The 143,790-nt window shown below is 48.4% G+C and overlaps 1 protein-coding gene across 1 annotated transcript; it reads left to right on the plus strand.

Annotated features, from left to right (window-relative positions):
- Positions 1-4,769: 4,769 nt before the first annotated feature.
- On the plus strand, positions 4,770-97,796 carry Lrrk1 (leucine rich repeat kinase 1). Its single transcript, XM_041652534.1, has 33 exons — positions 4,770-4,968; positions 12,174-12,337; positions 23,264-23,435; positions 24,508-24,687; positions 25,381-25,529; positions 45,119-45,345; positions 47,001-47,128; positions 47,216-47,379; positions 48,725-48,862; positions 51,009-51,121; positions 53,044-53,120; positions 56,049-56,178; positions 56,841-56,953; positions 57,343-57,557; positions 59,840-60,004; positions 60,545-60,717; positions 61,684-61,804; positions 62,142-62,301; positions 63,801-64,077; positions 69,556-69,727; positions 72,152-72,315; positions 72,743-72,882; positions 74,724-74,973; positions 77,587-77,753; positions 81,540-81,737; positions 83,454-83,731; positions 85,684-85,878; positions 86,711-86,862; positions 88,768-88,885; positions 90,023-90,139; positions 92,785-93,626; positions 94,037-94,138; positions 96,490-97,796. The coding sequence occupies exons 1-33, from the start codon at positions 4,770-4,772 to the stop codon at positions 96,665-96,667; spliced, it is 6,138 nt and encodes a 2,045-aa protein (XP_041508468.1). The 3' UTR covers positions 96,668-97,796.
- Positions 97,797-143,790: the final 45,994 nt, after the last annotated feature.

Raw genomic sequence — 143,790 nt, forward strand, 5'->3', positions numbered from 1 at the left:
AAGCTGTAACACATCAGAGAGGACCTGGTGTGGGCCCATGTCAGCCCCATGCTTGCTGCTCCAGTCTCAGCGAGTTCATGTGAGCTTTGCTCCACTGATTTAGAGGGTCTGTTCCTCTGGTTCTCATTCATTCCTTCTGGTTCTTATGCTCTTTCTGCCTTCTCTCTGATGGTGAAAGTCTCTTCTAGCCCCATTCACAAGGAATACCTTTGTTCCTTCGCTTTTAGCCTGTGTATGTCTCTTGCGTCTCTTGTGGGCAGCAATGCGTTTCCTAGTCTTACCTACTGGGGCTTTTGATTCGAAATTTTAATCTGCTCAAATTGAAGGTAATTACGGATGTTAAAGATTTACTCTTGGGCTGGAGAGTAATTGGGAGCGCTTGCACCTCTTCCAAAGGCCCTGGGTTCTGTTCCCAGCACCCATGAGAGACTCACATCCACCTGTGACCCCTGCTTCCGAGGAGCAGTTGCTCCCTTCTGGCTTCACATACACATGTGCGTATATCCATATCTATATGCAGGTATTAAATACAATACTTTATAAAAAAATATTTCATTGTGCCATTTGTTACATTTTCCCACTGCTCTGTAGCTTCTTTCTTTTTCTTCCTGGGGCTTATTTTTTTTTTTTTAAAGTTACAATAAGCAGCATTTTAAGGTAAGCGTATTGTCGACACCAACAATCAGGGAGTTCTGCTTCTACATTTAGTGTGTTTGGGGAAGTGGTTTTGTTTTCCCTTGGGTGGGGGCAGGACAGCATTTTTACTCTGCATCCCCGTGTGAAGCTAAAGTCACAGTCTTCATATCTCATATGCCGGCTGAGTGCTGGGACCACAGGCATGTGCCGCCACACCCGGCTTCCCTTGGATGTTTAGCAGTTTCATCTGCTTGCCAGTCAGCACCTGTCTGACTGTGCTGTGCCTCACGCTGCTCTGCCCTGGAGTGAACGCCTAGAGAGCTTAATCCATCTTCCCTCTGCTCCCCAGCACTGTGCTACGTGCGACCTGTTTGCTGACTTTTTAGCTTAAGTCACCTCTGACTCCAAGCAGAGTAACCAAAAGCCACAAACTTATCTGTGCAATTCACATCGCCTGATCTCAGGTGGCTGAGGAATAAGATAAGAAACTTAACACTTCGTAGTGTCTACAGATGGGGAAACATTGCTAACTTAATTTTAGGTAGCGGTAATGGCATGCCATTTCTCCAGACCCCAGAGAGGGTCGGGCAGTGTTCTCTGCAGCACTGCCCACTCCTTCGCTCTCTTGACCCCAGGCACAGAGCCCCTGAGCTAACTAGGTTCCACTGGTCCCTCTAGTTTTGTGGCAGCAGAAGAGAGGCAATTGAAGCACACCAGGGACCCCAAGAAGGTACCAATGACATGGGAAGGGGTGGGAGTAATGGGTGTGTTGTAGCTTGATGGCCCCATCCCTCTGTTTCTGTCTACAGCTCTCTGAGCTTGGGGTCTCCTTCCTCAGGAATGCGTTAGACTTCTACCTCGGTGTATTCCCAAGCGCATGGTTAAGTTTCAGATCCTTGTGCGGACTGGAAATCCCCAGAATATTACCTTGAAATTGTGTCCATTTTGACCTGACGTGAGTCCTGTAAATGTTATTCTGAAGCAGCCTGACTTGGGGAACAGAGGGGAAGTTGGGGTGGGGGGGGGGATGTCATGAAGTGATTCTTGGGAAGAAAATTTCAGAAAGGGCCTGAGTATATTGTGATGTCCCTCACCAGGGAGACTCCTGTGCCCCTGGGCCATGTCGCATGTCGAATGAAATATAGATGGATGGCAAGACCGTAGCTGAATCGTCCTGGCATGCAGGGAGCACTGAGGAGGGTTTGGGTGGGTGCCTGTTGTGTGAAGGGCGTGTTGTTGCACACCCACAGCAGTGAGTGAGTAGGGCCTGGCTTGAGGGAAGCATTGCGCAGACACCCTCCCAAGGGGCAAGATCTGGGTCAGACCACAGTGGACAGAGGAAGAAGAAGGAAGCCCAGACGGAAAGTCCACAAGTCTTCTTATGGAGACTCCCATCTGGGGTGGACTCTGGGCAGAGGCTAATGTTGACCAGCAGGGAAGGTGTGGAGACTCTTCCAGGGCAAGGAAACTGGGGTCCATCAAGGAACCTCAAACCCACTCAAGTGCCCCCTACAGACTGAGTGAAAATGAAAAGAAGGGGACTGGCCCACTTTGTGTGTCTGTTTTTTTTATTGACATATGTGGTATGCCCAGTGCAATCGTTCATAGGTTTCTTTCTGTTAAAAAGGTGAGATCCAAATATCCTAAATGCTTGCCAAGCCCTGGGAAGCTGTGAGAGTCAAGCTTAGGCTTGAACCCCATTCTGACAAATTACTTACAGTTCTATTTCTGTTACCCAATGTTTTACTTAGTGCGGTTCCCAGGAGAAGCCGTCACCAGACATGCCTGGGTGTCTTGTCTTAAATGTTTCTTTCTGTTTAAGTTTGTTTTCTTCCTTTGGGCCTATCTCTGTTGTGAGGAAGCTGGCTTCTGTTAGAAACCTGACGCTGTGAGTTAGAAAAGTGAACTTTGGGAAGCTTTGTCGTTTTAGTAGTCACAGGGAAATAACTGGACAATAGAGAAAAGAGTTCTGCGAAGATGACCTGAGATCCTTCTACAAACAATGACCCCCTTGAGAAATGGCCATTTCTTGTCTGCTTCCTGGGTGCTGTATGGAGGGTTGTTCAAATTCCCACATTTCAGCTGTCACAAGCATAAGACCACACAGTAGAGAGGGTGTTCATAGAGCTTTGTGTATGTGTGCATGCATGTATGTGAGTGTGTGAGCGAGTGTGTGTGTGTGTGAGTGTGTGTGTGTGAACATGGACAGGAGTGTCCAGACTTACCTTTATCTTATCCCTCACTTTACCACCCTGAGACAGGCTATCTCTAAGCCAGACGCTCCCGGTCTCAACTAGGCTAACTGGCACTGAGCTCTCAGGCTCTCCCTGTCTCTGTCCCTCAGGGCTGGGATTACAGGTGCTCACGGCTGTGCTCGGTAATTTTATTTTATTGTGTATGTGTGTTTTTCCTGCATGCAATTTGTGTGCCATAGCATGCCTGGTGTCCACAGAGGACAGAGGAGGGTGTCTGATTCCCCAGAACTGAGTTAAAGCTGTTATGAGCTTCCAAGTAGATGCTGGGGATTGAACTCAGGTCCTCTGGAAGAGCAGTCAGTGCTTTTAACCATGCCTGGAGTGTTTATGTGGGTGCTGACAACTCGAACTCAGGGCCTCATGTTGGAATAGCACATCCTCTTACCCACTGAGCCATCTCTCCAGCTCATTCTTATTCCCTTTCTTTTCCAGGGCTGGGAATCAAACCCATGGCCTCATCTATGCTAAGCACATCCCCCCTCCCCCACTGAACTGCAGCCCCAGTCTTGCATGGGATTTTTAAATATGTGGGATTATTCCCTTGGAGTCAGTTCCAAGAAAACAGGGCTGCTGTGTAGACGAATGTTCTAACCTCCTGACATTTTTAAGCACAGTCACCTCAAAGATCAGGCTAGGAATTATTTTTAACTTTTCTATCTTCAGATTGGAGCATTTTATATTGTGCTATAGGTATTGAATAAAGGAGCTGTCTTTCCTCTGGGATGTCACTCTCTTCAGACCAAGGGTTCTTTCTTTTCCAAATCCACTCCTGTTTGTTGGCCATCCTGGCCTTCCTACATCCCTAGCCGGATAAGGGGCATGGTTTCTGCTGCGGGGGTTTAAAAGTAAACTCCAGGAAAAACACAGCATTGACTCAAACTGTCTCAGTAGGCGCTGAGCCCAGGATCAGCACATAGGAGGTATTAGATGTCCAGAGATCAAAGGTGCAGTGAGTAAGGGAATGTTTGGAGAAGGAGCTAAATTTAGGACAGGAGTCATCACTGCACGCTGTATCTTGTCTCTCTCTTGCCTCTGCAGAAGTAAAGGACAGGCTGCTTCCACTTCCACTCACCCAGTGAGGCAGGACCACTTACCTCTGAGTTACCACTTTCTCGCCATGCATGTCATGGCGTAGCTTATGTTGAATAAACATCCAGTGTTTGGTTGGCAGTGCCTAGCCTGGAGTGCAGAAGGTTGTGTTCTGACGGCCAAGGTCCAGATATTAGCTCTGCGGTGAGATCTATATGCAGCCAGCCTCCAAACCACCCCAGCCCTGGTCACATGGACATAACATGGCATTACAGGATTATTTGCTTTGTGTGTGCGTTCACACACGTGCACGTGTGGAGACCAGAGGACAATCTCTGATTTCACAACTTATCTACCTCCTTTGAGACAGTCAGCTGGCCTGTCTCCACCTGCCATCCCTAGTGAGGGTGTGCTGGGATTACAGGTGCCTGTGCTTCTGCCTCTGGCTTTTAGGCAGCTTCTGAGGATTTGAATTCAGGTCATCAGGCTTATATAGTGAGTGCCTTTACTTACATTATCTTCCCAACCCACCAATTGTGGTTTTATTATTATTAGAAAAAATAGGTCCTTTACTGGATAAGACTAGCATTGAGTTCTAAGTCTGTATCTAAGAGCTTTGCTGGAATGAGACTCGCTCACCTCAGGATTCCAGCGAGTCCCCAAGCTCCCAGCGCAGTTCCTGCTTTGCTGTCTCCCTTTGCTGATGATGATGCAGTAGCTAGCAGGACGGAACTGAGTATTAGCCATCTGGAGCCAGGAGGACTTGCCTCGGAGGGTCACCTCCGTCCCCTGGCACCCTGGATCCTCTGCCTCTTCCCCTAAAGAAATACAGGCTTGGGTTTCGCCGTAATGCGACCCAGAGATGAAATCGCTGCTGGAGCAAAACCTTCCACTGGTGTCTGGAGAGAGAGAGACGCGTCCTGCTCTCTGAAGGCACTAAAGCCAGGGGCACCAAGGCGGGCCCTGGAGCGCAGAGAGGGTGTCACCTCTGAGGAGGCCCAGCCTTCTCTCCTGATGCTGTGGCCACATGGGGACTCGGTGGAGGAAGGTCATTAAACAACTCTGAGCAGGTTGGTAGCATCCTAGAGTATGCTTGCCTTTGTTCTGCAGGGAGCTGAGGGTCGGGGGGGGGGGGGGGGGTCACTTGAACTTTCCGCTGTTATGTTGATGGAGGTGAATGCAATCAACAATATCATGGATATGCCAATAAAATGGCAGGGCCTTTCCTGAACGTTGCAAATGTGTCTCTCAACTATGATTTTAAATGGACATTGCCTCCCATCATAGACATTAAATTTAATGCTAATGAGAGAAATATTACACACATGCATACATGCATGCATACACATGCTCACACATATACTATGCACATGCAGTCAGAATCAGATCTCACAGAATTAAATCCATTTTTATAGAACTTCTCCATTGCCCTAGATTTGTAGGATAAAGCAGTAGAAAATTTGTTTTTCATTATTGTGTCAGGAGAAAAGACAAATTCTATTCTAGAAGAAAAGTGAAGAATGGCATTGGGACAGGTCATTCTCAGGGACTGAGAAAAAGGAGACTGGCTTACAGTGTGCCTGGCATCACAGGGAGCCCCGAGAATAAGTCACGGGGTCACAACACCCTGCTCTGTGATATCCATGGAATGCTCTTTCTACAAATTACTAACAGGCAAGAATCCTTGCCGCTAGTTTGTCTGTAGTCAGAATAATTCGTTTTTCTAAAATAAGAATTATGTAAGTCCTAGGGGTTGAGTTATCGGCAACAAATATTTCAATTAGACAGGGATGATGATGTGAAATATAGTGCAAGCCTGGAAGAATAAATAGAATGTTGAGTTGAAAGCAAGTATCAAAAGACAAATGGTGTTCTCTCTCTATAGGTTTTTAAATGTTTTACTTCTTTTTGCTAATATTTCTTCACACAATGAACTTGAGTTTCCCACCTATGCCTGGCGCATCCGGGATATGGCTGGTAGGAACACATACTCACTAGTTCAGCGCTAGCTTTAAATGTTTCTTTGATGTTCCCAGATATTTCCACGTGTGTCGTGTCTCTAAGTTCGACAGGCACACATCCCTGTCTTTCCCTCACTTGTTACTTCTTCTGATTGACTCTTCCAACTTGACAGGACGCACCAGCTGAATGCTTCTTAGAAGAGGCTGTCACTTTGTCCTTCTCTTCCTTTCGGACCTGGTTAGGCATATTAATTTGCATTAAAAGCAGATGGCATGCCTGTCTGTAGTTGTGTATGTCAGAAAAGGTTGTTGATAATTAGGAAAATAAGGTCTTGATAAAGAGACTGAGAAGGATCTTTAATGTATGAAACCAAACTATTCAATATTTTCCTGCTAGCTTTTGCTGCTTGAGACATTCATGTTTTATTAAAATAGAATCAATTCAGAAAGTCTCTGTGTTTTCTTATGACTTTCAAGTATACATGAAGAATACATTTATCAGTGTGGTGTTTTACCATGTAAAAGAACAACATTATTTTGAGCGAGGTGATAAATATAAGTATCTGAATAAATAGGTAGAATGTCTAAACTATCTCAACTATTTCTAAACTTTGTGTCAAAGTAACCAATTCACAGATATAGAACTGTACCGTCTGGGATTTAAACAATAGGAATTCCATGAAAATCTTTACCTATAATAAACAAAGTGTCTGCTCATGGTAAGACAAGACATCTGTCCTTAACATGAGGTGTTTATGTGTTACCTTTTTACCCTCACTGCCTTTCTTTCCAAGGAATATGTGTAATTTCTCTACCATTTAAAATAAACGAGCCATACTATTCCAATACAAAAAAGTCTGGGGAAAAAAATTCAGAAAACCTTCTCTCGTTCCCTTGTTCCTCTCTCACAATCATCTTTAATGTTTATTGTTGGAATCTCATTTTTTTTCTTTCAGTATAAATTAATGTTAACCACCGTGTTTGTTCTGGAAACTGTACGGGCTTGGCAATAATTTGTATATGCATTGTACTCCTCTGCAGTCTGATCAGGCTAGAGCCCCAGCTCACAAGGGCCATGAGAGTGTGTGGGGGACGTTCATGCCACTTAAGGAAATGGGGGACCAAGCTGAAAACCCAGTACTGAGGGATCTGAAGAGAACAGGGCAGATCTAGACTCCCATGACATCTGTTACTCCAGGCGCACCAGCATTAGTACAGACGGTAGCAAAATCAACGCACTCTTCGTAATTTCCTGTGAGCTTAGACCTGTATAGATACAGGACCTTCATGGTCTCCTCTACTTCGCTTCAAGATCTGACTGCCTTTATGTTCCTAACGAGAGCAGAAGCAAAGGCGCGGGCACACTTGCTGTTTATGAGGTCGCGGCTGCTTGTTTAATTCTGAAAGATGAGTCATGACATGATGAAGGAGTCTCTGATGGAGGCACTGGAGCTGACTGCACCCTTCTCACCCCTGCTAATGGCCCCTCCCCCGCCCAGCACTCCTCGGTCTGAATTATTGATGGGGACTGTCCTGTATATTGGAGAGAGAAGCTGCCGTATTCACATCATTACATGCAAAGCTGTCTTGTCTTTCCAAAAACAACCTTGAGCTCTCCCCTACAACTCAACAGCCCACATGTGTCAGGGAGCCGTCAGTCATGTACAACGACAGACTTCTCGCCGATTTTCAGGGCAGTTGCCTTGGAAATGGTCAGATCCCAGCTCGGGATGTGTTGTGAAGACCCTGGATGATATTAAGGGCTGTGGCTTTGTAGGCAGCTCGCCCTGGCTTCTACGGAGCAGGTTGGGTTTCTTTCTGTGTTGGTAGGAAAGTTCATGCTGTATGTCAGATGGTGGACCCTGCATGTAGAGTCCTCCTTTTCCCAAACATACTGTTGTGACAAATTCCCAACATACAGGAATACTAAAAGAATTGAGCCAATGGACACCTATATACCTACCACCTAGAGTCTGACACGGGCCATCTCATTCCTAATGGTTTTAAAGTAAGTTACCAACATCTTATACAACCCACCCTTAACTACTAACATTTGTATATTATGTTTGTAATAGCCTTTTACATAAAACGTTCACAAAGCATAATGCACATATTTTAAACAGACTGATTCGTTTTAGCAAATGCAGCAGCCATGGAATGCAAACTCCATCAAGATCAGGAGCCATCAGCACAAGCGATGTCCTCATGCCCTCCCCCAAATCAACCAAGATTAGCGCATCATAGAAATAGCATCACTTTGCAGGCTTTTGTTTTCTCAGCATTTTATTCTTGAGATTCATTTCAGCCATCAGGATGATTGATAGTTCCTTCTTTTTTATTATGGAGTAGTTATGGCCCACACAGTTTGTACAGTACATAAACAAACTGGACTACTTGAAGCTTGGAGAAATATTACGACCACCACCTTTATGAGCATGCTTGGATAGCTTTTTGGGGATATTCTCCTTCTGAGTAAAAACCTAAGAATGGAACTGGTAGAGCAAGGATGGTGTGTGTTCGGTTTTCAAAGAAGCCGCCAGAGTAGTCTGTAATATAATCTACACAGTTTACATTCTAACCCATCAGGCCCCAGCATCCCGGTTGCTCACATCTTTCTGGGAGTGCAATGGCATTGCTTTGACTTCTGCTTTTCCATGATGAGCAATGGTATGGAGTTTTTTTACTGTCTTCAGTGTTCAAATCTTTGACTATTTGTAATTGTGCTGTATATTTTTTGTTATGTTTTTTTAAATATTCTTTGTGGTAATTTATTCACCATTTATCTTCAGATATGTCTTCCAATATTGTATTCCAGACTAGAATTTGCCTGCTTCTTTAAAAAGTGCCTTTGATGAGCATAATGTTAAACTTTGAACCAAGTCTAATTCAGCCATTCTTCATCACTTCTAAGCCAAATGCAACTTAGCAGTTTTCCTTCCGTTACTGTTTCCTGGGATCCTCTGTATTAGTCCTCTTTTCACCACTATAGCAAAGCATGTGACACTTGTCACTTGACAAAGAAGTGGGTTTATGCAGGTCACAGTTCTGGAGATTCAAGGACCTGAGTGAGCCCACACTGACTTTGCAGAGGTGGAGACCTTCTGCTGAACCCAGGCAGTCCTGTGTGTGCAGGAGTAGGCAGGTATTCACATCTCAAACAACGAGAGCCACCCCACTCTTCATGACTTAGACCTCCCAAGAGGCTCCGCCCTTTCAAGTTTTCCCATCTTGCAGCCATGAATTCCTGCTACCATTGCTTAAATTCCTGTCGGACCTGAGAGAGACTCAAACCACGTCACATGCACCAGTAAGGGATTTTGCTTCCTGTGAAGTCTTGAAGGGAGTCTACAATTTTTTCTACAGCCTTTATCATTTGCTTTTACATTTTAGATCCCTAATCCACCTCAGGTTAGCTTTTGTGTATTATAAAAGATAAGCATCTTTTACATTTTGTTTTGTATATGTAAGTGGTTTTGCCTGCACGTATGTATGCAAAATGGGTGTGTAGTTGTCTACAGAGTCCTGAAGAGGTCAGATTCCCTGGAACTGTAGTTATAGACAGGTGAACACTGACATATGGGTGGTTGGAACTGAAGCCAGGTCCTCTGGAAGGGCAGCAAATGCTAACCTTAACTGCTGAGCAATCTCTGCAGCCTAAGTGATGAGGTATTGGTACCAGATGTGCTGGTACCATCTGTTGAGAACCCTTTTTCCCATTAGATTGTTTTGGAACCCTTGCAAAAAGTTAATTAGATGTCCAAATTATGAGTCTTTGTGTGTTTGTTAAATGTATATGTGTGTGTGGTGTATGTGTGTGTTGTATGTTTGGTGTGTGTTTGCTGTGTGCGTTTGGTATGCACAGTGTGTGTGTGTGTGTGTGTGTGTGTGTGTGTGTGTGTGTGTGCTGGCTTGAGCTCAATATCAGATAACTTCCTTGATCACTCTCCACCCTTTTCCACTTCACATGTGTGTGATGTGCACATGCATGCGATGTTCACATGTGGAGACAGAGGCCGATGATGGGAATCCTCCCTGATTGTTTTCCCACATTATTCACTGCAGTGAGGTCTCTGTCAAACCCAGAACTGACTGACAAGGCTGGTCTCATTAGCCAGCTTGCTCCATGGATCCCATCTCTGCCTTCTAAGCCTGACATCTCAGGAGGGCTGACACACCCTGCTAACTTCTGTGTAGGGCTTGGGGATTCAAACTCTGATCCTCTTAAGGACGAGGAGCCCAGCAAACACTAACCTCTGGGCCATGTCCCTAGCCCATCTACATTCTTTTGAGATGGGTCTCTCCTACTAGACTCAGACCTTATGGATTCAGCCATGCTGGCTGCAGTGAGCTGTTTCCCTATTCCTCCAGCACACATGGAGCAGACTGTGCCCACTGCTCCCGGGTTTTACTTGGGTGCTGGGGGTCTGTCTGAACTTGGGTTCTCACATTCGCATCTCCTCAGCCCCATGAGTCTATTTCCTAACCCAGTTCTGTCCTACGGGGCTGTCTGTACTGGTATCATATTGCCTGCTTATGGGAGCCCAATGGTTAAGTTTTGAAATCATGTAATGTAAATCCTCCACTCTCTCTTTCAAGATTGCTTTGACTATTCTAGGTTTTGCAAGTTTTCCATGTGAACTTGAGAATCTGATATTATCTCATGAGGGGGAAAAAAAGGTCCAGCTGGGACTATTGTTAAACTGAAATTGAGGCTGTGCCTAAACTCAGGGGAAAGTGGCACCTTCCTAGGGTTTGTTCTCTGATCCATGAGCATGGGAGATCTTCCTGGCTATACAAATCTTTATTTTTTCTTGGCAGTGTTTATTTTTTTTACAGAGCTCAGATTTTACTTATCTTTTGTGAAATTTATTTTTAAGCATGTAATTTTTGAGATTTGTTAGATAGCTAGTTGTCCCTCACTATAACAAAATGCCTGAGGTAATCAACTTAAAAGAGAAAAGGGCTATTTTAGCTCATAGTTCAGGTCCATGACAGATTGGTCCCACGGCTTTCAGACTGTGATATTGGAGTACAACCTGAACCAAAATGTTCAACTCACGGATTGAGAGGGAGCAGAGAGAGAAGGGGAAGGGGCCCAGTCCAGCCCCACCTGTCATCACAAGGACCCCCCCCCACTGTGTAAACTTAGCGATGAATCATAGAATCCTCACCTTGTCTCTTCTGTCACTCAGCACAGTTCAGAACTTAACTTCTCATTGGCAACAGCCCTTTCTCTAACATCTGTAGAGAGAAAGTTTTCGCTTTTGTTTCCTAGGAAACAAAAATGTCACAGAAGCCTTGAATTTTCTTTCCAGAGAAATGTACACACACACACATATCAAGAGCTTTGTGCAGCGCTTTAAAACATTGAGGGGCCTTCCAAAGACTGCTTGTCAGCCTTTGGGGCCTGCAGACCTCTATATAATCCTTGTTCTGGAGCAGGGCACTGATGGAGGACAGTTATCTCCTCCACCCGTGTCTTTCCACCCAGTGCAGCACTCAGCTGTGTCCAGCAGCTCCACAAGGACCCATGCACTGAGTCCTCAACAATGCTGCAGCCCTCTGCAAGTCTGGCCTCTCCTCCCGAGCAGCACCTGATGCTCGGCAGGCCAAAACATCCCACACCCCCTCCTCTGGCCAGGACAGGTTAGCACCCACTTACGGAGAACAGGGATATGTCTACAGGAAGCCACAATTCAGATAACCAGATAATTCAGATAACTAAGATCAGTAGGATCTTAGTGCCAGGGTGGGTCAGTCACACACGTGGTCCAAGAATATCTAGGGGCCCAGAGTGTCAAAGGACTGATGGAGATACCCGGGTGGCATTTAGCGCAGAGGCAAGGGTTGCCAGTCCTAAATCCCTTGACCTTTTCAGAGTTTTCTTAGTGGAGAAGGGATTGGGAACTGTGCGATTCCCACACCCTGAGTCTTAGCTGCTCTTTCCCCTTTGAGGGACACAGCAGTGCAGCATTTTGGCTGGGGCCATCAGCTCTGTCACCAGAGTACCGCCTGCCTCCCGTTGCCCAGGGCACTGGAGGAGCTCCAGTTGGCAGTCCCCTGCAGTCATCACTGAGCTGGGCTGAGCTTCCCACTGCCCCAGTGAATGTCTTCCAAAATGGCTCCATGTCCCACAGAGAAATAGGAACTTGCTGACGGCAGCATTTCAGGACTCTCCTTTGTCTTCCTACACAGCCATGTCACAGGGAGTGCATTCCTCCACTGTCACCTCCAGTGACAACCCAGAGGTCACCAGCACAGTGACACCGTGTGTATGTGTCTTCCTTCACAGGTGCCGAAGGCATGGGCAGCAAACTGTCTGCACCTGGTGGCAACTCCTCAGTGCGGTCCCCCAGCATGGAAGAAATCAATACAGCATACAAGCAGAGAAACCTCTCCCGGGCTCGTGACCTGCTCAGAGAGGCTTGTGAGGAGAGCGAATCCCCACAGGAGAAGGTAGGGTGTGTGCCTACCCCAGGGGAACTATTCTGATTATATGGGAGACTGTGTGATGGGGAGTACACTTGCCTGCATGTGCACATGGAAGCCTGCATGCGGTAAGGGGATACACTTGCCTGCATGTGCGCATGGAAGTCTGTGTGTGATGGGGGAATACACTTTCCTGCGTGTGCACGTGGAAGTCTGAGCCTGACAAGATGTTTTCTGTATCGTTCTCCACCTTATTTTTTTGGATGTATTTACTTTTACTTTATGGAATTTTCCTGCAATGTATATAAGAAACACCATGTGCCTGCAGTGCTCAAGGAAGCTAGACGAGGGCTTTGGATCCCCTGGAATTACAGACAGCTGTGAGCCGTTATGTGGGTGTTGAGAACCAACTGAACCTGGATCCCCTGCAATAGCAGCAAGTCCTCTTAACCCCTGAGCCATCTCTCCATCCCCCTCCACCATAGTTTTTGATACTGGGTCTCTCACTAAACCTAGAGCTTTTCATCTCAGTCAGAGTAGGCTGCCCAGCAAAGCTCCAGAATCTCCCTGACTCTGCACCTCTAGAACTAAGGTTATATACATGCACCAATGCTTCTGGGCTTTCTATGGGTGCTGGGCATCCAAACCTTTACCCACTGAGTCACTGAACCACCCCACCACACACTTTTGTTTTTAACAGAGCCTCGTGTATCCCAGGCTGGCTTCTAATTATGTAGCCAAGGCTGACCCCAAACTTCTGATTCTCCTGCCTCCACCTCCGGGCTACAGGCATGCACTTGCATAGAGGTTTAAGATGCTGAGGATGGGTTAAATGCTTGGTGCGTTCTAAACCAGCGCTCGACCGAATGAGCTGCATCCCCAGCCTGTGGGTTGTCTTCTCATTACCAGAGACTTCATGGGGCTCCAGTATTCGGGAATGCCTTGGTCTGCACATGCGCAGAGGATGTCATTCCCTTCCAGTCCCTTCATCCGAAGCACACGGTTTGCACATGCGCAGTGGACATCATTCCCTCCCAGTCCGTTCATCAGCGTCACGCCTTCACCTTCCATGTCAGATGTAAATGGTTGTAAATGGGTTCAGTTAAAGAACCAAATGCCATCCGCAAGGTTTATCTACCGATTTTAACCTTTCTTCCAACATAAAAACAGCTTGTACCCAGCATTTTTTTAGGAAAATAAAAGCAAAGAAAACCAAAAGGAAGGAAAACTCAGCATAACCCTAATATACACAAGCACTCCTCTTCACTGTCTCAGTGCATTCTCTTCCAGCCCACTAGTCGGGGAGGGGGGTTACCATTTCTGATAATATAGAATGCATTGTGTATGTGATGTAAATACAGATACTAGTTTGCATATACTTCTTGTTTGCTTCTATTATATCAAGAATTTTCTGTGGGGTTGTAAATTCATTGCAGACATCACCATCAGTGGCCGCATAATATTCCATGTGGTAGGGAGAACAGAATTTAAACTTAATCCATTCCTCTTGACTAGATATTTGTATTATTTCAAAGTTCTAACCAATAATGCTATATGGGAATTTTCACCTCGTCGTTTTCTTTTTGCAAGGCTATTTTCTTAGCATGCACAGCTATGCCAAATGGAAAGTATCAGTATGAACATTTTCTCTTAGCAGATTACTATAAAATAATGAGTTTAATTTTGACATTTTCATGCATGATATTGAAGTGTTTGAACATATGCCAAACTCTTTTGCTGAAAAACAAGTCCAAAATATCCACCCCCCAACACCAGTAGCTCAAAGGGGATAAAAGTCAGATATTACCATGGAAACCCTCATCAAAACTTTGTTTGCATTACCTTGGTTAGCAAAGGCTTAATCCATTTAATTAAAAGTTAGAAATGATTCTAGCCTGCGCTCAGAAAAGTAAGAGACTGGGGGACAATGAACACCATTGAGATGACATTTGAATTCGCGATGTACATTACAAAGGACCACACCTGGATGTGGGAGATAGCCTACGTGTTCAGTCCACAGGATGATAAAGCTATGTGATCCTCAGTGCTCCTGGACCATCGGATGCTACACAGAATAGCCAAAGCATCAGAAGATGTCTCAACGCGATCTAGAAAGCTCTCCAGTCTAATTTCAGTAAATAAGCAAATAATGTCCGCTTCTATTAAGAAGGGGGAATAAACCAGGGCGGTGGTGGCTCATGCCTTTAACCCCAGCACTCGGGAGGCAGGGGTAGGCGAATCTCTGTGAGTTCGAGACCAGCCTAGCCTATAGAGTCATATGTGAGTATATGAGTTCCAGGACAGCCAGGGCTGTTATACAGAGAAACCCTGTCTAAAAAAGGAGAGGGAGAGATGCAGGTATGTGGTATACACGTGCAGGAAAAACACTAGTATATATAAAAAAAAAATAAAAAGAAAGCATTTTTTTGAAAAAAAAAACAAAACAAAGGGAAGATCAAACAGGTATGCTTTTCAACATTCCCCCCACTGTATGCAACTGAGAACTCTGGACATCCCATGGACAGCAAGGAACATTTTGACAGTGGAGAGAAGAGACTTGCTAGTGAGTTCAGAGCTCAAGAAAAGCTTGCTGTTGCATTTATAGGGGTCCTTTTCGCCTTTTACACCCCTGGTTAACCCAGAACCAAACGGGCACAGAGACTTCAAGGAAAGCCTCTGTTGTTGCAGCTGTCAGTGGACCAGGCAAAGGCTGCATGAGAAGACAGGACGCCTAGAGGCAGCACCCAACCACGCCACAGCCCCTCATCCACCACTCTCTAACCATGCCAGACAGTAAAAAGCTGCCCCAGTCATCCAAGGAGACAGTGGTGACCCGGGGTGCTAACTGACACTAGGTGGTTATGTAATAAACCCCCCACTGGGACCACTGGAAACCTAGGAAGCACAGGAGAACTTCCTGCCCAACAGGAACCAGGAGTCCCATCCCACTGGTGCCATCTAACTCTGAGTATTTTCTGGTTTTCAACCCCATCAGGAAGTGATGACTCCATTCCACTAATCACCTACCAGAGCTAACAAGAGTCCAAGGCCAAGAGTCAAATAAGATCCCAGTCCTAAAATACATTCCGACTCATCTCCAGAACCTAATAAACAGTCTCTGCTCGGGAAGGAGAAAAACAGCAAACTGGTGGGGAAAAAGGCAACAGCAGATGCCAGCAACTGAATGAGTCAGATGTTTGAAAGCTCTGACAAGAATCTAAAACAGACAGAACTCTCCAGTGAGCAAACACAAGCATGCTTAAAGCATAAGTAAACACTAGGCGTCTCCAGGCAAAAGTATCAGCAGAGAAATGAAAGGCAAATTAAATAGACATTTTAGCGCCTCTAAAAGACAAGAGCTGAAGCTTTCTTTTGCAGGCAAATTCAACTCTAGAACAGAGGAGAAAAGGAAAGAATCCCTACCCTGATGGTCTGAGGCAAAGGACAGAGAGAGAGATGGAAAATAAACAAACCCTCAGGGACTCGAGAGATTTTAGCTCAACTCATTTCATCAAAGTCGAAAAGAAAAGACACTGAAGTATAGTTAAGGAAACTTAAAACTCCCCCAACGTGGAGAAGCCACCTACAAGCAGAGTGGAGAAGCTAGAGGGTCCCCAACATAACTCAGCAACCTGTGGTCCCCACACGTCATGCTCAAACCACTATTGTGAAAATAAAGTATTGGAAGCAGCCAACAAAAGCTGTTGCCTTCAGGGGAGAAACAATACAAATGACGAATGACGTCATCCGACACCATGGGAACCCAGAGGAAGTGGCACCAAATACTAAAGAGAAGAAGAAAAAGTGTGGACCTACAATCCCATAACCTGGAAAATGGCTTTCAAGAAAGAAGAGAAAATAAATACATCTGGAATTGAGGAAAACAAAACAGAACCAATGTCTGGAAGGCTTCCCTAATGGAACAGCTCAAAACAGCAAATAGCAGAATGAGAAGGTTGGGATAAACAGGAAAAGGAACGCAGTGAGAACAGAGCATCTGTGGATACATTTTGTGGATACACAGAACAGATTGCTACTTTGTCCTTAGTTTGTCTTTAAGTTCTATTTAACTCCAGAAGCAAAAAGGGCAACATCCCTTAATACAGCTCTTAATACAGGGGGAGGAGTTAAAAAAAAAAAAACAAAGCAATTTTCTAATAAATGTAAGATTTTAATACATCACTAAAACTGATTAAAAAACACTGAAAACAGTATCTTCTGGTAAGTTACATATCTAGAATGCAATAGCTGTAGCAAGCATGTGCCACCTATAACTGGATACACAGCTGCATGCCTTTAATCTCAGCACTTGGGAGGAAGAGGCAGGCAGATCTACAGAGTTACCTACATAGAGAGTTCCAGGCCAGTCAGGGTTCATAGTGAGAACAGTCTCAACATAAATATCAAAGCTATTTCCCAGGGTTTCCCAGGGTGAGACTTTTTAAATACAAAAAGCTATATTTAAAAAAAATACTATAACCTATTAAAATGAAATTCAAAATCGAGCTGCTCACAGAAAAAAACTATGAAGATAGAGTAAACAAAAACAAACAAAATTACATGGCAAACTTACACTTTAACATCTACAGAATTATATTAAATATAATGATTTAAGTCCACGAGCTTAGTTCCAGTTAGGATTTTTTTTTTAAAGAATCAGAAAATAGATTAAATATAATGATGTGTACGTGTGTGTGTGTTTGCGTGTGTATATGTGTGTGTGTGTGTGTGTGTGTGTGTTCTGAAAGTAATTATATGGAAAAACATAGACCATGCAAACCTTAAGCAAAAGAAAGCAGGAGTGGCCATGTTAATATCAGATAAAGCGAACTACAGAGCAGAGAGAATTACCATGGGTGGGGAGGATTAGCAACTAATAACAAGGTTCTGGATCCCCAAGATTGCAATCTGTAGTGTTTATGCACTGGATTGCAGAGGCATGAAGTTTGTGGAACAAAAGCTATGGTCTATCTGAAAGAACGAGCTATATCCACATGGTTGCAGGAGTTTGGGTGTTGTCTCAACAAACAATAGAACAATCAAACAGAAAGCAGTCACAGTTGCAGAAGAACTCAATGCGACCATCTCTAACAGGTTCTAAAGGGCATCACCCAAAGCACTGCATCCCACTGCACAGAACGCACTCTCTTCAATGTCCACAAAACATAAGCCAAGTCGACTGTGCCATGGACCATGAGCTAAACCTCAGCACACTTGAAAGTAATTGGAATGAGACATCATGTGTTCTCTAACTTCAGCAGGATTAAAATAGAAGTCAAGAGCAAGCGGTAATGAGAAAATCTCCAAACACTTAGACGTTAACAACATACTTCTAAATAATCCCTGGGTTAAAGATGGGAATCTTTACACATCTAAAACACGCTGAATTGGGTCTGGAGAGATGGCTCAGTGGGTAAGAGCTTATATTGCTCTTGGAGAAGACCAAAGTTTGGTTCCCAGCACCCACATCAGGCAGCCCACAACCTCCTGTGCTCCAGGGGATATGGCACTCCTTTGTGGGTTCCACAGGTACCTCCATTCCCATGTCCACATATTGACACGCAAACACATTTACACACACCCAATTTCCTACAAGATCAGGAACAAGGCGAGGATATTACTCTCAATATAATTCTGGAAGTTCTATTTAAGAATAATTTTAATTACTACTCATCTGGCAAGAGAGATGCCATAATCACAAAAGTGGTTTCCCATGGTGAGACTTTATCTTGTAGACTCTAGCACAGTGGTTCTGAACCTTCCTAATTCAATGACTCTTTAGTTCCTCATGTTGTAGTGGCTCCCAACCATAAAATTATTTTGTTGCTACTTCATAGCTGTAATTTTTTTATTGTTATGAGTCATAATGTAGATATTTTTGGAGACAGAGGTTTGCCCAATGAGCTGTGACCCACAGGTTGAGAATCCCTGCTCTAGATGCTCTGTCCCCTGTAATTTTTCAAAATGTGGAAAATTTGAGTGTGTAACCTGCAGTAGTGGAGACTGTGCTCCTGCACTCCTCTGAAATGGGAAAGAACGGTTAGAATTATAATCAATACAGGCTGGCTTTTTCCCTCCTTGCTTCTTGTTATGATGAGGTAGAGAATCCTGGCAAAGAAGACATGGAGAAGCAGAGCTATCTACCTCAGGGCAGTCAGGAAAAAGAGAGGAAAAGAGAGAAGGGGAGGAGCATAGTGGAGCAGGGACAGGACAGCCCGGTCAAGGGTATGTCCCCCAGTGACCTCTTTCCTCCCACTGGTACTGCCTACTATCAATCTATTCCATTATGGGCTGGTGGGTATTCATCCACAGCCTGACAGAAGTGTAAGAGATTAGTGGCTGGCAGAGTTGGGGTGGCAGAGTGGCTGAGCCTCCAGGAGGTAGCAGGGGGCAGATTTTTTGGCAAAGAAAAGTCCTGGATAGCACGAGTCTACACCGTTCATGCATGACGTCTGATGTCTGATGTCACATAACTGGTTTTGAAACCATGGACAGTTATGAAAGACGTCTCCGCCAGCATAAACGGGGGTGAAGGGTAGTTGAGTCCTCTCTGCTCTATACTGTGACTTCTGTAATCTCGAATTATTTCACAGCAAAACAAAAAAAAAAGAGGTTTTAAAAATGAGGACAATATGATGCCATTTTGCAGTAATTGCAAACTTACAAAAATGAATCAATTCATGGTGTCTGCAGTCAGGGTATTGAGTCTTCCTGGCAGGGCAGAGACTGGGGGTGGGGGGTAGGGTCGACACAGTGGGAGCATCTTAACTCTTGGGTGTGATGGCAAAATGCCCTAACAGGACAACTTCAGAAGGGGAAAGGGTTTTTGTCTGCTTATTTTGTGGTTTGTGTTTTTGTGGGTTTCAGCCCATTGCCAGCCTACTCTGTTGCCTGTAGGCGTATGATAGGCAGAGCACCATGGCAGAGAAGGCACAGGGGACACAGTGCTGCTCACCCTGGGGCAGCCCAAAAGAGGAGGAAGGAAGAAGTGGGGAAGGGCACAGTGGAGCAGTGACAGTGACAAGAGACATGGATCAAGGGCGTGTCTTCTGGAGACCTCTCTTCTCCAAGTGGGAACACCTATTCAGGGACCAGTCATTTCAGCTATGAAATGAACAGGATATAACCTGATGATGAGGTCAGAGTTCTCAGGATCTAGCCACCCCACCAGTTGAACCTTCCCTCAGCACAGGACCCTTGGGGACATTCTCTAGACAAATCATAACAAGGGGTTTCTGTGCTATGTTCTGTTCCCCTGCCTGGGGGCCCATTCACATGGGAGTTGGTGGCAGTTCATGAAACGGAATGATTTCTTTCCCTGTAGATGTAGCATATCACACATGGTAAAAAGTACTAAAGAATCAGACTAGAGAGAAGGCTTGGTCATTAAAGCCCTTTCAGTGTGAGGTGTGGGGACATAGGGGATAGGGGACTAAAACCATAGTGCTGAGGGAGGGGATGGAGGAAGGTAGATCCTGGGGACTTACTGACCATCCAGCCTGGCAGAATTGGGGGTTCTGTGTTCAGTGAGAGACCTTGTCTTATAAGGTAAGTGGGGGCGCAGTAGAGGAAGATATAAGCCAGTCCCCAGCCTCCACCCGAACACGCACCAGCAAGACCCTCCAAACACACTTGTGTGCACGCACACAAATAATTCGTTGGACAGCACACTTGGTTTTGTGTGGCTTCCCTATGAGCGTGTGCACATAAACATGCCCTAGGAAAACCATGCGGAAGCCTTCCTTTATAGAGGGAGATGAGGGTGCAGAAAGAAGCTGGTCTTTTATTTTATATGGAATTAAAAACTTCAGAGCCACCAGGCTGTCTCCAGCCAGAGAGGCAACTCCTTTCTTCCCTGCCTTCTGGGTCCCTCTTGTCTGTGGCCGGTTGTGACATCACCCATCACCTAGTGAGAATGGGGCTTTTAAGCCTGTGATGGACAGGCGTCTAGACAGCTCTTAGTCCTGTCGGTCAGTTAATCAATCTCTTGTGGCTTTTCTCTGTAACGCAAGTGCTTTCCAGGAATGGCTGGGCTGCAGGGCCCCACGTGGCCAGAGGAGTGGTGAATTCTTGTTTTCCAGTTGTGTTTAAGCAAATAATTCCAGCCCCCCCCCCCCTCACTTGCTTGTCAGACATACCATCTCTAGTCCCTTCACACCACTTCCATGCCCAACCGCTCCTCCAAGAGTCCCTCGCTGCCCAGGAGGTATTGAATGAAGAGAACGTGTCTTTCAGAGCCATACAGCATGCAGTTCAGATTCAGGGTGGCTCCGTTGATAATGCCACACCCTACCTAAGGGTTGCATGTTCCCATTCCCACCATGGAAATAGAGACAGACCCCCTGCATAGCTGTACTGAGAACTGCATGTCATTGCAAATGAAGCGGTCGTTGTAGTCAGTGCAGCACCCACTCTCTGAGAGTTTGGTGAGCGTCTCCAGCGCCCCACCTACCCATCCCTTCCTGCCCACCTGGCTCTGCCATACTTTCTGGAAAACCTTTGGTTTCTTAACTGTCCTGTTGGTTGCTTTACACACATCCCTGCCGGGAACTTCCCTGTCAATTCATGAAGGCCTGCAGTGCCCCCCGCCCCCAGGATCCTGTGGTCAGCTCTGCCCCTTACACAAACAGGACTTCCATAAACGTGCACAGAAGCATGGACTGACTCCTTCCTACCTTGTGCCTCCTCCAACATGCTAAATCAAGATCATGGGAAGCAGTCATGCAGGAAGGCCCGAGGTTTCAGTAATGTGCTCCTGCACTTGTGTCCCCTTGGTGTGGGCGCAGGTCTGTGAGTTCCTATTCTGCCTACCTCACAGCTTTAGATGCCAGGGTAGCTGGAATGAAGTTGGGACTCAGGCAGGGGCCGGTGTCCGCCCTATCATTTTCTTCCTTTGAACTCCAATCAAGAATCCTGCTGTTGTTTCGTCATCCCTGGATTCTGGTGTGTGGAGCCCCATCATTAGTGACATCCATCTATCAGTAACCTGTGGGATGGTGTCTTAGTCAGGGTTTCTATTGATATGATGAAACACCAACACCATGGACACTCTTATATGAGAAAGCATCTAATTGGGGCTGACTTACAGTTTCAGGGGTTTAGCTCATTCTCATCCTGGCGGGGAGCATGGTGGCATGCAGGCAAACATGGTGCTGGAGACGTAGCTGGGAATTCTACATCCAGATCCACAGGCAGAAGGGAAAGAGTAAGACACTGACCAGAATGGATTTGGGCTTTTGAAACCCCTAGTGACACACTTCCTCCAACAAGGCCACATCTACTCCAGCAATCCCTCCTAATCCCTGTCAGGTAAGGCCACTCCCTAATGACCAAGCATTCAAACCTGTGAGCCCATGAGGGCCCTTCTCAGTCAGGCAGTCCTCGGGGAGCTTGGTGCCTCCCCTCCTCTAAGGTTCACAGATCGTCAGATGGCAGTTGAGCGCTGGCTCTCGGTTCACAGTGTCCATCTTCATGAGCAAGCGGTTGACATCAGTGCTGTGAAAGAGGAATTCACATAGGCAGGGACAGGTTTTCTTCTTCAAAAAATATTTCTTGCTAATTTCTTACCTATATAATATGTTAAGGCCCTTTTTACCCCACCCCCCATTACCCTTCCTATCCTCCTACTACTCCCACTGAACCTCTTCTCCTCCCCTCAGGCCCCACTCCTACTTTCGTCTTTTTCAGCACCCACTGGATTTAATTGCTTACCTGAGCATAAGTGTTGGGTTGTGTTCTGGCTCCGGGGCACCTTACCAGTGGCTGTATCAAAGTAGAAAGATTGCCCCTCCTCCCCCAGCAACCTTTAACTACCAATAGGTCCCAGGAATTGTGGGTGCATCATGAGCCCTTCCCCATCCACAATGGAATGTTAGTGGCCACATGTCCTGCAGGTCGTGTGCAGGTTCCCACGGCTCTGTTGGTCCATGAGTTCATGGTTGTGTCATGTGCAGAAGTGTGTCGCGGCGCTCCCTCCTTGTCTCTGGGTCTTACAGTCTTTCTGCCTTCTCTCCACGGTATCCTCAGAGCCTCGGAGAAGGTGGTGTGTGTGTCTCACTTAGGCCTGAGTACTCCAGTCTTTGAAAATTGGAATTTTTTTCTTTTTTGGTCATTTTCTTCTTCTTTTTTCATAACACTCATTATGTTATTTTTTTATGTGCATTGGTGTTTTGCCTGCATGGATGTCTGTATGAGGGTATCAGATCCCCTGGAACTGGATTTACAGACAGTTGTAAGCTGCCATGTAGGTACTAGGGATTGAACCTGGGTCCTTTGGAAGAGTGGCCAGTGCTCTTAACTGCTGAGCCATCTCTCCAGCTCCAGAAAGTTGGATTTTCACTGCTGAGCCTCCATTCCAGTCCCAGGTTTCTAAACTGCATTAGGGAAGTAAAAAGAAACAGGAATTGCCAATAAAGTTTTATTGAAGCTGAATGAATGTTCTCCAACTTACAGTGGTCTGGCTTCATTTTTGGACTTTGTAACGGTGGGGAAATAATATGCATTCAGGAATAGTCACACCAGATTTTGGATTTTCCCTGGGGTATGTGCAATTCTGTCTGTGACATGGAGCAACCATTCCAAACACAACTCCAGGTGCAGTGTTGCTAAGCTGTGGCATCCTGCAATGGGTCAACTCCATGCATTGCACATGGTATTTTCAACCTATGGGTTTATGCCCAACTATAAGTTGGAAAGCCTTCCCATGTCTATTAAAATCATTGTTTCCACATATAATAATACATAACTCTTGATGGACTGGTTTCTGTTTGTGTTCTAAGCTTGTGAAGTTGAGTGTGGCTGTCCACTCTCCTACAGCCTTGGTCTAAGCGTGGTGTGCCAGCACAGGGAGGGTGTTGTCACCCTGGGCGCATGAGCCGCAGTCTTGCCGGAGACTCGGAGAACTGTTGGAAGTGACAGAGCTGGCCTCACGAAACCCTGTCCCGTTTTGACCAGGGTCAGCTGCTGAGCATCTCAGCAGCCCACGGAGATCTGGAGACTGTCCGGTTCCTGCTCACGGAGAAGCGCGTGGAGCTGCCGATGGAGCCCACTGATGATAACCCAGCTGTGGTGGCGGCGCATTTTGGACACACCGAAGTAGTCCATGAATTGCTGGAGTCCTTATCAGGTAAAGTGCTGTGTGTGAGCTCAGTTACCACTGCCTTTTCTGGAGCATAATTGGAAGCACATCCTTAGGCAGTCTTTTTGGATCAGTTTCTCTCACCTAGCAATATGCATTGAAAGTTACACACTGTCTTTTCATCACCCAGTATCTAACCCTTTCTATGGCTAAACAATATTCCGCTGAAAGGCTATACTATGGTATGATGCATTTGTAATTTGTTTCTGGTGAACTCAGGGTGTTCTAGTCTCCCATATCTCCCCTGTAGTTTTGGCTCAGCAACGAGGGATAAGCGCCAAAAACATCACTGCAACAAACAACAGGTTGAGGCAGGCTCTGGGAATGATCTTTAGGCATTGCGGCTTTGATGCCAAGGCTAGGTGCTATAGAAGAACCCTCGCATGGTTTGATATTCTATAATTGATACCTTGAATTTTTTCATAATTTTAAAACCAAGGGCCCTATTGTTTCCGTTCTGTACCGGGGTCACAATCACGGAGTGGCCTCGTGTGGGTGTATCTGTGTGCATTGAGGTAGATCTATCTCAGTAGTTCCTCCCAGCCAGTGTTCCCGTGTGTGCCTGGAGGGCGAAGGACCTTAGGGATAGGAATCAGTAGAGCTTTAAGAAACTTAAAAAGCAGACTGGATGAGATGAGACAGGAAAGCACGAAGGAGCTAAAGGATGACTCTCTTCAGGGCTCCCATGATTAGCTCTACGTGTGATGTGACCCTGGGGCTAGTGTCAGAGGGAAGGGGAAGGCATCTAGAAAAACTACAGCAACCCTGGGGAGTTCTTTCTGGCCTTATTCACCATGTAGGCATCTTTAATCCGTCAGGATCACACAGCACATACCCTTGGTACTCAGGCTTCTCTTGGCGCATAAGCCGCCTATGATAATGTAGAGAAGTGTTGGATGCGAATTCAGGGTAAGAGCTCTCTCCACTTGGCGGAAGCATCACTGTCAATCAGAGCTAGAATAGCTGTATTTTCTTCCTGGCCAATGGGAAGACGAGATGAGTGCAGGGAGCAACTGGTACCATCAAGCCACACTGTCCCTCTGCCCTCTCACCCCTCCAGGTCCCTGTAGCCCCCAGCGGCTGCTGAACTGGATGCTGGCCCTGGCTTGCCAGCGCGGGCACTTGGAGGTTGTGAAGTTGCTGGTGCTGACGCATGGGGCTGACCCCGAGAACTACGCTGTCAGGAAGAATGAGTTCCCAGTCATTGTGCGTTTGCCCCTCTACGCAGCCATCAAGTCAGGTGAGTCCCCTACACTAAACCCTGTCCTGCGAAGTGTCCGACTTTTCAGTGTGACGCTCTGGCTCCACCCCCACCACTAACTCCAGTGGCCTGTGGAAGGACTTCTGCGACTCCTTCATTTCTGTGTGTGTGAGTGTGAGTGTGTGTGTGTCTGTGTGTGTGTGAGTGTGAGTGGTGCATATGTGCACACTTGTGTGTGGAAGGCCAGAAGACAACCCCAGCTGTCGTTCTTTGGGACAGAGAGGGGAATCACGCTTTTGCCTGGAGTTTCCCTGTTCATTTCAGTGGGCTGGCTACCCAGCCCCACGGATCCTCCTCTCCCTCCCTGTTTCTAGGATTACAATCTTACTCTATCATGCTCAATATCTTTTTCATGTGGGTTCTGGAGATGAAATTTGGACCCTCAGAAAGCACTTCGCTGACTTTGCCATCTCCTGGCCCCCTTCTCAGTTTCTTCTTCAAATTAGCTCTTCGTCCCTTCTAGTTTCCCCAGTGGGTGGCAGGGACCCACAATGGCAAGTGGGAGCTCCTGGGCAGCACTGAAAGAACAAAGTCCCATAAGCTCTTGCTGCCAGGAATTGGCACATCTGGGGAGTAACCCAAAGCCTGCTCTCTTGCACCAAGGCACCACCAAGAAGAGATGACCTCTGGGACATCTGGACTCCCTGAGCTTCTCTGTGCTTTGTCCATCAGGGAACGAAGACATTGCCATATTCCTGCTTCGCCACGGAGCCTACTTTTGCTCCTACATCCTGCTGGACAGTCCTGACCCAAGCAAGCGCCTGCTCAGGAAGTATTTCATTGAAGCCAGTGCCCTGCCCAGCAGCTACCCCGGGAAAACAGTGAGTGACATGGCCTGTGGGCAGGGTCTGGGACACAGCTTTTGGACAGGGCTTTTTTTGCCATGTTTCTAAACGGATTAAGTAGGTCATATTTTTTTTTTAATTTTCCCTTAAACTTAGTAAGGTTTTAAACTATGCAAGTAGGATGTGCTCATAAATAGCGAAAACTCTAGGGTGATGCAGTGAAATGGATTCGGCTGCTCCTCTTGTATTAAGTGATCTACCAACCTAGGAAGGATCCCTTTATGAACTTCCATAAGGAAATCTGTGAGAGCTTTGTGAGCCAAGACCCGGAGCTGGGCATGGTGATACAGGCAACTGGTCGTAGTGGCACAGGGAACTGGGCATGGTGGCACAGGGAGCTGGGTATGGTGGCACAGGGAGCTGGGTATGGTGGTGCAGGCAGCTGGTAAGGTGGTGAAGGGAGCTGGGCTTGATGGCACAGGCATGTGATCCCAATGACTGGGGAGTCAAGGGACAGGAAGATCAGGAGTCCAAAGTCACCTTTCACTAAGTAGAGAGCCCAAGGTCAGCCTGGGGTCCATGGGACCCTGACTAACAGCAAGCAAACAAGAAAAAAATGACACCATTTACATTAGCGGTAAGTTGGCTTTTTAAAACACCAATCAGCATCTCCTCTACCCAGTCTTTAGTGTACTTGAAGGCAAGGTGGTCTCGGTCCTTCTCTTGAGGACATGCGCGTGGGTTCTCTCTGGGTTCTGGGCTCTGCCTCTTCTTACGCAGCCCCGTTTGCTGAGGTATGTCTGCTGACATAGGCTTGAGCTCCTGAAGTGAGTTGCTTTGGAACCAGCCGCCCACAGCATCTGAGCTTCTCTGTCCCACACCTCGGCCAGCTCTAGATACCCCACCCTGAACCTTCTCATTTTCCCATCCGGGGAACACAGCTATCAAATGTTTTCATTTCCATGTTTTATTAATAATACTATTAAATTTTCTCATGTGCTCATAAACTATTTATATCCTTGTAATGTGAGCTGCCTGCGGATGCCTATTGATTGTTTTCCTGAAGCATTAGCTTTTCATTTTCTCACTGGAAATCACATGTTTGAGATCTGAAGCCTTTGTGGGTCCTGTGTGTCGCCAGTCTTTCCCCCAGTCCTTTGTTTGCTTTTTTGCCTGTTTTGCTTGCGCTGACACAGATGTGAGGACAAACAGCCACATAAGTTTATGTCTTCCTTTACTGGTTCTCTGGGGTCTGGGGTGTGTAAAGGGGGGATTTCCAGTCAGGTTTTATGTAAATATTCTGCTAGAGACTCTTACAGTATTTTTATCCATTTAGTTTTTACGTTTTAAGGTTTGGTCTTTCTGCTATTCATCTCTGTGTGTTATGTGAGGGGAGGGGGCTAGCTCTCATATCTCTGGCTGGACAGCCAGTTAATCCAGCACGGGTTCCAGGAGAAGGGCTGTTGAGTGTGGTGGTGAGCGTGTCTGCAATCCCCACTTGAGTGGGAACATCTTCAGTTTGCGGCTAGTCTGGGCTACACAGCAAGACCCTGGCTCAAATATAAACTCCACCACACTAGTGAAAATGGAGCTTCTTTTCTCTGGGTTCAAACGTTACAGTTGGCATTTCCATATAGACATTGACATGTGTTTGGGGCTTCTGAGTACTGACTGGTACACAGGGACCAGCCCTTCCTGGTACAGCCTTGCTGTTTGAATACAGGTGTGTCGTTTAATCCTAACAGTCTAACAATACAAGCTTCCCGTTCTTTCGTTTTTTTCTGAAGTTAACTGTACACATTCTACCCTGCACCGTTCCCACCAGGCACCATTTTCATCGTATCAAATAAACGCTTTAGTTGCGTTCACGCATCTGTCCTAGCAACGGAGCCTGTTGCCTCCTTCAGCGGCCACACTGACCGCATCCCCTTCACGTCAGTCTAGGATGAGTTTCCTGAGACTTCTACTTGGGGTTCTCCGATCACCCTATTTATGTATCTGTATGTACATTTTCTAGCTTCTCCCTAATGGTCTTGAATTGCTCTTATTTTTGTGATCTTTTTATTGCTTCAGCACTGTTTGAAAGGGATGTGCATCTGTGTGGTTGCCATCTCCTTTTCCAGCCTGATGACTCTGGGAGGGGAAGAGTACCAGCTTCCCTTACTAATTATAAGTCTGAGTTCCTTCAGACTGAGTAATTTATCATCCAAAAGAAGACCAATCTCCCTTTCCAGTGTGTGTGTAATGTGTTTAATCCATGTCTGTACATCACTAGGAACAATAAAAGCTGGACAATCATATTGCAAGCAGGTACCTCTCCTGTGTCTTTGGCTGTAAGGTCTTAGTGGCAGTGAATTATGATCCCTGGCTTTGGGCTTCTTGACAGCAGGCCCTTGTTATATTTAGGTTGGTTTGGTTTTTGCTTAGTGTTGAGTTAAAAAGACTGCTGAGTTAGGCCAAATCACATTTGAAGCTATGACATTTCTACATTAATTCATTGATTGAATAAGTGATGGTGGTTATTGCTCACCCAACCATGAATTCTTGCAGGAAATACTAACTGATTTGTTTTGTTTTCTATGGCTGGATTCGAACCACTGACATTCTATTTACAATTTTTACATCTTTGATTGTAGACAAATTGCTCCTCAGTTTTGTTCCTGTTGTTTTGTTGAGGTTTTCATGTAGCCATTCTTGCTTCTTATGGAGGTTTTAGGAGTTTTTCATTGTTTCTCTATAGATGTTTCATGAGTCTTTATTTTCGCTTCCTTTGAAGCCTTCAGTCAGTTCCCTTATATTCAGTTGAGGAGATTACATTTTGGCAGATCAATGTGCATTCCCTTCAGATTTTGGATGTGCCATTTAGTGCACATCTATGAAGCACACTTCTATATATGTATTTCTTTCCTTTTATGATGTTAAGCAGGTCAATGTTTTCTCTTTCAAACTTTAGCAAGACACCTATTAATGGCATTTCAGTGTCCTATCAAGGAATTAAATTTTATTCAACCCCAAACCAGTCTTCACACATCCCTCTGTTAAGTTTTCTGTGGTTGATGATGAGGATTCAACAAGACTCGGAACTATTTTGAGCTCCAGGGTTCACCGTTACAGCTTCTTGCAGCATCTTATCTGTACCCAAAAGAGAAAGACCAATAAATGCTTGTCTCAGGCATGCTTGGCAAGAAAACATTTTTAACATTTGCAACATTTTAATAGCAAGACTCAGCCCATGGCAAGTGGCGTTATAATAGACATTGCCTGTTAATTGTGGAGCAGTCAGCCTTCTGTATCCTTGAGGGTGAGTTTAAGGACCCCAGGAGATGGTCCCAAATCCACAGATGCTCAAGTCGGTCGTGTGAAATGTCCTAGTATTTCTGCGTCATCTATACACTCCTTCCTGTATAGTTAAATCATGTCTATATGGTTTAGAATGCCAAATACAATGCGAAGGTGGAGTCATTGGTCCTTACAATGTAGAATTTAGGGAGAAATGACAAGATATAAAGTTTGTTCATTATACATATGACTTTTAAAAATTAATTTTGATCTGGAATTAGGTGAATCCACATGCAGAGAGGGGCTGCCTGCAATTCTTTTTCAGATGTCTTGAGTTGAATATTTATTTTTCTGCTTACCTTGCTTATCACATTACTTGCTGATCAAGCCCCTTATACACTATTTGTCCTTTACCAGAATCTGAAATGTGAATATAGAGACATGTCCTGTATCAACATAAAAATGCATGTGACTGTGTATATATGTGTGTCTCCTACTGCTGCTGAGTTCTACAAGGTTGCCTCACATATACGGTTTGATGTCAGATAGCCATGTGCTGGCTAGAGTCACCTGAGCAGAGGGAACCTCAATTGAGAAGATGCCTCCATAAGCTTGGTGTGTAAGCAGACAAGCCCATACAGCATTTTCTTAATTACTAATTGATGGGCCCTGGGCTCTATAAGAAAGCCGCTAAGCAAGTCATGATGAGCAAGCCAGTAAGCAACACCCATCCATAGCCTCTGCGTCAGCTCCTGCCTCCAGGTTCCAGCCCCGTTTGAGTTCCTGCCATGACTTCTTTCAATAATGAACTATGATGTGAAAGTGGAAGCCAAATAAACTCTCTCCTCCCCAACTTGCTTTGGTTTTGACGTACTGTCACAGCAAAAGTAACCCTAACTAGAACAGAAATTGGTACCAGAAGTGGGGTATGGTTGTGACAGACCTAACCATGATGTTTTGGGAAGGATTGTGGAAGGACTTTGGAACTTTGGGAAGAAAAGCCATTGAATCCTCAAAGCTTGATGAGCTGTTCTATTAGGGCTTAGATGATAAGAATGTTGAGAGAGATACAGAGGATGGAGGCCCGACTTGTGATGTTCCGAAGGGAAGTCTGAGAGTCACTTAAAGACTCAGTTGGGAACATTGCATACTTTGAAATAAGAATCTGTGATTCTGGTCAGCTAGGGCTGAAGAATCATCTGTAATGAACCAGAAACCAACATTACTGAAGTAAAAATCTTTGCTTTACTAAAACAATTGATGTTGGTTAGCTGAAACTGAAAAATTAGTATTTATTAAGAAGAGACTATCATCACTGAGGCGAAATCTTTTAAGCGTTTCCTCCACATCAGCGCACAGAAGCTGCGTTCCAGAGGTAGCCAAGCTTGTACCTCATGCTGCCGGCTAGCCTTGGTCATGCGTAAGAGTCAGCAAGGTGGTACTTGTTTTGAAGTCAAGAAGGGGAAGCTGAGGCTTGACAGTGTGTGACAGAGCTGGGGTCCCTGAAGAGACCCCAGGAGAGGTTACTGAGGAAACTGCAGTCCAGTTGCAGCAAGAGATCTCAGCATTCTGGAGGTCCCAGTACCATGGCTTAACTACCAAGAACAGCAGCAATGGTGGAGTGGAGACAGCCTGAGTTTAGGAGATAATCTGTGTGTGCTCAGAGGGTAGAGCCAGAGAAGTGATCTAGGCCCTTTGGAGGAGTCCTGCAGATTGTGAGTAGATCCCAGACATCAGACAGAGTTATTTACATGGCTGGAGTTTGGTTTTACTTTGTTCAGATTATGACCATGCCCTGGTTCTTTTCTCTTGAAATAAGAAAGTATTTAGCTTTTTTTTTAATTTTTATAGGATTCCACTTGCTTTGGTCATGATGTGTTAGCACAGTAATAGTAACTCTAACTATGACAGAAATTAGTACCAGGAGTGGGGTATTGTGATAGACACGACCATGTTGTAGACTTTGGATTTTAAAAGAGATTTTGGATTTTGTTTAAAGAGACTGAATTATTAAGTGTTTATTTTTATATTTAAAGAGTATAGAACTTTTAAAATTTGAAATGCTTATATTGTAATAGATATTATTAATGTATGATTTTGGGGATGAACATAAAGAAAAGTTTAACAGTCAAATGTTTGTGTCAAGTTGACATGGTGTCTATTATACTGGCTAGTTTTTTTGTATTGTTTGAGACAACTTGTAGGCATCTGAGAGGAGAGAACCTCAATTGAGAAAAATGCTTCCCTGAGCCTGGGCTGTAAGCAGACAAGTCTGTAGGGCATTTTCTTAATTAGTGATTGATGGGGGACTGTCCCACACATTGTGGTTGGAGCCATCCCAGGGATGGTGGTCCTGGGTTCTATAAGAAAGCAGCTGAGCAAGCCGTAGTGAGCAAGCCAGTAAGCAGCATTCCTCTATAAACTTCGCATCAGCTCTGCCTCAATGTTCCTGTCCTGACTTCTTTCAAAGATGGATTACGATATGGAAGTGTTAGCCAAATAAACCCTTTCCTCCCCAACTTGGTTTTGCTCATGGCGTTTTATCACAACAATAGTGACCCTGACTAAGACAGTCTCCTTAGTCCTCTGGATATCTCAGTCCTAGAAATGGAGTCTGAAGCCTTCTCATATGGACACATCATACTCTCATTTCCATCAACCTTGAGTAGATTTGCTGAGACTTCTTTTAGAGTTATGTTTAACTGTGTGTATGGGTGTGTGTGTGTGTGTGTGTGTGTGTGTGTGTGTGTCTGCTGTCTCTCTCTCTATGTATATGTGGGTGTGTCTCGCTATATATAATGCATCTCTGTGTGTATGTGAGTGTATCTTATGTATGTGTGTGTGCATTCACATACACACACAAAGTGTATCTGCCCATACAGAACAGAGACATTGGATTCTCTTGAAGCTAAAGTTACAGGTAGTTGTGTGCTATCCAGTGTGGGCGCTTGCAGCTAAGCTCAGGTCTCTGTGAGAGCCATCTCTCCAGCTCCAGTCCTTGAGATTTTATTTTCTGGTCTTCTGGCAACAGCATACAGTGTTAAGCTCATCTAAGTGTGTGTGTGTGTGTGTGTGTGTGTGTGTGTGTGTGTGTCCCCGGCACTTCCCATTTGCATGGGACCTCCCTAGTGGGGCATTCTTTCCATCTCTTCTACTACATTTATTGCTACTTTGTTTTCACTGTTCTCTTATTCTTACTGGTTTCCTTGTTCCTAAAGAAGATTGATATCCCAACTTCCATATCGTATTACCTTTCTATAGCCTTGTTTGCATTATCCCCTGTAAAACAGGGAGATGTTAGTGCCGGCACAGAGGCAATCATGGGCTTATCACGGAACTTGGCCTGCTGTACACACTAAAAGGGTTAATTGTTGCTGTTATCTTCATGCTGCAAAAGGAAATGGGCTCCTCTATTCCTGAATTCATGTAGTAACTGATTGTTTTCCTGCTCTTTCTTATCTTATTAGTTCATGTTGCACAACGTGATACTGTATTGCAGGGAGTGCTGTATGTCTTCCAAGTCGAAATATTAAAGTACAAAGACATTGCTATCAGCCCTCTTGCTGCCCAGCAACTAAGACAGTATCGCTGCCCAAACACCCACATCTCCTTCAGGAGTAGCTCTCCCCAGATCACTCAGTTTCTGAAGCAGGTCATGCAGGTCTCATGATAGTGAGTGGGTCTTGCTTTCCTGAGCTGAAATGTCCAGGGGTTTCAAACTCTCCACATTCAAACTGTATCCCCACACTGACCAACTCACACTGCAGTGGCAGGACCTGGCCTCAGGAGTTTTTTAAACTCTCCCAGGTGGGCTCCAGTGTGCCCCCAGATGTTGACAGCCAGTGACTTTGGTTTTCTTGGTATAATGTTGAAGCAGAGAAAGTCAGAGATCTCTGATCCCTTCTGCAAGATGTCTCCCACCTCACATGCCAAGGCTAGCCACAGGCTTGGAAGTGAGGAGTGCATCTTGCCAATGAAAAGACAAAGAAAAGACCACACTGCTTTTCCCTCTCCTGGGCTTCTCTGCTCACATCAGAAGAGGAAATGAAATCGTAGCACACACAGCTTGACTCATTTGAGCTCCCGGGCTTCCCCGGAGCAGGTATTATTTTTGTGATTCAAGTGAATCTCAAAGACAAGTGTCGTGGAGTGGGTGCATTGGCCTGCAAAGTGATGCCACCAAAGAGCAGAGAAGGGTGATGGCCAAAGAGGTCCAGGTGAGCTCAGCACCTTTCTGGGTATCCTGTGGGACTGACCTGAGCTGGTGGTGTTATTGTCGGTGTCCTTCCAAAGACTGAGCACCAAATGCTGGCCATTAAAAGAGCACTTTGCCTATTTGATACACTTCCTGGAAACACCCTTGGCTGGGTTGCCATTCACAACAGTAAATTCTGTGAAGTGGCCCATCACCCCGAAGAACACGGGTGATGGAGGTTACCTCCAGGGACATTTCTAGGGTGTGCCATCTTGTTTTGTGTGTGGAGCCTGCTTCCCCCACTGGTTTATGTGGTTTGGTGTTTGGTTGGGGAACACAGTTTCACTGTGTAGCCCAAGCTGGCCTTGAACTGGCAACTCTTCTACCTCAGTGTCCTGACAGCACAGTGCACCTTAGAGGATTTTTTTTCTGGTATATTTGGGCAGGAGCTCATATAACCCAGACTGGCCACGAACTTGCTGTGTGTTGAGGATGGCCTTGAACCCCTGCTCATCCTGCCTCTGCCTCCCTCCTAAGCGCTGGATGAGAAGCACTCACTGCCAAGCCTATCTTTAGCGGGTGCTGTTTTAATGTCCTTCCTGCCTCTCTATGAGCCGCAGCTAACACAGAGGGCGCAGCCTTCACTGGGTCTCTGGGCAGAGCACGTCTGCTGGCTGAGTGGGAAATGCAGAGAAGACCTTGATTAGATTCCACGGCATAAGGCTCCTTGGATTCTGTTGCTGTTTGGGTAAGGAAGGTTCCAGAAGCCACAACACGTGATCAGATCTGCTCAGAAACACTTTTTAAACAGTAGAAGTGAAGCCAAGTGAGACCTGGCAAAGCCATTTCCCTGGTCCTTGGTGTCCATCTTAAACAGCCAGATTCTTGCCTACTGAGAGCCTCACTCATGATGGACAGCTGAGCAGTGTTAAACTGTAATGCAGCAGAAAAATAGCTTGTTGCTTTGACACCTAGAAAAGAGAACTCAGAAACACCAGGAAAAGCTTAGCCGGGTTTTGGAGCCTTAGCCGTCATCCTGGCGCAGCCGCCAGCGGCAGGCAAAGGGCTTGCTGGACAGTTGTAAGGGTTGGAAATAAACAAGGACTGAAATTAATTTCGAAACAGCTCAGTGTGGAAATCATTTTCTCTTTTACATCTCTCAGATGAGTAAAGATAAATTAGATCTTGCCATCGAGAGTTCGCCATTCGTATTCATCTTTAGATTGTCCCTGACTTACATAATTTAACCACTGGCGGTCCCCGAGCCGGTCTCTGCGTTGGAGCTGAGCAGCAGGCTGTCAGTGCTGAAGCAGGTCTTCGTCTATGTGCCCTGGGTGGGCGTTTTTATCTGCACACTGCGCAGGGAGGGCCAGGGGCATCCAGGGAGGCTCCTGCCTCTGCTGGGCCTGAGGGAGCTGCCAACTGCCCTGACTGAGTAGGGGCTGCATGACGGTTAAACCTTGTGGTCATAGACTACAAACTCTTTTCTTCAAGTATAACTAAGACCTTTGGGGAGCACTTTCCTCCTAGGTAAGGTCTCACACTTACCTAGTGCAAAGGATTTTCTTCAAGAACATTTATGTGCTCATTGCCACCATTTTAATTCCTTGAACCCCTGAGTAGCTGAAGGTTCTGTTTCCGGTGGCAGAGGCAGAAATTAGCATTCCCAAATTTGTCTCAGGATTAGTGAGGCTCCGAAGAAGTAAAGGCAGTGCTGTTAAGATCCCAAGTTCCCTCAGCCTGGCCTGTTCACCCCCTACTTATGTGAGAGGAAGAGAAAGCCATTTGCTCTCCTCAGAGGATCACAAAGCAAAGTCAGGCATCTTCCTGTTGATTTTGCTTTTCCTGGTCTTGCTATGGTGGTCATAGCCATTACCTACGGCTCTACTTCCCATGGTGTCATTTACTCACAGTCAATTTTGGTCCAAAATAGTAAATGAAAAATCCTAGATAAAGCCATGCTTAAGTCTTAAATGGTTGGCCATTCCAAGTATCATGGTGAGCTCTCATACTCTTCCAACCCATCTCTTCCCGGTGTGACGCAGCCCCTTGTCCAGTGCCTCCATGCCGGAGTTTATACCTGATTAATAGTCACTTAGCAACTGTCTCAGCTCCCAGATAGACTCTCAGAGTATTCCAGGGCTTATGCTTAACTAATCCTTATTTTACTAATAGTGGCCCAAACACACAAGAGGAAATGCTGGCAGTTCAGATATACATTTCGAGAGAAGGGCAAAATTTACTTGACTTTTATTATAACTTTTTATTATTATTCTGTTGTTAGTTTTGTTGTTGTTATTTTACTATGTGTAATGTACAAATTTAACTCATATAACTGGCATAAATATATACACATACACAAATATATATACATACATATATGTGTATATATGAGATATACATATATGTATTTATGAGCATAGTATATTTAGGGCTTGGTATTAGCCACAGTTCAAGCATCCCCAGAGCTCTCAGGATATCTCCCCATGGATAAGCCAGGACTGCTATATTCTACACAGGCATTATTTTTCTCTGATCTTCACAGACTAACTTTCCAGTAGATGTTCATCCTGTCCTGTGGGACATAATACAACCAGAGCTGCCTATGCAGCAAGGCCTCTTAAAGAGTTCTCTTAATCACAGCCTCTTTTAGCCCAACAAATTGTTACAGGTGTATAGCTGCATAAGATATGCATGCAAATCAAACATTTACTTGTAATAAATCATAAATAGTTCTATTTCAAAACAATTCTTTGTTACCTATAATTTATAGATCACTAGAGATTAAAGCAAATTTGCATACTAATGAGGCGGTATGCTTGTTCATTTTTACATAAAGGATTAAATCTCAGTTGAATATTTGATGCTGCGGGACTTGGAGCTTCATCAGTATGGTGCAGGAGCAACTGATACTTTGATTTTCTATGTCAAAAAGACCAAGTCCCATAAATTTGTAGTACAAGGTAACAGAAGTATGATTAGGGCCATATCAGAAAGCTCTAGAAATTCTGTCATAATCCCCAACTGGAGCTCACTGAATGGTTGTTTTTTTAATGAAACTCGCCCACAAATCAAACTACAGTTTCTAAAATCCCACAGTCTAGCACAATGCAGTCTATGGGTATTCTTATTATACTTACATGAGACATGGCAGTTGACAACTCTTGGAGGTTTTTGTTTTCCTTAAATTGTTGTGTCTCTGTAAAATTTTATATGTAGTGAAAAGCCTTGCATTTCAAACCTTAGTCCAGCCTCCAGACCGAGGTGTTCCAGGAGCCTTTGTTGGTGTGCTGGGACAGGACAGTGTTCCATGACAAGTGTCTGTGCTGTGTGCTTCCACCCGTGACTCTAGTGAAGTCACACGATACCACATGGTAACACCACATGGGTGACACCACACAGAAGCACCACATGGTGACACCACACAGGTTTGCCCTGTCTGCTCTGCTGGAAACAGCTCAGGGTTAAGACACGTTCTGTTTGGAGCTGTTTCGCAGTCAATACGTGTTCAGAAGCCTTCTACTGTTGCCAAAGGTTTGTGACTCCCCCACACCGCCACCTCCATGTTCAGTTTCATGGCCCCACATGGGGTCACAAGTTACAGTTTAGGAAGCTTGGATATAAGGTAGTAGTTATATAAATTTCTCTCGCTTCGCTAAGAGCAGAGAAAATGATTGATAACCTGGACATGCAGAAAACCATTGCTTAATCTTACAGGACAAACTGGAAAACACAAAGACAAAGAATAAGAGAGGAGGAAGCATTCTAAATGTTAGGACTGTTGGGTATAGCTCAGAGGTTTCGATTAATCACACTGCAGGCAAGAGGACTGCAGACAGACAAGAACTGAGCTTGGGAAACTCACTGGAACTATCCAACTTTTATCTATCTCATAAATATTGTAAAGCACACATCAATTATATTTTTTAAAAAATAGATGGTTGGCATTTCCAAATGTTAAAAGCATGCTTCCAAATATAAATATAAAAGCATACTTCCAAATATAAAGACATAATATGGATGTATTTAAATAGTAAAATTATTTATACTAAGCTATTTTAAAATAAACTTTTTTTTAAAGGGGTAGTAAAACCGGTGAAGGTCATATCTGAAGTTTCACCTAATTGAGAGGCTGGGGAAGGAGAATTGAGCCCAGGAGTTCCAGAACAGCCTAGGCAACATAGGGAGACACCAGCTCAACAAAACAGAGGAATAGAACGCAAACTGACAAAAAAATTTAAACCCAAAATAGATCATATGCCTGAGATTTACAGTCATGTTGCCTTACCAGAACAGAGAGCTAGAGAAGGATTTTAAAATATACCATTAACCGTGGGCTTGCACGCTATTTTTTATATTTAGCATTTTTCAATTATCTGGTTTCTATGGTGATGTTTCCTCTACTTTATATGATACTGGCCGCTGAGTACTATTAAGTCTGACACCTACAATATAGTGTAGCGGATGTGCTCTCCTGGGAACTGATTTAGCTATTTCATTCAGTCATCCAGTAAACCAAGAAGCCCCTTTTGAGATTAGGAGGGACCCCTCCACCTCTCTCTCGATGTCTCCCCTCCCTGCTCTCTGAAGCGAGCATTCTTTTTTGGACTCTCATTGTACAACACAGGTTCTCACGTACATCACTCTCTTTACCTAGTAAATTTGCTTTCTCATCTCCTCCTTCACCAGGTGTTCTTTGGCTTCTCAGAAGCTGTTGCTTCCTTTTCCTTCCCACAAAAGGTGTCACTTATGGCCTTTTCTAAAATATTTTATTACACGTTAGGGTGCATGCGTGAGTGTATGTGTGAGTGTGTGTGTGTGTGTGTGTATACACACGCACGCGCTATCACAGTACACATGAACTTAAAGGACAGCTTGTAAGAATCGGCTCTCTCCTCCAGCCGTGTGTCACGGGAATGGAACTTAACCACTGGTGTCTGTTATGGAATGATCTGGATTCTCCGTTTTGATTGCCTATCACTAGTTAACTTCCCTTCACTGTAGCAGGATATCCAAGGGAAATCAGCTGATATGGAAGGAAGGTCTGCTCTGGCTCAAGGTTTAGAGGTTTCAGGCCGTGATCAACTGGCCCCGCTGCCCTGGCTTGGCACCATAGTGAGAGTGTGCAGCAGGAGGAGCCGTTGATTCCTGACTGGAAATTGAAAGAAAGAGACCGGGAGAGGCAGGACTGAGTCCAGATATCTTCCTCAAGGGCATGCCCCCATGACCAGAAGATTCCCACTAAATCCCACTTCCTGGTTTCTTTCCTCTTCCCAATAGCATGCTGGAGATGAGACTTTTGTCACTAGGCTTCAAGGCTATTCCAAATCTGAACCACAGTCCCTTCTGGGCTTTGCCTGACTGGTTACCAGTTGCTGTTTTCCTAAGGTTTCCTAGCAAGTCACCAAAGCATAGACTAAAACAGACACAAGGTTCCTCTCACCCCTCTGAAGCCCCAAAGTCCCAAACTAAGGAGACACTATCTTCAGACGTCATCTGAGAACCTCCGCTGAACACAGGAAGTCCGGGGGCTGCTTTACTCTCTGATCTTCAGGCAAGCTTTATTTATTAAAATACAAATGAAATGTCACTACAAGCCTGTGTACAGTGTGTTTGTGTGAAAAACGTGTGGTATTATGAGGACAGCTCAAGGGGATCGGTCTAAGGAACCATTTGATGCATGACTGGGAATTGAAAAGGGGGGACTAGGGCGTGCTTCCCAATATCTTCCTCCAGAGCATATCCCAGTGACCAGAAGACTTCCTGCCGAGAGACTTAGCAGTTCTCTCCTTCCATCTTTACTTGGGTTCCAGGAATCAGACTCAGGTTTCCAGATTTGCACAGCCAGCACTCTTACCCACTGAGCGTCTCACCAACCTCCCACCCGACCCTTTAACAGCCTGAGTCCCGGCCACCACCTTGGAAAACAACTTCCCAAGCCATCACGCAGTACCTCTGTGGGGAGGCAGTGCTTCCTCTGGGCTCCCCTTCATTTGGCCAGGATTTGAAAGGCTTGGAGAAAACCCCAGGACACTTTCCATCTGTGTTCCCTGGTGCGTGTGGCTTGACCACCGAGCTGTTGAGCCGCTCAGTGCCAGCTGCTTTTGATCCTTTGGTTCTGCACTCGGGAAAGGGTTATGCAATGGCTGGCTGTGCTCCCCCAGTGCCTAGTTTGTGGTAATTCAGCCCAGACTGACACGAACAAGCAATGAGCACTGTGGGCTTGCTAAACTCTGTCAACTGCATGGACACAGTTGTCATTTTTGTGTTCTTTGTCCTCTCTCGGGCAATATGAATACTTAGGTATCCTGGGTACCTGGGAAACAGAAATGATAATAAAACGTGTCAATCCAAAGTTTCAGTGTAACCCAAGACTAGGTGGAAGGCTTCCATGTTTGTCTACAACATGCCCATCTAACTCAGTATGCATCAGCCTACAAGCCCATCTGTCTTCCAAGGATGTCACATAATGGGCTTTCATGTGGGCCGCCAACCAGCTCCCAAACCATGATATGGAAACTTATTATTAGTATAAATGCTCAACCTTGTCTTATGCTTGTCCCACTGGCTCTTATATCTTAAATTTATCTGTTTCTTTTCATCTATGTTTTGCCTCCAGGCTTTTACCTTTCTTTTATTCTGTATGTCCCACTCCATGTCTAGCCTGGCTAACTGACCCCAGGCCCCTCTCTCCCTCTTTCTCTCTTCTCTTCCCCTGAGCCTAGATTTCTCCTCCTACTTATTCTTTCTGCCCACCAGCCCTGCCTAACCCTTTACTGCCTAGCTATCAGCCGGTCAGCTTTTTATTAGACCAGTCAGGTGCCTTAGGCAGGCAAGGTGAAGCGGCAACACATCTTTACATAATTAAACAAAATCAGCTTTAAAAAGTAGCAAGCCTTTGCACAGTTAAAGTAAGATTCTGAAACAATGTTGTCCTAGCTTCAGGCTTCTTTCACAAGGCTTGGCTCTAGGCAGGAGTTTATCAGATGTCTGTTGTGAAGAAACTCCGGGTGGGACCTAGAAAGAGCTCAAAGAACCAGCGGCAGCAATTGCTTCCCCTCTCCTTTGGGTCTAGTGAAGTCAGTGGTACACACTGCACTTCTCCATGTGGGTGGTTCTCTTCTAATAGAATGATCTCTGTTCAGATTTCCACACAAGCATCCTTTCTCTGTTGAGTGGGTTCATCGTTCACTCTTGAGTCTGTGAGGATCAAAAAACGTGAGCTAAGGCAGTCAGAGGCTTGCAAACCCACACATGCCCACATGCTCACCTATGAACCGAAAACTTCCTGATTGTCTGACATAACAGTGGACACACTCAGCACTACACAAGAAAACTGCTGTACAACAGCATCAGGCAAGATGCTGGCCTTCTTCTGTAACGGAAACACATGCTCCATATGGGAGATAAAGAAATGGGGTGCTCCATCTGAGAGAGAAAGAAATAAGGTGCTCCAACCTAGTGATAAAGAAATGGGGTTCTCCATCTGGGAGATCAAGAAAGGGGGTGCTATGGTAGATTGCTTTGTCCTCCAAGGGTTTCTGTACTGGAGAGCTAGTCTGTAGCATGGAAGTTTCCAGAGATGGTAGAACTTTTGAAAGGTGGGATTGGTGGAAAGTGTTCAGGTCATTGGAACCTCGCCCTCAGAAGGAGTCATTGCTGGGTCCACACAGTGAGTTGTGTGGAAAGCAAGCCAAGCCTGTGAATTCCTCTCAGCTTTCCTTCTCAACCTGTTATCTCCCTCCCTCCTGTGTTCCACCAGGAGGCTACCTGCTGTCCTGGGAGGTAGTCAGGGTGTGTCTGCCCAGGCCGAGCCAAGTCTACACCTTGCCGCCACACTGAGTTCTTTTCCTTAGAAATCCCCTACGCTCAGCATGGTTTCTCTAGCCACAGGAAAGAGACCACTTCCTAGGGTTTGCAGGGGTGACAGAATTCAGGCAGGTAACAGAATTCTGGACTGATTTTTTAAATATTAGATAAAGCCAGCAGTGCCCATCTAAGGTAAAGGCAGGGCAGCTCTAAGGGTATCAGAATGACTGGTGTAAGCATAGAGCTGTGTCCAGCCAATGGGCAGAGAAGCGGCGTTACTCCAGCAGTGATTGCTCACATCCTGGTTTCTAAATAGCTTTTTCCTTGAATGAGAATCAGAGCTGAGGCCAGGACTTGCCTGGGACAGCATCAGAGGAAACTGGGACGTCTGGTTTTGCCAGGAATCATCACCCCAGTGACCAGAAAAAGTCAAAAGAATACAGGCACCCTCACAGGGGACTTCCCCCTGGACTAGCTGGGACACTTGGGCATTCAACAAAAAGTGTGGTGATGATGAATTTAAACACTTTAAAGAACTGCCAGTTCATGTAAGGGACACTTTCTTTCTTCTTTTTTTTTAAATTGATTTTTATTGAGCTCTACATTCTTCTCCACTCCCCTCCCTGTCTCTCCCCTCCCCTTCAACCCTCTCCCAAGGTCGTAAGGGACACTTTCATGAGGTGGGCACCCAGGGGCAAGGTGACAGACAGTGAACATAGGAAGGAAGTTTGTGGAAACACCACGTGACACCCACCATTGTATTAATTGATTCAGGCCAAGACTGACAATGTTGAATTCACTCAAAGTCAAAGCAGTTGTAGGAACAGAGAACACACACACACACACACACACACACACACACACACACACACTGCGTAGTGCTTGTGAGACATAAAGGGTCAAATGGACCTTAACCAGCTGCAGATCAGGCAGGCACTACCTTGACTGAAGATCAAATGGGGCCCCAGTGGTAGAATCACCTGGTACCTGATGCCCCCTGGTGGGATTTGGTGGGAAGAGCGCCACAGTGTAGCCAACCTTTGCTCAAATGTTTAGCCTGAGTCTCAACTGTCATCTACTTTACTTACACAACTTCTAGCCAGGCAAGTATGGGAGATTATTCTATAAAGACAGTTGGAATGATTTGGGAAATTGCAATGACAGAGTATTAAACACGTTTCTGGGACAATGGCGGATACTTGAACACGGGGCATGCCTTGGATAACCTTGTGCCGCTGTTAGGCTGCTTGAAGAACAAACGTTCTGTGTGAAAAGATTTCTGATCTACTGAAATGTGTGCTGGCGTGTTTAGGGTGGCATGTTGTCCTGTTGTCCTGACTAGTTTCATGTCAACGTGACACAAGCTAGAGTCAACAGAGAAGAGGGAGCCTTAGCTGAGAAAATGCCTCCATAAGATCTGGCTGCAAGGCTTTTTTTTTTTTTTTCTTTAGTGACTGATGGGGGAGGGCCCAGCCCATGGTGGTGCCATCCCTGGGCTGGTGTTCCTGGTTCTATAAAAAAGCAGGCTGGCTGGGCGGTGGTGTACACCTTTAATCCCGGGACTCGGGAGTTCGAGGCAGCCAGATCTCCATGAGTTCAAGGCCAGCCTGGTCTACAAGAGCTAGCTAGTTCCAGGACAGCTAGGACTATTACACAGAGAAACCCTGTCTCGAAAAACAAAACAACAACAAAAGAAAGCAGGCCAAGCAAGCCATGGGGAGCAAGCCGGTAAGCAGCACCCCTCCATGGCCTCTGCATCAGCTCCTGCCTGCAGGTTCCTGCCCTGTTTGAGTTCCTGTCCTGACTTCCTCTAATGATGGACTATGGTGTGGAAGTGTAAGCCCAATAAACCCTGAACTAGGACACATGCTATGTTGTGCCATTCACAAATGGTTCAGCAGAAAGTGAAGAGTTTTGTTTGGGGGCTTTGAATGTGCGTGTGTGTGTGTGTGTGTGTGCGCGCGCGTGTGTGTGCACGTGTGTGTGTGTGTGCACGTGTGTGTGTGTGTGCACGTGTGTGTGTGTGTGTAGTGTGTGTGTGTTTATGCATGCTCACATGCACACAGTGGGGATATATATATATCTATATAGATTTATATATGCACTAAGATCCAGAGGCATTGGATCCCCTCAATGCTGGCGTTGCAGGCAGCTGTGAGTGTGCTAGGAACCAAACTCAGGTGTTCCACAAGAGCAACAAGAACTCTGAACCACAGAGCCACCTCCCCAGCCCCAAGAGCGTATAGTTTTATGTTTGGGAAGAACTGGAAGACAGCCAGCATGATGCTGCTTTGGCATCTGTGAGGTCCCTTGGGTCCAAGTTCAGATCTTTGGCAAATTTTAGATTCTTCCAGACTTAAAAGTTAAAAGTAAGTGGGAAAAGACACTAGGAAGAAAATATAAAAAGGCAAGCCAGAGAAACTGAGTGGCTTAGCTAACAAAATTAGCTGAAGCTAACACTCCTTTCTCTGCTGTTCATCCTTCTTCTTCATCTCAAGGAATGAAGAGGGAGATGAAGGTTGGAAGGACAGGCACCCCACCTTTCCAGGATTTGGCTAAAGGGAGCTAAGACAATGTACACAGCACCACCTAGTGGCCAGCTATGGTCACCCCTCTGCTGCTGCCAATTACAAAGGCCAACCTATTGGCCAACCCACCCTATTGGTACCTTTCCCACAGTTACTGTGGTTCTTACATTTGTGAAACACTAACTTCTGTTTATATTTCTGGCCCTGTAATTTTTGTTATTGATTTACAGTTGCCTTGGACAAACAAGCCAAAAAACAGATTTTTTTTCTCCCACAGAAACCCAATTGAATCCTAGATTCTTTAACAACCTGATGACGGAAGAAAGCCTTATCCTTACATATCTAGCCAAGACCCATTTGATGCCCAACAATAGCAAACCACTGGGATTTCTGACTTCCTCTTTAAAAAAAAACAGCCAAATAAGAAACATGTTTTGGGCTTGCCACAGCAAGGGCTGATGTTTGCATGTGGCAGAGGCTTGGGACTCAGGGGTACAGGGTAAGCCTCAAAACAGAGCCAAAGGGCTGTTCTACCATATCCTCATTGGATCTATCGTCTAGGTAAACCCGAGACACCACTGGGAGTAGGACTCCTGTGTGTCTGTGGAGGGGCCATGTTTATCCTGTGATCTGTGCAGGGGCCATGTTTATCCTGTGTATCATGCAGGGGCCATGTTTATCCTGAGTATCTATGGAGGGCCATGTTTATCCTGAGTATCTATGGAAGGCCATGTTTATCCTGTGTATCATGCAGGGGCCATGTTTATCCTGTGTATCTGTGGAGGGCCATGTTTATCCTGTGTATCTGTGGAGGGCCATGTTTATCCTGTGTATCTGTGGAGGGCCATGTTTATCCTGTGTATCTGTGGAGGGCCGTGTTTATCCTGTGTATCTGTGGAGGGGCCGTGTTTATCCTGTGTATCTGAGGAGGGCCATGTCTATCCTGTGTATCTGAGGAGGGCCATGTCTATCCTGTGTATCTGAGGAGGGCCATGTTTATCCTGTGTATCTGTGGAGGGCCATGTTTATCCTGTGTATCTGAGGAGGGCCATGTTTATCCTGTGTATCTGAGGAGGGCCATGTTTATCCTGTGTATCTGAGGAGGGCCATGTCTATCCTGTGTATCTGAGGAGGGCCATGTCTATCCTGTGTATCTGAGGAGGGCCATGTTTATCCTGTGTATCTGAGGAGGGCCATGTTTATCCTGTGTATCTGAGGAGGGCCATGTTTATCCTGTGTATCATTCTGTAGGAGGGGCCATGTTCAACTTTCTCCGGTTGAGAAAATTCAAAGCAGAGCCAAAAATTAGGGAAGCTGACTGTTACCAATATAGTCCTGGTCTGACTGTTACAGAAGAAAGTGGTGAGCTCACTAAGTTGTTACTGTAGCTATCACTGGTGATTTGACTTCCTGGGCTGTTTGCTAAGGGAGTTGGTTTCTTGCTTTGGGCTGTGGGCCATTGTTCCAGATTTCCATTAATCTGGAAGCAGCCAGTCCAAAGTGTGGCCTGGCACAGTGCAGACAGTGGCTGCCTCCATCACACAAAGTGAGTCAGGAAAAGAGGTTGTAGACTGTGTTAGGACCCTGTCTGAGAGGAGGCCCTTCAAGCCTCGGTTGGCTTCCTTTGTACCCACAAGCCATTGCTGCTTTGCTGCACCCCTGTGAGAGGATCTCAGGGGTTGGCTCTGGGCCAGCATCTTAGGACAGGGCTCCAGCTGGAGTGGGCACACAGACTCAAGGGAGCATTTATCGCAGGCTCACCTTGGGCTCAGACTCACCACCCTCATCTGCCATTCCTTCCTGTCCAAACCCAGGCACTTTGTGTGAAATGGTCCCGTCTTCGGTTGCCCTGGGTGGACCTCGACTGGCTCTTAGACATCTCCTGTCAGATCACAGAGCTCGACCTCTCGGCCAATTGCCTGCCTTCGCTCCCCTCCATCATCCCGTGGGGACTCATCAACCTGAAGAAGCTGAACCTCTCAGACAACCACCTGGGGGAGCTGCCCTGTGTGCAGTCATCCGACGAAATCATCTGTTCCAGGTGGGCCCAGGAGTGCGGACAGGGCCCTCCATACCCCCTGTCGGAGCCACCCTCCCGTGCAGGTTCCTTGATTGAATTCGGTGTTTTGGGAAGCGAGCTTGTAGCAGTAGTGAGAGGCCTGCTCTCTCTGACACAAGCTCACAGGAGCAAGGCATCATGGCCTCTGGTGCCTTATGAGCCAGAGCGGTTTGAACAGGTGGTCTGGGCTAAGGAGTCACAGCTCATCACAGTCGTACAAGGCTGTCTGTTTAAAATACCCAGCTGTGCCCTACACAGTAGAGTGGCTAGACACTTCCTGGGATGGTAGAGGGGTTTGTCCCGCCTCCCAGAAAAAACTGAGCAGACCTGAGGGAAGGGTCAACTCTGGAAATGTGGCCGCACATGAACACTGGTCACTGGGTCACTGCCTGTGTTTCCCTAGAGTCCTGAGCCCTGAGGTGGCATGGGAGGGGAAGGACAGCCTATGAATACTTTTCTCATTGCTATGACTAAACACCCTGACAGCTTAAAGAAGGAAGGGGTTATCCTGACTCACAGTTTGAAGGAGACAGTCCATTGTGGCGGGAAAGGCACAGCTGCTGGGTCAGAGGTGGCTGGCTAGTCACACTGCAGCTATGACTGGTCACACTGCAGCTGTGGCTGGTCACACTGCAGCTGTGGCTGGTCACATTGCAGCTGTGGCTGGTCACACTGCAGCTGTGGCTGGTCACACTGCAGCTGTGGCTGGTCACATTGCAGCTGTGGCTGGTCACACTGCAGCTGTGGCTGGTCACACTGTATCTTGGGTGGTCACACTGCAGCTGTGGCTGGTCACACTGCCCTGTAGTTGGGACACAGAGAGCAATCACTACCTACCTCTTGGTACTCAGCCTAGGACCCCACCCATGGCATGGTGCCACACGTGTTCAAGGTGGCCCTTCCACTTCAGCTCACCTAATCTAGACAATCCCTCCCAGACATGCCCAGAAGTTGTTTCTAGTCAGGTTTTGGCCATCATGATGAACCATTGCAGGACTGTACTTGAAGTTCTAGAGGATGTGTGTGTACAAGGCTCCATTGCAGAAGGTACTGAGCTGACTACAAAAGCTAAGGCTGGGGCTGGAAGATGGCGCAGTGGGTAAAGGTGCTTGCCGTCAAGCCTGGTGTCCCGGAAGCTACGTACTGGCCAGAGACAACTAACTCCTGAAAGTTGTCCTCTGGCTTCCACCTGGGTGGAGGTCATGGCTCACTGGTTCACATGAGCAAATGCATACACGTAGTCAATACATGGAATTAGAAAAAAAAATGGGAGTTTAAATGTCATGAGAGACAAGGATGTTGGAAAGAGCTTGAGGTTAGTCCTCGAGACTCACAAATGAGTTTTACAAACCAAAAGTGTAAAGAGCAAGTGCCACCTGAGCAGACTCCATAACCTGGGGCAGGTGGGTGGACCCGAAAGCTGCAGCAGGTGGCCCTGTGGCTGATGAGCATCCCTAGAGCATCGTTCCCTTCCACGTGGGCAAAAGTATTCCGAAGAACCAGGACCCGCCAAGGTTCCCTCTTGCTTTTTAAACTGTGTGTGCAGACAGAGAGCACACGCCTTGCCTACAGAGAGATCTTTAAGTACTGCTGTTGCTCTTGCTATGGTACCCTAACTCCCTTCTCCCTGGCCCCAGGTTACTGGAAATCGACATCTCCAGCAACAAGCTGTCCCACCTTCCGCCTGGTTTCTTGCACCTCTCAAAACTTCAAAAGCTGATTGCATCCAGGAATTATCTGGAGCGCTTGTTCGAAGAAGAAAATGGTATGTGCCTGCTTTGATGAGGCGGTAGCATTAGCCGCTTTCGTGCTGACTGGGACACTTTCGACAGTCACTCTCTTTCCCTCACAGCTACTAACTGGATCGGCCTGCGGAAGCTGCAGGAACTCGACCTGGCTGACAACAGGCTGACTGAGCTCCCCACCCTCTTCATGCACTCCTTCAAGTCGCTCAGCTATCTGAATGTCTCCAGAAACAACCTGAAGAACTTTCCCGATCCCTGGTCCTGCCCTTTGGTTTGTATCAGGAAAGCCACAGTTGAGTCTGTTTGGCATTCCACACACCCTCGCTTTGGGGTCGTGCTGAGTGTCACTCGGCCCACAGTGCTCAGTCAGGCTGTGTCCTCAGCAGTAACAGCTGTTAGCCAGTCCTCCTGGGTCTGGATTTCGGGACGCACAGTAGCCACTACAGAGTTCTGTACGGCAGCAGCTCACACTCTGATACAGGGTGAGACAAGGGATGAGGAGCTGGCTCGTTTGGTAAAGTCCCTGCCACACAAACATGAGGACTTGAATTGGATCCCCAAGAATCCACATTTTTTTAAAAAAGAAGTCATATGTGGGTCTGGAGAGATGGCTCAGTAGGGAAAGTGCTTGATTTGCAGGCATAATGGACTGAGTTTAGGTTCTCAGCACCAAGAAACAAAGACAGGCTCTCCGGGGCAAGCCAGCCCGCTAGACCAATCATATTTATGAACTCTGATAAGTTCAGGTGAGAGATCCTGCCCCGGTATATAAGATGAAGAGCAATCTAAGAAGACACCTGCTGTCAATCCCTGGTCTTCACATGCACGCACGTGTATACATGCATGCATTCATACATGTGAGCACACATATATACAGATCATATGTCACACGCGTTTTCTAAAAATCCAGGCAAGGCAGCATGTGCCTGTAATCCCAGCAAGCAGAAGTGGGGCTATGAGGGTCCCTGGAGTTAGCTGGGCAGCCAGTCTAGGCAACTGATGAGCTCCAGCTTCAGTAAGAGACCCAGTCTCAAAAGTTAAAAAAGAAAGAAAGAAAGATGGAGAGCTACTGGAGAAGACACCAGCATTAGCCTTTGACCTCTCCATGTCTGTGTATGCGCACACAAACCTGATACGTCATACATTCAAACACAAATGCCAAGGGGGGGGTGCAGTTCTTTGGTGCATTAAGAAATGAGAAGAAGCAGGAGTCGCATTCCCAGTGCTGCAGACTAAATGAGGTTCTTTTTTCTTGGGAAGCTGGCTAGTCGAAGCAGATGAAAAACATAAGGAATATTTGTGCTTTGTTGCCGTTGGTTTCCAACCAGGAAATCCTCCAGCATTTCTAGTCTGACCATATGTATGGGGAAAACAGTGTCTCCCGAGAGCAAGGCTCTGAATCAGCCTGTTATTTCCCAGGACAACGAAGGGGGAAAAACTATGAGCTACCTCTATCTCCCCCAAGGAAACTCTATTCCTGCTCCCTCACCCTGCACCGTGATCCCAGAGCCCTGCCTGATAGCCTCATTTCTGACATCAAATTGAGAAGCCGACGTCTAGGCAGCGCCACACTTGGAAAACTACTTACTGTTCTCCCTCTCTCCTCAAACGCCTAGAGGTGTTGCAAAGCTTCCAGAAACGCCCTGGAATCGCTGCCAGACAAAATGGCTGTCTTCTGGAAAAACCACCTCAAGGATGTGGATTTCTCTGAGAACGCTCTGAAAGAGGTGCCCCTGGGGCTTTTCCAGCTTGACGTAAGTACAATCACGCTTCATTCCTCATTGTCAGCTTGGGTAAGAAAAATCACTCTGGGCCGCAGGGAATCTCTGTGCTGTTTCTAAGTTTGTGAAACACATAAGGAAAAAAAAAGTGAGGGATGAGTTCGCCTATCAAAAACAGGCGCTGTCTTGAGCAAAGGGAGGGACGCGAGGGGAACGGTCACCATGGAGCCAGCTGTGTTGGGGAAGGGCTTGTTTCCTGTGCTCATCACTTCCCATTACTATAACAAACACCTTGAGATAACCAACTTAAACGTGAAAAGGGCTTGTCTTGGCTCAAGGTTTGGGAGGTGTCGGTCCATAGACACAGCCACCACGGAACCAGCCAGTGCTTTGGGGGGCCTGTGGTGAAGCAATGCACTGTGGTAGAGCAAAGCTCTTCACCTCTCAGTCAGGACTTGGACTAAAGGGGAAACAGAAGAGGTGCAGCCCCGATATCCTCCTCAAGGATGCACCAGCAGTGAGCGGAACACCTCCCATCAGGCCTGGGCTCTAAAGGGTCCACCACCTCCCAATAGCTCTGAGGGACATAGTGTCCACCGTTATTGTTTGTTTGCTTGCTTAACCCACGGACCTTTAGGGAATGTTCCAGATCCAAAAGAGCAACCTCAGGGCTTGATTTTATTATGGAACTTTTGTCTGGCTTTTGGTTGTCCTGAGAGCCCCATGCATAGCTCGAAAGAACTCTGTACTGCTGAGCTACAGTCCCTGGCTTCACATTGAAGCTTTGACTCTATCTGCCCCTGGCATTATCTCCCCCACTCCTGAAGACCCCACTGCGCACCACAAACTCCAGGAGGAGACTTTACCTGCAGTACTCCCCAGCTGCCTATACAGGGTCTTCAGGCAGGCTGGGAGGCCCTGGGTTAATCCCAGAACAAGGGATTGCTAACTGGTCACCAACAGCATTAGGGCACTCCCTGGAGGACCTCATGGTGGAGCCACAGGCCACATTACCTGGGAAAGGTGACTATGTTTGAACACACACATGCAGCCCCTGCTCTTCCTAGGCCAGCTGCTCAGATCATGCAGAATGCCAGAAGACATCAAGGGTCCCTTCAACATGCATATATCTGAAAGAGGGGCTGTCAAGTTATAGACCCGTAAGCAAGCATGGGACATAGAAAGGAACTCACATGTATTCACAGCTGGGGAAATGAGAGTGCAGCTGACTAGAACCCAGGTCAATGTCACTGGGACCCTAGAGGGATTCTTACCATTCACCACCTCCCTGCTCTGAATCCATCCCTCACACCAACACCTTGCAATATGGCTCGGCTAGCAGGAAAGGACAGAGCCTCGTGGAATCTCACCCTGTGTTCTGCGGCATTGCTGTTTTTCCCTTGTCTCCAGATTGGGGATTGGGCAGGCTTTCGCAATTCAGCCCAAGCCCTGGGCTAGTCACTTGGGGAGGCTTTCCTAGAAACACAGAGGCTGACAACCATCCTGGTTTTAAGAGTGGGCCATGCCATCAGCCCTTCAACAAAGGAGAAACAAAACATGTGGAGGACCCAATGTAGTCCAGCAGTGTGTGGTGGCCCTCTTGGGCCACGTGGTTGTAGGTGGACCAAGGATAATGTCATCAAGAAGAGCCAAGGTGTGTCTCTGCAGCTGTCACTAAAGAAAGACATCCTCCAAGTGAGTATGGGCCCCAGTGGGCCTGCATACAGCAAGGTACAGGGAGGAACTGCCTTCGTGGAAACCCTGAAGAGCCCATGCTCGACCTCTGAGGTGGTGGCTAAGGCAGACCACCCATAGTCTTGTTGCCTCTCTCTGAGGACCACCCAAAGGGGAAGTCACCAAGAGGTAGCAGGTAGCCAGCATCACACAACATCCAGTAGTACCCTGTGTACTGCAGGCAGGTACTCACTAACCACCTCTCTTAAGAACCTTTGACCTCAGGATGTGCTTAGACCCCTTCTATTGTGCAGTTCTCATTGACCTTGAGGGAAAGTCTAAATGTGTTGCTCATCTTCTCTGCTTGAAACTATTTGGGCAGTTTTGTAAAGAGAAAGAGGTTGTGATTGGCTGGCTGCGTGTTGACAGAGAGCAGACTGACTTCTCATTCCTTCTCCTCCCTTTCATGGTTGACGCCATTCTTTCCTCTCTCCTCCCTCCTCAGGCCCTAATGTTCTTGAGGTTACAGGGAAACCAGCTGTTGTCACTGCCACCTCAAGAGAAGTGGACCTGCCAACAACTCAAGACCCTGGACCTCTCCAGAAACCAACTTGGCAAGTAAGCAGGGGACTTCTTTTTTAATTTTTAAAAAAAAATCTTTTCTCATTTTACATACCAATCCCAGTTCCCATTTCCTCCCCTCCTCCCGTCCCCTTCATGTTCCCACACCCCACACCCCATCCACCCCTCAGAGAGGGTAAGGCTTTCCATGGAGAGTCAACAAAGTCTAGCACATTGCCTTGAGAAAGGACCACGGCCCTTCGCACTATATCTAGGCTGAGCAAGGTATCCCTCCAAAGAGAATGGGTTCCAAAAAGCTAGTACAAGTAGTAGGGATAAATCCAGTGGCCCCACAGTCTACCAGCAGGGGGCTCCTTTACCCCGAGTGTATATAGAACCACAGATAGGGGTCCCCATGCCCCCCAGATGTATGTTTCCCTGGAGTTGAGCAGGAGATGGCTGAGTCCCAGGCTGCTGTATCCCACTCAGGTAGGAGTGAAGGTCTTCTGGGACAAACTAGTTGCTCACCATTAATGAGCAAGACATCATGGTATCTGCTGCCTCCTGAGACCGCGCTGGTTGGCTTGTTAAAGTGGCCATCCCTGAACATCTTCATCATTGTCCTCTTTGCTGTTAGCTTATGGGCACCAGCCGTGTTAGACGAGGGTCCGTCCTAATGAGTGTGTCAACGCCATCACTTCTTTAAAGACCCTACCTGTCGAGTGTCCTTTTTTTTTTTTTTCCAAAATGCTTGGGATCAGAAGGGTATCAGATTTTCGATGTCTTTGGGGGTTTTTGAGTATTTGTATATATCCCAGATAGCCTGGGTTGGGACCCAAACTAAACACAGGGCTTATGTGTGTGTCATACGGCCCCATGCACACGGTCCAAGGGCAATTTCATGCTACATGTTTAGCACACCTGAGCTTTAACTGTGACATAGCTCTGAGGTCAGGTCTGGAATGTTCTCCTTTCGATACACTACACTACACTGGTGTTCACACGGCCAGGCTTTGGATTTAAACTTTTGGATGGAGAAATTACTGTGTGACCTTTCCTGGTGAGAAATGACCAAACATCTTTCCTCCACATGGGACACTGATAACAGACCACAGAAGCAATCCTACCCAAGTAACAATGTCGGGGCTACTTTGGGGACCCTAGGTGACTCAGCAGCACTGTCTCACCCCAAGCATAGGTATCACCTCCCGAAAGCTGCATCCTGCCCACCTTACAGGTAGCTCCATCAAAGAGTCTCCTCTTCCACGGCAGCTGTGACTCATTATACGATCTGTGAGAGTTGGGGCTTGTGAAGGGTATGACTCTCCCAAGCTTCCTGTGTCTTAGAAGTTTCTTCCCTCCAGGAGGGATTGTTCCTGTTCGGTGGAAGTAGGTACATACACAACAGAGTCTCAATATGCATTCCAGATTCCAAAATCCTGAGATAGGGACTTCAGGGGACATCGTGCAGCCCGTGAGCGGGGCCTTCCATCTGCTTCTTACCCACTTCAGCCTAGACTAGAAGCCTATAAATCCTTACCAACTAATAAATCCAACTATAAATCCAACCATTAATGTATTCAAAAGTGGAATAAAAGGTGAAAGGTTGAAGACAGCCCTGGAGAGAGCAGGCCCTTGGGGTCGTTGACTGGAGGTTACCCTGTATCTCAGCAGAGCGCACACCCAAAGGCAGCTTCCTTGGGGACAGTAGACAGTGGACAGTGTGCAGCCAACAGAATGCCTCCTACAGAAGTGCTTGCACCTGCTTGAAGCTGGAAAGTCTGAGAATGTGAGACTAATGGTCGTCGCAGTTAGATGATCCTTTCCAATTGCTCCTACTAGAAGACCCCCGAACTCCCTCATAGAACCTTCCAGAATGCCACACACCATGGTTCTGTGTTATATAGTCAGAGCTAATAGACTCCACCTTGTTGACATGCTGACCTCAAGTTTCTGAGGATTCTTTTCCCCCTCCACAGAAACGAAGATGGGCTTAAAACAAAGCGGATCTCCCTGTTCACCACCAGAGGGCGACAGCGTTCTGGACCTGAGTCAGGTGTGTGCTGGGCTGGTGAAACCGTGGGATCCTAGAGTTGAGGCAAGGCAGGGTAGCCTTGTATCCCTGTCAGATGCTGGGATTTTCCTTCCCTTTCCCAGTTGGAATGTCAAAGGTCTGCCAGGAAGTAAATGATGTTAACATGTTCTTTGGGTGCGTGCCTGCAGCCCTGCCTCCCCACTTGGAGCCCAAGCCATGCTAATAGCTAGCTATCTACTGCATACAGAAAGCTGCCCTAAACTACAGGCACAAGGGTCTCAGTCCTCATGGGAGATAGGCAACGCCATCTGCGTTGCATATGAGGAAACCAAGGCTCCCTGTGTACCTCAGTCATCACAAACCAGTGGCTAATACAATAGATGCTTCTTCCCTCCTCTCTGTTCTAGGGGCTGGAAGCCATTTCAGGGCGCACCCGTGGTCGTGTAAGGGAATCAGGCTTTCTACCTTGCTAACTGCCAGAATGCCACACACCTGCTGAATCTGCTGCCGTCACCAGACAGCCAGGAGACAGATACAGAGACCTGTTGCCATGCTAATAGGGAAATACAGTTTATGAATTTTCATAATTGGGCCTTTCTGTTTTATGTTCTTCTGCTTTGGAGTATAGGACCCAAAACTTTGGGCATGCTGGGCAAGCACCCTGCCACTAAGCCATCCCTTGGTCCAGCTGGTCCCTTTTCAAATGAAGGCCCCTCAGCCTCGGGACATTGAGTACAGACAGAAGGGTTTCACTTGGAAAGAAAGAGAAATGAATACCATATTCTCCCTAGTGCCAAGTGGGACAATGGACAAGACCATAGGCTGGGAACAGTCTTGGCCACTTGAGTGACTTGCTGGAGGCCACTTGTGTGCTCTGCCTTCTGTTCAAGCATGTGAGATCCTTTTGGGGACCAAGGCGATGGCACTGGAAGGTAGACCAGTTGCTTAGTGGGGCTAGGCCCAGTCTGTAGAAACTGCTGCGTAGGAAGGTCAGGCTGCACAGTGAGAAGTCACCAGAGTGACCTGGTAGCCAGATGAGAAGGCCACAGCTTCAGAGACCTGCTGGCAGGAGGCATCGTGGCACTGAGAGATGACAAAGGCCTCCTGGGTTTTCAATTGCATCTGGAATTGTGAGGGCCACCCGTGAGTGAAGTGTAGGCAAGATGCCCTTGCCGGCCCTGTTCCCTAGTAGGGTTCTTCTCTCAGGGCAGTTGACCTGGGGTAAAGAATTATCTATAAAAGACAGCTTGTTTGTGGCTGGACAGTTAGCTTCCAGGGAGGTTTCCTTACATCCGTGCAGTCCTATTTGTGCAGATGCCGTGTCCAAAAATAATTTGGATGACCGTTTTTACGGTAAAATTCAGACGTGTGGAGTCATAAATTATTAATGAATAAATAGCAGTTCATAAATACCTCTAGCTGTGTTCTCCCAACCTAGTTTCCACAGTTTTTAGCACTTGGCTGGGGGTGTGACAGGTGCTGCCGGCCCGAGCTGTGGCTCCTTATTCCCCTCATCCGTCATTTAAGGAGCCTTCATAAACACCAGGCTCGGCCGGCCCCATAGCCAGCTGCTCAGGGTTCCCTCCAGTTCCCTCCATGGGCAAAAAAGCACACCTTTCCCCTGCTAGATGCCCTCCAGGAAAATGTGAAGCCATTTCATCTAAAGGGGAAAGAAAGCGCTTTTGAACATCTTTCTACAGGACGAAGGGTAGAACAAAGTCTCCTTGGCAAGCTTGTTGCAACATTGTTTCCACAGCTGCAGTGAATCCTGCCCACAGTGCAGCAAGCTGGGTAGGGTTTTCTTAACGTTGGTCTTAGAGTCTGGCATCGTCTCCCCCAGAATGTTCTCTGAGGCCAGGTTACCTCATGGTCATCAGTTCTGCTGCTCCATGCATGGAGAGATGCCCGTGCTGAGGGAAGTAGTGGTATCTAGGTAACTGAACACGATTTCAGCCTCACACAAGAATGTTGTGCCTTCTCTATCCGCTACATCTGTGTGGCTGGCAGTCCCACCAGGGAGCTTTAAGACAGCGTGAGCATCTTGGATTCCCTGCTTCCCAGTGGGATATCCTGTCCGTTCTCCCTGCTTGTGGGGGTAGGGGATGGGGAGAGGAGAAAGGTTCCTCAGAGATCCTGCTGTAGTCTAAACCCCTGAATCTCATTAATGTGTTTCCAAGCTTTGTGTGAGATTCTTGCTCTGCACAAAGCCTCGGGTGCTGTGGAAACAGCAAATGTGACGTGATCTTAATGGTAATCTCATAATTAGCCTCATGAATGAACTTACTTGAATACTAAAGAGTTGACTGGTATTCCAGAGAGTAACATCTTAAGCAACAGTTACAAAAGAAAAAAAAAAAAACTTGCCTCGCAATGTGTTTCTTTGTTGATTAGCTTTTTCTTTCATTGAAGAGCTAATGCTGTATATTTTAAAACAAAATGAGGATTTAGCTTTCTAGTAAGTTCTTCTCTAGAAGTGACTATGAGTATGTGTGGCATACACACATATATGTGTGTAGTGTGCCTGTAACACTCACGTGATGGGTTAGTACACGTGTGTATATCTGCAGATATTTTCTGTCACAGTAACAAGCCCCTTTAGGGACATAGTTCTGCACCTGGCTTTTCCAATTCCCCAGAAGTCATCGCTTTACATACATGTAACCTGCACCGTGCTTTGTAATCATTGGGCATTATCTATTGTTTAGCAAATCCCCTGCAGACTTTAACAATGGCGGATAGGCCACTCTCCTTTCTCTATGCTATTGCAAGCAACATGTCACTGAGGGTCCCTGTCCTTACGTCTTTGTCACGTATGCACACAGGATGGCTGTAGAATTAGAACTGGTAGGTCAAAGAGATGAGCTCTGTGGGTTTCCCAGCATGCTCTGTGGACATGGCAGTTGTCTAGGACAGCTCAGAAGCATGGCGTCTTTTGACTTTCATTGGCAGCGTGCATGCTGGAGTTCCCAGCTTTCCTGAGTGAATCTTTGGAGGTCCTTTGTCTGAATGAGAATCATCTGGACGCAGTCCCTCCGTCGGTCTGCCTGCTGAAGAACTTATCAGAGCTCTACTTGGGCAAGTAAGTGCGTGTTGAGGGCAGGTGCAGCCGGGTGAAGAAGTCCTTGCTCACAGTGCGAGGGTCCAGGCAGCAGGGGGACCATCCGCTGTTCACAGTGCGAGGGACCAGGCAGCAGGGGGACCATCCGCTTACTGAGAAGCCTAGCCCAGCTTTCCGGTTGGGTGTGATGTGGAAAGTGTAGGCAGGAAGATGAGTGGCCACAGTTTGTTGCTTGGCCGGGGGACAGTGAAGAGGAGATCTGTGTCCCTGACCCCTTTATGCACTGAACTTCACTGCGTACCGGCTCCTGTCAGGGGATTAAGCAGCAGATAAAACTTGAGCGCTGTAGAAAGTGTTGCATTACGGTTGAAAATGAAGAGCCTTTACAAGAGGAAGTAGCGACCATCTTGATGGTAGTGTCCTTAGTAAAAGAGAGAGTAGTTGTGGGCGGGGACTCAGTTTGAAGCTGTAGAGACTCACAGGAGACAGAACTGAGGTTCCCACTGCTGATGCAGGGGTGTAACGGGCTTAGTGTCTAAATGGAATATAGGAATAAGGCCCAAGGCACACGGCTTGGAATAGAACTCAGCAACGGCCCCTGCAGACCGTGGAGGGCTGTAAAAGCTGTAGGCCCGTGTGTTCACGTGTGTGTTTGTTCTCTCACCGTGACTTGTCTGCTACAGCAATCCTGGCCTCCGAGAGCTCCCTCCTGAGTTGGGCCAGCTGGGAAACCTCTGGCAACTGGACATTGAAGATCTGAACATCAGCAATGTGCCTGCCGAGGTCAGGAAAGAAGGTAGGGCCTCCTCCTGTTCTGATCACTGCGTTGGAAAGATGACTCAGGTTCCCTTGGTAGATTTGAAGGATGGAGCTAGTGGGAACCAACTCCAGCCTCAGAGTTTGGGAAGAGGCTATGACACTGGCCCCAACACAGTAGCCACCAGCAGTGATAAGACTGGGAATGGCTAGGTAGGAAAGTATGCCAACCAGGGCAGCAAGGGCATTGTCCCTCACTCCTGACTGTCACACTTAATGCTGGGGATAATTATTATCATTCCTCCCTGCCCCAGATTCCACACCTTCCCTTGGACCACATAGAAATTAGGATGGAATCGGGCCTCCTGAGAACTGTGAGTTCATCCCTGTCGTGTGTCATCTAAAGTCCCCTCCTCTGATTTCTCACAGGCCCCAAAGCCACACTCTCCTTCCTGCGTGCCCAGCTGCGCAAAGCCGAGAAGTGTAAGCTAATGAAGATGATCCTCGTGGGCCCCCCACGCCAGGGCAAGTCCACCCTCCTGGAGATCTTACAGACCGGGAAGGCCCCTCAGGTAGCACACAGCGAGGCCACCATCAGGACCACCAAGTGGGAACTCCAGAGACCAGCAGGCTCCAAAGCCAAGGTGAAGGATGGTGGACATGAAGTGGCTGGGAGGGCGCTCCCTGTGGGCTGTTTTCCATCCCCACCCCACCCCCATACCCTGGGCACTCTGAGTCCAAGACCCAAGATGTTCTATGCTTCTCTGCGCCAGCTCTTGCCAAGAGTGACAGATCAGTTCTTTCCATGACCTTGTAGTTTTTCTAGCGTAATGAAGTTAAGGCTCTGGGCCAGTGGTTCTTGACCCTGCCTGTCCGCTGGATTCCCCTGTGGGGCTCTTAATGAGCCCATGCTTGGACTTCAGCTGGCCTCTGCGACTAGATTGAAACAGACTAGGGTGGGGCTCCCCTTGGGCTAAGAGCAAAATACCACGGCAGACAGTGAGGTGCACCTCAGCATCTTTCAGCGCCCTTAAAAGGAGGCTGACAAGGTACGCCTGGAGCCAATGCCCTGTCCTCCCTGATTCCTGCTTCCATTTAAGCTCTGGGAAAGTTCCATCAAATACCCTGTTTAAAATGGATTCTTCACCAGCTCGTTCGTCATCCTCACTTCCGTCCAGGACCAAGCGGGTGGACATCAACTTTTCTTTGAACCTTTTGAAGCAGAAAAGAACCTGTGGGATCTCTGCCTGGTGCTGGTGTTAGTTGTGTCTATGTGCTGTGACCAAAATGCGAAGTAACTGTCAGAGATGACTTAGAAGAGCGCTCATGGCTTTGGCTCTGGGTCCCACAGGGCTCATTCCACAGTTGCTGGGCCCCTTCTGTTGAGCCGAGCATCATGACAGTTGATGTGTGTGAGGAGAACAGGTGTTCACTTCGTGGGGGACAGGAAGTGGCCAGGATAATACACTCCCGAGGACCTGCCTCCAGGGACCTACTTCCCCTATCTAAGTCTCCCCTCCCTAGGTCTCTAGGATGTCCTAAGACTTCACCAGGGCACCAAGTATTCAAGACATAAGCCTCAGCAGACATTTCTGATTCAAACCGTAAGAGCACCCCATCCATAGAACGCACATAAAGTGGTTTTGCCCTGAGCGCGAACAGTGTCCTCCTCATCTGCTGTGTTTGTGTTTCTGCCTAGCTGTGCTGACTCAAGGACCCAAGGTGGAGAAAGGCTTACAGGATAGAAAGCGGAGAGGCTGTGTCCAAGCCCCGCACAATGAGAGCTAAGTCTGATGGCAGAGTTTTTCCACATAAAACCCTCTTCCAAATCAGGGAAATCCAGTTTGAGAACTGCAGCCTCCCGAGGGTGTAAGCGAACACACTCGGAGCTGGTGCTCCTAGAACAGGACCCTTAGGGCTAGAAGAAGTGCACGTCAGCGGGGCAGCTTGTGATGACCATTGCAAGGCCATGAGTTCAGTCCCAAGCACCAAAAGTAAATAAAAATCAGAGCAGGGTCCTGCCTGTTGGGCTCAGAACTCTGAGATAATGAATACCAGGCCCACTCAGAACAGACAGGGAGGGACTCTGACTCACGTCTGAAGGCTCTCAAAATTAACCCGAATTTTCTGCAGTCCCCTTGGCTTTGCTGTTTTGAGGATGACTCAGTCACTCTTGCTCCCAGCTGTTCTTCAGCGGATGGGTGCCCAGGCTCGAGGGGTGGAGAGCACGAAACCACCTTCATTCGAAAGCCACTGCAGCTCTTGTGAGCACCGAGGCCCATCCCGCCCTGCCCTGTGCAGCTGACCTTCAGCTGGCTGAGAACAGCTGTCTGCTTTCATCTTTATACAAAACCAGCTCAGCACGCTGTCTATGTCCTGGAGGCCAAATGCTGCCTCGTGGAAATGCCTGCTGACTACAGCTAACTGCAGCCTCGGCTTCCAGGCCAGCCCTGAGCTCACGCAGTAATAGAGAAACTGCTTCCACGGTCTTCCTGGCAGCCCCGTTCCTGTTGTTGGATTCTCACGTCAGGGGGGTTTCCCAGCCTTGTTGGTGGCCGCTAACCTTTGACCTACACAATTTCAGGGATGCCTCCTCCATTTGGCCCTTGCTCAGAGAGGGTGGGAGCAAAGTGGGGGCCCTCCTGCCACCAGATGTCTCCCAACTGTAGAGAGCCTAAGAGAACCAACACAACAGGCCATAATCTCCCTGGATGCCCACTCTGTTAGCAGCAAAGAGAAGCCCCCAGAAAATACCTTTGGGCCACTTTTCCCTCCCCAAGATTGCTAATTTAGACACACTGGAGTCTGGAACTTTTCCATGACCACGTCTTTTCCAGATTCATTCCAAATTGTAAATTTTCTTGTGGTCTGTTCACCCCATGGGTCACTCAAATGCCTCCCCTTCTGTGTCTTGTTGCTCAAGTAGGTTGAGTCCGTGGAGTTCAACGTCTGGGACATTGGGGGTCCTGCCAGCATGGCCACCGTCAACCAGTGCTTCTTCACGGACAAGGCCCTGTATGTGGTGGTCTGGAACCTGGCACTGGGGGAGGAAGCCGTGGCCAACCTCCAGTTCTGGCTGCTCAACATCGAGGTGAGGAGCCCCCCCCCCCCCATCTTGGCCTTCTAGTGCTCAGAACCCAGCACCCCAGGGTTCTGGTGTGAATTAAATATAAAGAGATGGTGCAAGGGAGAAACACTATTCTTACTGAAGGGCTCTCCCAGAGGGTCCCAAATCACAGCCTTGTTTGATTTTCACACAGAGAACTAAGAGGCCTCCTGGGCCTTATGGCCCCGTGTTCTTGTTATTTTTTTATTTATCTGAAACCTAATAGCCCCATGCATGCAAGGCAGGCAGCACTGCCTCCCAGGGTAATGGTGCCACTGGCCTGGCAGTGGTCCCTCAGGTGGTTAGAAGGAGCAGACATCCCTCTTCATGGGCTAAACTGCATGGAGTGGGCCATAGGGCATCTCAGTTCATAACTGGCCCATAACTTTCAAGGCCACAGGATGGCGGCTGAGTGTGGGCCACTAACGTCCAGGGTTGGCACATTTGCATACTGAGGAAACTGTTTCCTACTCTTTATCTGGGGGGGGGGGGCACTGGACTCAGCTGTGGGATTCTCTGTTACAGGCCAAGGCCCCAAATGCCGTTGTGCTAGTGGTTGGAACACACCTGGACCTAATCGAAGCCAAATTCCGAGTGGAGAGGATAGCGACGCTGCGGGCCTATGTGCTGGCCCTCTGCCGCTCGCCGTCAGGCTCCAGAGCCACGGGCTTCCCAGACATCACGTTCAAACACTTGCAGTGAGTGTCGCCTGCCTCTGGCTTGCTGCTGCCCCCACCACGTGTGCTCTGTTCACTAAGACCCCAAGTTGCCTGGTGTCTGTCCTGGGGATGAGCCAGGCTCCTCTGGACAGGGGGTGGTGCCCAGAGCAGGGCATGGTCCCCTAGATGAGTAGGGACGGAGCCTCGAGACACCAAACCTGTGCATCCTTTCTGGGGTCTCCTCTCCTCAAGGCCAGTACCAAGAGCACACAGCTCCCATGGGACGAAGGGACATGACAGTATTTTCAGATCACTGATGGAGGACAGATAGCCCAGGCCTTGCACTAGACCCAAGTAGATCAGAGAGCAGCGGTTAAGTCTGAAAGTAGCTGCGGGAGTGTGAAGGGGGGCAGGCTTGGTGCAGCCAAGACTAGCCACTCTGGGGTGTCACTCAGTTTACCTCTTGTCCGTAGCCATCACATTGTCAAGCCTAAGGTACTCATTTTTCAGGACTGTGAATCTGAGGCTTAGTTAAGAAAACGAGGCTCCCTGATCAGAGTAGAACGTGCGTTGGTGTGGCTACTCTAGGATCCCCTCACTCCGGGAGGGACGGCGTGGGTACAGGTGTTGTTCAGGTCAGGATGGCCCGTCAATCTGCCTCAGAATGCAGTAGCCGGATTTGGGGGACTCCTGGTATGCCCCAAGAAAGATTTGGAAGGGTTTTTAATACCAGGAGTTCTGGCTGGTTCAGTTCACACACCCTTAGGAGTCCCAGTACCTCACTCTTCCTCTGTGAACCCAGCATATTGGGAAGACAGACTCAGGTGACATATTGTAAGACCTCCACATAGGGCTATACACAGAGCAAATCCCCAAGAACCTTCCTGGTCTCTCTTTAATGACTCGTCAGCATTTGGGACAAACCTCCAGGGAAACAGGGATGCTACATGCCCCAAGCAAAGAAGTGGTATGTTGATTAAACCCCCAATATCTTTGCACTCACAGTGAGATCTCCTGCAAGAACCTGGAAGGGCAGGAGGGGCTGCGGCAACTGATTTTCCACGTCACGTGCAACATGAAGGATGTGGGCAGCACTATTGGCTGTCAGAAACTCGCCGGCAGGCTGGTACATATCCCCTCATTCAGTTAGACTAGAGGCTCCCATTTCCCGCTACAGTCACTTGCTGTAAGGCATATATATGTCTGTATTTAAAGCCAGGAGTTCCAGGTGGAAGCAGGGCAGGGTCATTGGCTGATCACAATAGTCCTGGCATTACTAAGTCTGTTGTCACCATGCTCTGACTCCATTTTACTGTTCTCATCCTGTTAAAACAAACAAACAACAAAAAAAAAAAACCCCATGTCCTCTGGCCCTAGAACCAGACAGTGGGGTGGTGGGGAGTGTCCATATAGACAGCATCCCTTGGACCTGAGGGCCTCAGCCTTGCCCTGCCTGCACCCAGATCCCCAGGAGCTACATCAGCCTACAGGAGGCCGTGCTGGCCGAGCAGCAACGCCGCAGTCTGGGAGATGAAGTTCAGTATCTGACGGACAGGCAGCTGGAGCAGCTGGTGGAGCAGACGCCCGGCAATGACATCAAAGACTACGAGGACCTGCAGTCCGGTAAGCCAGGGCCATTGGTATGGGGGAACCTGAAGGCCAGGCAGAAGTCCAAAGCCCGTGAGTGGGGTAGGGTGAGGCCCCTATGAGACTTCTGTATGTCACGGCCCCACCTGTACCCTCAGCACAGCAGGCCGGCACTCTGTGTTCCCTCGCCTTCAGGCTTCCTCCCTCCACTTCTCCTTGCTGCCACGCCCTCCCGCTGTCCTCCCCCTTCTTTCCTCGGACAGGGAGCATGGCAGCTGCTCTGCAGAGGATACATACAGGGACAACCTCTGTGTCACCATCCTCCAGGACATCAGTCCAGGGAAACAGCGCGGTTAAACAATTACAGCCATGGTGCTTAGCATCTGAAAGGTCACCACAAGTAGTGCCTAGGAAGATAGGAAACCATTGCTTGTGGAGAAGTAACAGGACCAGGTCGCTGCTGCCTCTGCTCACATTGTCATCAATGAAGCCGTCAATAACTGTTGATTGTTTCGGATACACTTCTGTTTTTTTTACCATTTCAGTTCCTTTCCTTTGTTGTGTTTAAAATACCCTGACCCCAAGCAGCCTAGGGGAGGAAGGGGTTTACTTGTCTTACAGTCGCTGAGAAGAAATCAAAGCAGGAACTCTGGCAGCTAATCACATTGCACGTACAGTCAAGGGGAGAGAGAAACAAAGGGACCCCTGCTCCTTGGCTGCTCAGTTTCTTGCTAGCTTTCTCCATTTCTTTACTATTTTAAGACTCCCTGTCTAGAGAATGGTGCTGCCCACAATGGGCTAGGTCAATTAATAATCGAGACAATCTCCCACAGACACACCCGTAGGCCTAGGGATGATCTAGATCTTTCCTCAGCTGAGACTCTCCCAGGTGAGTCTCGGCTGTATCGAGGTAACAATAAGAACTAGCCAGCACATATACCTCATTAATTATTTAACATGTATTACTGATGGGTTAGCTCATGCAGTGGCCGCTTGTTCATGCCTAACGTTGCTAAGCTAAGGCCGCGTTCTCTCTATAAATCAGTCTTGTACTTAGACGCACTAGGCACTCCCTTAGCCCTGTGCTTGAGGGTCATTTTAGACAGTAAAATTGCTCCAGATGCACAAAATTTAAACGTGGCGACAGATAGATCATAGGATGGGCATTCACCGCATGAGAGAGCTCAGATAGGAACACAGAAGACAACTCGCATTTTTCACAGTTCAGCATGTGTCTGCGCATAACTATAAAAGAACTTCACGTGTTTTTGGGGGACTTCATAGGTAAATACCATCAAGTGGTGAAAGTCACAGGTACTTAATCTGATAACAAGGGTTACTTGTAGTTGCTTGACCCTCAATCAACTCAGGACACTGGTAAGCAGCACAGTGTGTCACCAGGCTCCAGCTGCCCACCCTGTCTGATGAGCCTGGAATGCCAGAAGTATTGGTTTCTTCCTGGGAACAGGGTCATCACTGAGTCCCTTCTGGTCTCTGTGTGATTCTGACCCAGCTTCCTCCCTCCCTGCCTGCAGCCATCAGCTTCCTCATAGAAACAGGAGCCCTGCTGCACTTCCCAGACACGAGCCACGGCCTGAGGAACCTCTACTTCCTGGACCCCATCTGGCTGTCCGAATGCCTGCAGAGGATCTTCAACATCAAGGGCTCACGGTCGGTGGCGAAGAATGGGGTGATCCGAGCAGAGGACCTCAGGATGCTGCTGGTGGGGACAGGCTTCACACAGCAGACTGAGGAGCAATACTTCCAATTCCTGGCCAAGTTTGAAATTGCCCTTCCTGTTGCCAATGACAGGTGAGGCCATAGCCCGGCATATGCTAAAGAAAGGAATGGGGTCCAAGGACACTGATGCCCAGGGCTACCACCACCAGGATAGCTACCTCCAGGGGATGGCCAGGTGCTTAGCCTGGGTCAGCAGGAGGATAGACACAGCAGGCGCCACGTTGACCACCCCATATCTGTGCCAAGGCTACTGTTTCCAGGCAGTTGGAAGGAATCTACTTATTGAAAGGGGTTAGTTCTCCTTGGGGCAGTTCTCCTTGGGGCAGCCGTTGGCTTGGTAATGCGATGAGTAAGGACATTCCATGACGTGGACACACGTGTCAGTTATCTGGCCTCAGAACGTACTTGCAAGTCCACTAAGGTTGACTGGTTAGACAGGCTCAGGCCTGGGCCTCCACAACGCTGCCTCCTGGAAGGCTGGAGTAATACTTGGAAGCATGCCCAAGACCTCTGCTTTCTCTCCTCTACTGCCTCATCTCGCTGGGCACATCATCCGCACCACCCCAAATTCTTCTCCACGCCCCTAACGTCTGCTTCAGTCCACCCCTCCACCGTGGGACTCTACCACCTCCCAAGTGCTATCTTCTGCTTCTCCTGGGGACATCTACAGTAGTCTCCCCTCATCCAGGGTTTCACTTTCTATAGATTCCCTCCCCAGTGTCTAGCTGCAGTGAGGAGATGCAGAACAGAAATGCCATAAACAGTTCCTTCCTTTTAAATGCTACAACACTCCCCGCAGCATAGGGAAATCACTCACCGTCCCACTCTGACCCACCTGGACATGGTCGTCCTTATCCAGTGTATCCATACCGCATCTTCTGCCCCTGATAAGTAGCCCCCTTGAGTATGAACTCAACTATCCTGACATGGCTCTGCTTAAGTTTAATCCCCCATTGTATTTACGAAAGGCCCAAAGCACAAAGGTAGTGATGCTGGAAACTTATGACAACATGTTTTAATTGTTCTCTGCTATTCCATTATAGACTGTCTCTCATTACTTCAGGTAATAGTCTCTTTCTTGAAGTCCATTTTGTCTGATTTTAAAATAACCACGTACCAGCTTTGGAGGTCTGTTAGCTTTTAGCTACAGCTGTCTGCTTTATTACAAATTGGTCTGAGTATGTATATCACAATGAATACCTTATTGCCAATGAATCGCCTAACCTGATGCTCTCTGTCTTAAATAGGAAAACTTAGTTCATCTACACGAAGTGATTAGCTTCTGAGTTGGATTTAAGTAGCTTGCCATTTGCTTCCTATTTGTACCATTTAGTTTGTGCCCTTGTTCATTTTGTTCGCCTTCTGAGTTAGTCGCATTTTGATCTCTTTATTCATTCCCTGTATTCTCGGTGTGGTCCTCAGTGGTTCTGCTAAGTATTAGAATGTACATCCTTACTAGTGTGTTGATGCTTTCTTCCCATGGTCACCTGCGTTACTCCATGTCAACACTCATCCTCCTGAACATGAGAACTGCCAATGCCCCAAACCCTGAAATAGGACCCCTGAGAGGGCACCAAAACTCTGGTGGCTACCCAGGCTCCACTGATGTCCTTGGTTGGTTCATCCACTTCCTGGCTTTGATAGCAGCAGGGAGTATCCCAAACCCATGAACCCTTATGGTGAACCTGCCCTAGAACACATCATCACTCCGTGCTCCAACTCCAGAGCCTTACGGTGGTGCCATACAGTGGGGAGCTGGCTTGACGGTCCCTGGGCAGCCATTCTAGAGATTCTGTTGGTGTAAATCAGCCGTCCACAGAAACAGCCCTCCTTTACACTTGGCCATAACAGAGTTGAGGGGAGGAGTGCAAAACCTACTTGCTTCATTTGTATGCAGTCATGAGCAGAGTCCTAAAGATAAAAACCTCAAAAAACAGATTCAAGGTCTGTCTCATGGTCCCTTATTCCATATCATTGCCATTGGCCAATAAAAGCTCAAGGTTGGGCCACCTGTCAGTGATCTAACAATATTCTGGTTTTATCATTTATCAGTGAATTAGAGGAGTAAGGATATACTAGCATTCAGTAAGAGTATCTTGTGTGTGTGTGTGTGTGTGTGTGTGTGTGTGTGTGTGATTCTACCTATATGGTTGAACAATAAAAATCAGCCAGATTACTGCCAAGTCCAAGGAAGTTTCTGCACAGCAAGGTGACAGACTGCCAGAGAATGAGCCCCAGCTACCTTTAATCTCCCCTGCAGAATAACAACAATATCATTACCTACTGCTATTATCCTTGCTGTCAGGAGTAAATAGATTATAGTGCATAGAACAGTGTCTCTTACACGCAGGAGCTCCGGAGAGAGTAGGGATCAGCAGCACTGCTCTTACTGTTTGGTCATGTTATGTCCTGTGTCCCATGTGTCTGGATCCGCACAAAGCTCTGAGTAGCAGAACATTTTCCATCCTAGCACAGACCTCATTTCCCTTGTGCCTGAGGTGAGTTCCAGCTCCTTACACCCTAGGCTTCCGTGAGTCAACAATGCAGCTATGGTCTTGGAATCCATACAGACACAGATGCTCCTTTGGGACCTGGGTCTTCCACCTGTAGCCCATGAACCCCCACCCCCACCCCTGCCAAGTCCTTCAGAAACTCGGGATTGATGAGCTTCCAAGGCCTGTCTTTTCCAGCACTTTCATTTCCTGCTGGCAGAAATGCCTTAGCTCTTACCATCTCTGGAAGGCCCCAACCCACATCTGTGGCCATCTCAGTGGCACAACCTGCACTAGCCTGCATCCTCAGAGGGCACACTGCCCTGCCCAGGGTTCATGAACTCATTGACACTCATCAGACACAGGAATAATTCACTTCTGCTGTCCAGTCTTAGCTACCCCTTAAGACAGCCTTTCTGCCCAGGGACTACTATTCCCTTCAAGAGTTGACCTCACCGGGCGATGGTGGCGCACCCCTTTAATCCCAGCACTCGGGAGGCAGAGGCAGGTGGATCTCTGTGAGTTCGAGACCAGCTTGGTCTACAGGGCTAGTTCCAGGATAGGCTCCAAAGCCACAGGGAAACCCTGTCTCGAAAAAAAAGAGTTGACCTCAATGGCCATGTATTTTTAACTCCTTTTGGTCCTGTTCATCCCCCTTCACTTTCTCTCAAACTCACTGTTTCTCTTTCTTTTATCATTATTGTTACGTGTGTGTGTGTGTAAATATATAAATAGAACCTGATGAGTCTATTTAGCCTTGCATATATATGACTTCCAAGCATGTATATGACTTGTTACTGTAGCCAACCAAAAGATTCATCCTTAGGAGAGTGGAGATGGAGGCCTTTTCTCCATCTCATCCAGTCCCACTAGACCGGTTTCTCTCCACCCACTAGGTCCCCACTCGCTAGTTCCCAGAGTCACTTATGAAATAACCACTCTGAAGCTTATTAAAATTAAGTTACAATTGTTTGTCCAATGGCTTAGTCTTCCTACTGGCTAGCTCTAACTATAAATTAACTCATTTTTATTCATTTCTATTTCAGCCTGAGGCTCGTGGCTTTGCCAGTAATATTAGGCCCTCTTGCTCCTTGGCGTCTACATGGCCTCTCCTCCACTCTGCCTACTCTCTCTCTGTATCTTTGTCTGCATTTCCTGCCTAGCTCTACTCTGCTAAGCCTTTGGCCAAAACAGCTTTATTCATCAATCAATAAAAGCAACACATATACAGAAGGACTTCCCAGATCAGTAGAGACTAATTTTTGCTCTCCCAGTAGTCTCATTGGTTGTCTAAGGTTGGGACCCTGTGACATTTTCCACTTCCATTTTCTGGTGGTTTTTGGTCTTATTTGGATAATCATATTTGTCAAGGTATCACGGGTACAATTTCCTTGTTATTTTTAGGAGACACAGTCTCACAGCAGACTTCATGGTCCTTGGGCTCTGAGACTATTTCTTCCCCTTCTTCTCCAGTGTTCTCTGAGTCTTAGCGCAGGACTGTGTTGCAAACGTATGCTTCTCCTCTGGGTAGCCTACAGTCAGGTGATCTGCGCATTCTGACCATTTAGTGGTATTCTGTACTAGTCTGTCAGTAACAAAGGGGTGTGGGAGCTAGACTCATCTGTGTGTGTAGATTTAGAATTCAGCTAGAAATGTTTCTGGTCTAGTAAAGTGGAGTAATAGGTCCATGACCTCACGAGCCCCAGGAAGTTAGCGGCATTTCCAGCACCAGCCATGATTTCCTTCCTGTTGACCAGGTCTTAAATAGACCGCCGTTGGCTACTGCCAAGATCTGACCCCACTATTACACAGTCAGGGCTCCCTTGCTGTGGTGAGGATTGTGGGTCATGGGATCAGAGCTGGGTGACTGTCACTTGCTTCCTCCCTTGGCAGCTCGCTTAGCACCTTCTGGTACTGTGAAAGCTAGCCCTCAGGGAGAGAACCTCCAGGTTAGATCCTGTGTCTGAAGTGTGAGTTTGCAGCAATCGGAACTCACCTTAAACCTTTGGGAGGCAGCAAAGGGCAACCGCAATAAGCAAAACAATATGTTGTTTTGAGAATCTCTTGGGTTCCATTGACCAACAACTTGACAGAGGTTTCTCATGTCTGGTGCTGGAGTTTTTGTCGTGTGGTCTATGGTTCTTGTGGGGGCATGGTCGGCAGGACTGGGATTGCTGAAGGCAAAGCCTTTATTAAGAAATGATTCCAGGTGCTGTACATATAGCTCAGCAGTTAAGAGCGCTGGCTGCTCTTCCAGAGGACCTGGATTCCATTCCCAGCACTTACATGGAGGCCCACAGCCATCTGGAATTACGGTCCCAAAGGTTCTGACGCCCTCTTCTGGACTCCATGGGTACTACACACACAGCACACAGAGATACATGTAGGCAAAACATCCATATGTATAATAACAATATCTTTTAAAGAGAAAATAATCCAGCCTCTGCTTTGCCAGGATAGCCCATGCCTGCCCTGTGCCTGCCCCTTAACTCATAGTTCATAGCACATGGTATATCTCACTTTCCAGATGCATTTGTGGGGAGCGACTTTCTGGCTGTCCGCTCTTTTAAATGACAGTAGACAAAAGCACCTAGGTCACATAGTGACGCAAGAGTTTAACGATGACCATGTCCACTTGTGTTCTCATAAAACATCATTTGTTCTGCGCAAAACCGCCATGTTCTAACTTTTAAGGTCGTGTGTTGTTTTCATTAGCCAAGGACAATAAACAGCTACGAAGACCAAGGAAACAGTCACCCTGACCCCGATATCTGCCTTGTCCTCAGAACAGCTGTATTTTTTTTCCCTCTGCGAACCAAAGTCAGTGTTAAGTGATTTCACAACCACAACCCAGTTTTCTGAGAAGCAACTCCGATTTACTGAGCCTGGCATTTTTATGTCTTCCCATCTTCCCATCCACCTCCCTCTAGGTTCTCCAACTCTATAGGGAGGATGCCTGACAGCCTGAGCTTTCTCAGCAGAGGCCTTCTCAGAGGGACCAGGGTCCTGTAGGGGACCGCAGGCCACAATTAATCATCTCTCCCCTTCTGTGTTTCAGCTACCTCTTACCACACCTCCTTCCATCCAAACCTGGACTGGACACCCATAGCATGCGGCACCCAATGGCTAACACCATCCAGCGGGTGTTTAAGATGAGCTTCGTGCCTGTTGGCTTCTGGCAGAGATTCATAGCACGGATGCTGATCAGCTTGGCTGAGATGGACTTGCAGGTAGCTCCTGAGAGGATAAGGCATCGGGATGGATGGGCTTCTAAAAGCATACTCTTGGGGGGAAGATTACAGCTTCTATGCTGGTGGGACCTAACTGAAGGCTGCTCCCCTGCGGTGAAAGGACTGACACAGGGTTGAGAGGAAAGCATAGTGTGAAGCCATTGGCCTAGGCTGGGAATACCAGCTTTGTACCCAAATGACTTAGCCTCTTCCCTCCTGGAGTTATGGTCCCAAATGGTAACCATTTCCCAGTCACCGTGGAGCTTGTGCTAGCAGAAGCAGGCTCTCCCACCAAGCCAGCATACTTTTGGTGCAGCAGCTATAAACTGGGGCAAGAATTAGCATTTTCCATCACTCCCCAGGGCCCTGACTTCATGGTCTTGCTGTCCTGACTGTACCCTTGACTTACCTGAGAGGAATCTCTGACTTCTCAGATCACCCAAATTTAGAATCTTGGTTGTAAGCGTCCATACCTAAGTATCATAGTAAGGACAACCTACAGGAATTGCTTCTCTCTTTCCATCACGTGGGCCCCAGGGCCTGAACTCGGTTGTCAGGCTTAGTGGCGAGCATCTGTGCTGAGCCATCTCACTGGCGAACCTAAAGGCTGGAGTTAGAGATGTATCCCAGGCCCAGCTTGCATCATCTAGACTGTGTAAAAGTCCCTGGTGATGCCACTCCTCAGCCAAGTGTGGAACCTCTGCTGGAAAATATCCACTTGTTTTGGTCACAGTGAAGAGCCAACCCATGGGTGATGTTCCGTGGGTCCAGCCAGAGTTATGGAGCGGCAGCCCAGCTGTCAGTCAGCGCTAATTTCATGCAAGACAATAATACAGAAGTAATTTGCCTAGAGCGGTAGTTCTCAAAATGGGGTTCCCAGACCAGCAAAATTGACCTCACCTGAGATCCCGTGAGAGCTACCCATTGTTAAGCCCCAGCTCCAGATCTCAGAAACTTCAGGATGGAGTCCAGCTGCTTGTCATTGACAAGACCCCCAGGGGATCGGGACACACTCTACAGTTTGTGAGTCCCTGGCATACACTCCCACTGTTGAACTGTTGCGTCTCTTTTGACATTGATCTCTGCCTGACTTTGCTTTTTGCCACCTTCTAATTAGAGCGCCCTTACTGAATTACAACTTCTTGGCTCGGGTAAAGATGCTCTTTGATCTTCCCATTTTATGGGAAGAAAAATAAACACAAGAGGCTGAAAATCAATTAAAAGGGTTGCAGCCTGTGCTGCGGATAGGGGAGTGATCTCTTTATGAAACCAAAATGATGCTCTGGCTAACAGAGTGGGTGCTGGCACTGCCTCTCCTAGGGTTCCATCTGCCTCGCTGCCCTCCGTTTGAACTATGTCCTGCTGTGTTCTAAGTGGGAGGTCACTGCGCCCCCCCCACACACACATTGTGGGAGGCTGAGCTCACAAGGAGAGCGGCTGCTGGATGGGAGCATGCGTGTCTGAGAAATCAATGCCAAAAGAAATCCTGTTAAAATTCAGATGGAGAACAGAGGGGAGAAGAGTTCAGCCTTAGCATCCATCAAAGACATGCAGATTCCCGCAGCAATAGCCTCCCTATTTGTAGATCTGCCAGACGGACAAAGAGCCCAGCAAGATGCCTGGCCCTGGTGGCCAGTGGCTACGGTGACAGTCTCTTGTTTTCCAAACCTCACTATGCACCCAGAGCCTTAAAACTGTCAGACCCTAGATCGGGCACCCCACTACTGCAGCAGAGAAATCTTCGTGTGTTTTCCGTAGTCATTTTGGAGGGAGGGGAAGAGCCAACCTAATGGAAAGAAGTGGCTAGAGAAATCACTACCCCAGCCTTAGGAAAATGGATGGTCAGTGAGTTTTAATGGCAATGCAGTCATGACATTTTCAAAGTATACCTTGTTTTTCAATGCTTGCGATTCATGCTAGAGCCTGGGGCATGGTGGGTAAGCACACTATCACTGAGCTGTATCCCCCTGCCAAAGAGCATGCAGAATGAGAAACACACTCCATACTGCTGTGTTTTACACATATGTGTAGTAGGAAAAATTCCTGGGCTCATACCTACCCAAATCTTAAAGTTCTTCCTTCTGGGTGATAAGTTGTTGGTTGTTTATTTCCCCTGTTTTGTTTTTCTGTCCTGTCCACATTACCAAATGAAATGTCCGCTTGTGAAGTTGGGGAGGGAAGTGTTCGGAGAAGAACAGCCCATTTGTAATCGCTTAGAAAATCTGTTCCCAGGGTACCCTGGAGACCCTTCCAGACCATGCGGCCTTTGACTTGGCAGCGGGGATGAGCAGTGGGCGTGGGAGGCACGGGTGGGAAGCTGCAGCAATTTATCAAGATGGGGCCAGGCCAGCCTCCTCGAGTTCTGCACAAGGCCAGTGGGGAGCCCAGAATTCTTAAACAGGGTCTTTTCTCTCTGTCTTTCAGCTTTTTGAAAACAAGAAGAATACGAAAAGCAGGAACCGGAAAGTCACCATTTACAGTTTCACAGGAAACCAGAGAAATCGCTGCAGCACATTCAGGGTCAAAAGAAACCAGACCATCTACTGGCAAGAAGGGCTACTGGTTACTTTTGATGGGGGCTACCTCAGGTGGGAACATCCGGGAGCCTGCGGGCAGGGTCAGCATGGTTCCCAAGCAGTGGCCCCGTGACAGCCCTGACCTACTGCTCTTCTGTGTGGAGTCAGAATTCTGCTCCTAGAACAGCTTGCTAGAAATAGAGACCCTCCCTCTGATTGCCCTGAGGGCCCCATCTTCCTGTCCTCCTTCCACGACTTCTTCTGGATAGACTGAGGGTAGCCACAGCCCAGAATTTGAGCTCACTCCATTTGGGGGAGTAGGGACAAGGAAAAAGTTGAGTCGTAAACAAATATATAAACAGAAGAGTCATCCCAATATCCCACTTGGTGCATGGACCCTCAGGGTCCCCAAGAGTTAAGTCCATTCTTGGAAGCAGGGAAATCACCTCCAGCTCCTCAATAGTTTGGCAATGGGCTCCTTTCCATTTCTGCATTACAGCGTGGAGTCCTCAGATGTGAACTGGAAGAAGAAAAAAAGTGGAGGGATTAAAATCATCTGCCAATCAGAAGTGAGGGACTTCTCAGCAATGGCTTTTATCACAGACCATGTCAACTCCCTGATCGATCAGTGGTTTCCCGGTAAGAGAATATTCTGGAGCCAAGCCTTTGGACACGCTTATAGAAATGTATTTTAAATCAGAATGAGGCTGCCTCTCTGAGAAAGCAAAGTTGCCACCAGGGTTCAGCCCTTTTCCTGAGAGCCCTAGGCTCCACGGGAGTCCTGCTCTGGGCAGAGCAGAGAAGTGCTTTGGGAACAGTGTGACCCACAAAAAATGGAACAGAACTAGGTGTCCTGGCTGCCCACAGTATATAGGGGGAAGGTATCTGGGTCCCACGCGTGGCCCAAAGAACCATATATGCCTTGTGTAAGTACATATACTTGACATCAGGAGGACCCAAAAGTGGAGGTCTATCCCTAGTGTAGGGACAGTGAGGGAAGCCAGTGCTGTAGTTCCCTTTCCTCCTTCCCTGTGTGTCCCTACTCATGCTGGTGGTGATCAAACCACCCACACAGCCCTTCTCAGACTCTTTGAATCCATTTCCCCATTGACAGTTTGACCAAAGAAAATACTGTTTGAAGTGAACCCCTTGGGGTCCTCTGTTTGTTTTGCTACTGAGGTGGACAGAGAGCAGACAGCAGGGAGAAGGCTGTGGGGGCAGCAGCAGGAAGGCAGCTGTGGGGAGAGACGGCTGAGGGAGCGCTTCTCCGAGCCCTTGCAGCCTCTGGAGTATCTTTTATACTCACTAGCTCCTGCACTTAACCTAGCCAGAGGTCAAAGGGTAGAGGGTGGACTCAGGACACCCTGTCTGTCACACAAGCCTGTATGAACTAGTCTACCCACCTGCCCCAGAGCCTTATATCCCAGGACAGTACTCAGGGATGTGGTCGAATACCACTGGATACATAGTCCAGACATGGAACCTGGCTTCTTAGCATGTTGCTGCAAAGAGTGACCAACATGGAAAACGGCTTAGGTAGAGGCCCTCAGAGGAAATCAATCGGTGTCAGGCAAGGTGCCTGGAGGACTCTTGGCCAGCCAAGGGGGCCCCCCAAGACCTGTGTCAAGTCTCTGGCCACTTCCTAGCTCCCTACCAGCCCGTGCCCCGCCTCAGCAGGTGCTGGGGATTTGGCAGGTGAACCAAGTAGACAGTAATCTGAGACAGAAGAAACCTGGCCAAGCGTTTGAGACAAGATGTCCTAGAGCCAGCTCTGTGAGCCAGTGGCCAAGAGTCTCTCACTGTGGATTCCTGTGAATACCAGATAAGCCCAGAACATCTAGGAATCCACACTGTCTTATACAAAGGAGGTCCCTGCCCTGCCCCAGGGTACTTCTGTGGGTGTTTCTTACCACCTCCTAACGAGAGAACACAGAAACAGTATACTTCTGATAGATGAGCCCACGCTAAACATCCTATGATCATCTATACTCACAATCCCCTGCATTTAACTTGCCCAGAGCGCTCCAACAGGTCTTCTGTCTCTAGCTTGTACTAACTGTAGTCAGGGTAATGAAGTGTGGCTCAGACTCAGTCCCACCCAGCCATGCAGGTAAAGTCCCTACCACTCTCAACTCGCCCACCTCTACCAGCCTTCCAAGAGCTGCGGGATACTTTGACTCTGGGTCTATACCATGGAATAGTTCCTCCTTGGTAAATCTTTTGGCATCAACAGTTTTACTGCACAAAGTCACCAGGTGGTGAGCTGAGATCAGAGAATCGCGAGTTTGAGGCCAGCTTTGGCTATATAACCAAACCCTGCCTTAAAATCAAAACTAAAGCAATAAGGTACCCCAGAGTGGTACCAAATTTCTGGCTCCCTGGGGATGTAAAGCCAGCCAGGCCCAGGGTTGTAGGGTACTTCTCAGAGCACCCACACACATCCAGTTCACAGGAACTGTCTCCTCTCTGTCCCCATTTAGCCCTGACAGCCACAGAAAGTGATGGGACACCACTTATGGAGCAGTATGTACCCTGCCCAGTCTGCGAGACATCTTGGTCCCAGCATGCGGATCCGAGTGAGAAGTCAGAGGGCGTGCAGTACTTTGATATGGAAGACTGTGTGCTGACAGCCATTGAACGGGACTTCATCTCCTGCCCCAGACACCCCGAGGTCCCTGTGCCACTGCAGGAGCTTGTCCCAGAGCTGTTCATGACTGACTTCCCAGCCAGGTATGCTGCACAGTCCCTCCCAGGACAAGTGTGCAGGCCGTGTGCCTCTTCTACCCATCACTGCATGGTGCCCTAACCATGGGAGGGCAGTAACTATTCCAGCCAACCCTTCCTGCCAGTCTCAGGTAACTTAGATCCACATCTTAGCTTGCTGAAAGAAATGACTTTCCTTCTGAATCCTCAGCAGGCCCTACTGCACTTTGCACACAAAACCGCAGGGGCAGCTGCTCTTTCTGCCCCTCTGTGAACTAGCATCCTTACTGTGGAGTCAGCCCTCCTCACGTGCACTTTGTTGTCCAGTGGAGGGCAGAAGATTGGCAGAGCTGCTCACTGACCCTGGTGGAAAGGACCCATTCCCACACCTGCAGCCTCGTCTTTCTTTTCTGGGCAAATGCTGGTGCCCAGCTACAGACGCACCCTAGCTCAGTTCTTCCAGCTCCTTCTACCTCCATCCTCCCAAGAGGATAACTGGGGAGGGAAATATTGTGGAAAGGGACCTGGTTGGTCCCTTCCAAAAGGAAATGGCTACAAAATGTATAAAACAGACCATCCTTAGTAGATGGAAACCCACTTCTGTGATATGAACTCCCGGGGATAGTCCTTCAGTCATTTTGGATTTCAACCATTTTTAATCGATTTGGAGTTGTGGTCTACTATCGCGACCGGTGGCATGCCACTTCTGGTTTCTTTAACCTCTTCAACGACTTCTCCTCCTCCTTCTTCTGCTCCTTCTTCTGGAGATCTATTTTTTTTTTCGTTTTTCTGCACTGTTCCTAATGTCCATAGGGCATTCTCTGAATGCACGCCATTGCTGCTCCACAACCCACTTCCGGGGATCTATTGAATTTAAGATGAGCCTGGAAGGTGACTCAGTGGGAGTGCATGAAACTCTATGCTCGATACCCAGCAGAGAACACACCTCAGCCAGACTCTTTGCAGCATCCCCAGCAGCCTTGTGGTGGACATAGCAGGCACCACTCTGCTGCAGAATGGCTTTTCTTCACTCCCAGGTTCTTCATGGCCATGCAAATGTGTATAAGCATGGATCACATGCTTTGGAAGGTGCTAGGTTAGGCACCCCTAACGTTTTAGATATTTAGTGTCTCTGCCAAACCTTGCAGCATTTCTACCTCAGCACAGACACAAATTAGTGGACTGCAGAATTCCCTCTGTGACATCAAGAAGCAAGGCAGGATGGTCCTTGGTGCTTTGGATATCATCTTCGGCACAGTAGGATTCTGAAGTAAAGTAACCTGTTAGGAAGTGGAAAATTGCAACAGCCTGAGAAGGAATCTTTCCAGAGAGAGGCTCGGGATATCTGCTGGGGTCCCAACCAGCCCTAACAGGGGAGTTTGACAGGCCAAGTTCTGCCCTGTGACTGCTACAGAACTCTGCACTCTCTGGGCTTGCATAAGCCATAGAAAGCCCTAGCAAGACCCCCAGCATTCTCCAGGTTCCCACATCTTAGTTAGCCCCCATGTACCTGTACTTCCCAAGCAAGGGTTTTATCAGAGCACTTGAAAAACATCCTCAGACCATGTGGTCAATGCTGCAGAGAGTACAGGTGACGTGATTGGTCTGAGCTAAGTCTGGGTAGCTACAAAGCCTCTGCCTTAAAGGTGCAGAGAGAAAACACATCTTCAGGACCAGGAGGGCTAACAGGCACCCTTGGCCTAGATGGCAGGGACCTGGTTGGTCCCTGATGAGGACCTGCATAGATCTCAGTAGAGTGGTCTGCCTTTCTCCTCCCTGCCCAGCCTTCTCTCTCTTCTTTGCTCTAATGCCATGGTTTCTGAAAAAGAGAGGAGTCTCAGGAAGTAAGAAGCTAAGAGGTCCTGGTGCAGGCTCAGAGTCAGTGAAGGGGTGAAGAAGGATGCCCCTCCTAAAGCGCCAAGCCCTGCATGCTGGCCCCAGTACCGCCAGAGTCAAAGTCTGCCCCTATGGAGCCACAAATCTCACCCTGTCCCATTCTCTCTCTGAACTTTATGGGAGGCTCCAGCTCTGATCCCTGCTCCTCAGCTTATTCTTCCAGAGCCATCAGGCCCAGAAGTTTCCGCAGAAGGCTGAAGGGGGGGTCAAGGACAACAGCCATGTTTTCTAGAAGCCCAACAGAAATCTTTATTTTCACAAGACTCTGAGTACAGAGACCAGCACAGTGGCTAAAACTCCCCATGAAACCCTAGCCCCCAGCTGTGGGGACATTAGCCCTGCATGGCAGAGGACGATCTTGCATAATAACAAGATGGGGAAAAACTAAGCTGACAGTAAATAGTGCAACGTATTTAAGGATGGCAGCTTTCAAAGCACAAAGCGTCAGAGTAAAATGTCGAGAGGGATCCTTAGTCTATGCCCGCTATAATCAGAGAACTCCCCTAAGCCAGGCTTCTCAGCATCTCTCCAGGGGTCTCTGGGATGGTGTCCGCCACACAGGGAAGGAGACTGAGGTTTGACAAGATTGTATAGCTGCCCAGGCTGACCGCCTGCCATGTGCTAGATCCAGGGCCGGTACACAAGTGACTTTGAACTGTTCTCCCGGATGGGAAAGCATCAGCTGAGTCCAGGCCATACCCTGCCCGAGGCTGGAGGCTAACCCCCAAGCTTTGTGTACCACAGGCTCTTCCTGGAGAACAGCAAGCTGGAGCACACGGAGGGCGAAAGCAGCATCCTGGGCCAAGGGGGCAGTGGCACCGTCATCTACCGGGCCAGGTACCAGGGCCAGCCTGTGGCTGTGAAGAGATTCCACATCAAGAAGTTCAAGAATTCTGCAAATGCCCCAGCAGGTAAGGGCGTGGTGGCCAGCACATTTTTCTTCAGATAGGTGACCTATCTTGTGTCCAAACTCCAGGCCACCTTAGGGAGGACAGAAGCCACGCATGTACCTGGGACAGGGGGTGAGGAGGACTGGGGGGCTGGTATGGCTGGTGCAGTTCTGTTCTATGCCTGGTCTGGCAAGTTGGGAAGTACAGGCTAGAGAGCCAAGCTAAGCAAGGCCCGGATGTTACTACCTATCTAGGCAAAGTGTGTGTCAGCAAAGACCACTCCTGCTATTCCCAACTGCTTTGTGCCCACCGAAAGCCTGGCACACGTGGAGAGGGCAGGCTGGTATCAGGCAGAGTCCTCATCTGCAGGGCTCCTCTAGCCATCTCCCATGCAAACAGAAAAGTGTACAATGAAAAGTGGTTGATTTGTTGTTGTTGTTTGTTTGCTTGCTTGCTTTTTGTGGCTTCTTTTTTACTCTTTGGGGGCCCACCATCCAATACACAAATAAATCCATGAAGACTTATTCTTACTTATAAATGCCCAGCCTTAGCTTGGCTTGTTTCTAGCCAGCTTTTCTAACTTAAATTATCCCATTTCTCTTTAACTACGTTTTGCCTCTGGGCTTTTTACCTTTCTTTATTCTATATATCTTTCTTTCCTTCTAACACCATGGCTGGTTGTGTGGCTAAGTAGCTGGTCCCTGGCATCTTCCTCACCTCCTTTTCTCATCCTCCCTCTTCTCTCTTCTCTTCCTATTTATTCTCTGCCTGGCAGCCCCCCACCTATTTCTCTGTCTTGCCTTGCTATTGGCCGTTCAGCTCTTTATTAGACCATCAGGCGTTTTAGACAGACAAAGTAACACAGCTTCACAGAATTAAACAAATACAACATAAAAGAATGCAACACATCTTTGCCTCATTAAACAAACGTTCCACGGCATAAACGAATGTAACACATCTTCCACTAATATTCCACAGAAATGTGAGACAAGAGATGGGGCAAATCCTGCAAATAGTTATTTGGGATGTTCCCTTCCTGCCACCACCACATCCTACACCCCTCAAAGAAAGCCACCGGGATGCAGCACACTCAGCTCTGCATAGTACAGGCAACTCAAGAATGCTTTCCAGTGGGGAGGCATCTGTGCCCCTGTTGATCCATTTCTGTTGCTACCACAGAATACCACATGCTGGGTAACTGCTAAACCAAAGGAAGTGATTTGGCTGAAGGTTCTGGGGTTTGAGAGAAAGAAAAGCTGGATGCTGGAGAATCTCCATGCTGTATCAGCCTGGACTGCAAAGAGTGGGGAGCCAAAGACGGAGAAGGGGGACGGATTTCCTTTTCTAACAAGCCCACTCCTGTGATAACTATCAGTCTTGAAATGGCTACATTGTTTTCTACTCATGAACTTTGGGGGTTGGGGAGGGGCGGGGAGACACATTCTAGCCATAGCAAGCACCATGTCGGGCTCAGCCCAGGGCGTCTCATTCCTGCCAGCTGAACTGCCCCTTGTTCAGGGCAGGTCATCTTGGGATCACAGAGTCAATGTATGTTCTTTGGTAGAAAATTATAAAGAAACTGGAAAGGAAGAAATCAATTTGCAATTCTTTGAAGGGAATGCTGGTTTTTGCTCTGATCTAAATAGACGTGGTTGTCATACTTCGGACTAAGAAAAGTTCCCTGAAAATCCTGAACATGAGCAGAATGTTAGAATTCCATGGTATTCCTATACGCAGCAGCGACCATTAGAAGACAGCCTCTGTCGCGGTAATAAAAACCATTTGGAATTTTGGTTAATCACGGCATCCGAATCCTAGCCCGGCAGTTTTCCTAATGGACTATCAGATGCACATGTGCTGAGTCAAAGCCAAGAGCTGACAAAGGAAAGGGGCCAACCTCGCAAATGTCATGAGTGAGTCTACAGGGTTGGGGCAAGTTTCTTCCAGGACTTCAAGCAGAACTGTCTAGGAAACAGAAGTCACCTGTGGGCTCAGAAAGCCAGCTCATAGCAGAGATGACATTGCTGGTCAGAGAGAAGACAGCACACTCACTAACTGGGGTGGAGATTAAGATCTTATCCACCACATGATAAAATATAAATTCTCCATGGGTTAAAGAGTCGATGCGAGAATGGACCCTTATCCTCAGGAGCCAAAGGGCCAGCAAACTCAAGGTCTTACACAGCCAGGGAGTGGACCACTAAGGCTTTCATGGTGCTTGACTTTTCACCGCAATGGTCCCCAGCTCTAAAATCTGTGGGGAAGGAATGCAAACCGGAAATAAGGCAGTCGAGACTTGGCTTACCCTACCTAGTAGCCTCAGAGACAGAGGTTGAGGACTGGCCACAATCAGGGGTGCTGTCCTGAGCCTCCAGGGTCTCCTGCAGGCCATCATATAAGAGATGCATGATGAATGCCAAGGGCAGTGACGGAGGTTAGAGCGTGACTAGTGTTCACTCATCCCCTGTGGCAGACCTTTCTCCCCTAAGGTGAAGGTCACAGCCCAATAGCCACGGACAAATGTCTCACCAGCTGATGATAACCATGGTGGGTCCTGGCTCCTTGACAAGGAATAAGGTAACCTGCAGTGACCCTGAGGTGGGGGGGGGACTAATTACATTCCAGATAGTTCCTGGGCCAAGCTTTGAGCAATATAAAGGGGTGCAAAGAGAAGAAGGCGGCTGGTACCTCCAAGTGAAGGGCAGCTGGGTGGCTGAGAGCTGTAAGGGCACTCTCCGAGCCATGCAGGTAGAGCCCTGTCGCAGTCCTCCCTTGAGGGAGCCAGATAGGACTCAGTGAGTGCCCAGTAGCTGTCACAAATGGCAAGCCACATTAGCTCTTGAGAAAGGAGGAGGCTTGGTGCTTACAGCCTTGGTTAGCATTTGTGCCTTTATAGAGACAGAGATAGTGCACAGTATAGATGTAAGGGGTGGGAGAGACATGGCAACACAGATGGGCAGATGACCAAGGGACAGATGGACGGACAGGGACACACATGCATGCGCATGCATGCATTGATGGACAGGACCCTGAGACGTAAGTGTGGCCACTCTAAAGAGTCAGCTTAAGTACGTGTGTGTGTGTGTGTGTGTGTGTGTGTGTGTGTGTGTGTCTTTGTATCTGAAATTCACAACCAGGTTCAAAACTTAAGCAAAGTTTAACAATTAAGCACAAAAATATGATCCAGTTCGCCTCTTTCTCCCACCTTCAAGACTCTTCTTGTCAAGGAAATTGCTGGGTACTTCTTGGGGGTTAGTATCACTGGGCACTGCACTGAGTACTTGCTGAGGGCTAGCATTGAGAGAGGATACTGAGGCAGGTAAACTCAAAGGTCTACATATTCTGTCCCAGGCGAGCGTAGTTCTTTTGTTGATTTGAATACTTCTTTTAGAAGTGCTGCTGAGAGATTGGGGAACACTGTCCCCGAAATCACTATGGGGGTTCTGTCAGTTGTGTTGATTTTCAATTCCCTGTCCGAGGGGAGGCAGGCAGACCCAGAGTGAGGATATTCCCTTCTGTCATCCTGTTCCTGTCCCCTGCTTTCTATCCTGACTCAGCCCCACCCTTTAGGGCCAAATCCTGGCCATCAGTATTACAATACCTTATGTGGTGTGTACTTTAAAATGTAACCTCGTCTGACCTTACCCAAGTCCCTATAAGTATGGCAGGCCCTGGCGTCGTGTGCCCTTAGGAAACAACCTTCCTGACCTAGACCTGGGTCACCTTTGTCTTAGGTCCCGCAGGGAGGCCCATGCTCTGCAGCCGATATTCTGCCTAGTCAGCTGACGGCCTTGCTTTGTCCTGCAGACACCATGTTGAGGCACCTGAGAGCCATGGATGCCATGAAGAACTTCTCAGATTTCCGGCAGGAGGCCAGCATGCTGCATGCCCTGCAGCACCCCTGCATCGTGTCACTCATTGGCATCAGCATCCACCCACTCTGCTTCGCCCTGGAGCTTGCCCCACTGAGCAGCCTCAACACTGTGCTGTCTGAGAATGCCAGAGGTACAGCCACTTTGAGAACATTCCACAGGGGCCGCTCGCTCCAGACAGGCCAGCAGAACCCTAGTGCAGGAGGACAGGCCTCTGCGTAGCCTTGGATCCAGTAGTTTCCTCCCATCTCACATGCCCAACTTAGTTGCAAAAGCAGAACCATGGGTGACTTCAGTGAGCCAGGGTGCGCCCAGCCCCAGAGCAGGTGCCTTGCCAACTCCAAACATGGGGCAGGGCATGTTGGGACAGCCTAAGAGCTCACACTCTCTGAAGCAAATTTCAAGTCCCGTAGGAAGAGACAAACTGCCTCTACTGGCAAGACACAGAGCCTTAGATGAGGCAGCTCCATTGGCCTAAGAGATAGCAGCTGGCACTCAAAGCCCAGCTGCATTGCTAAGTGCCTCCTGAAGCCACAGGTATACACTGGGCACCAGTTAAGACGGAGCCTGGGATCCCTTCTTCCACATCTTATTCCTCAAAGAAAGTTAAAATGAATTCTCCTGAAGGAATGGGTAACTACCCCCAAACTTCTGCCCGAGGTGGGGAGGTGGCTGCCTTCATTAAGAAAGAGCTGCTATTAAACCAGGCACTTCTCAACCTCCAGGAAAATGGGAACGATTTATGGAGTTTCTGTGCCTTTAGTTTACCCTTGACCACAGAGCAAGGTGGGCCTGAGAGGAGATGGGGAGCGCTTGAGTCCTTAAATGCAAACACTGGGAGCTTCTCATGTGGTCTGCCGTGAAAGCCTCGCTAAGCGAGAAAGAGAATTTCTATCCAAGTGCATAGTACTTCACTCCAAGTCATTGTCTGTTCCTTCTGGCACCTGGCATGAAGGATAGCGACAATGTATCCATCGACTTTGAAGTACTAGGGAATGTGTCAGCCAGTGTTTCCTCACTGTAACAAAATGCCTGAGATTAACAACGTCAGAGAAATAAAGGTTAGTTTGGGCTCATCCTTTTAGAGATTTCAGTCCGTGGTCAGTTGGCCTTGTTCTTGGGGCCTGTGGTCATGTGGCACATTATGATGGGGTCCTGTGACAGAAAAGGCTGCTTATATCATGCCACCTAGAAAGTTAAGGAAAGAGAGAGAGAAAGGTTAGAGTCCCAATGGCTCCTTCAAGGACATGTCCCCAGTGACCTCACTTCCATCTGTGTGACCTGTCTTATTTGAGTTTCTATTGCTGTGATAAAACACCACGACCAAAAGCGACATGGAAAGGAAAGGGTTTATTTCAGCTTACAGTTTGTCATCCCTCATCTTGTGGAAGTCAAGGCAGGAACCTGGTGGCAGGAACTGATGCAGAGGCATGGAGGAAGGCTGCTTATGGGGCTTGATCAGTCTGCTCTCCTATGTAACCCAGGACCACCTGCCCAGGATGAAGCCACCTACAGTGGGGCTAACTTCATCCTCCCACAACAATCATCAATCTAGAAAATGAACAGCAGGCTTGCCTGCAGGTCAGTCTGGTGGGGACATTTTCTCGAGTGAGAGTCTCTCTTCCAAAATGACCCTGTCTTGTGTCAAGTTGACATAAAACTAGCCAGCACAAAGCTCTGCCTCTTAAAGGTCTCATTACTTCCAACTAGTGCCTTATAAGGCAACCCTTTAATCCCATCCAACAAGTAGGGGAGACAGAAGGAGAAAATGAAAGGTTCTAGTGCTACTTTGATTCGATCTTAAGTTTGATGAATTTGAACATAGGTACTGTTTTTTTTTCTTTGCAAGATTCTTCCTTTATGCCCCTGGGGCATATGCTCACCCAAAAGATAGCCTACCAGATTGCCTCAGGCCTGGCCTACCTGCACAAGAAGAGCATCATCTTTTGTGACCTCAAGTCAGACAACATCCTGGTGTGGTCCCTGAGCGTCAAGGAGCATGTAAACATCAAACTGTCAGACTACGGCATCTCTCGGCAGTCCTTTCATGAGGGTGCCCTGGGAGTGGAGGGCACCCCTGGCTACCAGGCTCCGGAGATCAGGCCTCGCATCGTATATGATGAGAAGGTACCTGCCTGTCCTGCTGCAATCCCTAAAGCGAGCTGTGGAGAGCAGGGGCCCAGTCCTGTGAGAAGCCAGAGAGGCAGTCCTGGCACCCTGGCTTCACCCCCTCCAGCCTGTGTTTTACTCTTTCCTGTATTCAGTGAGGGAGATTTTGGCTCTGACCAGAAAGTGCTGGGGCACATGGTCTGCCTGCTTGTTAAAAGGCTAACCCGTCCTTAGTTTTAGAAGTTTATTTGTTTCAGTGTGTGTGTGTGTGTGTGCTCGTGTGCTTGCCCCTCTCCATCAACATTAGTGTCTTTCTGTCACTCGCTGAACCTGGAGCTAACTCACTGATTGACTACACTTGTTGGCCAATGAGTTCCTGAGATCCTCTTGGCTCCGCCTCCTCCCAGGGGTGGGATTCCAGACACACACTGCTACACCTGGCTTTTAGTAGGTGTTGGGGATCGGAACACGGGTCTTCATGCTTCCACAGGAAGCACCTTACCTACTGAGCCATCTCCCCAGCCATCGATTCACGCTTCTGTAACTTCAATTCACAAACATCACACACTATAAACTGTGGACGAAGTCCGGGGTAGAACTATACCTGCACTTAGAGCCTGGCTATCACACTTAATGCACAGAATGAGCAGACCAGCATGGCGCTCTTGAGAAGCACAAAATAAACGTGGTAGAAGTTCCTGGTACCACAAGGTGCTGGTTAAATGCCAACCAGGAGAGAGCGAGTGCTGGGAAAGCGAGTGTGAGTTCCCAGGCAGCTGAGCAGCAACCGTGGCTTGGACAGCTGGGTCCAGAGAGCTGTGTATCATGCTCAGTAGCCGTGTATCATGCCGACCTGTCCGCTCACCACCCCCTTGACTCTAACTTATTTTCATTATACGTATTTACTCATGTATTTATTTAGAGCAGACTTGTGTATAGAAACCAGACAACTTGCAAGAGTTAGCTCTTGTCTCCACAGTGTGGGTTCTGGGGATCCAACTCAGTTCCTCAGATTTAGCAGCAAATGCCGTTGCCGGCTGAATGATTATCTCGCTTGCTTTGATTCCCTGTTAGTGCACTGTTTGTTTTCAGACGGGTCTTGGACCTTGAGATTGACCTAAGCGTGCACGGGTTAACTCAGAACCTGTGGCTGTTGCCAGAAGTTGGAAAAGGACAAGCCAAAGCAACAGAAATGGGAAGCTTCTCAGTCTCTGGTGACGCAGACAAGGTGTTCACCTGAGAGGCTGTGAGAATGGCCACACTTAAAAACTGCTGACTATTGTCTCAGACATTCTCTTGTAAAAGATGATTCCCTGGCTTAAGGGGATCTGTGTAACTCTTTCCTTGCTGGGTCTCTCGATGGTAATTAAAGTGAAGAAACAAAGGAGTTGCTATCTAGGAGATGCTCCACTCCCCTTTGAATGAGTTTCACGGACAGCCCTCTGGTGTCTTGGTTTTGGAGCCCTTAATTGGTGTCTGGTAGTTAGCAATCTCTCTCTCTCTCTCTCTCTCTCTCTCTCTCTCTCTCTCTCTCTCTGTGTGTGTGTGTGTGTGTGTGTGTGTGTGTGTGTGTGTATGTGTGTGTGTGTGTGTGTGTTTGTGTGTGTGTGTCTAGAAGTTGAATAGACAAATGGATGGATGGGAGGATACGTAAATAAGGTACATAAATAAGGAAGGAAGGATGAACGGCTAGGTAGATGGACAGAAGGACAGGTGTGGTACTTGGACAGATGAGGGTAGACAGATGAACTGATGGATGTACTGATGAGGGTCTCCCTTTGTGGGAAAGCCTGTGCTTCCCTTATCTGATTGTTATCTAATAATCTAATTTTCTTATCTCATGATTTAATTTCTAATAAGCTAATTTCCTTATCTAATAATTATCTACTCTGTTCCTTCCCCCTCAGCCCAGCTTTCGAAAGTTGCTGGGCCCAGGCAGGAGACCTAACTTGGCTTGCCTTTCTGCCCAGGTAGATATGTTCTCCTATGGAATGGTTCTATACGAGTTACTGTCAGGACAGCGTCCTGCCCTGGGTCACCACCAACTTCAGATTGCCAAGAAGCTGTCCAAGGGCATCCGCCCAGTTCTGGGGCAGCCCGAGGAAGTGCAGTTCCATCGACTCCAGGCGCTCATGATGGAGTGCTGGGACACCAAGCCAGAGAAGGTACACGAAAGAGTGGAGCCTGGGCCCTTCCTCCCTGGTGGCAGGGGCTGTGTGTGCCTGCTCGCCCGCCCTCCCTAAGGACCGCTGGGAAATCTTCTCTGTCTCTTCTAGACAGAACTTTAGTTCTGCTAATGTACCTCCCGGTCTTGGTGTATGTGACAGGCATGTGCCTGCATGTCTGTCTGAGGAAAACTTACCTTCTTCTCCCTAGCTTGTGTACTTGGGACCAGAAGTATTTCAAATGCTGGAGTTTTTCAGATTTTCAGAATATTTACATGTTAGTTTGACCATCCCCAATCCAGAAATCCACTCTAAAACACTCTGAAATCTGGAACTTTTTGAGGATCCCTCAATTTGTATATCAGACCCATTGTGGCAATGTGTTCGCTATACAAGAACAGGGGAAGGTACACATCTCTTTGGAAGCTTCGCTTATGAGAAGCAGGGGCCCTGCTACATTATTAAAGACGGTGCCTTGTTTGTCAGAAGGGGCCCCATTCTCAAGCTTAGCACCTGTCCATCAAATCAGATAGCTGATGCAACACATTATGAATACAATCTGAGGCAAAAGTTGATGTTGATGTCTCTGGGATTAAGATGGGACACAACGGGCCTTTGACTCCAGACCAACTGAACCTATTACCGTGGCCATGATGACGCAGAGACTATTCAGGGCCTTTATTTTTTGGAGGGGGAGGGGTTTCTGAAGCCTTTTCAGTCTTGTGCTAGGCCAACCCTGAGTGGGAAGATTCTCATATCCCCCTGGCTGGTGCCAGGGGAAATGCAGGGGGAAACTGCACAGTGGTGCTCACTAGGGACCTCTCTCCTGCAGCGCCCACTGGCCCTGTCTGTCGTGAGCCAGATGAAGGACCCGACCTTCGCCACCTTCATGTACATGCTGCCCTGCGGGAAGCAGTCGGCCTTCTTTTCGTCCCAAGGCCAGGAGTACACTGTGGTGTTCTGGGATGGGAAGGAGGAGTCCAGGTAATGTCTGCAGTCTGCCCTTCCCGACTTATGTCTTGGGCAGCCCTGGGAACAGAAAAGCAATGATGCCTATGATGCCCATTGAGCAGACAGTGGAGTCCAAGGCCTGGTTAGAGACAATCAAGAGAGAAGGAGGGCAGAAACAAAATTCACACGGGCACAGTTTTGAAGCTAAGGAAGTAGAGAAAGGGTGGGCTTGAGTGTGTCAGGAACCCAGTTCCAGGAAGAGTGTTGCTTCAAGATGAAGTTATCCACACTCTGCGCAGGAAGGACATTAGACGATGATGAAGGTGAACGAGTATAACAGCCAATGCTGTGGAATGAGAGAGCAAGGGACCAGGCCCAAAGGGAGGCAGAAGACCAGAGCCCAAGGGTCACCCACAGGCGGTCCCTTCTAACTGTAGTTCTTTTTCACAGTGAAGTGGTGGGAAGGAAGTGAGAATGGGGGGATGAGATGTCCCAGAAGAAAAGAGAAAGTCCAAAGTGGCCACCATGGTCTGTGGAGCCAGGGTGTTTGCAGGGCAGTATTAAGACCACTGCTGTGAAGGAACCACCAGCCTGGCTATAGCTAATGCTCCCGGGGGTCTGCTCACCCCAGCCCCCAGGCTGCAGAAGGTGGCTTACAAACCTGACCGTTTCTTCAGGAAGGAGAGAGGGAACAGCACTTGATGGACCTTCAAGAGAGCATTTATAGAGAAGGCCCATGAGGCCTGAGACCATAATGGGAAGAACACAGAATGACCCTAAGAAGCAAGAAAGTCCCCAGCTAGATAACGATCCAAGGTAGAGTGGGTTAAAGAGCTGGGGAAGGGTGTGCAGGCAGCTGACGGGCAGCATCGCTGGACCAGAGAGCGAGGTGTCTGAGGTAGAGTGGAGGAAAGTCCCACTGGGAGAGGAAAAGAATTCCTGAGACCCAGAGGCAAGCGCTTCAGAAGGAGAGTATAGTAAGGGCTGGAATCTCCACGGGATCGGGGTCTTGTGTGATGGCCTCTTCAGGGTTGGCCAGGCTGGAATCTCCATGGGATCGGGGTCTTGTTTGATGTCCTGTAGGGTTGGCCAGGCTGGAATCTCCATGGGATGGGGGTCTTGTGTGATGGCCTGCAGGGTTGGCCAGGCTGGAATCCCCACAGGATTGGGGTCTAGTGTGATGGCCTGCAGGGTTGGCCAGACTGGACTCTCCATGGGATGGGGGTCTTGCGTGATGGCCTGCAGGGTTGGCCAGCGCATGCTACCTTCCTGCTGGCGTGAGAGCTTCATGGGCTAGAATAGTAGACCATCTTCACGTGGTCCCAGTAGAAAGCACTTGCAGGTTTTGCAGTCTGAGGAAACCCAGACAACCTGAGACTCAGGTAGGGTGGAATCAATGGAATGGACTCTGCCGTTTCCCTGAGGTCCATCTGGTTGAAGTCTGCATGAATCTTATGCTCTTAGACTGGTAGCATGGAGTCATGGACAGAGGGGGAAAATAAACTCCTATTTCCAGTTCTGTCCATTGGAGAGGACTAGAAACCAAAACCAAAGAAATACCATAAGTACCCCCAGGATCTAGACATTGTCTCTAAGAACCCAGGGGAAGCAGCATTCACCCAATGGCTGATTGACACTGGAGAAGCAAGGAAGCTGGTAGAGGCTTCTAGGAGTATATTACTGGGACTCCAGAGCCAACCTGGCCTGTGTGTGCTGGGACACACCCTCCTTCACCTCAGTGTCCTGAGGGTGTTTGCTTTGCCCTTCCTCTCAGACACAAGCAGGAGTGTCTACCTGAGAATCAAATCTTTAAATCATGAGCCTGTGACGGACTTTATACTTACATAATTACACCTCCTCTAAGAGCACTGCCCCAGCCTGGGGAAGGAGGTGGCCACTGTCTATCTGGAACTGACCACACATTGTTGCCAACCACAGGAACTACACAGTGGTCAACACAGAGAAGGGGCTTCTGGAAGTGCAGAGGATGGCCTGCGCTGGGATGAAGCTGAGCTGCCAGCTCAAGGTCCAGAGCTCAGTGTGGATAGCCACCGAGGTAACCACCAGTCTGCGGGGCCCGTGTCAGGGTAGGCTTTGGAAGGGGACACTTCCCGGGGGGACCGTATTTGTAAAAAATGCAGTTTTCAGGCCAATCTGACTATCAGGTAACCCCAACTTGCCCCTGAGAAATACCTAGCCTAATGTCGTCAGTCCTGTGAGGTGGGTCACCAGGAGAAGTGCTACTGCCCTGTTCGCCACCAGTCGATAGCTAGGATTCAGGGTGGTGAGGACAGGTGGGTACTCAACAGGAGAAACTGGGTGTGTTGGTGGCGGGCCATGTCTCCTCAGCATACTATGAGTGCGGCAGGGCAAAGCACATCCCTGAAGACCTGTAGCCCCATATCCATCGGAAGACCCAAGTAGCTGTCTTGCGAGGAAGCCAAAGACTGCCCCAAATCACATGCTCTGGGGTTATGATCATCGCAGTCCATCCACATGGACTTCGGAAGTATGAACATTTGAACGTATGGCTAAACATATAAGAGATCTCCAAAAATAGCCATGCTACTGAGATCTCAAGAATAAAAAATTTATTCTGAGAGAATAGACAAAGAGATCTTTAAGAATGCATATCCCAGTGTAATTCTTAGTAGCGACAACCAATTCACTAAATATCTTAAAAGGTAATGGGCCGAGGAGTTGACCCCGTATTGATCGTAAAGGGAGTAAAGGGGCACACCTATGTCATGGTGTTGCTGTGTTGTGACCCCACTTTGATAATGGCATGCTCGTGCACACCATGGGCACACGTCTGAGATGCTATAACCCCCATTACTAAAGACTTCCTGTGAGTTCAATTCCTGCCAGACTATTCTGTGTTTTTCAGAGTTTCTACAAAAAGCAGAAATTGTTGGGCAGTGGTGGTGCATGCCTTTAATCCCAGCACTCAGTAGGCAGAGGCAGGGGGATCTCTGTGAGTCTGAGGTCAGCCTGGTCTACAGAGGGAGTTCTAGGATAGCCAGGGATACATGAAGAGACCCTGTCTCAAACAAACAACAAAACCCAGAAATGAATAACCAAACAAAATGCTGTATTTCTAAGGTGCAGAAGGGTTCCCCAGGCTGAAAGCATCCTGATAGGACATGCCAGTTGCTTTCTTCTCTGGCTCTTACAGTGGGCTCTTCTTTTGCAGGACCAGAAAATCTATATCTACAGTCTTAAAGGCATGTGCCCGTTAAGCATGCCCCAGCAGGCCCTGGACACCCCGGCTGTTGTCACTTGCTTCTTGGCCGTGCCTGTTATTAAAAAGGTAAGGTGGGAAAGAGAGAGATGTTCAGTTCGGTCACTCTGGGTGGGAGGCTCTCCTTGCTGGGGACAATGGATTGAGCTGGGCACAGTGGAGCCACACCTTCCTGGGTGCACCTTGCCCAGGTCACAGTCAGCTTTAGTGACACAGGTGGCCATCTTTAACTATGGAGTGCCTTCTGTCCATGAGCAACTGCCAGAACCCTGACTCAGATGGGGTTCACATTGGTGTGAATGATGAAGCAAGCGAATAAATGCTTCTCTGGACAGAGGTATCAGTAGCCTCTCCCCAGCCTGCCTTGACCATTGCCTTTCCTGATTACTGGGGCAGCTAGTTCCCTTCTGTGTAATTACTGCCTCTCAAAGACTCAGCACTGCCCAGCACTGCCCGGCACTGCCCGGCACTGCCCAACACTGCCTGGCACTGCCCAACATTGCCCAGTACTGACCGGCATTGCCCAGAACTGCCCGGCACTGCCCAGCACTGCCCAGCACTGCCCAACACTACTCAGTACTGACTGGCATTGCCCAGAACTGCCTGGCACTGCCCAGCACTGCCCAGAACTGCTCATAACTTCCCAGAACTGCCCGGCACTGTCCGACATTGCCCAGCATTGTCTAGCAGACCCACTTGCTCACCCTCCTAACTCCCCCAATTAGTATACTCCCCATCCCTAGGCTAAGCCAACTCCATCATATCTAGGCATTTAATCCAGCCTCACTAGAGCTGGCCAGGCCATTACTGTACTGGCCCTGGGCCTTCTCCATCCAACAGCAGATGCAGGGGCTTCACCTTCCCTTCCCAACCTTATCCAGGAGCAGCCCTCCTGGTGAACTGTGGGAACCTAGACCCATGAGCCCTCCTTTGAGAAGTTGTGTGGTACTGCCCGGTCTCCCAGGTTCTGCTGCCCTCCCTGGATTCAGAAAGGCTTTGAGGGGCCTACGGATGCAGTGAGTGCTCCCCCACCCCGTGTAAGGAGCACTTCCTTACGCCACTGTTTAAAATGCGCTGACTATCCTTATGTGATTCCCATTTGTCTATATGCGATGGAGGTGATCACAGTAATAGATCTCTGACCCTGTGGATCCCAGAGTCTTAGGCTGGGCACTTGGCAACTGTTCCTGTGACTTCCTGATAGTTCCCAAACCTGCGGCCTCTCCTCTCCAGGCTGCTCCACTTTCACTTCTTGAGAAAAGAGAAAGGAGAGATGCAGAATAGATATGAGCTGAACCTTAGAGTTGTTAATGGCCAATTGCCCCAGGGGCAGGCCTGGCAGCTGGGATCTCCCTGCACCAGAGCAGGGGAGAACTGGACACAAAGCATTATTGAAGGACCCCCGACGGCCGGAGACCCAGGCAGGGTGCACGTACTGCCTGAGAAGGGAGAATAAAGCCGGCTCTGTGTGAGCCGCCAGCACAGGGTGCCCGGCCCCGCGGAGGTCGTCCTTCAGAGGCCACACAAGGCAGCCCCATGTGCTTTTACACAAGCACGCTCACATCCCAACGGACGTGGTGTTCTCCACGCTGGCGAGCAGAGCCAGGGCCCAGTAAGACTTATGACCTGTTTGCTCTGGCTGCCTTGCTAACCTAAATCCTGAAGATGGATTCTGAGAAACTTTCTTAGGGCTCCCTACTGGGCATGTTGAGTGAGAGGCCACTCACTCCACTACTCTGAACAGCCAGCCCCCTACACACACACACACACACACACACACACACACACTGACTCTCAACAAAGAGACTTTCTGCCATGACATTCTCCCTGGTCAGAACAAGGCTGGGGTCTGTCCTGAACTCTGACTTGGATCGATGGCCCCTTTACCTGCCCCTTTGCACTCTGTCTGCTCAGGGAAATGCCCTAGGAAGCCTATTGGCTTTGTACCTGCAACTTTGACCTCTGCCTAGTGACCTCTGGTGGGTGGCTACAGAGGAACCCACGCTTCATGGTAAGTCCAAGTCCCCACTAGTGTCAGGCATAGTGTGTGTGTTCTGGTGCATGAAGCCAAGACTCTTTCTCGGTAGGAGAGGTAAGTCAGAAGCTGTTCCTTCTAGAAACGCCTGTTGTCTACTTAACGGGAACAGTGGAGTCCAGGGTTGCAGAGATGAATGAGACTTAACCCTTTGTAGGCCAGTCCAGGGCCAAGGTGGCAGCGGTGGGCACAGAGATCTGGCCCCTGCTTATCCGTAGCACTCTACCTACGGTGGGCAATGAACAGAGTTCCCCATGCCCGCAACAGCTGTCCTGTTAAGTTGTTTGCGATAGGGAAGACATTCTGCCTGCCTTTCAGGGAGGCCTTCATGGCGTCTAGGAAAAGCAGCCGCCTGCTGCTCATGCAGTGAGGGACCAGTCCCAGGTGGCAGCACCCTTGCTGGATGCCCTCAGCACTGTGGACACTGTTCCTCCCTGGCATATCCCTTGCCTTGCAGCACCAAGGATGGACTCAGCTCTGCTGGGGCAAGGATACATCTTTTCTGGACACAGGCCTGAGACTCCTGAGCACATCAGGACTTCAAAGGCCCATTGGGGCATTAAGGGACACCATGCGCCCACTTGAGGCATATATGGAGACAAGTCTAGAGCCTGTGGCTTCTCCTCCCAGAACATGTGACATGAAAGAGCTTCATGTGTCTCTGTCCCTTCCCCCACAGAACTCCTTTCTGGTGCTGGCCGGCCTCGCTGATGGACTGGTGGCTGTGTTTCCTGTGGTCCGGGGCACCCCAAAAGAAAGCTGTTCCTACTTGTGTTCACACACAGCCAACAGGTCCAAGTTCTGTATCCCGGACGAAGACGCACGGCAGAATCCCTACCCAGTGAGAGCAATGGAGGTGGTCAACAGTGGGTCTGAGGTCTGGTACAGCAATGGGCCTGGCCTGCTCATCATTGACTGTACAGTCCTGGACATCAGCCGGCGGCTGGAGCCCTATGCAGCCCCTTCCTCGGTCGCATCGCTTGTGTGCAGCTCAGACTGCAGCGGGGAGGAGGTGGTCTGGTGCCTAGACGACAAGGCCAATTCCTTAGTGATGTACCATTCGGCCACCTACCAGTTATGTGCCCGGTACTTCTGCGGGGACCCCAGTCCTCTCAGGGACACGTTTCCTGTGCAACCCTCCGTCCCAGAAGCCCCAGACAGTCACATAATCGCCTCGAAGGAGCCTGAGGAAGAGTGCATTGCAGATATGAGCATCATGTACAGCGAGGAACTGGGCATGCAGATCCTGAGCCACCAGGACTCCCTCACCGATTACTGCTCAATGTCCTCCTATTCCTCATCCCCACCCCACCGAGACCCCAGGTCCCCTTCCAGTCTGCCCAGCTCCCTGACCAGCTATTCCAGCGTGCCTTTCTCTGCTGATTATGAAGACCCAAACAGGCCCACTGTCACCTCTGACAGATCTGAGCCTGACCTGGCTCCCATGGATGGGGAGACGTTCAGCCAACACCTGCAGGCTGTGAAGGTCCTGGCTGTCAAAGACCTCATTTGGGTCCCCAGGTAAGTTTTTTTGATGTGCGGGTGCCACTTCTGAGCTGTTCAGGGTTCTTGCTTTGGGGCTGTGGTGAGTGGAATCCATGATTTCTTAAAAGATTCCCAAATCCGTCCGGACAGTTCTCCCAAGAAGGCTTTGCCATTCGCTTTTAGAACTGGGAGTAATCTCCCAGAAAAACCAAGAATGTTCATGCAGAAGCTCATTTGCCCATCAGAAAATCCTAGGTGCCACAAAACAGGAAGTATGTGCGGGTTTCCTATAGCAGGTCCTTTCCTGTGCCACGCTGCCCCCACTCTCACGCACTCACTCCCTTCACAAACCTTCAGGTTCCGCATCTACCCGCATACTGGTCCTAGACCCCCTGGAGTTCAGCTTCCTGAACAAACTTGTCCCCTTCTTGGCTTTCTTTTCTTAGGCATGGCGGCGATATCATCGTTATTGGCCTGGAGAAGAATTCAGGTGCCCAGCGGGGCAGAGTCCTTGCTGTCTTAAAAGCACGAGAGCTGACTTCACATGGGTAAGACTCTGAGAAGCACTCTGTAGGAACCAGGAGAGGGGCGTGGGGAACCCCAGAGCTCGCTAACATGTCCACTAGATAGCACAGCCGTCCTGCTGCCCCTGTGTTCTCACAGAGAAGCGTGTGGATTCACCAGGGTAGCCAGGAGGCGCAAAATGGAAGCCAGGAGGTGTCCTCCAGGCAGCTCCTGGGGCTCAGCATGACAGCTGAGTAGAGCATCAGCTACTTGCCCAAGGGTATCTATTTCTGAGGCGTCAGGGTACTGCGGATCAACTACCTTGCCAAAGGTGTGTCTCGAGGGCCAGAGTCCCCTGTATTTGAAATGATGGTCCCTCCAAATGACTCGCTGTCCTTCCTGCCAAACAGGAAATCCCTGCAGGGGACCCAGCAGCCCATGAAGCAGCAGACAGGGCCAGGAGACACCCACTCTGCTAACCTGAGAGTGTCTCTGTACTAACACCAGGAGACATACCAGTCCCTGCCATGAGGACATCTGGGTTGGATGCCAGTTCAGGGCACAGCCTTCAAGGCCAGGGGCCTGGAAGCCTGGTGTTAGCCAAAGTTCCTGTTTATCCTTCACCCTGAAGATCCCCACAAAAAGTCCTGAATTCAGACATGCATGCACTGTGGCGTATTTCACATCACAAGGAGACCTGCTGGCAACACAGGCTGTCACTCATCTCGGGGAAGGGTCTTTATTCATCTTTAATATCATCGCATAGAACCATCCTGCCCCAAGCAGAACAAGCCATCAGTCACTCGTGGAACTTCTAGTCCCTTGCCTGCCAGCACTGAGATTTCTCAGTGAGTCCTGGGGCAGTGGATCTAATCTATGGGCAGTTCTGGAAACCAGACCAGTCTTTGCTCCCGATCCCTGACTGACAGGGTCAAAGGAAGCTTTGTGCCAAAGTGGTTCCCAGCTCCCAAGTTGGGCTTCTGGGAACCCATAGGTCTTCAGAGCCCAGGTCAGGTCTTGGCATGCTACTCTGAGAGTACCTGGTAGCTTTTTCTAGTCACCCCCCCACACCCCAACAGAGGCAGGTTTTATCAAGAGTCAGGCACATTCACTAGAAGGAGAAAGACCTGAGTTGGCTAGCTGAAAAAGCAAGGAAGGATCCGAGATTCTAGACATCTTGGTGTGCAGTGGGGCTCACTCACTGGGCATGGGGGGGGGGAGGTACATCTCTACCCAGAGATGGGCTGCCAGCCCCACGGAGACACCAGAGCAAGTGGGTTACAGGGAGTCATCCATTGTGGTCTGAGAGGAAACACGTTGTGCACCCAAAGACCATAAAAAAAAAAAAAACAGTCCACAACCTCAAAACAACAGAAGCAGGGATGACTTTGAGGTAGCAGGTTTTCTGTCCAAGCTATGTCTCTGAATTTCCTAAGTATGTGGGGACAAATTGGCCTGGGGGGAGGGGTGCTGCAACAAGTACAGTAGCAAGTGTAATTGCACACGTGGGCCTCTCTGACTTTTTCATTGTGGGGTACAATGTGTCACAGTGTGCACGCAGAGGTCAGAGGACAACTTTGTGGGGCTTGGTTCCCACCCGTTATAGATGAGTTCCAGGGATTGAAATCAAGTCAGCAAACTTGCTTCAGAGGGAGGCCAGCCCTTTACCCAGTGAGCCGTCTCTCTGACCTTCGCAGGTCATTCTTAAACACTAGTAGTTGGTGGTTTATTCTAGACACTACAATTCCGAAGAGAGGCCTGGTGACTCCTGCTCTGCTTGTCTTAGTCAGTGGCCTTCCAGGGGGTTATTCTCTTACAGCCAATGCTTATCATGTGAATTGATACCCTTGGCCTTTTGTGGGACATTATAAAACCTCGGCCCATAGTGTTAGAAATTTTCCTAACGCGAGCTCTCTGCTAATGCAAAAATCCCAATCAAGCCAAATCACAATAAGCCAAATTAAAAAATATATAGGTTTAATGAGATTCCTGCGCTCTCGGGTGGCCCCGAGGAGGAACCGGGAAGCTGCAAACGCAACCACTAGGGGAAGAGGAAAGAGACCATGAGGAAACTTTCTGGGGGAACAGTTTAAATAGACTGGGGGAGTGGTTAAGATTTTGGCAGGCTGTCTTGACCATCCTCTGGGGAGGGGGTCAAGGTTTGGTGGGCGCAGGGACGGGGCCTCCAAAGATGGAGGCCAGAGATCCGGACTTACACATAGGTCAGACCACGAGGAAGAACTGGACCCTTTACGTACATTCCAGAGCCAGATTGAGCTGTTTATGACACCCTCTTAGTAACTCCACCCCTTTCAAAAACACACACGAAGAGAGAGAGCCCTCCCTGGCCTAGTGAGGACTCCCGTGGGCGTACTCAGACCCTATCTCTCTGCAGGGTCCTGGTGGATGCAGCGGTGGTGGCAAAGGACACGGTAGTGTGCGGCTTTGCGAATGAAAACACAGAGTGGTGCCTGGCTGTCTGGAGGGGCTGGGGCGCCAGGGAGTTCGACATCTTCTACCAGTCCTATGAGGAGCTGGGCCGGCTGGAGGCGTGTACACGCAAGAGAAGGTAATGCCTGTGGAAGGGCCTCCGCGTGGAGCCAGCAGGTCCGAGCCGCTACCTGACCCCTCGGCTACAGCCCTCCAAGGGCACGGAAGACAAACGGGTTCTTTGCTAACCCTGTGCTAAGAAGGGCTGAGAAGCTAGTAGCTACTGGTGGTTTGGGAGTTCTCAGGTTCTATGGGGAGAGTTACCAGCCCAAGGGTCTGGTTGAGAGAGGCCTTCTCTTGCCTCTTCCATGGGCTTCCAGGAGCTGAGGAGAGCGACCCCGTTCCAGGCCTTCCTGGCATAATGAAAAGGCCTGTCCATTTTTATCGCCGGGCCTCAGATGGAATTACACTAAAGACTCTTGGTTGGGGAGCAGTTCAGGGCAAGGTTGGAGGAGGGCTGTGACCCTGGCCCTCCTTCCCCAAAGACCCCAAGCTCTCAGCCTGTTTCACAAGGCTCTGAGTCCCTGGAGCATGGGGCCCAGCCTGGTCAAGCTGAGATCGAATCTCCTGCTTGGCAGGGGCTCTGTGTGGGAAACCCCAGAAGGACCCTGGGCAGGCAGCATTGCCCAATAGTGGGGATGAATGGGTTACTTCAAGAGTCACAGGCGGAAAGCCCAGTGAGAGGGCTCCTGCTCCCCCCCCCCCGCCCCCCTTTACATTCTTCTCCCCCGACAAAAGAAGGAGAAACCCAATCAGCAGGCCTGGAGAAAGGGCCTGTGTTTATAGCCTGGTAAAATAAACTTGGCCGCAGCTGGAGCCCAAGCCGTGTTTGTTTGCACATCATAATCTTGTTTATCACTTTAACAAATTAAGTAATATCTCAGCGGTTAGGCCTGGTTGTGAAACCCCATCGTATGGGACTCATACTGAATTATGTATTTGCCAAACATTTACTGCCGGCACGGACAGCAGAAGATGAAAAGTGAAATTGTTCGCGGGGTGTACGGACGCAACGGGGAACATTTTATAAATTCTGTGCACGCGTGTGTACACTCCCCCCCCACAGCTTCGCCAAGCGGTGCCCTCGGAGGCTGTTTAACCTAGAACTCAAATGTGAGGTTGTACTTGGCTAATGTTATTGAACCTTTTCTAGAATTAAATTATAAAAACCAAACTTCAGATTTGCTGGTGTGTGGCTCCTGTTATCTAAAAATAAACAGACCTAGAATGAAAACGCAGCCTCTGTCTCTTGAATGCAAGATGGACTCTGTCCTTCCCAGGTCTCCTTCCTGCCCAAGGTAGACCTGGGCCACCCTTCTCAGCCACTGCTGGGTGTTCCCAGCTGCCCTGTAGCTCTCCACGGGCAGGCGGATGCTCCTCTGTCAGCCCCAGCCCTGTAGAAGCCAGTTTCTCACTTCCTATTGCGAGTCAGGTCCTAAATCCTTGAGGATCAAGGCTCTGAGCCTGCTCATACCTCATCACCGCTTCCCAAGCTGATCCCTAAAGTGAGCTGTGGGGGGTCACCGTTCTCTCCCAGTGTCTCCAAACTGCCTACTTAGATCTCGAGACACAAACTGGTCCTGTCTGCACGGCGCCTGCTGCTCACAGTGTCACTTGCTGAGGCAGCTGTGTAGATAGCCAGCCTCCTCTGCTTCACAGACCCAGCCCACCTTTACATCCCATCTTCTGCCCGGATGCAGTACTAACTAAGCCTCACAGTCATGGGGGAGCTGGGGACGGGAGTATCACATTACCCCCGGGAACATGGGAGAAACGGCTCATGAACTTGGCTAAAGAAGAGTTAGAAACCTAGAAAGAAAGTGATCCACACCAAAGGTAAACAACAGCTGGAAGAAAATAAATAAATAAAATTTAAAAATTCACAGGGCTGATGAGATGGCTTGTCGGGTCAGGAAGCATGCTGTCAAGACTGTAAACCTAAGTTCAGTCCCCTGGATCCACATGGTAGAAAGAGAACCAACTCCAACAAGTCATCTTCTGACCTCTACACACTCGTACACACTTGTGTACACACACACAGACACACACACACACACACTACAAAATTAATAAATTTGATTTTTAAAAATGTATTTATAACCCAATTGAAAGATGAGCAGTTCCCTTATCTTTTTTTGCAAAATTCATATTCATCAATAAAGGAAAACACAATTGGAAAGAAGATGAATGCCGTGCACAGGTGAGTGGCATAAAGAAACACAGACCCTCAACACGATAAGAGGACTTTTGTCACCCTCAAGTTACAGTTTGTTACCCTCAAAGGATCAGCTGTGATTCTTGAACTCTTGCTAGATATTAGGCAGTGTCACCAGGACACAGTGGCAGTCACCCAAACAAGGTACTCTGCTGCTGGGGCCTCTGCTCAAGAGGGCAGAGGTGACAGTGAACACATAAACAAAATAAAGAGCTAGAGAGGAAAATTCAGGAACCCAGCTGCAAGTGTTGCAGCTCTAGAGGAAACGGTATCCTGATGGTCAGAAGCCAGGTGTTACCTGTAAGAAGTATCAGAGCCGTAGGCATAGCCTGATTGCCAACAGCCGGGATACATTTCCCTTCTGAGCTGTAGGCATCACCTGATTCCCAACAGCCAGGGTATATTTCCCTTCTGAGCTGTAGGCATCACCTGATTCCCAACAGCCAGGGTATATTTCCCTTCTGAGCTGTAGGCATCACCTGATTCCCAACAGCCAGGGTATATTTCCCTTCTGAGCTGTAGGCATCGCCTGATTCCCAACAGCCAGGGTATAGTTCCTTTCTGAGATGTAGGTATTGCCTGGCTTCCAACAGCCAGGAAACCTTTCCTCTCTGAGCTGTAACATCCTGCAGCTAATGACTGGGGCTGGGGGAGGCCCGGAGCGGACCGTGCTGCCTGAGAAAGGGCATTTGTGTGAGATCTCAGGATCCCACCTAGGAGAGCTTAATGCGCCAAGACCCAGTGGAGAAGGAGCCGGTCACAGCTGGCGTGGCTGGAGCACCAGGAAGAAGGGCGTGCCCAGTCTGCCTCCACCCCCACCCCACAGACCCAGCACATGATTGCAATTGTCCAGTGCAGCTCCAGGGAGCAGGAAACAAAAACATGGCCAAAGAAACAGAAGGCACTTGGGGAAAGTCTAGCGCAATTTTGTGTGTGCAGTGACCTAGGAGCATCTCTTAGGCACGGGATATTGCGGGATATGTGGATCTGTACAGAAGCATGCTCATCACAGATCGCCCCTGGTTCCCCAGCAGAAATCAGCCCGGGCCTCTCTCTAGAAGAGAGTCGTAAAGTTCCTGTGTGTGCAAAACTGATCGTCACTGCTTTTCCAAAGGAGGTAGCGCTAGCCATCCTGGTCTGAGGTGCTCTCTGAGATATAATAAATGAACTGGTGGTGTCTTTATTAAATAATTTTTATTGATTCTTTGAGAATTTCATACAACATATTTTGATTATATTCGTCTCCCTTCCTCGACTGCTCCAAGACCCTTCCCTATCCCTACCCATTCAACTTTATGTTCTCTCTCTGGGGAAAAAAAACCTCCTCCAACAAGCCGAATTGTTGTTGCCCAGCTACTACTCCGACCCTGGAGTGTACTTGGTAGACCAGGAGTCAATCCATTGAAGAAAACTGACTTTCCTGCCCCCGGCAACAGTCAAGTGCCAACAGCTCGTCAGCTAAGCGTGGATTTCATGTCCACCTTCCCTCCTCCGTGCTGGGATTTTACCTGGCTTGAACTGTGCTGGTGCATGCTGTCGCCGTCGTTGGGAGTTCCTATGTGCATCTGACCTGCTGTGACCAGAAAACACTATTTCCTCGAAGTCATCCATCACTTCTGACTCTAAAATCTTTCTGCCCGTCTTCCAAATAGATATCTGAGCCTCGAGGGAAGGCATGTGATATTGGCATCCCGTTTATAGCTCAGTATTCCAAAGTCTCTCATTCTCTGCGTACTGACAGGATTAGCATTTTCAAAAGCAACTTAGGGCACAGTACATATCGCATTCCTATTGGAATAAACAGCATTGTAGCCTGCATTCTACACGTTGAAACATCTCAGCATCAGATGCTCAAGAACCTGGTAGGCATAGCTGCCTCTGGGGAGGAGAAATATGGGCTACCACGGAAGACGGGTTTTGATTTTTCACTTCACATCTTCCTCCTTGCAATTGAAGGGTGTGATTGCTCTACGGTGGTAATCCTGCTAAGAAGACTTCTTCTCTGAGCTACCACCGACATCCCCAGGTCCCTGACTGACCACAGGTCCTTGGGACAGAACACCCAGAACCTCTAGCACAGTGGTTCTCAACCTGTGAGTCGCGACCCATGGTGGGGGATCACATATCAGATATCCTACATATAATATATTTACAATATAATTTATAACAGTAGCAAATTTACAGTTAGGAAGCAGCAACGAAATAATTTTACAGTTAAGGGTCACCACTACTTGAGACACTATATTAAATGGTTGCAGCATTAGGAAGACTGAGAAGCACTGATGGAGCAGATTCTACCTGCCCGCACTCCAGCTTAGGACTCTAAGGAAGAGAGCACAGGTGGCGGCTGGCATCCTTCCTCATAAAGTGAATATTGGGGAGCACCATGGGAGATGTGCAATATAAAACTTCCCCCAAAGCTCTGGAAGCCAGCAAGTGTTGAAACACCCCTGGACGCGAACAGGCTGCTGCCTAGGAAGCCTTGTCCAGAGAGTCAGAGCTCGGGCTCCCATCCGCACCTCTAAGTGACTTTAGCATCTCCCGCTCAGAACAGTCTGAGGAGGAACAGGTGGAACTGTAGTCATGGTAACTGTTCCCCCTTAGGCTCAATAGCTAATTTTTCTGGTCCACCATTTCCCAGACGACTTTGTAAGTAGTGGGGCTGTGCTCTACTCAGGAGATTGGATGTGGTAGAGTAGGATGTTCCGGAGCATCATCAAGAAGTCAAGAGCCTTTAGAAAATTTAAGACATTATGAAAATAGGAAGATCATAGCTCATTGTGCACTGTATAGCAATACATTACTCACATCTTCAAAAATACACTTTTCTACCAAGTTAAAACTAAATATGAATTTATAATGTCTTAAGTATTCTAAAAGCATAAAGGTAAGCTTTTAACAATTTTATCATTTAAAATGGAAGTTTCCGGTGTAATTATTTTATACTTTTGTGTTAAGATATTCAAATCCTGTGATTTAAATAAACACAGACACATAAATGTTTAGAAGTTACAACATGCTTTGTCAAATAGCTAGCAAAATTAAATAGAGCCTTGAGTTATTTTACCCTCTGTAAACATAGCAGACTCTTCAATGTTAGAAAACTACAATAATCCCAACTATATTCACATTTTATACATCAAATATATCTTTGAGCCTATCAAATTTCTGTTTATCTATTTTGAAAACTGAGTAAACAAACAAGAAGAAGAAGAAGAGGAGGAGGAGGAGGAGGAGGAGGAGGAGGAGGAGAACGAGAACGAGAACGAGAACAAGAACAAGAAGAAAGTCAAGAGCCAAGGCAGCATGGTGGGACCTTTAGTCCCAGTACTTGAGAGACAGAGGCAAGAGGATCTCTGTGAGTTTGAGGCCAGCTTGGTCTACATAGCAAGTTCCAGGACAGCCGGAACTACAAAAAGAGACCATAACTCAAAAACCAAAACAAAGCAAAGAAAAGAAAAGAAAAAGTCAAGAGCTTTAGGCCCTGCCACATACTTTCCTGTTCCTTAAAGACCCTGGAGGCCAGGGTTCTTCCTGAAGAAACTGCGAGAGCTCTTGCTGGTGGTGACGGCACCTCTGTGCCATCTATGACCTCCAAGCTTCTCATGACATTGTGGAGAGAAAAGCCCACTTCCTTCGGTAACTGATCACTGAAGCCAAATGCAGGTCCTAAGTGTTCAAATCGCCCAAGCGGAGCCACTGAGTATTATAATAAGTGAACTGGCCTTAATGAACTGCTGGGCAAATGCCAGCAGAAGAGAGTGGCAAGGGTGAAATGGAGCACAGTGTAGCCCCAGAGCTTTGCCTTCCAGGAAGCTAGGCACTAGGGTATATAGCTCCCCAACCCCCATCACCATCCGCATTTCCCAATTAACTATAGATACAGTGTGGTCCAGAACTCCAGCCTAATCACCCAAAGGCCCAAATTTACTCTTTGATATTGTATCATTTATAGCCTTCCACCCTGAGAAAGCTACCACTTCTATGACTCTGGTATCTCCTCTGAGGAAGAGTAATGACTTCTGTTTCTCCATCCGGAGTCAGAAGTCACTCTGTATATGACAGCTATAGTCTGGCCCCCAACCATGACCATGCCGCACTCCTTGTTCCCCAGCTGTAGAAGTCATCTCCCTGCTTGCCCCACGAAGCACAGGTCTTCCCAGAGAATGGCTTAGGGAACAACAAGGCAGTACTGTTGTCAAGCGAGACATCAGCAGGACAGTCAGTGACGTCGCCTGAGAATCAGGCTAAGGGATAGGACACATGAGAGGAAGCAGAGGCCATGTGACTAGAGCTGGTAAATTACATGAAATAGACACCAGGCTCTCACAGTGTGAGTCCTGCCTTGTATGAGCCCTGCGTGGAAACATACACTAGGTAGGGATAGCTCAGTCTCCTGCCTTTGGGAAAATGACCCAGAACACCAAAACCCTGCCATGGATACGTGTCAAGAGGAAGAAATGAAGTCTGTGGTTGGAATCACAGGGACTCAGGATTCCTTCTCTCCCAGGCAGTGATGTGGAGCAGTCAGCTGTCCCAGTCATATGAGAGGGACCTGCCTGCACTCTGATGGCGTCTAGGAAAAGGAACCTGGAGTCAGCCTACCAAGCAGATGCTGACGAGATCTATTTCCATGATACCAGCAAAGTAGGTCAGGATATCACGCACGCTTTACACGTTGGGATGCATGTTGAACTCTCCTGGCTTCTCCAATGCTCACCTGTGTGCACAAGGGCCTCAAGTGTGTGCAACACAGTTGTGTTGCGGAACAGTACGAGACAAGAGCACACTGGCTGATAGAGCTTCCCAGGGCTCCCAGATGCCATCGCTCACTCTTGGTACAGAAAGGACATTCACCTTTACAACTGAACTCTGTGCTGTTCACCCTGGAGGAGCAGCCAAAAACCTACCCCAGGACAGCTGAGGACACCCAGACCCCATGGAACTTTGTCTGGCGTCTTCCGAAGCCTGGTCTTTCCTGCTAGGGTCAAGAGAGGTTGTTGTGATACGAGGAAGGTTCAGACAATCTGGGAAGAGTTATTAACACCAGTAGGTGTGGAAGGTAAGAGGTCCTTGTGCACACAGGTGAGCACTGGAGAAGCCAGGAAAGTTCAACATGCATGCTTGTCTCCTCAAAGGAAGGAAATGTTAACCTGTCTTCCTCCTGGAATGCTGGGGGCAAAAGTACTTTACAACGTGGTGATCTTTGCTATCTGTAGGAGGCTTGTTTATCTCAGATCTTTCTCCCCTAATCTTAAGCATTGTTTCTAAGATTCTTATGAGAGGATCAACAACATTGACTTCTATGTTATCTTAGATCGAGCCCAAACCCTGACTTCCATGGGCATTGTGGTTATCTCAGCCATTCTCCATAGACCCTTATCTGGAGCATTGTCCCTAAGTCAATAGAACCCTCTTTATGGAAGAGGCCTTGTTACTTTGTAAAGAGTTTCGGTGTAAACATGCCTTAAGCTTTGTTGTACACTTGCGACTGAGCTGATTGCCATGAGGAAACCTTTTTCCAAAATTATGCTGTGCTTAAATACAGCTGAAATATACTACCTGGGGTCAGACTCCAGAATTTTGGCCCAGCAGTGGCTAAGTCAGGCTGAACCAAGTTTCATTCTTGTCTCTCCACATATTACTCCATCACCGGGTATAGAACCAACAGGGGCCCCCACAAATTGGAAAGCTGGCACCATGATTGGGAAGAAGTTGGAACTCTGGGACTAAAGCATCCAGGGCAGTTTTCCAATTAAGTAGAATAAGCCCGCCCTCCACAGCTACAAGATCTAAAGTGTCAATCAACATCAAATGAAAAGCATTAGGAAGGATGTGGAATGGTGCGGACCATGTACCAATTTAATTTCCTCCCATTATTGCTCAAACAATAGAGGAGAGAGATGCTTACCAAGCATTTCCACGGTATTCACTGTCAGGCCCCTAAAGGGGATCTGGAGCCTGTGAGAGGAAGCATTCAGGTTCTTTGCAATTGCCGTGCCATCTTGTACAAGGGACACGAGCCTCCACAGACTTGGTCCACATGTGGTCTTGGAGTCAGTTTCCTGTGGACACCAAAGAATAATCACACTTTCTTGAGGAACTGGTATTACAAGGTAGGCTGTTTCTTAGGGTGCTCAAAGCATCAGTGGTAGTCTGGTATTTTAAACTTTAATTTTAATTAAATATTGACAAGTGCAAGTTAGTTATAATTTTAAATCAATGTTAAATAGAGGGTGCTATGGAGCCAGAATATAAGCAGTATGTTGTTGTTGAGAGACTGGTTCATTTTCCATATCTCATAAATGTATGAGTCTCGTTCATACAGCACCATAGGTAAGAACCATACCACTACACCCCACAGCCAGGCACTGAAGAGTGCTGGGTCAGTAGGGGCTGGGATGCCAAGTATTAGGGTGTATTCATCTCTTTGACCTAGAGCCAGGAAAACCCAGAAGACAGCATCCAATTCCCACCTCCTCTGAAGGGTTCATCCACACAGAGACCAGACAGCAGCCCAAACCCTTGCATCCTTGGAGCCTAGAAGACCCAGGAAAGGGCCCAGGGCCAGAGGGAAGATCCACACAGGTGTTTCATGGTGGAATTTTATGGAATGTGAGGCTGTCACAAGCACCTCTTAGAGGCAGGGACAATCCATATCATTCTCCAAATCTGGAACTTTTAAGGTTTCCTTCCATGTCCCTGATAATGGCAGAATAGACCTGGACCCGTGGCCCACTGTGGGTTTAACACATTGCCCTCGAATCATGTATGACATTCTTAGGATGACTATCGCTCTCTGTCAGTCACAGGAAGCCTGACCTGTGGTCACATTCCAAAGCTCTAGGGTAAGGCCTTCAGCTTGTGAATCCTGAGGGGGAAGGGGGACAACATTCACAGCTGAGTCCACAATGCCTTCCTTGTTCTGAAGGCTCCATGGTGGTACCTTTGGAGCCTAAAACCAAGCCAGCGAAAGGCAAGAAAATGTATTCACGATGTTCTACGTGCGGCCTTGGGTGCATGTTAATAAGAAACACACACATGGCGCTTTCTTCTTTCACAGATGTATAAAAGATGTAAAAGATCAGAAGGACACAGACCAAAGTATGATCTGTGACCACTTCTGGCTCCTGAGGGTACCACTCATTTTTGTTGGTTCTCTTCTGGTTTGTTGGAATAATTTCTTTATACGACCACGACCTAGGTTACAAAAATACTCACTTTAAATACCACAAAATGACGCCTGTACCTACACACGGACTTTCTTGTTATGACTGGTCTGTCTTGGGATGCTGAACGTCACGGCAGCCAACGCCAAAGGAACACTATTGTCAGTCACTTTCCAGAACACAGAAACAATCAACAGCTCAAGTGAGACCCTGTGCCTTACTCCTTTAAGCCTAAGGGGAAATGTGATTGTTCCCTGGGGGCAGTCTGCACACTGAACAACCGGTGCTGTAGAAACACTGCCCTTGGGTTACACAGACTACTTCCTGGAACTGAGTCTTTTAACTGCCTTTAGCAAGGGCAGCAGCTGTCCCATCCAGTCAGAACCTGGGAGCACTTTGGCTCTGGAAGGTAAGTAGCACAGACTTCCTCACAAGAAAGTCTGGTCAGGTCCAGGGGCACTCTACTGCCTAGAGAAGATTTCCACCCCTTTCAAATCCATCTCCTGTCAGAGTTTTAGAATGGCAGAAAGAGGGTTTTGGAGTGCCACACCCCTGACAAGCATGGATCGTACCCATCAGGCAATGCCAGGTCACCTGACCAGTTGGTACAACTTTCCTCAGCATTGGACACTGGCCTCGAGGCTGAGCCTCTGACATCATCACTCCCAACCAGAGCCCACTTCACTTTCTACTCCCTACAAAGCCTGTGAGGGAGAGTCTGGACTCGCTTGTGTGACTCTCTCTCCCTCTTGTGCAGGCTGCTGGCTCCTTCCCAGCTGAGCCCTCAGGAAGCATGTGGTACGTTTTGGTAACTTTGACACTCACAAGGGGTTCGGAGGGGTGGCTCAATGGTTAAGGGTACTTGTTGCTTTTACAGAGGACCTGGACTGGGTTCTCAGAACCCCCACGGCAGAGCACATCTGTGAACAAAGATTCCTGAAAAGGGCCGTCCGCTAAAGAAAGAACATACCTAGTGACCAGACCTCCTATGCCTGCTTTCCACACTACCAGGAATTTAATCCCATCCCAGAGGAGGAACCCTCAGGGTGGCGCCTGCTCCTTGCCAATCAGTGATGTCACACTCCGGACTCTACTGCCTGGACACAGGCCCCTCGGCTCCCGGCTTCCGAATCTGCTTTAGTCTGGCATACTGCTCTGAGGTCCCAGGACATGCCAGCTTCCACGGGCTGCTTCCAGAAGCTACAGTCCCTCCGACTGCTCAGTACACCAGAGCATTTTCAGTGAAATGGGGACACTGTCCCCACACAACGAGACTCACCCTTTTTCTGTCTCCACTAACAGACACACTCTTTAGACAGATAGGTATGCTCACTGTGGCCAAGTTCTGAGGCCTCAGGGCCACTCCTGTCCTCTGGGGGACTAAGCATCCAGCCCAGCTAGACTGCTTCTTTGGAGCTCTCAGGCATGGGCTACTCAGTTTCCTTTCACTATAGTGAGATGGCTGGTAGAATTAATTTAAAACATCTTTATCTCATAGTCCAATACTGTCCAGGTCCACTGGTTTTTGTTTCTGGTGAAGGTAGCAGTTGGTAACAACCCAGAGGAGACAGAACACACTGTTTACCTCATAACCAAGAAGCAAAGAGAAAAACCATTAAGGCCTCTAAATCCCTTCCAGAGTATGCCTCAGAGATCTAAGAAAACCCCCACCTCCTAAAGGTTCCACAGCCCCTAGCAGCACCACCCTAGTAACCAGGTCTTTAAAACAGGAGCCTGGAGGACCCGAACCACAGCAGGGCCTCAGTCTTCATGGGAGGAGTCAAGGGAAAAAAACTGCACGGTGACTTATCCCAAAGAGACCCAAGAAAGAACAAGTGCCCACTCCACCCCTGGGAGCATGGGTTATCTGCTTCCTCAGCTCCAGCTACACACCCTGAGACTCCCAGACACAGCACACCACCCTCACATTCCTAACAACGGAGTCTGGAATGTTCAGGGGTCGCCACCACTCCCTCCCTCCTTCCCGCCATCTCTCCTTGCCTCCCTCTTGCCCTCCCTCCCTGTCACCCTTCTTCACACACAGGGCAAGCACAGCATCTGTCTTCTGTGTTCTTGTGGCCAAGTCGTGGTGTTACAGGTAGCCCACCGTTGATGACCACTCAAAGTTCATAGCCAATTGGAAGTCTTTATTCCAGCCAACAAGGACCACACCCAACTGCTCAGGGCATTATCCCAAGTGTGCAGAATACGCGATTTTTAAGGGCACAGACCTCATTGAGGAACCTCACTCCGCAACTGCTGGGGGCCTTCGCAGACTGTGCTGTTTGAAGCAAGTAGTTTTAACAGAAGCTAAGATAAGCGGTTAGCTAGCTGTAGGGGGTTCTGGGCAAACACAGCTAAGGTGAATGGTTAGGTGGAGGAGAGGCTGAACAAACTGCAGTTTTAACAAAGGCTAAGATAAGTTAACTAGCACATCCTGACGTTTGGTTCCCAGGTAATAGAACTGGGTATTTTCCATGGGGTTCTCCATCAAGATCAGCTTAAGGTTAAACCTGGAAACAGCCTCAGCAAGAATACAAGATGGAGAACCCCCTGCACTGTCTTGTCCTGTCACAGCAGGGAGAAGAGACTCTGTCCAGAGACGTGGCGACCGACATTCATTTTCTGCCTTAGCTCCTGCACATGGCTGTCCCTTTTACAGGGACTCCAGGCAACAAAGCCCTACAAAGGAAGCTCAATTAATCAAAGCTGGGCTGACCAATAAAATTGCGCCAAGACCTCCTTTACCCCTAAGTTCTCAGGAAAGAACTACACTGAAGCCACAGCCTGGGACAGGGAGAATGAGAACCTAAATGCTACAGAGAGAAAGAAAAATGAGGCCTGAAGGGAGGCGAGGGCTTCCCTGTGACCAAATAAACATGCCACTCCTCCAAGTGACCAAGGCAGTCAACCTCAGGAGTCATTAGCACTCAGACGGCTCTCAGGAAAATGGGGGCACAGACTCTCTCTCTCTCTCAGCAGGGAAAGAACACAGGTGACCATGGTGGCCAGTAGATGGGGGCTTGGCCAAAATTCAAGGCATGCTTCCCTGGGGCCTAGTGGGGAGGAAGACCAGAGGTGACCAATAGGCTCCCTAGCCAGAGGCTCCCAGCGTCAGCCCAGCTTTCACTTAGCCAGAATCCTGGAGCAGTTCCCTCAACAGCGTCCAGGGGGCGCTCACATGCAAGAGCCCAGCTGCTATTCAGCCAGCTTGCTGTCTGCCTATCCCAAACATAAGAGGACCAGCTAAGAAACAGATACGCCTGCGCTGGTGGGCCCTCTAAGAAGGGTCTGTGAGCTTGATGAGTTGTCTTTGCTGAACATGATCCCACATGGGGAAGAAGAAATGCTGTGGCTGTGTGTGGATGTATAGACAAACACCACGGTGACCAGGCAGCTAGGGACCCAAGGTTAGGAAGCGAGGGGACACAGACTTTTTTTTTTTTCAAGACAAGGTTTCTTTGTGTAACCTTAGCTGTCCTGGAACTCGCCTTGTAGACCAGGCTGGCCTCTAACTCTGAGCTCCACCTGCCTCTGCCTCCCGAGTGCTGGGATTAAAGGTGTGCACCACCACCGCCCAGCTGGAACTTTTTACTTAACATTTTGCATTCTCTGTGCAGTAAGAAAAATGTTAAACTGCACAGTGGTGGCACACACCTTTAATCCCAGGCAGAAGCAGGCGGTTCTCTGTGAGTTTGAGGCCAGCCTGGTCTACAGAGAAAGTTCCATGACAGCTAGGACACAGAGAAACTCTGAGAGAGAGAGACAGAGGGGAGAGGGAGAGGAAAAGGGAAAGGAAGAGAGAGAAAGAGAGAGAGAGAGAGAAAGGAAAGAAAATGTTAAATTTGTCTTTACTTTTTCATATCATAAGCTTCTACAGTCTGTTCTCTACCTCTTCTCTCTCTTTCTGTCTCTCTCTGTGTCTCTATCTCTCTCTGTCTATTTCTCACTATCTTTGTCTCTCTGTGTGTCTGTATCTGTGTGTGTGTGTGTGTGTGTGTGTGAGAGAGAGAGAGAGAGAGAGAGAGAGAGAGAGAGGGCGCATACACACACACACACACACACACACACACACACACCAGTATGCACACTGTGTACTGCGCAGGCCCAGGTAGCACCCTGTATCCCCTCTGGTATCTGAGGGTCAGAGGCACACAGGAACAGGGGAACAGCAGGAAGAGAAGCTGAGACTCTGGGAGAAGACTGAGACTTTCAGGGAAAACTCATCTCTAGAAGTTCAAGAGCCCCATCCCCACAGCTGACTTTATTCTTGTGTTCTTTATCTGGCCAAACTCCTTCGAGAGCCTCAGGCCGTGAGGACATCTGGGGCTGCATCTGTGGACCTCCGCGACAGCCACACAGAAATGTACTGCAGCCGAGAGCCTGTCCCTCACCACGCCAGCCAGGGTGCAGCGATAAGCAATTCTGTTCCAATGCCCTAAATCATAGATACAAATGGGGGTTACTAGAGTCTCCTCAGACCCCATACCACCTGGCTCCAGGAGGAGGTTCTGGGCAGATGACCTCATTCCAGAACCACAAACTGAGATCCAAGAAATACAAGCTCAATGCTGTAGGAACAACCGTAGACAGATGCAGGTTAGCCAGGCAAGTCGGAATACTCCATTCAAACCCAATGGGCCTTGGGCTCCAATTTACCCTGAGATTGCCCACCAATGGTACAAAAGAAGTCCTAGGACCCATCCTACACTACAGAGCCTCCCCAGCAGCTGCAAGGGTGAGGAGAAGGTGAGGAAAAAGCTGGGCTAGGCCTGTAATCCATGCCTGAGGCCAACTGGGAAGCCAGGAGGCAACGCTGGCTACCACAGATTTCCCCCTACCCCACAATGCCTCTGTCTAGACACAATTAGCGTCCCCTTGGGACTTGCGACTTTCTTACTAGCCCTGGAATATGGCTGAAATGAAGGAGCTTGACTCCAAACGTCAGTCACAAAAGACGATTTAGCAGGCACACACTCCTGAAGTGCTCAGACACCAAGCAAGTTAGTTGACTAGGTGGAGGTCACCGGGCTGAGAGGGATCACCCACCACAGAGAGGACACACAAATAAAGTCAACACCAGGTCCCAGATAAGAGACAGCACCAGGAGGTAAGATAAACATAGAAGACATCTTCAGAACATTCTACCCACTTCCAGGGCCTCCTCAGCCATAGCTGGGTCATGGGTTGAGACCTCACACATTACATGGTAGGGGTTATTCTATCCTAATCCCAGGCCCACAGAAACCCAGCATGGAAAGACAGTTGCCACTCACTGAGTTCCGAGAGACAGACAACCCAAAAACTTCAGAAGCCCAATCAACTTTCCATTTTCACGGATACCCTCGGGGCCTAACATCTCCCTGTTTAGCAGGCAAGAACCCAGGCTTAGAATCTTGAGTGCTATGTGTCGGGGACAAGCTTAGCACTGAGCCATCACAGCTCAGGCACAGGAAACCATGAGCACTGACACACAAAGCCACCTCTCTGTCCTCTCTGAGGGCCACTGGCGAGCATGCCAGCTGGGCTGGAGGCTGGATTTGCCAGGGTGTGTTCACTGCTTCTGGACCTGATGGATGAATGGGGACTCAAGAGTCACAGGTTACTACAGCAACCACCGAGCCCCAGGAATTCCAAGTACAGACTACTGGGCTGTGAGCTTGTGAACTTGGAGGGAAATGCACCTTGGCTCTGCCACTTGGTTCTGGCCCAGGCTGGGACTGTCCCCTCCATCGGCCACTTTGATACTCTGGGAGTAGACCGATGGAAGTTTCCAGGAAAAAGGAAAGGATGACGGGCAGGCTCTCCGGCTGCGGGGGTGGGGTTGGCAGGGTGCTGGGCAGCCTGGGAGAGCCTCCCAGCTCTGGGGTCTAAATGGCCAGCGCAGCCAAGGCCATAGTGGTGAGCAGCTCCCCTCATTGGTCACCAGACTATCTGTTTTCAGGCAAGAACCCCAACACAGGCGCTTTTATTCTGACTGCTGAGATGCCAGCCAGGAGACGAAAGGGCAGGAGAGGCTCCCCGAGGTGTGGGTTTGACCCCTCAGAACGTGGGGCCGGAAGCATCCTTGACCTCCTCCTACCCACACTGTTTGCCTGGGAAACAAAGGCCCAGAGAAGCCGCCAATCCAAAATGTGTCGTTGCCAGGGGCAACCTGGACACAGCACTGACCAGCCTGGGAAAAAGCTGTTCTTCCCAGCGGGGGACGGGTGTTTGTTTTGTTTTAATTTTTTTTAAAAAGTTGGGTCAGATCAGATTTTTAAAATGCTGCTCCAGGGCATGGCGTTGCCTGAACACCACTTGAAAAGACAGATCCAGGCAGAGAGGGGTCGCTGATTCTTTTGGAGAAAAACTCTCAGAGATTGCAAAACACCGGCTCAGGACGCCTGCATCGCTGAAGAGTGAGTCTGTCCAGTAGTCTGGGCCTGAGAGGCCCAGGTCTGCCTATGCTTGTGGATGAACATGGCCCCCCGACTCCTAGCTCCTAGGAGGACGTGGCACACACTCGCTCACCTTGGGCCTGCACCACGCCTGGAGTCCCAGCGTGCACATGCGCAGTGCCAGGCAGGCGTGCCGAAAAGATGAGAGCGCCTACGCTACACCGTAGTACCGTAGTACGAATAAAAGCGGAAGCAATGAGGTGATCATACAAGGCAACCGGTAGGCACAAGCTTTGGCCTCCTGCTTCTGCGCCTAAATTCTGAAAAATTCAGGGGGAAAAAATGCATGTTAGAAAAGAAATTCGGGATTCTGAAGCGCATCTGCACTGTCTGAGCAGTGATCCAGGGGCTGTCCTCGTTACAATATGTCTTTGACGCTGTATTCTTCAGCTTGGAGGAGATACGGGAGCTGGGGTTTTGATGGATGAGTCAGGGTTCATCAAGTTGGGGCTCACCTTGTTGCAGGAGCTAACTGACCCTGTGGGAAGCACAGGGACGCACAGATGCTCAAGGACAGCATTGAGGCTGGAGAGCAGCCTGTCTACCACGGGTCTAGAATGTAGCACGGGAGCAGAGGGCACTTGCCTTGCGTGTGTGGAGACCATGTCTGATCCCCACCACAGAAACATGCCCGCTGTGGACAGGATGTCATGTATTTGACACCAAACAGAAAGAAACCTGGACCATGATGTGATTTCTCTCTGGGTGTCACTACCTCCCTCAAGATGTGGTTCCAGAGAGAGTCAGCTGGCAGGAGCAGAGAGGCCTATGTTTGAACTTTAGCTTCTCTGTGTGGCTCTGGGTAAACGTCTTTCCCATTCTGTGCCTGGGCTGTCTGTGTTTACAAGCCAATGACGAAGTACTCCCTGCATACTAAACACTCTTCCTCTTGGTTCCATGTTCTCTGCGTCATCAGCCCTGTGTGGTCCATGTGGTTGAAGCTCAGCGAAGCCAGAGGCTTGTTCACAGCGGTCTAGTGAGAGACATAGCCACGAACGGCGTCTGCCTGGCCTGCTGTGAGTACAGTCACGGTGGTGTCGGAGTGGAAGGTCTGGTGTGCATCCAGGCTGAACCTCCATGCTGCTGTGTGACCCAGTGGGTATCTTCGGTCACACTTGGTATTCTCCCCGACTCCCCAGTCTATGCTTCCTGGACTGGATGAAAGACCAAGTCTGCGTGTAACACACCCTGCATCGATCCTGAATAAAAACCCATGTTATCAACAAAAATCTATGTATCCATCCGTCCCTGGAAAAGCTGGGGAAAGGAGAGTTGTGGCTAATTGTATTTCCCAAAATGACTGAAAAGAGATCTTCCATTTCAGCGCTTTTACTCTTCTCTTACAAGACATTCCGACACGCTGAAGTGTGGCATCCTGTGAGAGCTCAGAAGTTTGGGACTTGGGAGTGTGTTATACACTGGACATGAGATCCTCCTAGAGGCACACATATTAAAGGCTTTGCTGCCACCTGATTGTTGGACTTCTGGGTGGGTGCTTGCTCAGCCAGGTTCACAGACAAGGCTTGCTTTAGAACTCTGTCCCTTTCGACTGCTGGGGCCTTGGCATCATCCGGAGAGCAGGAGCAGATGTAGACGCTGGCATCTGGGCATAAGAACAGACACCAGTGTGGGCTGAAGGCAGACTGAGGTCAGAACATTCAACCTGGACAAGTTTGGAGATCTGGGGAAATGAAGGGTCCTGCCAAGGAGCAAGGGCAGAAACCAAGGGTGGGAAGCCCCCCTTATGCCCCTAGAGTGCCCAGCACTGACCTACTTAGGGTAGGGCATTCTCTTCCAGCCTGCTCCCGGGGCACACATGCTGGTGGATCTCAAAATGACAGACAGTGCCATAGTTCAACTTAATCACCCACCCTCTGTCCGTGAATCTTAATGATTTGATTTTTAGAGGCTGAATTATTTTCCCAGAGTGTAACAAAAACACCAGAAACTTAGTGGCTCAATACAAGCGACTTACCATGTCACTGTCTTAAGACCAGAAGTCCCAAACAGATATCCCAGGGTTGTGGTTATCTCCATAGGTTCTGAAAAGATCCCTTTCTGTGCCTCGTCCAGCTTTTGGTGGCTCCGCGCATTATTTAGGGTCACGTCACTCCAGTCTGCATCTCAAAGTCTTGTGACCGCTTCCTGTTTGACCGTGCTTTCTGCTCTGTCTCTTTTAAGACACACATCACTGGATTTAGGGTCCTAATCAAGGATGACCCTATCTCAAGATCTGTAGCTTAATTGCATCTATAAAGACCCTTACCCCAAACAAGGTCGTATTCACAGGTGTCCTGGAATGTGTGCGTTGACAGATCTTTGTAGAAGCCACCACTCAGCCCACTAGAGGGACCACCTTTCTCATGATAAACTATGAGACAAAATTCACACGCTTCCTGCAGTCAGCTGGCGCTTTGAGCAAAAGTGGCTGACAGTATTCGCTCGATGTTCTCGGGGGACCTTCAAAGTGGACCAAAATGCATTCAGGAAGTTGATCATTTTCTGTTTAATCCTGGCCATGTTTTGACAAATGTCTGTCTTTCAAAAAAACTAATCTTGTCATTGAATGTCCATAGCCAGGTGGTTTGTTGGCATACTGCTAGTATTAGCCAAATGATATTGTCATTACCCATTTATAGGCATTTGATTTTTTTATGTCAGTTAGAACTATTCCTCTTCAATACACACTGCTCAGTATTGTCACTGTGAAGCAATTTTTCTTTCCCTTCCATGCAGGTACCAGGACAGATCACACCCATCATGGCTGCAGGGCAGTGGGGCCATCCAAACACGTGCTCTATTGTCATTTAGGATGTAAATTCCACAGAAGCATCCCCTGGGAATATACCAGAAATAGGGACTTTACCTTCTACTATAGGTTGAATTGTGCCCCCATTCCCAGAACCTCAAAAAATAATTCTATTTGACGAGAGGATCTTTGAAGAATAATTAAGGTAAAATAAGGTCATATGGATGGACCTTAAGTCAATACAACTAGTGTCTACAATAAGAAAAAGATCAGGACACACAGAGAGACTATGAGAAGACTGGGACGAAGACCATCATCCATCAGCCAAGGAGAGGGACCACTGAAGAAACCAACCGCACCAATGCCTTGATCTCCCAGGAGCTTGCTCTCCTCCCAACTTGAGACAAGTGAGCGTTAAATTTCTATTATTTGAGCTTCCAGTATGTGACATTTTGTGATGATACCCTGTTAGGGACTGCACGTGTCCCCTCGAGTTCCATTAAGTTGTAACCTAACTCCATGTGACAGGAAGGGAGATTAGGCTGTGACAGGTTATTAGGTGCTCAGAATGGGATGCTCAGGCAGGCAGTGGTGGTGCACACCTTTAATGCTTGCACTTGGGAGGCAGAAACTGGTGGAGCTCTGTCAGTTCAAGGCTAGCCTGGTCTACAGAGCTAGTTCTAGGACAGCCAGGGCTACACAGAGAAAACCTGTCTCAAAAAAAAAAAAAAAAGAGTAGGATGCTCATTCACAGGTTTGTTCCCATCTCTCTCCTGCTGTGTGAGGACACCATGGAGAGATGGCCATCTGCAAACCAGGAAGCTAACCTTCACTAGACACCAGATCTACTTGCACCTCGCTTTGGACCAGCCTTCTAAGCTATGAGAAGTAGTAACTCCTGGCTACATCTTCTTAGCATCCAATCCACTGGGCTCATGAGCCAACTCCTCCAGGCTGACCACCCTTCCCCAAACACAGTAAGATGGAGTCAGAATGTGCTTAGGATTCACGGCAATGGTTTAGGCTAACCAGAAACTGTTCTGGAGAGTTGGTTAGAAACACTGCAGGGAAGGGAGTTTTCTCATAGAGGTGGCTGTCAGCCGAGAGCTCCTGGAGGAAGCTGACCTTCCTAAGATTAAGGTCTCTAAGGACCTGTGACGCCATTGCTCCCTAGAGGCAGCAGTACCTGAGTTTCACCGAGGCTTCTTAATGATGTGGGGGGAGGGAATTACAATCGATGTAACTGTATTACAAATGTAATTCATACATACAAATGTAATTGATGATCATTACACTTATGTGTATTGGTTCTGTATCCACAGAGTCAAATATTTTTAAAAGAAAATTGTGCTTCTAAAAAAAAAAAAAGAAAGAAAAGAAAATTGTGCTTCTATAGAGCATATACACTTTCCCCACTGTCCCTGTTCCCCTAACAGGGCAGCATGAATAGTTAGGCAGCACCGATGCTGTGCTGAGCGCCGTACACTAGAGGACAGGTACGGGTTCCATGCAATTAGCAAGCCATCTTCGAGTACAGATGAGCATCCGTACGGGTTGACAGCTGAAGAGAAATCTTGGCACAAATCCTTTGTGGATGCTAAGGGACAGCCACAAAAGCGCGCGCGCACACACACACACACACACACACACACACACATACACACACCATATCAGGGTATGAAATATAGAAATTTTGTTGTTGTTTTTGGTTAGGGTTTTGAAACAAGGTCTCATGCGACTCCTAGCCTGGCTTTGAACTTTTGTCCCTGAGAATGCCTGTGAACTGCCTCTACCTCCCAGGTCCTGGGTTTACACCACACTTGAGCCACACACTATTTTGGTTCTATTTTATTTATTTTTTGTTTAAAAACTTTTAGACAAAATAATTTGGTCATGATTTCCCCTTCCCCAACTCCTCCCAGATCATCCCTACTTTCTTAGTCCTCCAACTTTATGTTCTTTCTCTCAAAAATAAAAAAAAAAAAGCCACAAAGACAAAAATCAAAACAAGCAAAAGGCCAGACTCCCCCCCCCAAAAAAAACAAACAAAGCAAAATGAAACAAAAAGTAAACCAAAAAAACAAACAAAACCTCACCATGAAATTTGTTTTCTATTGGCCTCCTGTTCCTTGCCATGGCACCTGCCCTGGAACGTGGCTGATAACACCTGGAGACACTCCACTGGAGACAATGGATTTTCCTTTGGACAGTGTGTATTGATTGCAGACAACTTCTAGGGTTAGGGGTGGGGCCCTGTGTCTACTCCCCGATCTCCGTGCTCGGACCCCATCTGACTTGAACTTGGGCAGGTCTTGTGTCTGTTGCCATGGTCTCCATGAGTTCATATGAGCATCAATCCTACTGTGTCTGGAAGAGTTTTCTTGGCGACATCATCCCCTCTGGCTCTTATACTTTTTCTGCCTCCTCTTCTGCATCGATCCCTGAGCCTTGAGGGAAGGGGTATGACAAAGACATCCCATTTAGGACTGAGTGCCCCAAATCTCTCACTCTCTGCACTGTCCAGTTGTGGGTCTCCGGGCTAATTCCCATTTACTGCAAGAAGCAGCTTCTCTGATGTGGGTTGAGCGATTGCCTCTATTTTAAATGCAAATTCCCCGCTCCTCCATTGAGTCTCTCCCCACATGCATCCACAGTCCCAAAAGTGTTTGGCCCCTGGTAGTGTTTTGTTAAGAGAACCACACTCTCATCAAGAGCGTGCTCTGGGCTAGCCATGAAGAGATTTTCCTGTAAGTCCAGCACTTGGGAGGTGGAGACATCAAGAGTTTAAGGATACGCTCAGCTATATAGCTTTTTGAGGCCTGCCTGGGCTACATGGGATTCTGTGTCAAAGCAAAAAGAAAAACAAAAAGCAACAAGACAGAGAGCCTGGCCCATGCTGATCGAGAATTATATGTGCTCCAGGATATGAACCCCTTAGGCCAACAATTTTTTTAATGTTGACACAGGAAGGGCCTGGCACAGAGTCACTTGGTGTCAAGTTTCAAGAGCCCTGAAATGTCTCCTCTGCCCTACCTAATCATTTAAGTCTAAGGAAATATTAATAATAATAAATAAATAAACATGATACCTTCCTCCAGATATTCATTGCCATGTTACCCATTCTAGCTATGGCAGAAATCATATAGACGTCCAGTGGTAGGAAATGGTAAAGCAAACAGGATGCACCTACTGCCAGAGGAATTCAGTAGCAATTAAGGAAAGAATCACAGCCAAGCATGGCGGTACACACCTGTGCCTTGGCCACTTAGAAAGTTAGGGCAGGATTGCCTGAGCCAGGAGTTCCAGGCCGGCTTGGCCCTATCAGAAGGAAAGAGAGAGAGATGGAGAGAGAGAGAGATGGAGAGAGAGAGAGAGAGAGAGAGAGAGAGAGAGAGAGAGAGCGCAAAAAGGAGCAAGGAAAGAAGGGAAGGAGGAGGGGGAAGGAGGGCAGACAAGAAGGGAGAGAGGAAGGTCGCAAGGAAACAACGTGAGATGCCGGGATGACTAGCGTCTTCTTTCCTGGAGTTTCCGGCACAAGCAGCAGCCTGACAACTGACAGAGATGTCCCAGAGTCCCCTAAGGACTTCATGACACGCTGTAACATTGCAACCTTGTTGGCACACTTTTTATCAGTTGGCTCCAAGTGCTTCCTGGAGAAATCAGGAGTGGGAGCACTGCACGAAACTGCAACAGAAACACCCTCCACATGGAAGCACACGCTAGAGACATGCTAAGCACACCAGGAGACCCTGCATGTGGAGAGAGGTCTGTCTCTCTTTACACCAGGACTCACAGTTCCCCCCATAAACATGATCCATTGCGCACCTCCTAAACCGTTGCAAAGCAAGACCGCGGCATTCAAGCCTTGTCTCAATTGTCTCATGAACAATTCATGAAGGGGCTGCGACAACTTGGAGAAACCAGCTCCTCCTTGACCAGGGGCTGGGACCCAGAACAAAGATCTAAGATCCTTTGTAGCCCGGGCTGGCTAGGTGCTGCGGCCTTAGGGACTCAGATATGGGGGTGGGTTTATCTCTATCCTGGCTGAGATCATTGAGTGATAGCCAAGATACAGGAACAGCTTGGAAGTATCCGGAGCTAGCAGGGCTCTGTAGCAGCTGCATTGAGGCCCCGACAGCTCCCATGGGTGCTGGTGGGAGGCAGCTAGTGCTGAGACTGCCGGATGCTGAAAGGCTGCTGGCCATGACCTTTTGTAAATGTTTACTAGACCCTAACCTCGGAAGGACAGAGCGGATCCTACCGTCCTTTGTCATCCATCTAGTATTCCAATTCCCTAATGTAGTATTTGGGGCTCCCCTCAGAGTGATCAGCCGGCTCTGGTCTTTCTCCCAAGCACATACCTGTTTCTGGTCCTTGACACGTGTCTAGAAGTGCACCCCGTCTTCCCCCACCTAAACCCACCACCTCACCTTCCTCTGGGAATAACCAGACGCCCTGACTTTTCTGAGACCATCTTGTCTCAATAACTCCATCCTAAAGTTCCCATAGGTCATTACACTATCTTTTGCTGGCCACTAACAGAAGCAGACAGAAGCATGATTCAGCATCACAGTGATCGAGAAAGGCCGTTCCCCTGAGGCTGTTAAAGACTAGACCACCCAAGAGCCTTGAATGATGTTGGTGGGAATCTGGGCATTGGAGCTTTGGGATCTTTGAAAAGCTCACATGCTTCTAAAGCACAGGCTCAGAGAGTTTTAGGGATGGATTTTTAGGGGACGCCTCTTGCCCAGGCATCTTTGCACCTACCAGAATGAGAAGATGAGAAGAGAAATGACAGCGGTTACCGTCTTGGCCCCAGTAGATAAGCCAAGCTTCTCCATGCGGGGGGGGGGGGGGGGGGGGGGGACACACGACACCTGAGCTGTGACTGCACTTAAAGCAACTGTTGCCCCAACCAGCAACTGCAGTTCCGCAGCTACCAGGAATGATTCAGCCTCACAGGCTGCAGTCACTCTGGAATTCTGTTCCCGCAATCACCCGCTCTCTCAAAATACTAAAGGAAACTTTATCTAAATCTCTGTCCTTCTGTGGATCTCAAGATTCAAAGCTTAAGGTGAAATCCTCAGGAGAAAAGGAGGGTCCTTCTGCTGAGCCCCCAATAAAGAACCTTTGCTACGCTTAGTTCCTATCTACCGCTTCCTGTCTTGGAACTAGCTAGCTAGTTGCTGACTCAGCCTCATGACCCCAGGGTTAATTTTATTTAATCAAACAAATATAATACTTCTTTGCATCATTAAAAAAAGCAGCAGAAACAAACGCAACTTTACACAGTTAAAATAATATTCCACATCAGAGCTGTCTACTCCAAATGGATCTATGTGAGACTCAACTCTAGGCTCTGGGACAATGTGAGCGGGGTGGATTGGGGCTGGCCTGCTGCAAGGCACGGCTTATGGAGAAAGCATGAAATGTTCAGGTTGGGTGGTTTCTACCTCAGCAAAGGCTGTGCATGTTGGACCCATACACCCCATCCTCAGGAGCATGGCCCGGGGCAGTTTTAGGGCATACAGTGGTCTAAATAAAATACGCCTGAATCCTGAGTCAGGCACTGTCCAGAGTCTTCCAGCGCCGCCTCACCCACAGGTTCTCAGAAGTCCTAGTGCCTGGATTTTTCTGCTCAGTTCACTGAACACAGGGGTTCCCAGTGAGATGACTCAGCCTCAAGTCAGGTGTGATATCTCCCGTCTAGTGGGTGGGTCCACCTCCACATTCCTTAGATCACGTATTGCCTAAGGGCTAGGCACTGTCTTAGACCCCCTGGGAACATGCTGATGGAGGTCATAGGTCATGTCTTTACCCAGAGAGACCCACACAGGTGGCCACTGCCACATGAATAACAACTTCACAAAGAAACCAGTGAGGCTGGGCTGAATCCAGACTGGGAGGCAGGTGTCTCGACTGTGGCATCCACCCACCACTGGGTGGTCAGGAAGCCGGAGCACTCAGCGTGAATCCAGCCAGTTGGCCAGAAATGTTGGGGGTCACTCTGAGCAGCTGTCCCAAATCCAAGAGAAGATACATGGAAGCCTTGGCTTCCTGATTTACCACCTTCGGCACTGTTGGCCAAAGTCCCCGGGCTTTTTTTCTCAAGGTCGGCGGAGTGTAGGGCAGGAGTACAGGCTGCCTTGGCTATCCATGTGCTGAAATGATGCCCCTGTGAGCTGTGATTTCCAGCCAGGCTATCCCAGAAGGCTCTGAGGAACTCTGGGAAACTCTGATACTGGCCCATACTGCACCTAGTGGATTAGAACACACACACCCCGGAGAGAGAGACCGAGAGAGAGAGAAGGAGACTTACTAACACTGCTCATATAATTGGATTTGGATACCCCAACAGTAGTAGTGTATGTAATGGGAGGCTGAGGACCCAGTCGCTTCTCTTCAGGCCCTAAAAGTAGATGCCTCAGCAGTCCCAATTCAGTACTGAAGGCCCAACAGGTTCCTGAATGGTAGATAGTCATCCTATTGGGAGATCAAAGAAGCTGGAGACGGATGTCATTCATGGATGGCACCGTGATAGCTGCAGCATCAGCAACAGAATGGCCCCACTCGCCAGCAAGAAGCGAAAGGCAGGCAGGAGGCAACAGGGACTTTACCTCCTTGGATCTTTTTCCTCTGTGTCTCTCAAAAGGTGCGGCCCAGCCTGAGGAAGTGTTTTATCCTCACAGTTAATCCTTCCAGGAATGCTCCTCAGTCTGATCAAAGTTAATTCATGTCATAGGTAATTCTGGATCTTGCCAAGCTAACAGTAGGATTAACCATCACATGTCCAACCCATCAACCTGACACCCAACCGCATCATCTCTCACGGCTTGCTTGAGTTCCAGATGACGGCAACAGCAGAAGCATAGTCTACCTGACATGATACAGCTAACCCATGATCAACCAAACCCACCAGATCTCCATCCGGAACATTCCTTGAGAAATGCCTGGTTTTCTAGTATGCCTTGACTTAAATACGGCATAGATTTAATAATTCTTAACTACTGATATATTCTCAGTTGGTATATGTAAAATGGTAGAAAAGAAGATAAAAGAAAACATAAACATCTTTTAACAAATGTGTATGTATCTATGTGTACAAAGATACATTGTTAATGAAATGGGTCCAGAAACACTCATGGAAGACCAACGCTCCTGTCCGTAACTGGTCACATGACCACAGTTGGTATTTATAACCAACCACCTTCCTCTACTAGCCGTTCTGTATTTTCTCTGCCCTCAGTATGTACCTCAGCCAGTCTCAGTTCTTTCCCTGGGCTGGTGACCCACATCTTCATCCCTTTGCCATCCTGCCTGGATTGAGTTGTAGTTTGTCATTGATTTTAATCACAGGACATGGTAACATTAAAAGATGCCCTAAAACAGTGGTTCGCGATGTGTGGATGGAGACCATCTTAGGGTTTGAATGACCCTTTCACAGGGGTCACCTGAGAACACTGGAAAATATATTTACATTATGATTCATAACAGTAACAAAATTACACTTCTGAAGTAGTAATGGAAACAGTGTTATGGCTGGGGTCACCACAACATGAGGAGCTGTATTAAAGGGTCACAGCATCAGAAAGGTTGGGAACCACTGCAAGGATCTCCCATCCTCCAGACGTATTCCAACCTTGCTTCCATTGTTGGTATAGGAGTTCCTTCTGTTTGTGTGTTGTTTTCATTGGAGAATGAATAAAGAAACTGCCTTGGCCTAGCTGATAGGGCAGAACATAGGTAGGTGGAGAAGACAGAACTGAATTCTGGGAGGAAGAAAGCAGAGTGAGAGAACCGCCATGGAGCCGCCAGAATCAGATGTGTTGAATCTTTCCCGATAAGCCAGGACCTCATGTTGATATAGAGATGAATAGAAATGGGTTAAATCAAGATGTGAGAGTTAGCCAATAAGACTCTAGAGATAATGGGCCAGGCAGTGACTTAATTAATACAATTTCTGTGTGGTTATTTCAGGTGTAATCTAGCCGGGCGGCCGGAACAAACAAAGGGCCACCCTCCTCATGCAACACATTGTGGCAAAGCAATCAAATCCCACCCCCACCCCAAACAATATGGATCAGTCACCCCTTTCTAACAGTTATTCTTAGCCTGTAGACTCTAGGCTATCAGGAACCCAGAGTATTCAAGGAGAAGTCTGAGCTTCCAGTTCAACCAGTGCTTGTTGTGTCTCCAGGTGGAAGCACTTCCCGGTTTGGAAACAAGGCTTTGGGGCAGCAGAACGTGAGGCCATGGGAGCACAGTGCAGAACGTTTCAACTCCAAAGCATACCTTCTTCAACCATGCCATCTGGGACTGGGGAAATAACCCTAGGATGAGATTGGGTTCACCCTGAACCCACTGTGGGTCAGACTTCGGGTAAAACTCCATTACCATCTGACTTCCAGAAACCTGCTCATGCAGTCCTTACTGGAGGGCCATAGTGTTGTCTGGGGTCCCCCACTCAACTCAGAGCCAGTATGCAGGAGACCCAGAAAGGTCAGGTCATTTCATTTTCCCCAATGTACATTTATCCTGGCAGCCAGGGTCTTCCTCAAGGGGACATGCCCTCCTCTTCCCTCAAGGGGTTCTGGGTCTGGGAACTGGCTCATCTGGAAATGGGTTGCGGAGCCCTAACTCTCCGTGCTGTGACTCAAGGCAATCTTTTGTTCATTTTCTATGCTTATGCAGCAAGAGCCAAAGCTTAGTAGGCTTCCTACCTAGCCCCTTCTGGGAGCGCCACGACCACTCGGCTAGCGCCACGCGGCTTCCTGGGGCAGACATAACCAGCCTTTCCTTGCCTGGGCTGTCCATTACAGTAAGCACACTCACCTCGCCTTTGGAGACTGAGTGAGTGCTGCCACTTGGCCCTTGCGCCTCCAGGATCCCCTGAGCTCCGTTGCTTTTAAGTTATCTAACTGAGCAGCGGCAGCTTCCACGATAAGCCCTGGCAAGCTGAGAAATGGCAGAGCTTTCCAGCTGTGCTGGCTTCTGCCTCACACATCTGGTTCTGGCCAGTAGTGGTGAAGAAAAGAACGTGGCTTCTAGACCTTGCCCTCGCTGGGGGATCAGTTTCCCTATGGCAAAGCCACTCCCACCTTTCAACTTGAGCTTTTAAATTCCTTCATCAGCTAAACCAAGGGGTCTCAGACGCATTCAGATCTTTTGACAACACTACAGCTAGCCGACCAAATCAGCTGTTGGGATCTCTTTAACTGTGTGAGCGGCCACATGGGAGCCCAGACTCCCCAGTCAGTGGTCCTCTCGTGTATCTATACGCCATGCTCTGTACCCCTCTCCTTTCCAAACAGTGCCCTCATTTCGTTGCTTTTATTTTATTTTATTTTATTTTTAGACAGGATATCACTATGTAGCCCTGGCTAGCCTGAAACTTACTATGTAGCCCAGGCTGGCCCCCAACTCAGAGAGATCCTCTTGTCTCTGTCTTCCCAGTGTTGGGACTAAAGGTGGGTGCCACCATGTGTAGCCTCGGTACCCTCATTTTCATTGTCAGCCCCTTTCAAAGCTGGGACGTAAGTTGCACTTGACACAGTCAATCATCCAGGGAGGGCTTGGGTTTGGTTTTCAGCTATTCGAGTCCTGTGGCTGCTGGAAAGAAGATCTCTTCCAGGACACACTTAGAAACCTGTAGGTTGGTTACGCAATTTGCAATTTTTCATCTCTACAGTAAATCTTGTCCTTTGTTGCTTTAGCCAAAGACGTGGGAAGCAGCCAGATTGCTTCATTTCATTCTTAGTTTTCCAGAAACGTTCCGAAGCTTTCTGTGTCGAGTCACTGAATTCACGGCTGCGCTAAGAGGTGACTCGGGAGCACCAGCTGTGTTTAGTGCCTGTCATTCTCGAAACGGCTCACGGCGTGATTTCCAGTGCTCTCCGTGTTACCAGAAGGCTTTGAGTTTAGTGGAGTCAGCTGCAGATACCACCAAACTCAAGTTCATCCTTACAATTCTGTTTTCTCTAAAACCACTCTGAACACCACGACGATTTCAGGCAGTATTCTCTAGAGGGCAGAGCGAATGGAGTGTATGATATATGGGGACTTGCTAGTGGCTTACACACTGGAAGGTGAGTGGAATAGCCACGGCCATCTCTGAACACTCAGGGAGCTGATGTAAAGGGAGTGCTCGCTCCTTTCCCGTGCGCTAATAACCACACAGAAACTATGTTAATTACAACACTGTTTGGACAATAGCTTATGCATATTTCTAGCTAACTCTTACATCTTAAATTAACCCATTTCTATTATTCTATATTCTACCCCAAGGCACGTGGTTTGTTACCTCTTGCTTCTTGGGCAGTTGCAATGTGTCTGCCTCCCTTGGCAGCTACATGACATCTCTTGACTCTGCCTTCTCTCTCTCTCTCTCTCTCTCTCTCTCTCTCTCTCTCTCTCCCTCTCTTCCAGCCTGGCTATATTCTGCCCTGCTATAGGCCGATGCAGCTCCTTTATTAACCAATAATCATAAAACATATTCATAACACACAGAGGGGAGTCCCACCTCGGGCTGAGAACCAGGTGGTTGGCTGACTTGGCAGGACCAGTCTGGCTCTAAAGGCCTGAGAATTTCCGAGAGAGATGATGGTCTTCAGTTCACAGTGGAAAGCAGAGCAGCAGCAGTCTGATGTCAAGGACAGGGGTGAGGGCAAATGGGACAGCTGTAACCGCCAGCATGAAGTGCATGTGACAACACTTTAGAGCCAGTGTCGCCCTCTGGAAAGTGCCACCCACTCCCCCACTCTAGGAAAGGGTCTTTCCCCTCAATGAGTTCTCGCAGGAAATGCCCCCTGCAGACCCTCTTAGAGGTGTGTTCCTGTCAAGCTGACAATCAAAATGAGCCATCACACCTACTGTGTAGATATGATGTGCAGACTGAACAAGGTAATACCGGTGAGATATGTGTGACATCCAGCAGGCTCCCCATGATAGACATGATGCTATCTGTGACTGTCCTTCCCATACACACGAGGCCACTCTGAAGTGCTCAGGCTTGAAGGCAGCCTGCCTGACCTGTTCCACAGGCCCAGTTTTAACCTTGACAAATCAGGGGGCCTCGGTTTCCCTGTGTGTGAAATGGAAAGAATCAGGCTCTGTCTCGCGTTGCAGAGGGACGCATTTGATTACTGGGCCTAGGTAGCCTGCAGCATCCCATAATGCATTGCAGCTGAGATGACCTGCTGCTCAAGGTGATAGGGACCACATTACCACAGTGGCCTTTCTGGTGACATAGAGCCAGTGTGGCAGAAATATTTATTTTCATGTAAAATAGTGTGAGCAGGGACCCCACCTCCCAGTGGCACTTTTCGTAGAATGGGCTCTGACTATGCCAAATGTCTTCCTGGCCCCCAAAGTCCCAGTGCCTTACAGATGCTTATCAGTGAACTCAGCCCTCAGCAGCAGTCGTGGCTAGAGACAAGCCTCTGGTCCCCAGAGTTTGCCCACAGTCTGGTAGCCACAGGAAGACTGTTTCTGAGAAGTCTGGGGCAGGGGCAGGGTAAGGGTGGTGGTTTGCCAGGGACCTGCATCGGGGCCTGTTCTGCTCTGCAGGTCTCTGGGTCTCTGCAATCAACGCTCCAGAATGACCAGGAATCCTGGGGCCCTGGGGCGGGTACTCGGGAAACCTCGCAGACATCCCACCTCTGTCTGTTTTCCCTGAGTCAGCTGCTGTTTCTCCCTTCCCCTCTAGCCACTCTCCAGGACGGTTGTGTCTCTCTGGAGAGGGGGAAGGCAGCTCTGATCTTTCTGATACCGCTCCAGTTCCACTCCTGGTCTTCTGCCTTGCCTCAGCATCACCCTGAAGATGCACAAACTCATCTTCGGCTTCCCTAAAAGAGGGGTATAGGTCCCCAGTCTCATTTCAGCAGCTGGCTCTCCCTCTTTGGATGAAAAGGTATTTCTTGGTTGCACCGTTCCTCCTGAAAGACAAGGGAAGACCAGATCTACCAACCCAGGAGGTCAGTTATTCTCGGAGTAGTGGCAGGGCCTGTCTTAGTCAGGGTTACTATTACTGTGATGAGATACCATGGCCAAAGCAACTTGGGGAGGAAAATGTCTATTTGGCTTATGTGTCCACATCATTGTCTATTGCTGAAGGAAATCGGTATAGGAACACCAACAAAAGAGGAACCCAGAAGCAGGAGCTGATGCAGAGGCCATGAGGAATGCTGCTTACTGGCTTGTTCTTCATGGCTTGCTCAGCCTGCTTTTTTATAAAAACCCAGGACCATGCAGGCACGGCACCATCTGCAACTGGCTGGGCCCTCCCCCATCAATCACTAATTTAAAAAGTGCCTTACAGGCTCGCCTGAAACCCAGTCTTATGGAAATATTTTCTCAGTTGACTTTCCCTCCTCTCAGATGATGGCAATACCTGTGTCAAGTTGATATAGAACTATCCAGTACAGGGCCCTTCCATGTCTGCCACTCCTTCCCTTCAACCTAATCCAGATTGGGGTGGTCAGGGACAATGACGGCCAGAGCCTTATTCCCACCCAGGCCAGTAATAACCAGTGGTAACTAGATGACTCTGGAAGATCCAGGCTAACCAGCTGTGGCCCAGGTGCTTGCTGGCCACCTTGCAGCTATGTGGGCCCCCATGGAGGCCCATGCTGACCAACACAGCTACCACCCAGGCCCAGATCCAGCGGGGCTTTGAGTTTGCCAACCCCAACATCTACCCCATCTATGAGTGGCAGGAGCACGTGAAGGGGCCAGAACCATAGCCACAGGATCTCCATGACTCTAGGCAACAGCAGGTACCTGAGAGGAGTCTCAGCGAGGCCCTAGGATCGATGGTGTAGCAGAAGCCAGAGGCCTTGAACTAGACCAATGTCATCGCAATAAACATTTGCAAGTAAAGCTGTATACTGAGTGACACCCCCAGCTCCCAAGGCCACTATAGCAAACGAATAAGTGATAGAGAGGCTGGGAAGATGGAGGGGCGGAGTGGGATGTGCAAGGTGGAGCTGGAAAGGAGACAGCTGTGATGGGCACGAGAGAAGGTTGATAGAGGAGCAGGCCATTGCCCGGAGGAGGCAGCGATGTTTTTTTGTTGTGGTAGTGGGGGTGGTGGGCTTTTTGTTTTTGTATTTTTGTTCATTTTAATTTTTTATTTTCTTTGTGGGGAGGCAGTAGGTTACAGGGGTGGGGTGGACATGGAAGGGATTGGGATAAATGATGTGAAATTCCCAACGAATCAATTAAAAAATATGTTGGAAAAAAGAAGTAAGGAAAGAGCAGGCCAGACAGCATTCTGCAGAGGGATCCATGGGGCAGAACCTGAGGGCAGCCTTCTCAAGTGCAGGCACCCATCCCTGGGGCAAAGGACAAGATTATCATTCTCAATTCATTCATTTTATACTGTGGTGCATTGAAAGTCACAAATCTTCCTGCTGCCTTTGCTCTGGCAAAAGGATGTCCTGACCCAGACATCTTAGCATCTCCGCTGCTCCTGATGAAGCAGAGGACCAGTGGTTCTCCAAAAATAACCATATAGCAAGGGCTTGGCATGCACCACTTCCCTGCCCAACCCCAAATGCCCAGGCAGTCTAGAACAGAGCTACAGTGAAAATTCGGTAATATGGACCCAAGGTCTGTGCAGTCATGCAGGGCTCCAGCAATGGAGAAAGAAGGGGCCAGGTTTGAGGTCATCAGAAGTGAGGCTGCAGAAATAGAGACCCTCAACCAAACACAGGATCAAGGACAGTGTGGCCAAGCACACTGTGTCATCCTCACCGAGGTGTTCATGTATCCCCTGCCTTGAAGTCACTGTAGAGAGAAGAGGCCACACCACTGAAGTTGGAGGATGCTGGGAGCCTGCCTCCACCGCAGTGAGGTGGAGTGACCCATTTCAGGACCGACAGGGCTGAGTCCCTGTCTCAGCTTCTCTCAATGGCAGTGTTTGGCAGGGAGGGGGTGCAGGGGTGTTCTGCACTGTAGGCAAGCTTTCCCATCTGTCCAAGGTGCAAGGCTGGTTCCAACAAGCTCTAGGTGCCCAGGGCAGGGTGGCTTCTGGGTCCCTTTTCACTGTGGACCCTTGGTTGGGGTTTTACTCTCATCAGGACCTCACTGTCTGGAAGAACAGTCTGAACTGTGGAAGGCTGGCTGCCCAGCTCCAGGCTGCCCAGGATCCTGTGGCTTTAACTGAGTCCCAGACTCCTGCAATCCTCTAGGGTCTGGGATCACACAGAGGTCAAAGCACTGGCAAACTCCCACTTAAACTGGTTTTGTTTGTTTGTTTGGCAGTGCTGGAGATTGGACCTAGGGCCTTGTACAGGCTAGGCAAGTTTTCTACCACCGAGCAATATTTACTGTTTATTTTGAGACGTGGTCTTACTAAGTTTCCAGGACTGATCTGGAACTCACTCTGCAGCCCAGGCATCCTTACACTTCCTATCCTCCCTCCTCTGCCTCCAAAGAATGTAGCTAAGACTGTATCACCAGGTCTGACTTGCTTAAAATGTCCTTTTCTCACACCAATGCCTAGCCATTCAGTCTATCGGACATTTCAAAGCACAAGCTAGGGCACGGACTACTGAGCCCTCCCCACCTGAAGAACTGAGCAAACTCCTCTGATTGAGACCAGTCAGCAAAAGCCTGGCTCTGCAGATGGGGAAACCAGGCTGTTGGGCAGGGCTCACTGGGGCCCTTGCTGGATGAAATGAGTAGTACCTCCCTTCTGCCCCAACCCAGTGCCCCACCCACCCCGTTCACATAGGAAATCCAGAGACCTGGCTTCTGCAGCCAGCAGCCTGCAGGAACCCTGCTGCGGACCATATTTCTGCTCTGACAGCCCCGGCGTTGTAAAACCCAGCCTCCTGCTTGCAATCCCGCACAAGTTTTCCCTTGGAGGAGCAGACTTTGAATTTAGAGAGAACAAAGACCCCTTTGTGATTTGCCTTGGGGACGGGAAAAGGGGGAGAATTGCATAAATAATATGAGAAGCGCCAGCCCCAGTTCTATTTTGTAACCTCTCTTGTGACTATGAAATGAAAACCACTTTATTTTGAAAACTGCAGCCTGGCCAAGTTTCTCTGGCTGGATGCAGAGGCCGGGGCCCAGGCAGGGCCAACAAGACAGCGGTTGTAGTATGGGTACAGCCAGGCCAGCTGTGGGCACATCAGACCGCTCAGGCTCTGCTTGGCCCGAGCCAGGCATCAGTAAAACATAGCACGAATCTGTTCTTTCTCCAGCCGTGGGAAGCTGCATTCGCTCAAGAAGAAGGCCATTTCTTTACTACTGGGGCTGGAATGAAAAGACTCTGCCCCCTCCTTTCTCCTGATGCTCTCAGCCACAAGTGTCTTCCTGTGTCTCCCCCAAGCCACTTCCTGCGAGCACTCCAAGCAGAGGGCTGGCCTGGGGCTCCTGCAGTGGCAGAGAGGCTTTAGCAAGGTTCTGCTTTTGGTATTATTTTCACACGCTGGTACTCAGCCACGTAGGCTCTTACCCACCAGGTTCCACCAGCTCTCTGAAAAACCTCACTCACCTCCTCGGGAGAGCCCTGTACAGTTTCTCGCTGCCCTGCCTCCCCCACAACAATCAGCACAGTGGGTCTCTTTGTCTCCCATCTGTCCAGCAGTTGACATGTATAATTGAGGGTGTCACCCACCCTTGGTCCCCAGCACCTAACTTAGGGCTTGACACAATAGCAGAAAGGAGGTGGATAAAGGTTCACAGGCTGTGTATTCCTCTTACTTAGTGTGCCCCGGACCCTGAATTGGCTCCCCAGCACTAAAGGAGATTTTTAAAAAATTGCTTTTGAGCCATAAGGACTGATCCTTGAGTTAAGATGCAAACCACCTAGTAGGGATTTTGAAGTTGATAGAATCAAGATCAATGAGTAGAAAGCTTCAGGTCTGGCCCGATCCAGGCCTCTGTCTGCTTGGCTTTATCATGGCCCTCCCTCGCAGCAGAGAAGTTAAAAGACAGTTGGATCAGCTCAGCAGAGATGTTGAAGAGAGGCACCTTTGTTTCCATGGCTCGGCAAGGTGAAGGCTCTGCACCACACAGTCCAGGGACCTGAGCGCAGATCTTTCCTGGGAAAGTAAACACTTCAGCCATTTTGGTGGAGCAGAGCTCTGAAGGGGATGGAGATCATTCGTGGCTCACACTGTGCTCCCAGCATTGTTGTTGGGGTTTCTGTTCCACCCCATCCTTATGCTGCCTGGTTCCCACAATCATTAAGTCCCAAAGAAATCAAATAGAGGTCTACATTAGTTATAAACTGATTGGTCCATTAGCTCAGGCTTCTTATTAACTCTTATAACTTATATAGCCCATTATTAGCCCATTATTCTTATCTGTGTTAGCCATGTGGCTCAGTACCTTATTCAGCAAAGCAGTCACATCTTGCTTCTTCTATAGTCCAGGTCACGACTGCAGAAGAATGGACTTCCTCTTTCCCAGAATTCTCCTGTTTTCTTTGATGCACCTCTACTTCCTCTCTGGTTGTCCCGCCTATACTTCCTGCCTGGCTACTGGCCAATCAGTGTTTATTTACAATATAATTAACAGAATACAGACCATTCTCCCATACCACTTCCCCTTCTTTTTTTTTTTTAAACAAAGGAAAATATCCATAGTCCATTTTTTGTGGAATATGGGCATAGTTTTCTAGGCTACTTCCTGCTGGTTGGGGGCATTGATAATCTTTGGGGACCTAAAGAAAATTTAGAATTAATATCAAGTCCTGACTGGAGTATCCTGTGAGGCTTGATCATCTCAGGCAGCATCTTGAATCTGTTCTGGATGTAGAATTCAGACATCTGGGCCATCTGTTCCTACCGGAGATTTCTCAGGTGGTCTTCCTTGATCAAACTTGATTTTTCTTAACTCAGAATGAATCCACAGCCTCTCATTTCCTGTGGAAACAGAAGCAAATCCTCTTCTCCAAAGTAACATACCTTTTGACTTCAATTTTGAAGTCAAGATATTTTCAAAATATGTATCTTGGATTAATTCAGCAGCATTTATAAATAAATATCTTTTAAAAACTGTTGCTCTTTCCTTGGCATTCAAACAATTCAAAGAGAGCATAATAGCATACAGTATCCAGACTCTCTGTGTATTTTTCATCTTTACATGGCTTTATTTTAGCCTTTATTTCTTTTATTTTTACTTTTAATTTTTGGCTTTTTGAGACAGGTTCTTTGTGTATCTTTGGCTGTCCTGGGTGTGGTGGCATACACCTTTAATCTCAACACTTGGGAGGCAGAGGTAGACAGACCTCTGTGAGTTCAAGTGTGGTAGCACACACCTTTAATCCCAGCATTTAGGGGGCAGAGGCAGGCAGATCTCTGTGAGTTCAAGGACAGCCTGAAAGGACAGCCTGGTCTACAGAGTGAGTTCCAGGACAAAGATATACAGAAACCCTGGACAACAAATGGCACCCCACATTGGGCACCATTCTGTTGTCTGGGATTTCTGTCCCACCCAGTCCTTGTCCTACCCTGTTCCTGCAGTCATTAAGTCCCAAAGAAATCACACAGAAGTCTACATTAACTATAAACTTTCCATTAGCTCAGGCTTCTTATTAACTCATAGCCCATTATTAGCCCATTATTCTTATCTATGCTGACCATGTTGCTCAGTACCTTATTCAGTGGGGCAGTCACATCTTGCTTCTTCTCTGATCGGGTCAGGACTGCAGAGAGAGCTTTCTTCTTCCCAGGATTCTCCTATTCTTGTCTCCCGCCTCTACTTCCTGTCTGGTTGTCCCACCTATACTTTCTGCCTGACTACTGGCCAATCAGCATTTTTTTTAAAAAATATAATTGGCAGAATATAGCCCACTGACCCACACCATGTTCCCATGGCAGCAGAGATGGGAAAGGACAAGCTCCCTCCCCAGCATCCTTTATATAGAAGTGATCTGGAGAGGGTAGAAACACAAACTCTAGGCTGGAGCCATATTCCCTAACCAGCTCTGTGCTGAGGACAAAGCTCCACTGAGTCAGTCTTCTCACGTGAAAACAGTGTTGACTTGGGGCAGCAGCTACTCATGGAGATGCTGGTACGGCCTGAGGCAGCTCAGCAGTGTTAGTGGTCCTTCTCCTCCAGGTACCCCCATCCTGAAACAACTTAGTCTTCACACTCACCCTCAGAAGTACAACCTTGGCCTGAGGAAATCTCTCCTTAGTGGGAAGGCCAGAATCAATAGCAAGCAGACAGAAGGTCCCAATGAGGGCCTCCTCAAGGAAGTGCCCCCCACCCAAATCTACAGGGCTTATCCAAGCTCCAGCCATGCAGGCCACCCCTTCCAACACAGGAACAATGGGGATCAATTGCTGCTGTCTCTCAGAGCCTGCTCAAGGAGCCCATCTTGAAGCATGAGCTGTTGTCCCCCTCCTCGAAGCCAGGGAAGCAGCTAGGAACTGTGGATCCCCCATACCTGCCTCCACCACCACTCCTCCATCTAACTAACACGGCATTTAGCCTAGAAATGTGGGGTGCTGAGCCCAAGAGTCCACCCAACAGGTTCTGGTTGCGATGAGTGACAAGGCAAAAAATCTGATTTATTTTTACTTTTCATGATTGCTTCCACCAAACTGAAGGCTGCTATTTAACTAGTGGCCACTAAAAATAAATATTTAAATACCACGTTGGTGCAGCCGAGCCAGGCCGCACCCACCTCCCTGCCTCTGAGGCATGCCTTCACCCTCAGCTGGCCCTGACAGTGACATTCTCGCACCTTTGGCAACCCCAACATTAGAAGGGCCGGGCCTTGGCCCACTAAGGGGACAAACTCTGAGGTACATGGGCATTCTTGTTCCCAGAGTCTTGAGAAAAAAATAGCAAGCAGATAGAAAGGGACCAAGGAAAATATCACTTCTGCAGGATGTCCCTGACCCTGTGATAGTGTGGCAGAAGGGTCACACTGCAAGAGGGGCCCTGCTGGTGTGATTGTGGCTTGCTCAAGCTGTGTAGGCTCAACTGAGGCACCTCCACTGCTGAAGGCAGAAAACACCCACAGGTGTTTGTGCTCTGGAAGGCCATGCTCCAGCGGGGAAGAGTCTGGCCTGCGTGGAAGAAAGGTCCTACCCAGAATCCTCTGCAACTCTGTCATAGGAGACCAGGCAGTGAAGAGAGGAAGGTCCTGCAGAGGGAATGATGGGAGAGAAGGACAGTGAGTAAGGACAGCCAGGAAGAACCTGACCCCATGTGTCTGAGCTCGTCCCAGCCAAGTGAACTCCCTCACCCTGTGTCAAGGGAGCTTCCTGCTTCTACTCCCACAGGGTGACCACAGGGGGTCACAGAGGACTTTCTGGTGACAGTCAATCAGATGGAGCACAGACCTTCCAGGAAGAATTGAAGTCCACTCTCCCCACCAGGCTCTGTCACCTTGGGGCGTAAAGGTACTGATCTCTCTTTCAGCTGTGTGGCTTAAAATGCTATCTATTTGTTAGCCTTTGTGATGGTTAATGGCTGTTGTCAACTTGATAGGATATAGAATGAACTAAGACAGTCCTCTGGGTGGCTCTGGGAGAGCATTCCCAGGAAGAATTGACTGGGTGAGAAGATGTGACCCCAGAATAGGCAGCATTGCTCAATGGTGATTCAGCAATATTCGAAGAAAAGCAGGATGGCTTTTGGCTGCCCACTTTCGTTACTGGCTGCTGAATGCATTTGCTCTTTCTTCCGCTGCCCCTCTTCACATCAGAACCCTGCTTTCCAGCATGGACTGACGCTGGGTGCCCCCCTCCCTAGAAATCCTCCAGGCCTTCAGCACTAGTTTGGGACTGCTGAGTCATCCAGCTCTGTGGCCTGAGCAGCTCGCTATGGATTCTCAGCAGGCAAACAGCCGTGTGGGACTACCCAGCTATTGTGCAAGTCACATAATAAATCCCCTGTGGCGATAGATATTCATTCCGTTGGTTCTTTTCTTCCAAAGAACCCTGACTAATGCAGCAATCTATGCTAAAAATGCATGTTAGTGCCAGTAACATTATTTTACCGGTCTCCTACTGTTTTTAAAATGTACTTACATTAGCTTTTCTATCACCGGCACAGAACGCCTGAGATAACTAGGGCAGGAGAGTTAAGTGGATAAAGGTGCTTGCAGCCAAGACTGGCGGCCTGAGTTCAACCTCCAGGACCCGTGTGATAGAAGGAGAGACCCGACTCCTGCAGGTTACCCTTCTGCCCTCCACACATACACCATATCATGCGCCACCCCCACCATACACACTAAATCAATGAATTCATGAATTCATTCATGTGCAATAAAAAAAAAAGAAAGATTTCTTTGGGCTGATACTTGGAAAAGTTTTGGTTTGTGGCTGTTGGTCCTGTGGCTTGGGGCCTGTGGAAGCACAATAAAAGGCAATAGAATGAAGGGGAGAAAGTTCCCAAACACCACAGTGATCAGAATGCAGAAGAAGACACCATCCCCGCTACAGACCAGTGACCCAACGTCCTCTACCTCACCTCCTGAGGGTTCTGCTACCTCCTAATAGTGTCACAAGTCAGCAGCCAGCAGTCAGCCCTTTAGCACAGGGATCTCTGGGACATTTCAGATGCAAACTGCAGCAGGCTGAGTCTCACAGACCAGAGCTGCCTGAGCCTGAAGCCTGTCTGTGCTCCTACACACACCATGGCCCCTGAGGACCCCGAGGAAACTGTTCTGTGGAGCCAGGGCACCTCCTGAGCAAGCCCTACACTCTGGAATGGACACCTTCGACCTCTCAGGTCCCACTGGAACCTGAGCTTCTGCATGTCGGAGAGTCTGCCTGCTCCAGCCCAGAGCTAGGGTCACGCAGCCTGGAGACAAAGGCTGCTAGCAGATCTTGGGGTGACTGGCTGGGGTTCCTGAGGCAGCTCCCACAATAGGCAGAAGTGGTAGTATTGTGACACTCAGGGGTGTATGGTCTTCCAGAGACCCCCTGACTCAGATGTCACTAGTGAAGGCAGCTCTTTTGCTGTCCCCCCACCTTGTGACTCTGTTTTTGTTAGGATTTGATTGCAGTGAGTGGACACTATGGCTGCAGCAGCTCTTATAAAGGAAAACATTTTGCTGGGGTGGCTTATAGACTCAGACGTTCAGTCCGTTATCACGGAGGCATGTAAACAATGTGGTGCTGGAGAAGGAGCTGAGAGTTCTACATCTTGTTCCTCAGGCAGCAGGAGACTGATACACTGGGCATAGCTTGAGCATAGGAAATCTCAAAGCCTGCCCCCACCATGACACATTTCCTCTCACAAGGCCACACCTCCTAATTGTGCCACTTCCTATGGGCCATGCATTCAAAAACATGAGTCTATGGGGGACGGATTCTTATTTAAACCACCACACTACTGTATATTAAAATAGCATGGTAGACAGAGTGGTGGCTTCTGCGCCACAACACCTGCGCCCTCTCATATACTCCGTCCCATCTGATACAGTCGCCAGCCCCACCCTCTCACCCAAGACCTTTGTGCATGCTCTTTCTCCTACTTTCCTGCGGAGATTAATGTGGGTGGCCAACTTGAGCAGATCTAGACCACCTAGGGTGAGCCTCAGGGGCACACCTGGCAGGGACTGTTTACATCAGGTTAGTGTCCAGAACCACCTAGGGTGAGCCTCGGGGCACACCTGGCAGGGACTGTTCACATCCTGCTGCTGTCCTGGTTTCATTTCTGCTGCTGCGACAAAACACCCTGAGAAAAACCGTCTTAAAGAAGAAAGGTTCCTTTTAGCACACAATCCCAGGTTACAGTCTGTCATCACAGGTCAGTGCAGCAACTGACAATGATGAGCCCGTCATAGTCCGTCCAGATTTAGTCTCTGTGCATGCCTGCAAAGGGTTGTCTTGATTGGGTCAAGTGAGAAGACAGACCCTTAATGTCATTCCCTGGGGTTGAGTCCTAGACATAACTAAAAGGGGGAAGTGAGCTGAGCATGGATGACCATGGGTCTCTGCTTCCTGACTGTGGACACATCGTGACCTGTTCTAGCTTCTGTGGGGAAGACCCCACACGGTAGACTGAGCAGCAAGCCAAAGGAAACCTTTTCTCCTGTAAGTTGCCTTTATCAGAAGATGCTACCTCAGCATCAGGAAAAGAAACACTGGACCCATGCTCTAGTCTGTCACTTCATCTGGGTCACAGTTACTACTCTGTTCTCTTGACATACTTTCTCCAGAAAAAATCATCTCATTCTTAGGGAATACCCACTGCTGCGGTAAAACTTTAATGAATTAAAAATCATCACAGGGGCTGGAAAAATGGCTTGTAGGTTAAGAGTACTTGCTGCTCACTGGGTGGTGGTGGCACATGCATTTAATCCCAGCACTTAGAAGGCAGAGGCAGGGGGACCTCTGTGAGCTCAAGCCCAGGCTAGTGTACAGAGTGAGTTCCTGGACAGGCTCCAAAGGTACAGAGAAACCCTGTCTTGAATCTAACTCACTCTTCTGGCCTTCTGGCCTCTCCTGAATCCTGTATGCACATTGGTGCACATAAACTCATGCAAGCAAACACACATAAGTAAACAAACAAATCTCTTTTTAAAAACCCTCCTTCATCAGGCATAGGTGGCACATGCTTTTAATCCCAGCACTCAGGAGGCAGAGAAAAATAGATCTCCATGAGTTCAAGGCCAGTCTGGTCTACACAGGGTATTCCAGACAAGACAAGGCTGCTTAGTGAGACTCTGTCAATAAAAAGTAAATAAATAAGATGGTCCCAGGTTCCTTGCAGTTTGGGCATCTTCTCTACCAAGGGGCACAGTTTAGAGGCTGGTAAATGGTGCAGCGGTTGAGATCACTGACTAGTCTTCCAGAGAACCTGGGTTCAATTTCTAGCATCCACATGGTGGCTCTCACCTGTCTGTAGCTCCAGTTCCAGGGCCGCTGTCACCCTCACACAGACACACATGCAGGCAAAACACCAATGAACATAAATTTTAAAATAAATAAATAAATAGGCACAGTTCATCTCCCATCCTCTGGTTGACGTAAGACTTGACCAATAGACCATGAAGGGCCAATCCGTGCACAGACTAGGATAAAAGATTCCTCTATCTTACAGCTGACAAAGGACTTGCTTCTAGAATATATGAGTTCTTAAAACTCAACAGTAAGAAGACAAATGATTCATTTAAAGTGACCACAGAACTTCTCTAAAGAAGATCCAAATGGCCAAAGAGCATACAGCTTGCCACTGAAGGAAAGTTGAGCTCAACCACAGCAAGATATTACATCACACCCAACTACAATGACTACTGCTTATTTTGCATCGCTGGAGACCATGCCCAAGATCTTGCATATGCTAGACAATACTGGACCACTGAGCCGTGCCCGGTCCTGGAATGAGAGGAGGTTTTTATTGTGGTCCCCATGTGCGTGTGTGAGAATGTCGAGAAACTGAAGCCCGTACGGACAGCTGGTAGAATTCACAATTGATGCAGACATGTGGGCAAACAGTTTGCTGTTACTTTAAAAAGTTAAACTGAGTTTCCATGTGAGCAACAATTCCACCTGAAGAAAAGGAAAACATTGGCGTTCTAGCGTCATTTCTGTTGCTGTGTGTTGGGCGGCAGTTTCCTCCCAATTAAACATTCCCTCCAGGAGGGAGGAGAGGCTCATAGGACTCAGGAGGTACACAAAAGGATAATAAATGCTTGGAAGATTCTAGAGGGCCCCTCCCTGGCAGAATAGAAAAGAGTAAGCAATGGCTCAGGGAGGGGACACAGGGCAGATAAGCTGGAGAGAAAAGATTCCTGGACTGCGAAGCCGCCTGTGAACTGTGCAGAGAGCTCCGCCATCGCAGCTTTTAAGAGGGGTCACCTGTGCTGGGTGATCTTTTAGGTGGTACAGCTGCCTGTGCCTGTATGTACCCTCTCATCCATGTTTCTCAGTAACCCCAATACCCCATAAAAACACACTGGGTTACCAAATTGGATATTGGCGTGACTGTCACTTTAGTTTGTCGTGGGTTCCCTTTCTGGGGTAAATAGACACATTCATGTTGTGCCTCCCCAGGAAAATTCTGTTTTATAACACTATGATAAAATATCCTGATAAAAAGCAGCTTAAAAGAAAATGAGTTTATTTCCGTTCATCTTTCCAGGTCCTGTCCATCTTGCAGGGGAAGTCAAGGAAGGCAACAGGAACTGAAAGCAGTTGATTAGCTGGTCACATCATATCCAGGGTCAGGAGCAGAGGGAGATGAACACATGTATGTTCCCTTGTGCTGTGGGACAATGGTCTTGTACCCTGTCACTCATATTGTATTGTTTTAATAAAGTGCTGATTGGCCAGTAGCCAGGCAGGAAGTATAGGTGGGGTGACAAGAACATAAGAATTCTGGGAAGAGGAAAGGCTGAGTCTGCAGTTATCACAGAGGAAGCCAGACACAGAGGAAGCAAGATGAGAACGCCTCATTGATAAAAGGTACCAAGCCACATGGCTAACCCAGACAAGAATTATGGGTTAAGATGTAGAAATTAGTTAATAAGAAGCCTGAGCTAATAGGCCAACCAGTTCATAATTAATGTAGACCTCTGCGTGTATCTTTGGGACTGAACAGTTGTGGGACCAGATGGAACAGAAACCTCTGGCAACACCCTTGACTGCTGGTTTGTGCTCAGCTCTGTTTCTCCCCTCACATAGTTCAGGATGCCCAGCCTCGAGAATGGTGCTATCCACACAGGGCTGGGTCCTCCCCGTACCAACTATCATAATTAAGACAGTCATTTACAGACACGCCCACAGGCCAACCAAATGGAGACAATCCCTCGTCGAGACTTCCTCCCATGTTGGTTTGACAATGAAAGCAAACTATCACGGTTGGTTTGCACAGAATCACGGACACGAGTCTTCACGGTTGTGTCATTCAGAAGCAAGGAAAGCAGAAGTATGGCTAACCCGTATAGTGCGCTGTCAGCCTTTAGAGGAAATTCTGGCATGCGCAGTGTGAATGGATCTGGAAAACATTCTGTGAAGAACCCAGACACCAACAGTCACACAGACTCTGATTTCATGGACATCAAATGCCAGAGAAGGCAAACACACCGAGGCAAAGATTAGTTTTGCCTTGGGGGAAATGTGTCAAGGAGAAGCAACTGCTAATCGTGTGAATTTAATTTTTTCAAGTAATATAAATGTTCTAGAACTAGACAATGGCAATGTTTATGCAATGTCATGCACAGATTAAAAACCACCCTGGATCTTGCAATGATAGCATTGTGGAACTATGAATAATTTACAAGAAAGCCAAAACACATATAAAAAAGCTTGGGCAACTGCTGCATTTCCTGCAATACTTAATTTTCTTAATTTGCTCTTTTGTTTGAAGTTTAAATGGATGTGTTTCAACTGGGTAGCAATATTTTAAAATAACACGTTCAATTTTAAAGACATTGTTCCAGTTTAGTCAAATACTTCTCCCTCGGATTAAAACTTGCAAGCCTTACAGTTTGCACTCTTGACTCGTCTTAAACTTTAACCCAGATGAGAGCGTCAGTGGTCTCACGGAGTGACGGAACTTGAAGTGACTCACTTCAAGCCAGCTGTTCCAATGCAGGAGCCCATACAGCTCCCACGGCTGGGGCTGAATCATGCCCCAAGCCCCCTCAGAACTCCCAACAGCTGGCCACCAGCATAGTCAACAATTCTCCAAATTAAAGTTCGGGTAGGGGAAAGCAATCCTGTTACAAGATGAGCCATAAAAGCTTGCTGATTTGTGGGCTGTAACTCACAGCAGCTCCGGCCATTGTTGAGAACGTAGACCAACAAAACATTCTCCTTGGGAGGAGTCTGTTTGTCCTGCCTGCTAATCAAAAGCAGTAGTCCAGCCTGGCCAGTTGCCTGGAGGCAGGACAATTAAAAGGGCTTGGGACAAGAAAGAAGCCCCTCACCCTAGGGACTTGTTCACCCTGGGGTCTGGTTTGAGGCTGTCTGAGGGGAGCGAAGAAACTTCAGTGCAGCTGACAAAGCTGAAATTGCTGACACTGATAATGAGTGCTTTCTTACAGACTTCTCAGTCAGGCTGTGGAAAATAGCACAGGAACCATTGTTGCTTTGAGCCAAATGCTTGTGACCTTGAGTTTGACCACAGCAGCACACCTGTCCCATCCCTAAACCCAAACAGCAGGCCTCATAGGACTGTGTGTGTGTGTGTGTGTCTGTCTGTCTGTCTGTCTGTCTGGTGTCTGTGCACAGGCTCACGTGTGTGTCCACGTGTGGAGACCAAAGTTCAGCCTCTGGTGGTGTTTCTCAGGAGCTGTCCACCTGTTTTCTGAGATAGTCTCTCCCTGAGAGCTGGGGCTCCCCAGGTAGGCTGTCCAATGAGCCCCAGGGATGTGCCAGCCTTGCCTGAATTAATTATAAGTACACGTCACTATGCCTGGCTTTTTTTAAAAAAATATTTATTTATTATGTATACATTATTCTGTCTGTGTGTATGTCTGCAGGCCAGAAGAGGGCACCAGACCTCATTCCAGATGGTTGTGAGCCACCATGTGGTTGCTGGGAATGGAACTCAGGACCTTTGGAAGAGCAGGCAATGCTCTTAACCACTGAGCCATCTCTCCAGCCCCTATGCCTAGCTTTTTTACATCAGTGCTGGGATCAAGTTCACGTGTTGAAGCTTATGAGGTAAACACTTTACCAACTGAGTCCTTCCCAGTCCCCTTAACTTTTAAACTTCAGACTTTGTTTAATCTTTAAACCTCAGTGTAAATCACATCTTTGCTTGTCACCCAGGGGGCCACAGGGCCATAAAGAGCCATCATGAAGATACCTAAGAGTAGCTCTCCCTCTTAGGTAGCTGGCACCCTTATCATAGGGATGGCGCTGGCCTTTCCTTAAGTGTCTCTCCCCTCTCTACCCACCCTGACTCCTGAGACACGCACTGGTCATTAGCGTCACTTACTAAACCCGCTAGCCACTTCACTTAGACTTATCCTGAAGCTCTCTACAGAGCAGTCAAGAACCTGGCTCTGTCGGCGAGAAGGCCCCAAAAGGAGGGAGCCCTCAGGCTGCTGACAGCAACGCTGGGCTGCACCTTCCTCCCATCCCTGTCACCACTGTCCACTTACTACGTGGTGTTTTCCTAATCGCCAGAACCCAGGTAGATGCGTCCCACACTCCGGCCCCCATGAGCTTTCTCCCCAGCGCCTCTGTCTTCATCCTATCCTACTCCCCCTGGATGTGAGGTATGTCAAGCCTCACTTCATAAATGACAACAGAGAGCTGAGGAGCTTGTCCAAGGACTCCAGGTCCTCAGGCGTATTGTTCCAGAGCTCAAGGGTCACTTTGAGAGATCCCACGGTTATAAAACAGCAGAAGAGATCTTTGCATCTTCATACAGACTACGAAGCATGTAGCAGCCCTAGGACCCTGGGTTGGCCAAGGTGCTGCCTAGGTTTATCTTGCCAGGTGACCAGCCTAATGCCTGAATCCTAACATCCACTGAGACTGGCCCTTGCCTGCTGCACTGGTCATGGTCCTGGCTGTCACACTCACAAAGGCTGTGTCTCACACCCAGAATATTGACCCTTAGAAAAATGCTCACTCGAACTTAGAAGCTAGGAGCCAACAGCAGGCTCCTCCTCCAAGAAGCATTTGCCAGTAAGAAAAAAGAAAGAAAGAAAGAAAGAAAGAAAGAGGAAAGACGAGAAAGAAAAGTCCCTATAGGTGCCATGTCAGGGGTGCTGGGCCATATGGGAAACACCTTAGGAGACATGCCCAGCCTGTCACCTCAACCTCAAAGTACATTTGCATTAACAAAGTAGGTGACATATACTAATGACTTATGTTTGATTGTACCGACCAAGAAAAAACAAGTTCCTAAACTGGCACTATTTCCCACAATGTAGCCTAGGCCTTGTGAATCTGAGAAGGCTCTGGAAGTGATGTTCCAAGTCTCCGGCGTGAGCAAAGATAATCTAAAGAGAGATACTTCTGCTCCTCCCTTTGGCGATTAGGCTGTTGAGACAATGCCCCCGAAGGAGCTGGAAGGTCCTTAGAAGTTGCGAGGAGAGTGCCCGCTTGTTCTTCCCAGCCATACAGCTAGCTTATCCCGGAAATAACCACATAGAAATTGTATTAATTAAATCACTGCTTGGCCCATTAGTTCTAGCCTCTTATTGGCTAACTCTCACATCTTGATTTAACCCATTTCTATTAATCTGTATATCACCACATGCCAGTGGCTTACTGGGAAAGATTCTAACTGGCGTCTGTCTCAGGCGGAGGATCCATGGCTTCTCTCTGATTCTCCTTTCTTCCTCCCAGAATTCAGTTCTGTCTTTCCCGCCTACCTGAGTTTTGCCCTATCAACTAGGCCAAGGTAGTTTATTTATTCATTAACCAATGAAAGCAACACATGGACGACAGAAGGACCTCCTACACCACTTAGGTGTCTCATGCTAGGGTAAGGGTGGACCCTGGAGCCAGAGAAGGAGCAGCTGTCTCCTAGGGAGCAATCTTACATGCTTCTGACAACTTGTCAGACTTGAGGGAAGGCTGGAAGTGAGACACTGACAGGCCATGGCAGTAGTGGGCGGGACCGTGTTGGACCAGGATTGCTTAGTTATTCAGGCCTCTTGCAGAAACCTATTGTCAAACCCCAAAGCAGATTGGCAGTAACAAACATCTTTTCTCTGCTCTTCTTCCTAATGTGACCACATGGATTA

Source organism: Microtus oregoni, unplaced genomic scaffold, assembly GCF_018167655.1.
Source record: "Microtus oregoni isolate MIOR12 unplaced genomic scaffold, Mior012 000000F_ref0000247, whole genome shotgun sequence".
NCBI lineage: Eukaryota > Metazoa > Chordata > Mammalia > Rodentia > Cricetidae > Microtus > Microtus oregoni.

Bases quoted from the DNA above. Each gene is read 5' to 3' on its own strand.
- Lrrk1 (XM_041652534.1), top strand. From the start codon at position 4,770: ATGCGACCCAGAGATGAAATCGCTGCTGGAGCAAAACCTTCCACTGGT. The intron at 69,728-72,151 runs GTAGCTCCTGAG...TCTGTCTTTCAG, and splicing joins TGGCTGAGATGGACTTGCAG to CTTTTTGAAAACAAGAAGAA. The intron at 85,879-86,710 runs GTACACGAAAGA...TCTCTCCTGCAG, and splicing joins GGGACACCAAGCCAGAGAAG to CGCCCACTGGCCCTGTCTGT.